Source organism: Sardina pilchardus, chromosome 5 (assembly GCF_963854185.1).
Source record: "Sardina pilchardus chromosome 5, fSarPil1.1, whole genome shotgun sequence".
Taxonomy (NCBI): domain Eukaryota; kingdom Metazoa; phylum Chordata; class Actinopteri; order Clupeiformes; family Clupeidae; genus Sardina; species Sardina pilchardus.
The window spans coordinates 7,373,532-7,515,560 of record NC_084998.1 but is presented as its reverse complement, the minus strand read 5'-3'; the positions used below and the strand labels follow the sequence as shown (position 1 = coordinate 7,515,560).

The 142,029-nt window shown below is 42.0% G+C and overlaps 8 protein-coding genes and 2 long non-coding RNA genes across 23 annotated transcripts in view; 2 read left to right on the top strand and 8 right to left on the bottom strand.

The window, feature by feature from the left end:
• Window positions 1-9,169: 9,169 nt before the first annotated feature.
• Window positions 9,170-10,137, bottom strand: LOC134080015 (uncharacterized). Its single transcript, XR_009939153.1, has 3 exons — window positions 9,929-10,137; window positions 9,634-9,657; window positions 9,170-9,518 (listed from the first exon to the last, which is right to left on the bottom strand). It is a non-coding gene; the product is annotated as an uncharacterized LOC134080015 (long non-coding RNA).
• Window positions 10,138-21,055: 10,918 nt separating this feature from the next.
• Window positions 21,056-29,057, bottom strand: LOC134079751 (transient receptor potential cation channel subfamily V member 1-like). Its single transcript, XM_062535829.1, has 15 exons — window positions 28,849-29,057; window positions 28,208-28,362; window positions 26,999-27,151; window positions 26,774-26,911; window positions 26,396-26,694; window positions 26,064-26,240; window positions 25,186-25,359; window positions 24,983-25,078; window positions 24,818-24,888; window positions 24,541-24,706; window positions 24,116-24,182; window positions 23,544-23,839; window positions 23,308-23,429; window positions 22,383-22,470; window positions 21,056-21,079 (listed from the first exon to the last, which is right to left on the bottom strand). Exons 1-15 carry the CDS (start codon window positions 29,055-29,057, stop codon window positions 21,056-21,058), a joined length of 2,235 nt encoding a protein of 744 aa, XP_062391813.1.
• Window positions 29,058-32,296: 3,239 nt separating this feature from the next.
• LOC134080012 (transient receptor potential cation channel subfamily V member 1-like) lies at window positions 32,297-46,967 on the bottom strand. The gene is made up of 17 exons (XM_062536203.1): window positions 46,320-46,967; window positions 45,742-45,940; window positions 38,894-39,142; window positions 38,467-38,621; window positions 37,653-37,805; window positions 37,426-37,563; window positions 37,042-37,340; window positions 36,708-36,884; window positions 36,415-36,579; window positions 36,224-36,319; window positions 36,056-36,126; window positions 35,767-35,932; window positions 35,555-35,621; window positions 34,993-35,321; window positions 34,786-34,907; window positions 33,947-34,059; window positions 32,297-32,865 (listed from the first exon to the last, which is right to left on the bottom strand). The coding sequence occupies exons 3-17, from the start codon at window positions 39,115-39,117 to the stop codon at window positions 32,762-32,764; spliced, it is 2,379 nt and encodes a 792-aa protein (XP_062392187.1). The 5' UTR covers window positions 39,118-39,142; window positions 45,742-45,940; window positions 46,320-46,967; the 3' UTR covers window positions 32,297-32,761.
• LOC134080010 (uncharacterized) lies at window positions 40,058-41,536 on the bottom strand. Its single transcript, XR_009939152.1, has 3 exons — window positions 41,401-41,536; window positions 41,073-41,180; window positions 40,058-40,948 (listed from the first exon to the last, which is right to left on the bottom strand). It is a non-coding gene; the product is annotated as an uncharacterized LOC134080010 (long non-coding RNA).
• A 1,464-nt stretch (window positions 46,968-48,431) lies between the features above and the next one.
• On the bottom strand, window positions 48,432-58,802 carry LOC134080011 (transient receptor potential cation channel subfamily V member 1-like). Of its 3 annotated transcripts, none has more exons than XM_062536200.1 (17): window positions 58,500-58,802; window positions 57,936-58,039; window positions 55,729-55,974; window positions 55,271-55,425; window positions 54,049-54,201; window positions 53,819-53,956; window positions 53,444-53,733; window positions 53,114-53,290; window positions 52,781-52,945; window positions 52,590-52,685; window positions 52,420-52,490; window positions 52,125-52,290; window positions 51,965-52,031; window positions 51,386-51,726; window positions 51,179-51,300; window positions 50,429-50,541; window positions 48,432-49,277 (listed from the first exon to the last, which is right to left on the bottom strand). In XM_062536200.1, the coding sequence occupies exons 3-17, from the start codon at window positions 55,950-55,952 to the stop codon at window positions 49,174-49,176; spliced, it is 2,382 nt and encodes a 793-aa protein (XP_062392184.1). In that variant the 5' UTR covers window positions 55,953-55,974; window positions 57,936-58,039; window positions 58,500-58,802; the 3' UTR covers window positions 48,432-49,173. The 3 variants fall into 3 exon arrangements, with proteins under 3 accessions (XP_062392184.1, XP_062392186.1, XP_062392185.1); XM_062536202.1 differs by having other exon boundaries at window positions 57,936-58,006; window positions 58,500-58,547; XM_062536201.1 differs by lacking the exon at window positions 57,936-58,039.
• Window positions 58,803-59,009: 207 nt separating this feature from the next.
• Window positions 59,010-64,556, bottom strand: shpk (sedoheptulokinase). Its single transcript, XM_062536204.1, has 7 exons — window positions 64,216-64,556; window positions 63,981-64,122; window positions 63,625-63,808; window positions 63,293-63,445; window positions 62,995-63,170; window positions 62,488-62,688; window positions 59,010-62,315 (listed from the first exon to the last, which is right to left on the bottom strand). The coding sequence occupies exons 1-7, from the start codon at window positions 64,366-64,368 to the stop codon at window positions 61,912-61,914; spliced, it is 1,413 nt and encodes a 470-aa protein (XP_062392188.1). The 5' UTR covers window positions 64,369-64,556; the 3' UTR covers window positions 59,010-61,911.
• Window positions 64,557-66,666: 2,110 nt separating this feature from the next.
• Window positions 66,667-74,258, bottom strand: p2rx5 (purinergic receptor P2X, ligand-gated ion channel, 5). The gene is made up of 12 exons (XM_062536198.1): window positions 73,425-74,258; window positions 72,471-72,618; window positions 71,470-71,541; window positions 71,303-71,378; window positions 70,337-70,421; window positions 70,047-70,127; window positions 69,404-69,545; window positions 68,929-69,062; window positions 68,758-68,851; window positions 68,599-68,664; window positions 68,205-68,287; window positions 66,667-67,962 (listed from the first exon to the last, which is right to left on the bottom strand). Exons 1-12 carry the CDS (start codon window positions 73,556-73,558, stop codon window positions 67,782-67,784), a joined length of 1,296 nt encoding a protein of 431 aa, XP_062392182.1. The 5' UTR covers window positions 73,559-74,258; the 3' UTR covers window positions 66,667-67,781.
• A 1,913-nt stretch (window positions 74,259-76,171) lies between these two features.
• ubb (ubiquitin B) lies at window positions 76,172-78,872 on the bottom strand. Its single transcript, XM_062536197.1, has 2 exons — window positions 78,748-78,872; window positions 76,172-78,124 (listed from the first exon to the last, which is right to left on the bottom strand). The coding sequence occupies exon 2, from the start codon at window positions 78,114-78,116 to the stop codon at window positions 76,287-76,289; it is 1,830 nt and encodes a 609-aa protein (XP_062392181.1). The 5' UTR covers window positions 78,117-78,124; window positions 78,748-78,872; the 3' UTR covers window positions 76,172-76,286.
• A 1,768-nt stretch (window positions 78,873-80,640) lies between these two features.
• On the top strand, window positions 80,641-84,923 carry cenpv (centromere protein V). The gene is made up of 5 exons (XM_062535558.1): window positions 80,641-80,826; window positions 83,697-83,795; window positions 83,944-84,013; window positions 84,100-84,214; window positions 84,370-84,923. Exons 1-5 carry the CDS (start codon window positions 80,801-80,803, stop codon window positions 84,498-84,500), a joined length of 441 nt encoding a protein of 146 aa, XP_062391542.1. The 5' UTR covers window positions 80,641-80,800; the 3' UTR covers window positions 84,501-84,923.
• A 14,466-nt stretch (window positions 84,924-99,389) lies between these two features.
• Window positions 99,390-142,029, top strand: part of ncor1 (nuclear receptor corepressor 1) — a 73,681-nt gene continuing 31,041 nt past the window's right edge. For 4 of the 12 annotated variants that reach the window (XM_062536176.1, XM_062536170.1, XM_062536167.1 and 1 more), the window contains exons 1-18: window positions 99,391-99,659; window positions 101,927-102,132; window positions 105,269-105,366; window positions 105,927-106,134; window positions 106,466-106,648; window positions 111,743-111,907; window positions 114,237-114,293; window positions 114,476-114,528; window positions 116,323-116,389; window positions 117,546-117,718; window positions 119,384-119,495; window positions 119,910-120,088; window positions 122,069-122,123; window positions 122,550-122,651; window positions 134,661-134,791; window positions 135,903-136,093; window positions 136,481-136,573; window positions 139,419-139,481. In XM_062536176.1, the coding sequence (XP_062392160.1) occupies window positions 102,025-102,132; window positions 105,269-105,366; window positions 105,927-106,134; window positions 106,466-106,648; window positions 111,743-111,907; window positions 114,237-114,293; window positions 114,476-114,528; window positions 116,323-116,389; window positions 117,546-117,718; window positions 119,384-119,495; window positions 119,910-120,088; window positions 122,069-122,123; window positions 122,550-122,651; window positions 134,661-134,791; window positions 135,903-136,093; window positions 136,481-136,573; window positions 139,419-139,481 (2,038 nt within the window). In that variant the 5' untranslated portion in view covers window positions 99,391-99,659; window positions 101,927-102,024. Of the gene's footprint in view, window positions 99,660-101,926; window positions 102,133-105,268; window positions 105,367-105,926; window positions 106,135-106,465; window positions 106,649-111,742; window positions 111,908-114,236; window positions 114,294-114,475; window positions 114,529-116,322; window positions 116,390-117,545; window positions 117,719-119,383; window positions 119,496-119,909; window positions 120,089-122,068; window positions 122,124-122,549; window positions 122,652-134,660; window positions 134,792-135,902; window positions 136,094-136,480; window positions 136,574-139,418; window positions 139,482-142,029 lie in introns of all 12 variants that reach the window. The other 8 variants (XM_062536177.1, XM_062536174.1, XM_062536175.1 and 5 more) reach the window with 7 other exon arrangements.

The following is a 142,029-nucleotide window of genomic DNA, read 5'->3' as shown; positions in this document are numbered from 1 at the left end:
TCAGTTGCATACTCCCGGAGTTGTGTTCTGTCACTTGATAGCAATGGAACCTAACTGCAATCCATATCTAAACCTACAATTAGATCTGTTATATAAACTGAAGTGAACTCCACCTTGAATGATAACTGGAATCTAGGCATCCTGAAGAAACAGCTCCCAACAAGGTTGCCTCGAGGCCTTTTCAGAGGTCTGTACATTGCTACTTATATGTAGCACATGCTACAAAATCAGTCTTTACCATGGATGATTTACCAGCTTAGCACTGATGACACCTTATTTAAAAATGTTTTCTAGAATATAGTTTACAGTTGAGTTTGTGTTTGTAACTACATACCGATGTTAGATGTTACATTGTGGAATGTGCGAGAAAACTATCAAACTGTAGCAAAAGTAAACATACAACCCTGCCAGTGGACACTTGGTAACCTCAGCCAGAGTTCCACCAGGCTGAGGCCCAGCCTTTCTCCACTCAAGCTGGGGCTTGTTCACCTGGACCTGAGAAGAACCTGCAAAAAAAGGATTGTTGTGATGGTAGGCTATACATCAGATGAAAGCATGCTTCAGATGTCAACATGAACTTAGTTATCATTACATCTGGGGAGCTTAGACATCCAGTCACAAGGGAATGGAATCGAATGGATTTGCTGTAGCTGGTGTTCTGATTTGAAGTTCTTGCTATTTCTTGTTAGTGTGTGTACCATCGAGTCAGTGATTACTTAAAATATGGATCTTGAGATTGAAGGGTAGATCAGAACACACTTTCAGACAAAAACTCTCAAATAATATCCTTATAATCACAGTAAATCACATCCTGGGGAGAACTTTCCCCACATGTTACGCCATGTGATGTTCTCATTTGATGTGGAGCTCATCAGACGGTATTTTCTGAATCAGCACTTTGGACAAATCCAGCATATTATCTGGATGTCTGTCCTTGTGTGTGCTACTGTCTTCGTGTAAGTTGTCAACTCTCTTGAGGAGTCGAATAGCCTGCCTACCAAAGCGTGCTCCCTAGAGCCAGGAGACCGCGTCGACCGGCAGCGTTGATTGGGAACGTTGCATTCAGTGACTTTGCATGCACCGTCTGCTGCAGACTGAAGTTGAACACAGCAGGGAAGCCCCAGTCTGGTTCTGAATGGCAGGAGAGTCTGGCGTTGCACAGTGGGGTTTGATGATTTGATGCAGATGGAGAGGGCAGTCACGTCTGACTGGGGTGATTGGTGGCGTTGGGCTCAGGTTGGTCTGTGATGTAAAAATAAATATGCTAAGAATTGCGTATTGATTCTGCTGCCTTCAGAACATAATTGAGATGCCTGGATTTGTTTAAAATGTGTATAATTAGATCACATTAACTGTATGTGTGTGTCCACTAATGAGATGCTCCATCTTCAACTGCCTTATTCGCCTTTAAAATGATTAATTCTGAAAGGATTCAAATATTTTTTTTTATTGCTTATCCATTCTTATCCATAGTTATTTCTTCCAACCTCAGCATAAAGTACAACATGCATAAAATCAAGGCCCAGATCACATGCTTATAATACAGCTACAGTTGCCTGTCCTGAAGTCTTTAGATTGACTGCTGTTATATATTTCATGCTAATATTCTAACTACTGTACCGGTAGTCAATTATTTGTTCTTAATTGCATTTTTATTAGTCATTATTATATGAAGTGATGAGTAATGAGCAGTCCTAAATGAAAGACAATAGTGGAAAGTGCAGTGACATTTATTGTGAAGATCATAGAGCATCCATGAGATCAAACACTATTCATCAACTCGGTGACTATAGACCAGAAGATGGCAGTATAACAACGTAGACTACTGCCTATGGACTACTGCAGTTGACACTGGGAATTCCCATGCAAACAGGGGACTTTCTCAGGCAGTAAGTTTCAGTCTGACTCAGTGGTAAGATTTTATTGTGTGCAATTTTTTTTTGTGTGCAAAAAAAGAAAAAGTGAGCATAAATGTTTCAATATATTATAGCATGCAACAGAGGGTTAAGAAAAACAAGTAAATTAGCACGCATCTTGAATTCAATCTCTTCACTATAATGAATTCAGGTCTTTTCAAGATGGTCACATTTTCTCATTTTACATCTTTTTTAAATTTACATCAATTGTTTGGTTATTTTACATACAGTAATATGGTTATTTTGCATTACAGCTCATTAGTGCAATAGTATCTGGATTAAATCCTTGTATATGTATAGGGCTTCAAATGTGCAGTTGAAAAAGAAACGGCAGTACAGCATAGCATAGCATTATGATTGACACTTTGTATACAAATTTAAAATGGCATAGCACGCTGGTCCAACAGGTGACAGCTCCTCTCTGTTTTCTGAACTCTACATGGGACACGTCAACAGTGAGGTAATCAAATTGAACCTCTTTAGCCTCCATTACATTTGCGGTAGGTGACAAACTTTGCTCCCGCTTTCACTCCCAGGTCTCCCAGGCACTGATTTGCCATCACAGCCTTTCCATTGAAGGCCAGGTTGATGCCATTCCATTCCTGCCCTCCCTTTCTGTTGAGCTGCGTCTGCAGTTGGGCAATGGTATCCGTGCTCTTTAACACCAGCTGAACCTCCTTGCCATTGCAGCCATTCATGACGGTGACTGGAAACGGACCAGGGGAGGATGAAGGTGACCTTATGACCCCTACAGCAGCATGAGTGGCATGCTCGAAAGCAGCATAGTACTCAACAGGGCTGGGTGGCACAGTCGGAGTGCAAGCAGGGTTATATGCCTGGTCCACAAATGGCTATTGAGAGAGAAAGAAAGTAAAAGTGAAAGTGTGCTTATTTCAAACTGCGTAGTTAGTGAACACTTATTCATGCATTAATCAGGGGAGTCTTGAACATTCTAACAGAAGATTCTGTTCCACAACAATATAAGGTTCTAAAATGTCATGTTGAATTTAGGCTCCGGTTGAATTCAGTGAACCCAGATATTCTCTAGAAAGTTCCATTTGCAAGGGTATGTGCGTTTTGTAAATCCTTACCTGGAATGCCATTTGTCTAGCACACTGATGATGGAATGATGTAATTCCCAGAAATGGGCAGTTCCAGAAATTAAAAGACGGAGAAAGAAAAAAAAGGGAAGAAGAACAATACAGTATGACTCTCTAAAGAATACATCTTCACAACAGAAAAGACTACTTTTATAATAAGAGTTTCTTGATTCAGTGGAAAGTCAACTGTAAGCCGAACAGAAAAAGATACCTGCCAACTCGTACAGTATATGGACTTACAAATTGAATCATTATCTTAAAACATAGGCTACTGTTTGTTTTGCTTTGCAAATCATACCACTAAATATATATTCACTTCGCTTCACTTGTAACTTCAGCAAAATGTAAACATGGACACTTTCAGTACATTCAATTATTTTGACCATTAAATTGAATGATAAACTGACATGAGAAAATCTTACCGTTCTGGTTGCCATGGTTGGCCAAAAAAAGTCTGCACACTTGTAGATTCCTTCTCAAACGTGATGTGCACAGTGCTTTATTCTAACTGAACTGTTAGACTGATAAGAGGATCCCTTACATGCCGTTCACCAAGGAAAGCACCTAACTAACTAGAAGCCCGCCCTATTCTCCTCCTCCTGTCATGGTGTTTTGCCATTGCTTTTGTCCTGTGTTGATATGGTCTGATTTATAGGAAATGGACCATATATAATCACATGCCCATGTGTGTGGCTGGTGGAGGTGAGGTAAGCTGGCTCTGAATGGCAGGAGAGTCTGGCGTTGCGTTGCACAGTGATGCTTTGATGAAGATGGAGAGGGCATTAATTTCTGACTGGGTGATTGGTGGTGTTGGGCTCAGGTTGGTCTGTCATGTAAAAATATGCACAAGTATTGCGTATTGATTCTGCTGCCCTCAGAACATATTGAGATGCCTGGATTTGTTTAAAATGTACATAATTAGATCACATTAACTGTATGTGTGTTAATGAGATGCTCCATCTTCAACTGCCTTATCCGCCTTTAAAACGATTCATTCTGAAAGGATTCCATTTTTTTATTGCTTAATGCTTATCCATTCTTATCCATAGTTATTTCTTCCAACCTCAGCATAAAGTACAACATGCCTAAATTCAAGGCCCAGATCACATGCTTATAATACAGCTAGAGTTGCCTGTCCTGAAGTCTTTAGATTGACTGCTGTTATATATTTCATGCTAATATTCTAACTACCGGTAGTAAATTATTTGTTCTTAATTACATTTTTATTAGTAATTATTATATGAAGTAATGAGTAATGAGCAGTCCTAAATGAAAGACAATAGTGGAAAGTGCAGTGACATTTATTGTGAAGATCATAGAGCATCCATGCAGATCAAACACTATTCATCAATTCAGTGAGACCAGAAGATGGCAGTATAACAAGGTAGACTAGGCTACTGCCTAGTGGACTACTACCAGCTGTCACTGGGAATTCCCATGCAAACAGTGGGACTTTCTCAGGCAGTAAATTTCAGTCTGACTCTGTGGTAACATTTTATTTAGGTGACCAATGGAAAGAAGAAAGAAAATGTGAGTGTAAATGTTTCAATATATTATTACAGCATGCAATAGAGGGTTAAGAAAAACAAATAAATTAGCACGCATCTTGAATTCAATCTCTTCACTATCATGAATTCAGGTTTAAGTCTTTTCAAAATGGTCACATTTTCTCATTTTACATCTATTTCAAATTCAAAATCAACTGTGCTTATTTTACATCTCGTTATTTTGCATTGCAGCTCATGTCATTAGTGCAATAGTATCTGGATTAGATCCTTGTATGTGGCTTCAATTGTGCAGTTGAAAAAGAAACGGCAGTACAGCATAGCATTATGATTGACACTTTGTATACAAATTTAAACTCGCATAGCAGGCTTGTCCAACAGGTGACAGCTCCTCTCTGTTTTCTGTACTCTAAGTGGAGCACATCGATGGTGAGGAAATTAAATGGAACCTTAGCCTCCAGGACATCTGCGGTAAGTGACCAACATAGCTCCCGCTTTCACTCCCAGGTCCCCCAGGCACTGATCTCTTGACACAGGCTTGCCATTGAAGGCCAGGTTCATGTCATTCCATTCTGGCCCTGCCTTTTTGTTGAGTTGAGACTGCAGTTTGGCAATGGTATCCATGCTCTTTACCAAGAGATGAACCGCCTTGCCATCGGAGCCATTGATGACAGCGACTGGAAACTGACCAGGGGAGGATGAAGGTGGCCTTATAACTCCCAGGGAGGCATGAGTGGTGTGTTTTAAGGCAAGATGGTGCTGAACAGGGCTGGGTGGTTCAGCCGGAGTGCAAGCAGGGTTACCTGCCAGGTACACAGATGGCTATGGAGAGCGAGAGAGAGAGAGTGAAAGTGAAAGTCTGCCTATTTTAGACTGCGCAGTTAGTAAACACCTATTCATGCGTTAACAAATCATGTACATTTTGTAAATCTTTACCTGTAATGTCATTTGTGGAGCACACTGATGAGGGAATGGTTGATATAATTCCTGGTGGCAGTTCCAGAAATGAGAAGAAAAGACAAAGAAAGAATAAGGTGGGAGAAGAGCAGTATGACTCTCAACAGAATTGTCACAACAGAAAAGGAAATATTTATTATTTTTCAGAGCAAAAAACACATTTGGCATCTCTGTTTACAATGCCCTACATTTATGATGAGAGTTCAGCTATAAGCCAAACTGAAAAACCTACCAATTTGTATGTAATGATTATCTTAAAACATGCCGTTTGTTTTTGCTTTGTAAATCATAGAGCTAAACTTCACCTCACTTCACTTGATGTAACTTCAGCAAAATGTAAACATGGACACTTTCTTTTAATTATTTTGACGCACTAGATTTAATGATAAACTGGTATGAGAAAATCTTACCATTAAGGTGGCCATGGTTATTTGAGCGCTCCTCAAAAAATGAGTCCGCTTCTTTCTTGAATGGGATGTGCACGAAGTCGTTTTCTAACTGAACTGTTAGACTGATAAGAGGATCCCTTACATGTCGTTCACCAAGGAAAACACCTAACTAACCAGAAGCCCAACCTATTCTCCTCCTCCTGTCATGGTGTTTTGCCATTGCTTTTGTCCTGTGTTGATATGGTCTGATTTACAGGAAATTGACCATGTAGGCCTACAATCACATGCCCATGTGTGGCTGGTGGAGGTGAGGTAAGCCAAACAAAACCAATGTTGTAGGGAGATGATCCTTGTTATTGGTCGATGGCCTTGTACAGAATTATGCAAATGCACCATAACAAGAGGAGGTCATGCACAAACAAACTTTCATTATAAAGTACATGAACTAGTAAACTATTTGTTCATTATGAAAGTATTATTAATTTTCATTATAATAAGCTGTGAGTGATGCTACAAGCAGTCTTCCCAATCCCCCCAGTCTTCTTATGGAAAACAATAGTGGAAAGTGCCGTGGTAGGTATTTATTTATAAAATTATATGCATCTTGAATATACACATGCATCATAAATTCAGGTCTAATTCTTATCAAGCTGGTTCTTCATATAGCAAACAAATTAAATCACAGTTTATAACTGGTACGATACTATAACTTTATGATTGACACTTTGAATAGAAATCATGTTATTCATAATAGGCCTACAATTTAATTGCCAATTTGTGTAGACCATGCATGTACATGAAATGGACACTATTTAACCTCCAGGACATCTGCTGTAGGTGACAAACACTGCTCCCGCTTTCACTCCCAGGTCTCCCAGGCACTGATCTTCTTTCACAGGCTTGCCATTGAGCGCAAGGTTCATGGCATTCCCTTCAGACCCTCCCATGTCGTTGAGCTGCGTCTTCAGTTGGATGATGCGATCCATGCTCTGTACCTCCAGATGAACCATCTTGCCATTGCTGCCATTGATGACAGTGACTGGAAACAGACCATCAGGGGAGGATGTAGATGGCCCTCTGACCCTCAGGGAGGCATGAGGGGTTTGCTTTAGGTCAGGATGGTAGTCAACTGGGCTGAGTGGTGCAGCCGGAGTGCACGCCGGGTTGCATGCCTGGTACACACATGGCTGAGAGAGAGAGAGAGAGAGAGAGAGAGAGAGAGAGAGAGAGAGAGAGAGAGAGAGAGAGAGAGAGAGAGAGAGAGAGAGAGAGAGAGAGAGAGAACTAGGAATGTCATTTGTGGAGCTCAGCACACTGATTAGGGAGGGAATGGTTGATACTGTAATTAATATTGGGGGCGGCAATCCTATAGGATTCCTAAATCCTAAATGACTACTGGACTTTTTATGGGAAATAAATGTCGGAAGATTAGGCTTTGTTGATGTGTTGGTGTGTTAGTGCCCTCTCCTCCTCCCTCTCTCCAAATATCCTGTGCGACGGTACAGTAAGTAGCCTACTGTATGCATTCAGTTAGAAAGAGAGGCACCTCCCAGCTCCCAACCATATTGTGGCCGTGTCACTTGCTCCATGGAGGTGAGAGATGATGAATGGCTGACTAAACTAGGCCTACCAGTACCTCGAGTTTACCGCTAACTACTCAAGACAAAATCACGGGAAACTTACTAGGAGGTCATTAATTGCGTTCAATCTAACTTGAATCTAGTCCTGGTTGAAACCATAAGATGACACACTGCCGCCTAAAGCCCCTGGTTACTGCTCCCCCTCCCCCGCCTCTCCGTTTCTGGCAGACTGTCTGATTAATGTCACGTAGGCCTATGCTGTCGCTGTTTCCATCTGCAACTGCAATCAGCTCAACTACTTGTTTTCACATTCGTTGACTGACAGATGTCACGTACATCATTCTCAGAAGGTGTTCGCATCGCATGTGACATATTGGCTGAAATGGCAACGCTCAGACATTGTATATATTGCGTTTTGTTTCGTAGCCTACCACAGTTTTTGATAACCTTGATGTGACCTCGACATATTTCTCCTTAAACTACATCATTTTGATTGTAGGCTTTAATATTATTTTTTTTGCCAATATGTCGATAGTTTACATCCCTTAGGCTATCAAAAAACTCTACAGGATTCCAATCAAATTTTGGAATATATAAATATAGGACTGTTGTTATTGGATTTTGGTTCCAAAATCTGATTGGGATATAGATTTTTAATAAGGGATGATATTAAGTAAGCAAAATATATTTATAAAGCACATTTAAAATATAGTTTACAAAGAGCTGTATGGTGATACAGCCTTTCCAAGGGCCAGACCTTTGTGTCTAAACAAATTCAGACTTGAGCCTCTGCCCTTTATGTGATACACACATTATTGTGTACAGTATGTCCCTGCTCTCAACAGAATTTATTTTCACAACAGAAAAGAAAATTTCATTCGTTTTCACAATGAAAAACACATTTTAACATCTCTTTTCACTATGCCTTAAATGTATGTGATATAAGAATGTTCTTCATTCAGTGGAAAGTTATATACCAAACAGAACACATACTTACCAACTTCTAACCTATAGGATAAATTGAATAATTATCTTAAAACATTTATTCACACAATGCATTAAATTCAATTATAAACTGGCATGAGAAAGTCTTACCAGGCTCAAAGTGGTTGCCATTGTTTGAGATCCACAAGAAGTCCACACTTCTAGGTTCTCAGCAGAATGGCATGCACACAAAGATGTTACAGTATGTCAGTGGTAAAGAACTGACGGTTAGCCCTGACGTACTTTTCATCAAGGAAAGCACTAACCACAAGCCCGTCCTTGTCTCCTCCTGTCTTTGTTTCTGATATGTCTTGATATGGTCTGATTTACAGGAAATGGGCCGTGTGCAATCACATGTTCATGTGTGGCTGGAGGAGGTAAGCAAAAGTAATTGTTATAGCCTCCAGATGATCTTTGTTGTTGGTGGATTACCTTTTACTCAAGCCAACACAGAATTATACGAATGCACCTTAACAAGGGGAAGTCTTATATAAAAATTAGACATTTCATAAAAAGTGCCTCAGTAATACAGTTGTGTTCAAAATAATAGCAGTGTGTTTTAAAGACCGAATTTTCGATTTTCGATGTCACCCCACAACTGATCTACAGTATGGGATTGAGGTCTGGGGATTGGGCTAGCCTTTCCATAACATCAGTCTTGCTCGTCTGGAAGCAAGACTTTGCTCGCTTACTGGTGTGTTTTGGGTCTTTTTCTTGTTGAAAGATTTTCTTGGTTCTTGGTTCTTTCATTGGTTGAGCCTTTGCCATTTTGGCTATTCTTCGATCCATTTGAATGAGTGTGAAATGTATAATAACCAGCATGCACAATATTTATTGCGTTCCTTCCTATATAGGCCATAATTGACACATATTTCTTCACATAATCAATCACATCACTAATTGAACGCAGCACTGCTATTTTGAACAAACCCCTTTGTAATGGGTACTATATTGACAAAAGTATTGGGTCACTTGTCTTGACTCCCAGGGAGGCATGGGTGGTGTGCTTAAAGGCAGGATGGTGCTGAACAGGGCTGGGTGGTGCAGGCGGAGTGCAAGCAGGGTTATATGCCGGGTACACAGATGGCTATGGAGAGCGAGAGAGAGAAAGTGAAAGTGAAAGTCTGCCTATTTTAGACTGCGCAGTTAGTAAATACCTATTCATGCGTTAACAAATACATGTACATTTTGTAAATCTTTACCTGTAATGTCATTTGTGGAGCACGCTGATTAGGGGGTAGTGACAGTTCCAGAAATTATGACAAAAGATGGAGAAAGAAAAAAATTATAACATGCAATATGATTTTCAAAATAGTTCATTTTCACAACAGAAAAGGGAATGTCTTTCATTTTCACAACAACAACAACAACAACAACAACAAAACACATTTGACATCTGTGTTCACTATGCCCTACATTTATGTCATAAGAGTTTACTGTAAGCCAAGCAGAAAAAACTACCTTCCAACTCTTATACCAACTCTTATATGGACTTACAAATTAAATGATTATCGTATAAAGCATGCTGCTTGTTTTGCATTCACTTCACTTCACTTGGTTGCAACATGTAAACATCGACACTTACAGTCTGCACACTTTTAGATTTTTTCTAGAATGTCCACAAGGACTTTTTCTAACTGAACTGTTACATTATGTACTATTCATCAACTGGAAAGCACATAAACCGAAGCCCGTCCTTTTCTCCTCCTCCAGCCACAGGTTTTTGGCACTATTTCTGACCTGCTGATATGCTCTGATATGGTCGGATTTACGGGAAATGGGCCGTGTGCAATCACGTGTCGCTGGAAGAGGTGAGCAACTTTCAGAAAAAGTACCTAAGTCATAGCTGTAGAAAGTACTGGTAAAAGTAGAAATACTGGTTTGGACCGTTTGACCCAACTGACCCAACTGTTATTATGTGACATGATTTGATTATCATTGCTGAATCATCAATGTGTAAGCAGCGTGTAAGTGTTGTAGCTGCCAGAGATAAAGCTAATTTGAACTACATTGTATTCAGTATTTCCTCTATGCAAGCACTATAAATACATCTGAGAGGTCATGACTTCAGAGAAAAGAAAAATATTTAAACTTCTGACTCATAATGGACACAGGTGGACTCTAATGAAGTTGTAGAAGCATCTCAAGGAACATTGATAGAAGTACAGTAGGACGCACCAGAGCTCAATTGCAAGCGCCATAACAAAGGGTCTCAATAGTGTACATAAAGTACATAAAGGGATATTTCAGGCTTTTATTTTTCTTAACATTTGCAAAACACACTCAACGCCTTTTTTTTTTTTTTTTTTGAGTATTGTGTGTAGATTGATGAGAAAAGAAAATAATTCTTACAATTATTATCACAATAACTTTCTGGTTGCACTGTAGTTGATTTCAATTTAGCAAGTGCCATTATTCCCCCAAAGCATCAGTGATTCCACATGTTCACATGTCACATGTTCCCTTCCACAATGAATGCTTCTGAATACCGTGGCACAACATTCTTGAAGTCTTTAATCTCAAAATTATCTCAAGATTATAATTACTGTTTGTTACAATCTGAATACCTGCTCTCAGTGCATGCCTCCATCTCAACAGTTAAATGCTGTTTACACTGATGCTTCAGCAATGATGATCAAATGAAATCTGCACACTTATTCATGGCTCCCAGCAGGTGTATATACATGTAAACAAGCATCTAGATTATGATTTTTTCTAACTGAACTGTTAACCTGTATTTAACTGAATATTTCCCTTATAAAGGCTACAGTTCATCAAGGAAAGTACCTAAGTAACCAGAGGCCCATCCCTCCTCCTCCTCCTCCTCCTGTCACAGTGTTCTGTTATTGTTTCTGTCCTGCTGTGTTGATATGGTCCTATTTACGGGAAATGGACCTTATGCTTTCACGTGCCCCATGAGGTAAGCAAAAGCAATGCTGTAGCAAGATGATCCTTGTTATTGGTGGATGGCCTTTTACAGAATTATACAAATGCACCATAACAAGAGGAAGTCCTGCAGAAAAACATGCAGCTTTCATAAAGAGTAAGCTACCTAAGTCATAGCTGTAGTGTAAAAGTAGAGGTACTGGACCTTCTTACTGACATGTTTTATTATATGACATCATTTGATTATCATTGCTGAAGCATCAGTGTATGCAACATGTAACTGCCAGAGATTAGTTTGAACTTCTTTAAGAGCTTTATATACAGTCTAACTAAATTATTTGCTCATAATGAAAGAATAATTAATTATTATTATATTAATAAAGTAAGTCATGAGTGATGCTATGAGCAGTCCTCTCACACACCCAGTCTTACCTTATGGAAAACAATAGTGGAAAGTGCACTGGTATTTATTGGAAAGATTGCAGGGAATCAGACCAGAAGATGGCAGTATATAGCCTAGTATACAGTATTAGTGCCCTATATTGGACATTATTATTCCACATATAGGTCGTTATAGTATATATAGAGTGTGGTACTGCCCATTGATAATGTTAAGTAAACCCCCTTGCAAATAGTAGCCCTGTTTACTCCAGCCCTGGTGCTTGTTAGGCCAAAGTTCCTGGGCTGATGCGTGGTATGAACGGGGCTGATGGGACTCTATCTGGCAGTAGGATTCAGTCTGGCTCAGTAACAAAGCTTTTATTAGTTAGGTTAGATTAATACAATTGCTTATTGTGCTCCATTATAAGTAGGCACATTGTTTAAAATCTATATATTTTTAACACAGCATGCAATAGAGAGTAAAAAACAAAAAGATAAAATGGTATGCATCTTGAATTCAGTCTCCACATATATACAGTACATCATACATTTATTGCTGATGAACAAAGTTATTTCTGCTTCACAGTTTGCAATTCGTAAGTATACAGTATCAGATTTATTACGGTTGTCACTTTGCATAGAAATAATGCTATACATTATTAGCATAGAATCAAGATTGCCAATTTGTGTAGAATTGCCAAGCAGGATGGTCCAACAGTTCAACTCTTGTTCATTTTGCACCACCACACACACACATGAAATGGAGCCTCTTTAGCCTCCATTGCATTTGCGGTAGGTGACAAACTTTGCTCCCGCTTTCACTCCCAGGTCTCCCAGGCACTGATCTCTTGTCACAGCCTTTCCATTGAAGGCCAGGTTGATGTCATTCCATTCTGGTCCTCCCTTTCTGTTGAGCTGCGTCTGCAGTTGGGCAATGGTATCCGTGCTCTTTAACACCAGCTGAACCTCCTTGCCATTGCAGCCATTCATGACAGCGACTGGGAAGGGACCAGGGGAGGATGAAGGTGGCCTTATGACCCCCAGGGAAGCATGAGTGGAGCGCTTTAAGGCAAGATGGAGGTCAACAGGGCTGGGTGGTGCAGCCGGAGTGCAAGCAGGGTTACGTGCCTGGTACAGAGACAGCTATTGAGAGAGAGAGAGACAGAAAGTAAAAAAAGAAAGTGTGCTTATTTTAAACTGCTCAGTTAGTGTACATCTGACATGAGACATGACTCAACAGAATTTATTTTCACAACAGAAAAGGAAATTTAATTAATTATCGTAACAAAACACACATTTAACATCCCTGTTGACTATGCCCCAAATATTAGGGTGACCAGACATCCCCGGTTACAGGGGACAGTACCTGTTTTTGGTTGCCTGTCCTCAGAAAAATACAGAAAAACTACAGTAGCCTATGTCCCTGTTTTTTGAAGATGAAACTTGTATGCACTTCAATTAAATTGATAGTCAAACTGATGCTTCACATTTTTGGGATTATGTCCCCAGTTTTGATCTCAGGCATCTGGTCACCTTACCAAATATGTCATAAGAGTTTCTTGAATCAGTGGAAAGTCAGTTTTAAGCCATGCACAGAATAAACTATAACATAGGCTACAGCTAAATATATATTTGCTTCAATTCACTTGGTGTACTGTAACTTGCCAAGTGTAAACATACTGTAACCACTGACATGTCATTATCACAATGCACTGTATTAAATGATAACCTGATATGAGAAAATCTTACCCTATCGTAAACGTCTGTCATGATTGCTGGAAAACTTGAAGTCTGCGCACTCCTAGATTCTTTTCTACGGGATGAAGCCGATGCACACAATGGCTTCTTCTAGCTGAACTGTTTGAAATGTTTCACTTTGACCCTTATATACCGATTCATCAAGGAAAGCACCTAACTGCACCAGATGAGCTTTCCTCCTCCCGTTTTGGCAATGTTCCTGTCATATTGTATTGATATGGTCTGACTTACGAGAAATGGCCCATAGCAGTACAGTCACGTGTCCATGTGTGGCTGGTGAAGGCAAAACCAATGTTGTTGCCAGATGATCCTTGTTATTGTTGGTGGTGGACGAACATAGTCCTTGTCCATCCAAGGGGGGAAATGTCTCATAGTGATTTTTTGAAAAGGTAGACCAGCCTGGAATTATAGGAAAAGATGTGACGGCATTGCAATGCTGTAGCTTTTTGCTCTTTGCTTATTTTACAGATATCCCCACAAAACCTCAACAGCTGATTATTGACATTAAGTCAATATTTGTTTCGTATTGCAACTTTGCAAACTGTATGCAAAATATTGCATACATTTTATGTACCGAAACACTAAATAAAGTCAGGTTTATTCATTTTTTCACATATTAGAGTGAAATGTTATTACAGTGGGTGTTTTAAATTTGGGTATTTTGAATAAATCAAAACATTGCCAACAGCCACAGTCAAAAATCTATCCATTTCCCATTTCCACAACTTCACTTCATATTTTCTTGATCCTTTGCTGTTTTCGGCGCATTCCATCTATATTGTATCAGAGTTATTTTCATACTTAGTTGGAAAAGACATATTTATTTTGTTTTGCAACAGGCGGGGGGCGGGGAGGGGGTCAACGCCGAGAGGAAATCTGAATCTGGTCTCAGTACATGCATCCATCTGAGTAGAATCCTGGCCCTATGGATGAAATCTGGGTTACCCACATGGGCCCTACATGGAGTCAATTAAAGGCCCATCATCAGCTCATCTGCTAAACCATGTAGGGCCACCAGGGACACAAAGGTCAACCTTGTCAGTCCACAACCAACCCACACCTGTGTTAGCTGGGTAGCAGTTGCCCCCTTCCCATAAGAGATTTGGAGTCTTTGGAGACTGTTTACATCTCAGGTTAAGATTCAACAGCAGACTGCCCCAATCACCTCCCATTAAGACAAATTCATCTTTGATTAGATTAAGATTACAATTCTAGAATATAGAAATGATGTGTAACACTAGTAGAGGTCAAAGTAAAAGTAAAGTGAAGTAAAAGTCTAGACGTGTTGTGTTTTTAGCAATGGGTAACCCTTTAAAAAGCAGATCTATCTGAACTTTGCCAAACAACAACATCAAAGACCGAAACTATGGTGAAACCAAACCCACAGGCTTATTTATTCTCAGGGAATCCACCTGTCTGCCTGCCAGGAATTTTATCGGCATATCTCGCTATTGAGCCTGGTTATAAGCGTACTTTGGTACAGCCTGCTGTCTGCGTTTATCAGAAATCATGTGGATCATTGGGAATCCCAGTGCCAGACACTATACCTGCTATCTTGTCTATAATGTTCAACAAAATCTAACAAAGAGAACGAAACATGAGAAAAAATCTAGAACACATGAATATCTTTCAACACTGAATGAATTTTCCTCTACATTTAATTTTATTGATCCTTCCAAATGGCACAAAACATTTCGTTTTTTAACCTGAGGGAAACAAAAACCTATGTGTAAAAGTAAAATTTTCAATTTATCAGGTGAATAGTGGCATTTTATGAATTGCAGCCTTTGAATGAACGCTAAATCACATATAGGTTTTTAGAATATTTTTATAAAAAATGAAGGGAACACTGGTTCATAGGAGTATAGCATGGAAGAGATTCCAGGAGACAGGCAGGAGCTTGATTGGAATTTGCCATAGCATACAAAATTGGCAGGTCCGCCACTAGCACCCTGTGCTTTCCACAGATGAGAGCAGGTTCACCCTGAGCACATGTGACAGACATGAAAGGGTCTGGAGATGTACATGGAGCCCACACATACACACACACACACACACACACACACACACACAAGTTGGCTGGGTAGCAGTTGCTTTCTTCCCATTACAGATTTGGAGTTTTGGAGATTGTTTACTCCTCAGGTTAAGATTCAACATCAGACTACTGCCTCAATCACCTCTCATTAAGATATACAGTGAGGAGCACATGTATTTGATACCATGCTAAAACAGGAATATAAAATCATCATTTGACAATTGATCTTAATGCCTTAATTTAAAAAATGAGTAAAAATCAAACCGCCAAGGACACCAATTTTCTTTGTGATTGAAGAATGTATCGTAAATAGATAAATGTTGTCCTTAAATGCTAGGGGAAGGAAGTATTTGACCCCCTATGTAACCCTATGGGAATTTAACACATAGGGTTAACATAGGGGCAGGCAGATTTTTATTTTTAAAGACCAGCTATTTCATGGATCTAGGATATTATGCATCCCGATAAATTTCCCTTGGCCTTTGGAATTAAAATAGCCCCACATCATCACATACCCTTGACCATAGCTAGAGATTGGCATGGTGCTTTTTCCAGTAGGCCTATTAGCCTGTTTGATTTGCATTGAGCTCAATGAGCATCAAACAGGCTAATAGGCCTACTGCAAAAAGCACCATGCCAATCTCTCGCTATGGTGAAAGGTATGTAATGACGTGGGGCTATTTTAATTCCAACGGCCAAGGGAACTTTATCAGGATGCATAATAACCTGAATCCATGAAATAGCTGGCCTTAAAAAATAAAAATCTGCCTGCCCCAATGTTAACCCTATGTGTTAAATTCCCATAGGGTTACATTGGGGGTCAAATACTTCCTTCCCCCTAGCATTTAGGAAGAACATTTATTTATTTACGAAACATTCTTCATTCACAAAGAAAATTGGGGTAGTTAGCGGTTTTATTTTTACTCAATTTTTGAATTAAGACATTAAGATCAATTGTCAAATGATGATTTTATATTCCTCTTTTTAGTCAACTTTAGCATGGTATCAAATACATGTTCTCCTCACTGTATGTATCTAGATTGATAAGATTATATTACAATAGAAACTGTGTCTGTGCAACGCTAGTAAAAGTAAGAGTACAAGTAAAAGTAAAGGGTCATGACGTGTTGTTTATTGGAGCAGTGGGGTAATCCATCTCAATTTGGCAAGACTGTTCACCAGCATCAAAGATGAAACCAAACCAAAAGGTTTATTTATTGTTAAGGAAACCACCTGTGACCTCGCCAGGAGTTTATCGCCATGCCATTTCACTATTGAGCCTGGTTATAAGCGTACTTTGTCCGCGTTTATCAGAAATCATGTGGATGATTGGGAGCGCAGTGCCAGGCTGCAGGCACCACACCTGCTACTCATGTTGTACGTGATGTTCACTAAAATTCCAGAACACATGAGTATCTTCGAACGCTGAATCCGAGCGGGTTAAAGCGGAGCGGGTTAGCAATCGAGGATCTTTGACTGAAGGAACTGCTGGATGACTGCTTGGACCCTGATGATCACCATGTAAATGTCTGCATGAACACACAAATGCATGCACTGATGCACGCATGCATGCCAGCATACAACAGTGTCTGCTGTAAATGCGCGCGCGCACACACACACACACACACACACACGCACACACACACACACACACACACACACACACACACACACACACACACACGGCAAATTTATTTATAGGACATTTCATACACAGGGGTAATTCAATTTGCTTTACATAAAAAGCAAAGAACAGAACATAATAGAATAGAATATATACTTTTATATATAATATCATAATATAATTATAATATTATAATTATAATTATTAATATTAAATAAAGCATAAAAGTACGATAGCAAAAAACTGGCCTGCCATGCCAGTTGATTATAGCAGAAAAACGGCCTGCCATGACAGTTGATTATAGCAGGAAACAGGCCTGCCATGCCAGTATGGTCAATGCAGGCCTGGCCTGACTAGTTAGCTAATCATGCACACCTAGTGCGGGGGTGTGGTATTTAAGGGGCTGTTCTCTCCTGATTTGGGCACTTCTCTGCAAATTCTCTCTGTTAGACACCTTTGGATGATCTCTCTCTCACTGGTACCTTCTCTTTCTTGATCTCTTAAACATCATCACAAACACACACATACACACACACACACACACACACACACACACACACATTATTAATTATATAATTTATACATACTACAATAAATAAATACATACATACATACATACATACAGTGAAAATAGATTTCTGAGCGATCCATGTCAACCAATTCAGCACTTTCAGGATGGACAGAGCCTCCTTGGAGGCTAGGTTGTGTAAGTATTCGTGAGAAGACTCCTAAGGGGCAGGTCGGGAACCACGACAGTATTAAGGTGAACAGCTTTGGTAAAGTTTACCTTTGGAGTCTTCGTAGCTCGCCAAGAGTGAACGTAATCGGGAAACCGTCCCCTTGAAGGTGTATAGGCTAAAGCATGTCTGATAGGCCTTGGTAATTAGTTCCTGTTCCATTTAGTGTTTTGTAATACTGGAGGCCAGTGCAGGGACTTCTGGGGGGTCTTCCAAGTATGTGGTTTAGACAAACCTGAGTAAGTAGTAAACCTTCAACAAGAGTCCTTTAGCATTATTTTGTTAGGAGAATGAAGCCATAAAACTCTTATTAGGAGATTTAACCCAAGTTGGTCACTGAACCACGCATTTGAAATACCCCTCAGTATTGGAGTAATGTGTTCATATTCAGTCATTGCTGTTTTATGGTGTTTTTAGGCCTGTGAAAAGACCATTGCAGTAATCAACCCTGATGAAGATTAAGGCATGAATGGGTTTTCTGAACAATGTTTTAATTTGACACAAGACCTCTATGACAATGTTTTTGAGATGGTAAAATGTTTATTTAGTTATTGCTTCCATGTAGCTGTTGAAAGTAAGATTACACAATTTAAGACACACATGCACACACACACACACACACACACACACACACACACACACACACACACACACACACACACACACACACACACACACACACACAGTCAGTATATTTGTTCTGTATGTATACACATGCATTTTAAAGCAGCAAGGAATACTTTGTCAATTGCTACTTGTCTTCGAATTACACACAAGTTTTTGACCTGTAGAGAATATTAAGAAAATATTATAGAGAATATCAATATGTTGTGGAATTAAGTAAGAATTTTAGTTTCAGCAATTATTGAAAAACCAAGGATCTACCTTGTAAGACCTTTGATGTACAGAGTTTGCAGGAGTATGGAATGGAAAGGAGAGGAGCAAGGTGAGAAGTTCATAAGCATGCTTTATTTTCTTCAGGTGGTACTGTACATGGTGACACCATGTGGCAGTTTGTTGAGAAGTTCATGAGCATGTTTTATTTTCTACAGGTGGTACATGGTGACACCATGTGGCAGTTTGTTGAGAAGTTCATGAGCATGTTTTATTTTCTACAGGTGGTACATGATGACACCATGTGGCAGTTTGTTGAGAAGTTCATAAGCATGCTTTATTTTTTTCAGGTAGTGCATGGCGACATCATGTTACAGATAATGATTATGGGATTTGGCAGACGTTTTTGTCCAAAGCGATATACAAATACAATACAAAAAATAGTTTAACAGTGAACAAGTTGGTCAGACTACATTAGGGAGAACAGCAATAATAAACAACAACGTAAATTCAATTAATGGCCAAATGAAAACACACAATACTATAATATACAAACCATAAACCATAAGAAGTGCTTAATAAACTAAGTGCATGTTGAAGAGATATGCCTTTAGACCCCTCTTGAAAGATCCCAAATCTCCCATTTCTTATACCTCTTTTTTAAAGTATATTTTTGGGGATTTTTGCCTCTTCAGATATGATAGTGAAGAGAGTTGCAGGAAGTGAATGGGAGAGAGAGATGGGGTGGGATCAGAAAATGACCCAGGTCAGACTTGAACCCGGGTTCCCATGAGCACTTGGAGGAGGAAAGGCCAGGGATGTCCTAAAAGGAAGCTCCTATGGTTGGCCAGTAGGTTAAGGCTAATACATTTGGGGACATCTGTTTGTCATCATTACCCCTATGCTCCGAACATGATCGGCATCATGCTGCTAGTATATTGTTTGATGATTGGAATGGTAAATTGCTTCAAACTGCAGACAAACAGACTTAACATGGTGCAATAGTTTAACATGAGATCCCAATGAATATTGTGAGGAAACATGTATATGAGCAAACATATCTATGACTTTATAAGATCCATATGGAAGCAGCCTATCAAAAAAGACTTCAGTCAAAGCTGCCGTTGGCAGGTCTGGCAGTTTGAGGGGACAACATTTTGAATGTATACAACTGTCATGACATGACCCTCCCTATACCACCAGGCACCCTCCCATCGTGTTTGTGCTCGCGATGTACACAAACTGTGATTGTTGTTCAGATCTGCCAATGATCATACAGCCCTGCACTTACTGGACCAGAAGAACCGGGAGTGTTTGAGTTTTGCAAAACAAATAACAGACTCTAGGTGGAGGTAGAGGTGTGTCCCCCCCCCCCCCCCCCCCCCCCCAAAACCAGTTGATTTATGTTGTTCTGTCGGAGCATACTTTCGGTTTTAGTAAATATGATCAAAAACATCTTTGCCAACGGCAGCTTTAAGTTGACATAATGAAAGCCTCCATAGATGGACTTGACCTCAGTTGACCTGTCATGTCAGACGTGATGCCTTATCCGTTACAAACACTATTATAATTTCACATTTAGATTTACACATTTAGCAGACACTTTTATCCAAAACGACTTACACATGCCAATGATATTACAAGGGCCATTGTCTCTGGAGCAACTTGGAGTTCAGTGCCTCCAGGCAGTAGCCTAGAAATCTAGACGCCCCTAGCGGCAGCAAATGTAATTTGGCTGGCGGGGCAGTCTAGGCACGATCCATTGAACTTAGGAGCTGAGAAACTGAGAAAACGGGTGGTTCAATCACAGCGTGTATAGAGTTGGTGGGCGGGCTTAACATAATGGTGACTGACATGTGACCAGAAGTTGCGACGGTAACGCTTCCTGCTATTTGAAAACAAGAAGATGATTCGTTTAGCGCTATACTATTGCGTGGAGAGGGAAGGTTACGCATCCTGCTATTTGAAAACAAGAAGATGATTCGCTTAGCGTTATCCTATTGCGGAGAGGGAATTTGAAAGACAACTGTTTATCCCACCCCTCCGATTGAGCCCTGCTTACGGTGAGTTCCCAGACCCTACATCTTGATGTGGGTCTGGCTGGTCAGGCTATCCAGGCAGAACAGTGGAAACTAGATATTGAACTTATAACTTTTCAGGCCACTGCATGCTAGCCCAGCCCCTTAGCCAATACGCTACCACCGTCCCACGTATCAGAATCAATTCATAAGTGATGAAGAGTGACACATCTATCTGATTGCTGGTGAACTAAGACAGCAGTTATTCAATTAAATATGACTGTGCTGGCTGAGGGCTCATCTCTTCTCTTTGCTCTTGCGACTGATGAGGCCGACGATGAGTGAAGTCCCTCAGGACGCCTCGGAAGGTTCTTCCTGTTGGATTGAGTATAAAAAATGTATTAACACACTCACCCATTTCAAAACATATATTAGCTATGCTCCCATCCAATGCGTAACTGGTTTTTTTTGTAGATTTTTGCTGCTTTTTTTTGCCTTTATTGTGATAGGAGAGTGAGAGACTGACATGAAGTGATTGGGTGGAATCAGGAAATGACCTGGGTCAGAGTCGTGGGCACTTGCACCCAAATGTGGTACGAACGCTCTAACCAGTTGCACCACAGCATCCCCCTGTATTATAACTGTGTGTTGACATGTTTTGTTGTAAAACAAGTTGGTTTATCTATCTCCCCTCCACCCTTGTGAGGGAAAACCTCAACTCTTATGCTTTGAAACCAACTTAGGAAACAAATATGAGCAATAGCTTAGCATCACTGCAGTGTTGTGAACACAATTTTAGAAACTGCCACTATGCAGTTCATCCAGTTATAGCTCCTTTTGTTACCCGGTGATCAAACTGTTCCTTTGTAAACAAATAGAGCTCATCACAAAGACGGGAAGCGAAACCTTTGTGGTGAGTCAGAGTCAGCATGCAGTTATTTATGTTAATCCCAATATGAGGGTGCTCATACTGAGAGAGAGAGAGAGAGAGAGAGAGAGAGAGAGAGAGAGAGAGAGAGAGAGAGAGAGAGAGAGAGAGAGAGAGAGAGAGACACACAGAGTCAGACTCCCCATTCCTATATCATTTATCCTAACAGGTATCCTGAATCCTTAATTGCCAAAAATAACAAGGAAAGGGAATGAAATCATCAGCCAAGGCTGCCATTCATATCTACTAGGAGGTGTTCATGATCATGTTTATCTTCATGGTTATTTTTCTCCAAATTGACTTACAATGAGATCAATAAACACTACTTTAAATTTAAAATTAATGTTTAAAGTAGTCTACATTAGAACAATATCCATATTAGTAATAGACTAAAGAGAGTTTAAAAGAATAATAACAACACCAAACATACAAACAACGCCTAAGAAAGGAGAATTGATTTGTTAGATACAAGGGGCTATAAGGCGGGCAAAGTGCAAGATCTGTTAACAAAGTTTTTATGCATGAACTACTGTACAGCTATCGTGTTGCATGCAGGAGGTTTGAGTGGACTCATCATTGATGTGTGTGCTTAAGGCTTTATTCATGGTGATAAATTAGAGATTTTTCCTTGTCATTAAATCACCTTCAATTAAGACATTGCACTTTGCCCAGCATTGAAATTAGGGCCCATGTTCTGTGATAGGCATGAGCATAATTACAGAAATAGCCTATACCTCTCCTTGGACTGACAGGAGGCATCCAGACTTCTTGGTTCCCAGGATCCTCGTTGATGATGCGCATGTCGGCGTTCCACTTGTTCCAGTTTACTTCCTGAACTCTGAAATTAAGAAACATCACCATGCTTCACCAACTTTACTCATTGTTAGCATAAGTTCATGAAGACAAAAAAGTGACTTGGGCTACATACTGTATGTCAATTATATTACAAGGGCTATTGTACTCAGCGTGTGACTCCCGAGAGAAAACAACATAGGGTCTATTTACGGTAGTTAACAACTTCAAACTTTTGATTGAGAGCAAAACTATTTTACAGTTTTTCTTGAATGCTTTGACCTGCTTAAAGAAATCAGGAAATCATCACTGTCTCAGACACGTCTTGCAAATGTGTTAACCCTTTCTCATTGGATTGACACATTTTCCCCACCCTTTTGCAAATCAGTTAACAAAGATGCAATTCATCGCCCAAAACCGCACCAATTCACGTACAGTAATTTCCCGCATATAAGCCGCACTGTGTATAAGCCGCAGGACAGTGTTTTATGCAAGTTAAACGAAACAAAAGCATATTAACACCATATTAACTGCCCCCCTGTATTAACCTCATAGCTGAAGAAATTTTGCAAAATCAATGTATAAGCCGCGGCTAATTGTCGGGAAATTACGGTAATTTCCTCTCAATCAAAAGTTTGAAGTTAACTACCGTTAATAAACCCTCAGTTGTTTTTATACTCAAGGGCAAAATTGGAATTGAACTCACAACTTTTCCGACTACTCTACCACCACCCTGACTAGGAGTTAGAACTGCTAATGTGCCACACCTGCAGTCGTGTGGCTCTGATGTACATCCTTTAGCTAAAGCTTAGCTAATGTTTTCATCATGCCAGTGTATGTACAGTATGTATGCATATGTGGGTCAGCAGAATGTGTAGGTCACCTGAAGCACCAGCGGTGTTCCTCAACATTCCCCTTGCCCAAGACTTTCTCCACTCCAGAGCGAAGTCTGCGCTTCAAACACTTTGGTAGATGTCTTTCTATATCTAGGATGGTAGTGGCTCGCTGAGAACAAATGAAATCATAGGTACTGTACAACCATTGAGAATCATAAGGTGGTCTTCCAGAAGCACAGACATACTGTATATAGTAACGTTACAGCACAGACAGACACTGTACCTGTAGTCTCCAGATGTTTGTGCTTTCATCAGAAGTCCTCTGCACAGTTTTGCTCATGAGGGCGATGAGCATGTTGAGGAGTAAGATGTAGGTGAGGACGATGTAGGAGATGAGCAGCACATAGAACACCTCCTTGTAGCGGTACCGGTCAGTGAACTCCAGGTCCCCCATGCCAATGGTGAACTTGAACAGCTCCAGAGCGGTGGCAGTGAAGTTTGTAACAGATACTGTTTTGCAAGCGACTTGTGTTCCCTGTTCAGGTTGTTCCTGTGGTTTATCCAATAGAGTGAATACCGCTGTGGAAAAGACATTAAGATGGTTTACACAAAGGTAATGTACCTGATTCATGCTCTGGCTGAATGGCCCAACTCGAGGGCCAACTTTTCCTGTCTTACAGGTGCCAGTCACATCATCAACATCATGTAGTCACTTGTGCACCTCAAGACATTTTGAGAAATCCACTTACAGTTTGGCAGTTTTTTGGGAAACATAGCGAGGCAATTGTGGAAAAAAAAAACTAAAAAACATGAGGATGATAAGCTTTGAAAACATTTTGGAAGAAATCTGTGTACCTGCTGAAAATCCAAACAGGAACACCATGTAGACCACAAAGAAATGGAAAATGTCCCCAATAATAACCTAGAATGGCAAGAACATGGGTGATTATTTGAGAAACACTCAAAGTCTTCAGGAAACCCTGACACAAATATAAACAACTGCATTGTGGGCAGCCGTGGCCTACTGGTTAGGGCTTTGAGCTTGTAACCGTAGGGTTGCCGGTTCGATCCCCGACCAGTCCACGGCTGAAGTGCCCTTGAGCAAGGCACCTAACCCCTCACTGCTCCCCGAGCGCCGCTGGTTGGGCAGGCAGCTCTGGGTTAGTGTGTGATTCACCTCACTGTGTGTTCCCTGTGTGCTGTGTGTTTTCACTAATTTGGTTAAATTGGGTTAAATGCATCAAAAAAGAATATACTATATTCAATCCAATGAAATCCACCTTCTGTATCATGACTCCATAGATGCCCATGTTCTTAGACCCTCTGGAGTAGTAGAGTAAGTTGATCCATGTGAGAGCAAGACACAACACCATGCACCCAAGGTACTCTTTTCTACTACAGAAGTAGAGCACCGTGGAGGCCAGGAAAAGCACTGCCTGGATGAAACTGTAAGGCAGAAAATTAAATGTCAGTAAATCTCTCATAGGGAATCTTGTACCAACTACAAAATGTACCATTACAAAAGGAGTTCAGAGAGTGACTATAGGCGTGACTTACAAAAGGAGGTCGCATAAGCCATCTACTGGGAAACTTTCAATAGTTGGTCGTTTTCTTCTCAAATCTGATAACTTCAGAGAGTACACTGTTAGAGCTTATATATAAATAATATCTTGCCCCAAACTATTTTTCAAAAAGGGCTCCAATGTTAGTTGTGATACCTACCCCTTTTAAAAAGAAATACACAGAGCCCAAGAGAAGTATGACTTGTCCTGACAGAAGCAAGTGACCGTCTAGTGTTTTCTCTAGTGGATATGGTGGCTGGGACGGATGAAAGCAATAGTGCATATCAGACCAAATAGAGTTGGGGTTTTTTTCAACGCTATCAGACATGAATTATTAAGCTAAAGTGAATGACTGACCAGTACAGTTTGATTCGTTTGATTTGATTCTGGTTTCCAGGGATAGGTCACGATGGAGAAGATGCTGAGATATATCAGATAGACCACGAAATTGAAGAGAAATATTGGATGAGCAAATCTCCTCCACTTCTCCTCCAGCAGCTTATTGAGAGGCTCCACCTGAAGCATCTCCGGACGATTCTGGAATCACAGTTGATTTCCTACTTGAAGTATCTGTCTGTATGAATCTATACAATGTAGTGCATGAAATCTCAAATATTAGAGCTATAGGGTAGGCTACAGCCTTTGTTTTACTTTTAATTTTGATGTTATTTATACACCACATTGTGTTGTGAGTGGGGATGTACACAAATTCCTATAAAATTAAGTACAGTACATACCTATCAGGAACCTAAAGGTCAACTCAATACAGATTTCCTCATTATTAATAATAATATTTGGGCTATGATTTAATTAAAAATTATACAAATATTATATTAATACAAAATAATATAATTCTGATTTCTCCATCATATTGACTAGCCTGGTTAGCACCAGACAAATTTTAAAAGATTGGGTCTAGACAAGGTTCATTTAAGGTTCATCCATTTCCAAGGGGTGTCAGCAACAGTCACAGATCAAAATGCTTCTGGATGGAATTGGATATACCTTAAACCAATTAGAGCAATGAAGGAGATGACAAATGTGTGCCCAGGTTTTAAGAACATTGGAATGGCCTCTCTGCCAGACAGACCTGCAGAGCAGATTCAAATTTGCCAAAGGTTCGTCTGGGTCCCTCCAGGCTACATATTGACCCTTCTTCCACGACAAAATAAAAGGGTATCTACCCAATGGTCATGAACATATACAAAAAAAAAACATAGCAATTGTTCACATTGACTTACCGGGATTTCAGTGCCATAAACAATTATCTCCAGAACAGAGTTTTTCTCATAGGAGTCCAGTGATGACAAGTCATACAGTGAGGAGTAAACCGGCCCATAGACCCACTCCGTGAACTTTCTGGAAAGATGTCTGGTGTCCTTATCCTGGAACTCTCGATGCAACATGTGTTTAAACAACTTTTAAAAAAATCAAACAAGAAGGAAGAGGAGAGAAGAAGTAAGAGAATTGTTCAATGGGTTATGGATAAACAAATCAAGGTGTTATCAAAATAGAAGCCTTTTGCCAGGAATAATGCTTCTAGCAAACAAATGCAATTTAAATCTAATCTCACCTCAATCTTGCCTTTCTTGGCTGCTAGTTTAACTGGTGTGAGGCCCTGCTTGTTCTCAATCTCCTCCAGTTTGACTTTTGGGTGAAGCTGGGCAGCTCTGGTGAGGATGTGGTCATACATCTTAATAATAAAATCTGTATTTTCAGGGCTGTTATCTGCTACCATCACCAGGGCATGGAGTACTATGTTGCCCTGAGAGTCTGTCTCCCGCACATCTGCATTCTGGAATTGGTTGTCCAAAAGGAAGTCAACTATGTCTTTCTGGTTGGTGCAGGCTGCCAGCGAAAGTGGAAGCTCTCCTGCAAACACAAACCGCATGCTTTTATTTGATTATTGTGTTCAAATGGACATCATGGTCTGATCCCTTTGAGATCTCACCAAAATAGAAACAGGGTCCATCATGCAGTTGGAAGAACTTCCCACAGGCTTTGGCATGGACATCAGCTCCTTTCTGAACCAGAAGCTCAACAAATAATTGACTCCTCCTCTCAATGGCTACATGAAGGGCTGTCTGGCCTACAGGGGAGAAGAAAATACATCATGCTAATGTCTTGCATGCAAAAGGTTTTAACAATAATATGCATAATATGCATGAACTCCCACCTTTGTAATAAATGTCTGTATACGCTGCATTGACAAATTCCTTCAAATCATCCATCTTCTCCGCAATATCAAGGAGCAATGTTACTGTATGGTTTCTGCCTTCTTTCAGATTTAAGAGAGCTTTGAGTAGAGCAGTCTTTCCCTTGGACCGATCTACACAAAGTTAAGACACATTAATGATCAAACAAGAAAACTTGCAATTGTATAGGTAGTACAAAACTACTTTTTATCTGAGTCGTTGAATCATGAAAAGCATTTGAATCAATGATTTTGTCAAGGCCTGAAACAAATAAAATAAAATCATATTACACAACACAGAAGCAGTCAACGGTAAACTGGATACCATGAAACCAGTGGTAATGGAGAATGAATCTTTAAATCAACCTTTAAGGACACCACTTTTCTTTGTGATTGATGATGTATCAATCAGGGGTGAGAAAATCCCCAGTTAACCCACCTGTTAAGTATACACACACCTATGTTAAATTCCCACTGTGCCAGGCAGATTATTTTTTATTTTTTTTATTTTTTTTAATTTTGAAAGCCAGTTATTTCATATATCCAGCATACTATGCATCCTGATAAAGTTCCCTTGGCCTTTGGAATTAAAAGCCCCACATCATCACATACACATCACCATACCTAGAGATTGGCATGGAGTACTTTCAGCTATTAGGCTAACTGAAATAAAAACCATGTCAGTCTCTGGATATGGTGAAGGGTATATGGTGATGTGGGGCTATTTTAATTCCTAAGGCTAAGGGAACTTTATCAGGATGCATGGTACCCTAGATCCATTAAATACTGTAACTGGCTTTTAAGAATAGAAATCTGCCTGCCTCTATGGGAATTTAACATATAGGGTGTGTATACTTACGCCCCCTGTATTTTAAGAAAGAACATTTATTCATTGATGTCCTTATAAAGGCTGGGTTTCTCTTCATTTTATAAATTAAGGTATTAAGATCAATTTCCGAAAGATGAGTTTTATTCCTCTTTTAGTCAAGAAAGTACCTGCACACCTTGATAAGGTTGTTTTTTTTGCAGGTGCAGCTTTTTAAGGGTTCAAAATTATAAGGGGTAGGAAAAAGCACTTAATGACGTTTCAGCACTAGGCCTTCAACAGAGTAAAAGATTCCTCTTTTAGTCAACTTTAGCATTAAGCAGCGCTGTATGCTTCTGCTTTGTGAAAGTCAACTTCAGCCTTACATTCAGAGTCAGTCAGGTGCTTCATGGCCCGCTGCAGGTACTGCTCCAGTCCTTCGAGCTGAGCAACCTCTCCACTAGAAACTGCTGAAAAGAGCCTTTTCATGTCAAATTTGTCCTTGTCTTGGGCAGCTTCACCTGTTTTTCCTCTGAAGCCCCTGCACGAGAGGAGTTTTTTTATATGAAAAACTACAGTTTTTAGATAATTAGGTAAGGAGCCTACCTCCAACTTGTTATGAATCAGCAACAGAAAAGTCCAAACATGTAAAATGTCACCACATGTACTGTACAGTACATGAACTATTTTAATCAACACTTGTTGCTTTTGAGCCCAATCATGACCCTTTTTTACAGTACCAATTTTAGTAGTTAGCAAAGCATGTCAGTTAAATGTAGACAGCCTATGTTTGGGTGTATTACGGGAAAGACTCTTAAAATGGACTATCATCAACTTAGATCAGGGGTTCTCAAACTTTTGGTGGCAAGGCTTTCTTGTGGGGGAGAAGTTCTGATGATGCCCTCATACAATATACATTAAGCAAGCAACCCTTTGTACACTTAGATGCCATTTGTATTCTCTGAAGATAAATAAAGTTTTATATAAAGTGTAATGAATTTTACAAATTGTGTTGAATTCTACTCACTTGATGAAATGTTTGTTGATTTTGATCTTTAAGTCTGAAGTTGTCTCTTCTAGGTCTTCTTGATATTCAGAGTCCATAGGGCTCATGGCATTTTTAGATGAAGAGGCATTGCAGTCCTTTGCTTCCTGTCCTTTGCTTTGAGCACGCTCTTTGTCCATCCTATCGTCCACTTCCAGGGTGAACGGCCTCTTCTTTGTTGGTGTTCCCATTGTGCTGTCTTAATGCTATGACACCTGGATGTGGAAATACCCATATGTCATTGGCATGTAGCATGTAATGTTTCCAATATGCGGTATATATTCTATTCTATTCTTTGACTGTTTGTCTTGAAGTACTGCTTAGAGTTCAGCACACCTGAATATAGCAGCTTCAAGGGTGACTATGTCTGTATAAGGGACATTACAGAGTCATCTCCAGCACAGAAGGTAATCTGTGCCATCTGTCCCTGTGAACCATGCATGTATACTCCAAGATCAATGATCAATCCATCTATCATATAAAGCTCTTCAGCAATTCCATCAAACAGCCTCAGAAGCCAGGCCACTCTCATCTCTGGTCGTGGGAGAACATCAGCTAAATCATGTCTAAGTGAATGTTTTTTTTTTTTTCTTAAGTATATATTTTTGCCCTTTTTGCCTTTATTAGTATAGGACAGTGAAGAGGTACACAGGAAACAAGTGGGAGAGAGAGATGGGGTGGGATTGGGATATGACCGCAGGCCGGAATCGAACCTGGGTCCCCATGGGCACTCGGACCCGTAAATGGTACGGGAATCTCCCGAGAGCAAACTAAAAGCCTTTAAACGTTGACTAGTATTGATCTAATGTATTGCTCACTGCAGCAATACTACAAACCAAGGCAGTCATGCACTGTACAAAGAACTGAACAAATTCACCTTATTCTAAACAAGTCATCTTGATGCTTTGTCTGAGTTAAATTCAACTTATTCAACCTCACTCAACTTGTCTTAACACTTACAGTAACACATTGACACAATTTCACCTAGTCAAGGTAACATGATGCCTAGAAGTGAGTAAATTTGATGAAACCAGGCTACAAAGATGGTGCCCAGTTTGTAAAAAAAAACCCAGCCAAATGGGGGCGTTTGGGGCTGGCTGCAGCGCCCATGCCACATTTGAGTCCAAGTGTCCTCGGGCGCTGTAGCCTGCTGCACCACAGCGCCCCCATGTCTAAGTTAATGTTGAGGCACACTGTATCATTAAACTCCTGATCTAATGTATTAGATGTTCACTGCACGGCATAATTCCTCGTTATTTATTTATTTAGTTAATGTCTTCATATTCACGGCTGTTAAAAACCACAAACACTGCCTGAACAAATAAACATGAGGGGCCTCATTCAAAGCAGTGCGAGGAATAACACAATACCACGGAAAGCAATTTTCATTCCGATTGAGGTGTTATTCCGTTTCTAATCGGAATAGAAGTGTCCATGTAAATGCAGCTAATAGCTTTTTTATGAGAAATTTAGCTGGTGGGGTAATGGAGAGTAATCTCCCGAGAGCAAACTAAAAGCCTTTAAACGTTGACTAGTATTGATCTAATGTATTGCTCACTGCAGCAATACTACAAACCAAGGCATGCACTGTACAAAGAACTGAACAAATTCACCTTATTCTAAACAAGTCATCTTGATGCTTTGTCTGAGTTAAATTCAACTTATTCAACCTCACTCAACTTGTCTTAACACTTACAGTAACACATTGACACAATTTATAGTCAAGGTAACATGATGCCTAGAAGTGAGTAAGTGATGAAACCAGGCTACAAAGATGGTGCCCAGTTTGTAAAAAAACCCCAGCCAAATGGGGGCGTTTGGGGCTGGCTGCAGCGCCCATGCCACATTTGAGTCCAAGTGTCCTCGGGGACCCAGTTTTAGTCCTTCCCTGGACATACCCCGATCCCACCCCATCTCTCTCCCACTCACTTCCCATCTCTCACTATTCACTATCCTGTCACAATAAGGGCAAAGATGGCCCAAAAGACATACGTAAATAAGCAAGAAAGAAACGCATCGGGTTGACGTAAGACATTTCATTTTGACCAAAGGCCCTCCCACTATAGGCACAACCCTCCTGCCTCCTGAATGAGTATGAAAGCATCATATACTCACAGCCTTGTTGAACACCTTGGGCAGCGTGCTCTTCACCCACACGGAAGGGGTGGCTCTCCAGGCTGTGTTCAGCTGGACCTTGGCAGCCTGGATGAGCTGGAGGATCCTGAACACATCAAGCAGAGGCGATGGTGGTGATGATGATGATGATGATAATATTGGGGGGGGGGAGGGTGGTATAGCCACAACTAACAGCCGGGGGGGGGAGAGGGTGGTATAGCCACAACTAACAGCCTGCTCCACTTAAAGAGCCTGGACTTTATCAAGAGCATCAACCCTAATGGTGCATGGAATACCAGTACCATCATTTCAGTGAGTGCATTTACCAAGCTCTTTCATCCATTAAGACAGTTAGACCAGCCCTATATAGATTATATGCTAAAGTTGACTAAAAAAGAGGAATATAAAATCATCTTTTCAAAATGTATTTTAGTGGCTTAAGTAATAAAATGACCAAAAATCCAACCTTTAAGGACACCAATTTTCTTTGTGAATGAATAATGTATCATAAATAAATAAATGTTCTTCCCAAAATACTGGGGTCAAATATATAATATAGGGTTAACATAGGGGCAGGCAGTTTTTTTTATTTTTAAAGGCCACTTATTTTATGGATCCAGGATACCATGCATCCTAATAAAGTTCCTTTGGTCTTTAGAACTAAAATTGCCCAACATCATCACACACCCTTCACCATACCTAGAGATTGGCATGGTGTTTTGTTTTGTTCAATTAGCCTATTAGCCTGTTTGATGCTCATTGAGCTCAATGCAAATCGAAACCAGCTAATAGGAACCCCCATGGTTGGTTATTATAGGTTAAGGCTTCTTGATTTGGTCTCAGACCACAATTTATTAATTTCTACCCCATCCCATGGAACACACTGTTTTTCAGCATCTGAGCATGTTTGTGTGTCAAATAATATTGAATTACAGATAAATGCTTCCCAGATGGAGTGATTTATGTAATTTATTAATACGTTTCAGTCATTTACAGAAACAAATCACACACCCATACAATTAGTTCACACATGCATTTTTAATGAAGTCATCCATTAACAACCCCAACCCATCATGTCCCTTCCGAAGATTTCTCCTAGATCAAGGCTTATCAATATTATACAAAATAAACATCTGCATTTTCAGCCATATCTTGCCGTGGATGTTTAACACGGCCATTGAAGTCATTTACTGTAAACATTGCCAGGGCAGGGCAAAAAGCTTTATCAAAGACACATCCCAGCGCAATCACAGACTCTTCACCCCACCCCCCCCCCCCCTAAAACAACAATGCAATTCTATTGATATTACCTGAAATACACAATTAAATAACAAGACTTATAAATGTTTTTTTAAAAATGGAGATACAGCATTTTGGAACTAAACTCTTTTGTCACTCTTTCTTCACCGGCTGAACCTTTCCCATTACTTTCATTCTGTGTGTATACAGCTCATACAGTACAATCATATAGGTTGTTAACACCTGAAATGCTGTAGATAGATAGATACTTTATTGATCCCCAAGGGGAAATTCAAGGAAATTCATACAATTCTGTAGCATTCTAAGTCTATATAACTGCACCTGATACATAATTCTGTTATTTTACACTTCTTGTTAGATGCCGACTGCATTGTATTGCCTCTGTACTTATATTCTGCACAATAACAATAAACTGAATCTAATATAATCGCATTTAAAATCTTACAAAGTTGAAATATTTAAAAGTCTTGGATAAACAGTAACATTTGAAATTGCTGATTGGAGAACAGTAGTTATTTGATCAAGCGTGGCTGACTGAGAGAAGGTTCATCTCTTGTGCTTGCTGTTGCCTTTGAAGAGGCCGGCGCTGACTGAAGTCCCTCAGAAAGCCTCGCCAGCTTCTCTCTGTTGTAAGTATTGAGCATAAAAACATGTATTAACGCTCACACATCTCATGCTTTGAGTCTTACCGTGTACTTATGTTAAAATGTCTGGTGGCTTACTTTCACATTTATCAGTCTGACAACAGGCATTAGCTCAGCATCACCATTGTGTTAAGAATATAGATGTAGAATGTAGTTTCAGAAACTTCAGCAACGTTCTAAATAAAGGGTGGGCAGGATGTAGATCTTGTGCTCACCCAGATCCAGACAAAGAGCGAGTGAAAGGAAGTGAAACCCTTGTGGTGAGACATAACCAGCATGCAATTACGTATGGCAACCAAAAATGCATTATTGCAATATGTTGCTTAGATATAGGCCATTCAATGGCCCTCATTTTTTAAGTGTACAAACGAGGGCAGATTTGAGCGCAGGAATCACCTTATGACGGGGCTCACATGTGATTCATGAAACCTTTGCATTGCTCTAATTTTAGCTAAAGACTGAACGTATATTGGTAAATGTGGCGGCTGAAAACAAGCGCAATTTAAATACCCCACCCAAAATATTCCATGAATTCTTCAACTTGCTTTGAATGTTAGATGGTCAGGTGGCATTGTTTAGTTTTAAATTCTACACTCAATACCACACTACAATAACAACATTATAAGCTGTGTTAGTGAAGGATGCCAGAAAATTTAAAAACTATCTTGAACACTAAGTCAACTCATTTGTGCTCAATGTCTGACAGGACATGAGGATGAAGTCCAAAATTACTTTAACTTGTCACAGAGAAACAACTCAAGTAGGCTGCCAAATAGCCTTCTTCAACTCCCCTCAAAGTGAACCGGCTGAGCTAACTGCCATGTCTCAAAACTCCCTGTTTGATCTACACTAGTTTAGCCCTCAAAAGAACAACATAGTATGTTAATAATATTAGTTTAATAATTGACATTACAGCTTCCCCTATTTCAAAGAGCAGCATCCACCACTGATGTTATTCTATTGCTGCAAGTCGCTTTTGATAAAAGCTACTTGGATAAAAGCGTCTGCAAAAATGAATACATGTAAATAATTGTCATGTAAATAGATGACCACTAAATTACCTCTCTCTGGTCTGCTAGGTGGGGGCAATGATATCCTGAAGTCTTGAATCCCAGGATCTTCATGGATTTTACCCAAGCAGGTATTCCATTTGATCCAATTGACTTCCTCCACTCTGGAATCAACAAATAACACACACACACACACACACACACACACACACACACACACACACACACACACACACACACACACACACACACACACACACACACACACACACACACACACACACACACACACACACACACACACACACACACACACACACACACACACACACACACTAATTTTCAGATCAATTCCCCACATTGAAACTACATTGCTGAGTCCATGGTCATGGAAGTGGGCTGTGGACCACTGGTTGAAGACCACTACTCTAATTGGCCATTATTAGTTATAACCAAACCATTGTGTTCATGAACACAAATGGGTAAAACAGGGCCTGTATTTGGTTGTGTACAGAGTTATTATGTCACGTATCCGTATGCAGTCATGTGGCTCTGCTGTATTCTGTAGCATGCAGCAAGCATACATGTGTTCACTGTGCTCTGTGTTGTATTGTGTCGTGTCATTGATGCAATGATGCTGTGTGAACATGAGCATCAATTCTTAGTTTCCCTCTTTGGTTAATGTTAGCGTGAAATATACAGTGCTTAAATCCTTAGTGGCCCTCTTTGGTTAATGTGAGCACAAAATATACATTTTTAGTGTTAAGATGTGCCATCTGTTTCATTATAAACATGTCTTACTACTTGTGCTAGTAGTACTAGTCTTGAACTAACAGCAAGAAAGACATATCCTTTAAAATCATTTAGATAACATTTTAAATGTGACTTACCTGAAGCACCAGCGACGGTCCGCTCCATTGCTATTGCCCAGGTCTTTCTCCACTCCAGAGCGAAGTCTGCGCTTCAAACACTGTGGTAGACGTCTTTCTATATCTAGGATGGTAATGGCCCTCTGGGAATGCATGAAAACACAGGTGCAAACATGACGGTTCTTGTGGATCATTAGGACCATGCAAGAGTACAGAAAGAAACTATACCTGTAGTTTCCAGATGTTTGTGCTTTCCTCGGAGGTCTTCTCCACTGTTTTGTTCATGAGGGCGATGAGCATGTTGAGGAGTAAGATGTAGGTGAGGACGATGTAGGAGATGAGCAGCACATAGAACACCTCAATGTAGCGGTACCCATCAGTGAACTCCAGGTCTCCCATGCCAATGGTGAACTTGAACAGCTCCAGAGTGATGATCTGAAAGGTTCTGGCAGTTGGCTTTGTGCAATTGGTGGAGTCAATGTCTTCAAAAAAACGTGTTTTTTTTGGCACACATTTGGCATTGTCTGGTGTTTGTTTATCCAGTAGAGTGACTATTGCTAGGGGGTAAAGACAAATAAGATGGCAAAGGTAATGTAACCAACATATTTTCATTGGTATGGCCTTTAAACAGTGCGGATATGAGCTTTGGACAGTAATGTAATGGTTACGTGATCTTGTATCTATCTTCATTACAGTATGTGATCAATCATAGGAAATATGAATTGACATATTTCCTAATAAGATTTTTCCAAAACGTAATGTCTAAGCTTTTAGTGTGAAATCTGTGTACCTGCTGTGAATCCAAAGAGGAAAACCATGTACACAGAAAGGAATCGTAAAATGTCGCCGACAATCATCTAGAAAGACAAGAAATTGTGCAATATTTGAAATGAACTCATCACAAACACAAACACAGTATGGCACAAACACAAACACAGTATGGCAACCATAGATATATATAGGTAGATACCGCATTGTATATATGTCTATGATGGCAACTACCTTCTGTATCATGACTCCATAGATGCCCATGTTCTTGGAGCCTCTGGAGTAGTAGAGCACGTTGACCCAGCTGAGAGCAAGACACAACACCATGCACCCAAGGTACTCTTTCCTACTACAGAAGTAGAGCACCGCGGAGGCCAGGAAAAGCACCGCCTGGATGAAACTGGGATTTGGGTCGGACGCAAAAAAGATTGTGTCTGTTAGAATTTCTTGAAAAAGCGGTCAATGTCCCACTATTTAAAACATCTATTTTTTATTTTAAAAACACTTTTTTTCTGGGACTTACAAAAGCAATTCATAGAAGCCATCTATTAACAAGGTTTCCAGTGTTGGACGTTTTCTTTTCAAATCTGATAACTTGAAAGAGAATGGAATTTATGTCATTTCTGTCCTACAGAGAGACTGCAACAAACTATTTAATAACAATGGTTCCCATGTTAGGTGTGATACAAACCCCTTTGATGAAGAAGTAAACCGAACCCAAGAGAAGTATGATTTGCCCTGATACAAGAAAATAATTCTCCAATGTATTCTCCAGTGGGTATGGTGGCTGGGAGAAATGAAAGCAGTTGGGCAAGTCAGACCATTCTGTCTTTTCAAAGCAATCAATTATGAAGTGAAAAACAAACCAAGTGAATGACCAACCAGTTGATCTGATCTATCTTTCCTGAGATAGGCCCCAGTGGTGAAGACACTGAGGTATATCACATAGACCACAAAAGTGAAGATAAATATTGGATTAGCAAATCTCTTCCACTTCTCCTCCAGCAGCTGACTGAGTGGCTCCACCTGAAGCATCTTCAGACGATTCTGAAATGATAGTATACGTAATTATGGTATGGCATGTCTAGAATTTTTTAATCACTCAACTATGATCTTGACCCAATATGATGTGTATGTGCATAATTGCCATGAGCACAAGCAAAATGCAGACTTACCGGGATTTCAGTGCCGTAAGCGATTATCTCCAGAACAGACTTTTCCTCATAGGAGTCCAGTGATGACAAGTCATACAGTGAGGAGTAAACAGGCCCATAGGCCCACTCCGTGAACTTTCTGGAAAGATGTCTGGTCTCCTTATCCTGGAACTCTCGATGCAACATGTGTTTAAACAACTTAAAAAAAAAAAAAAACAAGCAAGAAGGGAGAGGAGAGAAGAAAGAGAATTATTCAATGGGTTATAGAGAAAAACATCAAGGTGTATCAAAATAAAAGCCTTTTGTCACGTATAATGCTTCTAGCAAACAATGCAGAATTCTAATCTAATTTTACCTCAATCTTGCCTTTCTTGGCTGCTAGTTTAATTGGTGTGAGGCCTTGCTTGTTCTCAAACTCCTCCAGTTTGACTTTTGGGTGAAGCTGGGCAGCTCTGGTGAGAATGTGGTCATACATCTTAGTAATAAAATCTGTATTTTCAGGGCTGTTATCTGCTACCATCACCAGGGCATGGAGAACTATGTTGCCCTGAGAGTCTGTCTCCCGCACATCTGCATTCTGGTATTGGTTGTCCAACAGGAAGTCAACTATGTCTTTCTGGTTGGTGCAGGCTGCCAGCGAAAGTGGAAGCTCTCCTGCAAACATAAACCGCATGCTTTTATTTGGTTGCAAATGTTGAGCTAAGATCAACATCAATGTCTGATCCCTTTAATATCTCACCAAAATAGAAGCAGGGTCCATCATGCAGCTGGAAGAACTTCCCACAGGCTTTGGCATGGACATCAGTTCCTTTCTGAACTAGAAGCTCAACAAAGTATTGACTCCTTCTCTCAATGGCTACATGAAGGGCTGTCTGGCCTGAAGGGGAGAAAAACAATATCATAATATCTGATTGTGTCCCGATTTAAAACATGTCCAATTTTTCAAAATATTCACTAAACTCTCACCTCTGTAATAAATGTCTGTATACGCTGCATTGACAAATTCTTTTAAATCACCCATCTTCTCCGCAATATCAAGGAGCAATTTCACTGTGTCATTTCTGCCATCTGTTAGATTTAGGAGAGCCTTGAGCAGAGCAGTCTTTCCCTTGGAACGATCTGCACAAAGTTAGAAAGGTTCATGATCAAACATGAGGATATGATTGCAAAAATAGTAGCCTACATTGATTAGTGTTGGAAAAAGTGTTTGAATTATAGAGGTGAAAAGTTTGGATGCAAAACAGTCACACAGCACTGACACAGTAAACATACAGGACATGAGGAAATCAGCAGTGTCTGGTGTCAGTATTGATGTGGTACTTGAATGGGAGACCTCCTTCGAAAACGAAGTTGCTGATGGAAGTGGCATTGCTAGCGATCCCAATGGCCCAGTGCAGTGACGGGGAACACTGCTGTAGGAGAAGCCGTCCTTCAGATGAGACGTTAAACTGAGGTCCTGACTCACTGTGGTCATTAAAGATGTCATGGCATGTATTGCAAAAGAGTAGGGGGTTCCTCTGTGTCCTGGTTAAATTCCCAAAGTGGCACATTCATTTTGTCCCCCTCACTCTCCACCTCAAGTTGGTGTGTGGTGAGTGTTCTGGCACAAAATAACTGCTTTGCATCACCCAGCTACACATTGGTGGTGGTTAGTGAGGTTTACCATCACTGTAAAGTGTTTTGAGTGCCTTGAAAAAATCGCAACACAAATCCAACACCACTTCCAGCAGCAACTTAGTTTTCTAAGAAGGTCTCCAATCCAAGCAAACTTCAGCCTTACATTCAGAGTCAGACAGGTGCTTCATGGCCCGCTGCAGGTACTGCTCCAGTCCTTCGAGCTGAGCAACCTCTCCACTAGAAACTGCTGAAAAGAGCCTTTTCATGTCAAATCTGTCCTTGTCTTGGGCAGCTTCACCTGTTATTCCTCTCATCCCCCTTCATGACAAGAGATAAGTGAAGAAATGTTGCTTTCGTAATATTTTGAGAATATATGAACAACAATATGCAATTAGATGTGACAAACATTTAAGGTGCCACTGCCACTGAGTATATCATGTCAAACATTTTATACATGTGTACGAAATGAAATCCCGATGTAGTAGGGTGAAAACATTGCTTTTAAGAACAATGTCAAGATCACTGATTGCAATGACTTACAAAGAGAAATTAACGTTAGGAGTTATGATGAACTACATATCACAACTCACTTCATGAAATTCCTGTTGATTTTAATCTGTGAGGAGGGCTCTCCAAGGTCCTCTTGATATTCAGAGTCCATAGGGCTCCTTTCCTTTTTGGAGGCACCCACACCAAATGCAGAGGTCCAGTGATCCTTTTTGTCCTGCTCTTTGCTCTGAGCACGCTCTTCGTCGGTCCTGTCATCCACTTCCAGGGTGAATGGCCTCCTCTCCTGGTTCTTTGGTGTTGCCATTGTGTCGTCTGAAATACGATGATGCCTTGATGTGTAAATAAAGTAATATTAGGAGGTCATCCCCAATTCATGATCTACATAACACAGTACATCTTTCTAGCTTCCATTGTCTATCATTTAGCCATCTTACATATTGCATTCACACATACTGTACACGCACACTACCACACTTGTCCGCTTCCCTTGATCAGTAAAAGCCAGTTGTAACTAAATAATAGAAGAACCGTCAAATCAAATGAGCTAAAACATACATGTGTGTGAAGAACATGGCGTGTTCACAATGCTTCATTAACAGGTGAAACTATCACATTAGTACCCTGGAAATCCAGAGTTCTCGCGAGAGCACAATTTGAATTGTGTCTGTAAGATACTCTGGCAATGAGCAATGATGCACATTACTTTTACCCTAGGCCAGAGCGGTAGATAAAACAGAGTGGCGTCACTCCCATAGACCTGGAAATGGCAGCGCTTTTTCCAGGCTATTTCCTCGTTATGGGACTTTTGGAACTATTTACAGCCAGTCTCTTGGTCAGTAGTCAATGAGTTAATTGATTACACCTTCCACCATCCAGAAGTACATCCCACCCTCCTGCGATTCAGCCATTCAGCACAGGTTTTTTGGAACTTTCGATCGTGTGGCAGCAACATCAAACACTCTCAGAAATGGAAGTACCAGTGTGTACCTAAAACGGTACAAATGCTTGTCGCTGGGGCAGTACCCTTTTGAAGTACAATAATGTACCCCTAATGCAGGTACCGTTTGGTACCCTAGCCATTTGTACCCATCAAGGTACACTTGTGTACCTGCAATGACCGAAATGTACCTGTGTATATCATTACAGCATAGCAGCCTTAAAAGGTACTAATCTGTACTTTAAGGGTACAACCCCAGTGAAAATTTAAGGTGGTATAATTGAAATGTATTCACACAACCAGTAAGTAAATTAAAATGTTTATTCTGAGAGAAAAATCACTTTGTGATATTACACACAATACTCCACATGAATACAGGTACATAAAAGTTAACACATTCATATCAAAACATCAAAGTATCTTACATTAATCAATATGCATATTAACGTAAAACATGTTGTAACTCTTTATGTAAGTGTAAATATAAAACAGTTTGATCTCCAATATTTTGCTTCCACATTGTGTTTATATGCAGAGGGAAAAAAATGATTAACTTGCACCATAGGTGATCAACATTAATAACCTTGATCTATATTATACCAATATTTGAGTTAACCACTTCACACAAAAAAACCTTGCATGCTTTTAAGTTCATGTTAATACTAACATATGAGATGAAAATGTAGTATCTGCTTACCGTCACCATTACAAATGCATTAAAATGTTACAAGAGAAAAGCTCCCAGCACTATCGCATCTTGTGCTTGTCACTTAAGGTTTTTACAAAACTAACATTGTCCTTGCAGTAACTTTGCAGTTGCTATAATCTTAGAATTCTCATGTTTGGATTCACAGTGCATACACTAATTGAGTAAAAGATACGCGTCTTGAAGTGTGATACAATGAGTCACAATGACATCATTGAGTAGTATCTCAGAAAACAATGTGAAAGCCTAAGCAAATATTAGCAAGCCTATAAACATATACAATATAAACACACTCCAATCCTTCCATTTGGGTAGAATGAGGCGTGCCATTAAAAAGCCAAGAGTCTCAAAAGGCACTAAAGTTCAATATCAAAAACTGGCAGAAATCCAACAAATTCTTCAGGAGGACTTCGACTGGAACCTTACTTGATCTACAGGACGTTGACATATTTTCAAGCAGTGGTATCACCAATGACAGCAGGGGTTGTACGTCTGTTGAAAGCAAAATGTAAACACAAACCTCAGAATTAGATATTTTCAACCACACAAATAAATAGCCTCAGACAGATTGTGTAAAATACACATGTATGCAACTACAGTATGTCAATCCACTCACCTGGCATAGATCATTGCTAAGTCATTGCAAGTTCCGTGGACTGTCTGACTCTCCCAAAACTTCTCCATACATCCTTTTCACCTTATATTCATAAAGCTGCCCGCTCCGCTATGCGTTTGAGAGAGAAATGGCATATGCAATACATTAATGTAAATTAAAAAAAATGACACAATGAAACAGCACAAGATGACCCTAAGCAATACTTTCTCCTGGACAAACTAAACAATCTAAAAATTGTCTGTATTATTTTCATTTCTATGTGTATTTAACATCAATAAGAAAAATACTATCAATACACTAAGAAAAACGACCAAGTTGTGTTACTTACGTAGCCATTCCTTCAGTAAAAGCAGAGCCATAGTTTTCTCTATCACTCTGAGTAGAGGTACTTCCACACGCCAACATTCTGCCTTGGTGGTTATCTGTGTGAGAGGGATTAACGTTAGCAGCTAGCAGAACCATAAGGTTGGTTCATAAGGTTAGGTTACTAGCGAGTGCTAATGTTAGCCTTTAAGCCAATTTGACTCAACAGCAGAGGTGGGACAAAGTCATTGTTTGGCAAGTCACAAGTTAGTCTCAATTCATTGCCCTGAAGTCCCGAGTCAAGTCCCGAGTCAAGACAGGCAAGTCCCGAGTCAAGTCCAAGTCAAAGGCCAACAAGTCTCAAGTCAAGTCCCAAGTCCTACTGTCTGACTTTCGAGTCCTTTCGAGTCTTTTTAAAAATCGAGTGAAACAGGTATTTTGTCAATTGAATTTGTGTGTGCTGGAGAGGTTGAGATGCAAATCTGTCCAGCAGAAATGTCAAATGGTATCTCTAGCACATTCTCAATGAAATATAGGCCCTATGTGTTAAAATATGTGTTCAATTTGTTAAGAAACCACTGATAGGCCTACACAAGCTGAAATAGTTTTATAACATGTGACCATGTTTATTACATTACGAAAATGTAGGCAAAACCGTATTGCCATAAGGGGGATACAGATAACTCACAGCAGTGGCAATTTAGTCTCTGCTCAAACCTCCAGTCCACACACACAGAAAATGGTGTGTCTTGTGTCTATTTCATATTTTGAATTCACAAACTTTACATATTTTGTTAACAATTTATAGTATTTTAGGATCTGCATAATTACTTATAGCTAAAAATATTCAGTAATTTGAATACTTCATATTGATTACACTTGTCTTTAATGATATTACAGGGTGGTGTGTAGGTCTAATTGAGTGCCTGTCACTTTAAGAAGTACGTTAACGTAATTAGGTTTCATTCGGTTAGAAAAATAGTCACACATAGTTCAAGGATATACGTTTTCATTAAATAAAATGAATGTTCAAAAAACTGACAAGGTAAAGAAAATATTTCTGATGTCATAGTAAAATATCTAGCAATGTTAACTTCTATGATTTAGGTAGGTTACCGTGGCATGGCATTGTTGTCCCGTTCACTTTTTCCTTGGTCATGTTTAATTGGGTGGGTGCTTAACTTACTCTACCATGACATGGAGTTTGATATGTATCCAATGAGTAACAACCAGTGCTCAAAATAAAACGTTATGGTAGCCTATTCTCCTCCTGATAATCTTAGTGGAATGGATTTAATGTGAATGTACATAAAAAGACGCAGTGGCTATATGATAGTACAGCTCACGTTTGAGGTGAAAATGTTCCACCTTTTAAAAGCCTAATCCTAATCGTGGTTAAATCCATCAATTAGACAACAGAATCAGTAGGGTAGGCTACCAGTTTGTTTTCATAGTAGCCTACCAGGCATATGTCGATGAAGCTGGGAGGAATTTAACAAGTTCTACACAGTCATTCGTTTCTTGTTGGTCTCCACGTAATTTTTGTAGGCAGACGAATTAACGAAATAATCTTAGGTATCATTTTGTTGGAGCATTCACGTCCGTTGTCTGGCCCTGCGTGTTGTCTAGCTTGTTCCGCGTGGTTGGCCGCTGTCGAATCAAAACAATCTAGGCTACAGTAAGTGATTTGATTGGATTTTGTGCCGAATACGCGCATTGTCTCACGCACAGCCGCACACACATAAATAAAGTCCGTGTCTACATTTTGTCTTTTTGTCTTTCGTTTTTTTTATGGGAAGTAGCAAGTCTTTACAAGTCAATAGGCGCAAGTCCAAGTGAAAGTCCGAGTCATTGATGTTAAAGTCCAAGTCGAGTTGCAAGTCTTTTTATATTTTGTCAAGTCGAGTCTAAAGTCATCAAATTCATGACTCGAGTCTGACTCGAGTCCAAGTCACATGACTCGAGTCCACACCTCTGCTCAACAGTATTCACTAACTTCACATTAAAATGGGAAACAGTGATAAAACACACACAAAATACCTTTCCTTAACATCTATCATGATAGTCATGCATTACCGAAGGCGTTTGAACACCGTTTAAAAATATTCATAGCTAACATAGGCTACGTTGCTAGCGAATGCTAATGTCAGCCTATTATGCCAACAATTTGACTCAGTTAACAGTATTCAATATTTACAAACCCGAATTTCGACAAATTGCAACTATACCTTACCTCATGCATTACTGAAGGCATTTGAACACCGTTTCAAAATATCTGAATATAGCTAACATGACATGGGCTACGTAGCTAGCGAATGCTAATATGTTAGCCTTTAAGCGAACAATTCGATTCCGTTAACAGTATTCAACATTTACAAACTGAATTTCGATAAATTGCAACTACATCTTACCTCTGAATAGCGTTGCCTCCTGTTCCATAAAGATTATGCCAGCACCACAGCACGTTTCCCCACACCAAGCTCCTCTGCTGAAAACTGCTCCTCCATTACTTTGAGTGAGACGAAAAAATAACGGTTGCTCCCGAATCTCCTCCCCTATCAACTTCTGAGTGACAGTCCATGGGCTTTTTGTACCCATAGGTACAATATGGTCCCTTGGTGAAAAGGTACATTATTTATGTACCCGAAATGGTACCTATTAGTACCAATACAAGGTACAGGGTCAAAATTGTACTTGAAAGAACGAAAATGTACCCCAACAGTACCCCTATTTTTGAGAGTGAAGAGTGTCGCAACTCTCTCTTTCTATGGCTCTGCCCCAGGCAACGCAGGTAACCAATCAAATCGGAGTATCTGATATAGGCGGGCCAGAGGAAAGCTAAACTGATTACGACAGCGCTGCAACATTCAAAGTCAGTAAACATTGGTCATATAATATGTTATCCAATTCCATCGAAGTGCAGAATCAGTCAGAGTAAACATTGGTCGCAGCGTTAGCCAATTGCGTACAGTGAGATTTTCAAATGCATGCTTGGTGCCGCCCCTCGAGTTGGGCCATTACATTATTCATGGCCAGACCCTTAATTACCAGGGTCTGGATTTTCCAGACTATCACATTAGTACATTTGTAGCATTCAAAACAACCTGACATACAGAACAGAAACCTTTAAAATACCGACTTGAGGAAATGAGTACCAGTGTATCTGTACACAATGATGACTCAGAGGTTTAGTGTTGCTCAGAAACTTGAGAGGCCGACTTGTTGATATTGCATTTCCGCTCCGTTCGATTATCTTGATTTTGGTAAGATTTTTTTGATTGAAACAAGCAAGATCTTAAACCTAAACATCAAATCAAATTGGCGCTTTTACACTGGAATCATGCATAAGTTCTCACCCCTTGTGATCAGAATCTCACATTGTTTACATTACAAGTTGATACCTTTGCTTCTAGTCCCAACAGACCTTACCAATAAAACTTTTTTGCTGACAGACATACAGTGAGGAGCACATGTATTTGATACCCTGCTAAAACAGGAATATAAAATCATCATTTGACAATTGATCTTAATGCCTTAACTCAAAAAATTAGTACAAATCAAACCGCCAAGGACACCAATTTTCTTTGTGATTGAAGAATGTATCGTAAATAGATAAATGTTTTCCTTAAATGCTAGGGGAAGGAAGTATTTGACCCCCTATGTAACCCTATGGGAATTTAACACATAGGGTTAACATAGGGGCAGGCAGATTTTTATTTTTAAAGGCCAGCTATTTCATGGATCTAGGATATTATGCATCCCGATAAATTTCCCTTGGCCTTTGAAATTAAAATAGCCCCACATCATCACATACCCTTCACCATAGCTAGAGATTGGCATGGTGCTTTTTCCAGTAGGCCTATTAGCCTGTTTGATTTGCATTGAGCTCAATGAGCATCAAACAGGCTAATAGGCCTACTGGAAAAAGCACCATGCCAATCTCTAGCTATGGTGAAAGGTATGTAATGATGTGGGGCTATCTTAATTCCAACGGCCAAGGGAACTTTATCAGGATGCATAATATCCTGAATCCATAAAATAGCTGGCCTTAAAAAATAAAAATCTGCCCGCCCCTATGTTAACCCTATGTGTTGAATTCCCATAGGGTTACATTGGGGGTCAAATACTTACTTCCCCCTAGCATTTAGGAAGAACATTTATTTATTTACGAAACATTCTTCCATCACAAAGAAAATTGGCGTACTTAGCGGTTTTATTTTTACTCAATTTTTGAATTAAGACATTAAGATCAATTGTCAAATGACGATTTTCTATTCCTCTTTTTAGGCAACTTTAGCATGGTATCAAATACATTTTCTCCTCACTGTATAACAATTACAGATACATACAATACGAAAAGTCATACCTGAGATTAAGAGAACCTGGTCCCTTTTATGTAACTGTCACATTAGTGAGTCTTGTTTAACAGCGATGCGCTCACAGACATCTCTTTTTATATCCTCCTCAAGTTGTTGGAGCTTCCTGTTATACAGCTTAAACGATTCACAGGGCAGAGTGGTTGGATCTGTGGTCATGAGGCTGTCCCTGCTGCTTATGATGCTTGCCTGCATGCACATAAAGGCATTTTATTACTGATTACATGGTGAATTAATTTGGCTTTGGCAATTATTCTATGCATTTACACACAATTGTCCTGTCACTGTTTAAACAGAAATTTACTTTAGATTAACTATTAAGATTAGATTACTAAAACACCATTGACATACCTAGTACAAATATACAAAGTTTGTCGACATGTGAAATTAAGGTATATTCATATAAAAATATGTTATGCAACTATCATCTTAGAAAACAAATAGCAGGCAACTGAATTCAAGTTAGTTTCTTAGAAAAGAACAATCTAAAATGTGTCAAAGAAACGTAATAAATTAATAAGAAAGAAAATATAGGTTAAAATTATTTTGACTGGTCTGTGCGCCTTACGCAAGCAAAGAGGGGAGTGAAGAACCGGTGATGCATTTGGCAGTTTTCACCACCCTCTGCAGTGCTTTTCAGTGGTGAGCAGAGCAGTTGCCATACCAAATTGTGACACAATTGGTGATGAGGATGCTCTCGATGGTGCAGCGGTGGAAGTTCACCAGGATCTGGGGAGACGGGTGGACTTTCTTTAGTCTCCTCAGAAAGAAGAAATGCTGAGTCTTCTATAGATCAGGATAGAGGTGTGGAGGGTCCAAGAGAGGTCTTCAGTGATGTGGACACCCAGAAACTTGAGGCTGAGTTATAACACCTTCTTCAGCCTGCCATTGTGACAGTAAACTCAACAAACATTATATTACTCATAGAATATATTACTATAGTAATATGTTATTTATTACTGATAGTTCCATCTGTAAGTAGCCTTTGTGCCATAGAGCATTATCACATCTTTTTTTACATAACCTGTATACACATGGGTTGGCTTTAACCCTAGCAACCATGCTATTTACCATAGTAACCACTACAACATCTTAATTATCCTAGCAACAGCCTACCAACCACCATTATAATGTGACCCTAGAAACCACTATAGCAACTAACATGACTGTCCTAGCAACCACAATAGCATTAACTGCATTACTTTGCCAAGCAAACAGCATACCTAGCAACACCCTAGCATCCATCCTAATTACCCTAGCAACAACCTAGCAACTATCTTAATTTCCTTGGCAACAACCTCGCAACCACCACAATTATGTCAAACTAGCTATCACCATAGCAATCAACATGATTACCTTAGTAACCAGCATAGTCTATTGAAAAGACTGTCGCTAAGCCCCGACCCCCACTGTTACCGTGAGAAACTCGGACAATTAAACCAGACTTGATTAGAAATACATTATGGAAAATGTCAGCTGCCACTATATCAAAGCTGGCTTTGAAGACGTTTTGAGCGATAAAGGATTTAATTTCCTGCAGAAGCAATCAAAAGGCACTTAGTAACCAGCATAGCAACCGCTTTCCTGACAGCTGCCAGGTGGCTTAGAACTCAAACATTCAAACACTTTGGCAGTTAGAGAGCTGTGATGTCATAATGGCCGAAGGCTCCGCCATTCATTTCAATGAGGCAAAAAACACAGAAAAACAGAAATAACACAAAAACGACAAGGGACAGCCACCCGCAATTTACAAGCCGGATACACCGGTTCAGGCCTGATTTTTGATAGTTGGAACCGTGGCGTGTCGATAGCTGAAACGCTCTAAGAGCAGTAGTGGTGCCAAAAAATAAAATACATGCCAGGTGACTCAAAGTAAAGCTTATAGTGCAGAGTCAGTTGAGACTGGACTGTCATAAGCTCATCTGCGTTCTAAGGGCGGCGCTTAGCGGCAGGTCAGTTATGAAGCTGAGCCGGGCTGTCTGTGTCTGTGTCTGTGAAGGTGTGTGCATGTAACTTTTGACCCGTTTGTCATATTTTCAGAAATGAGGTAACGTTGGAATCCTTGGATGAGGCCAAATTCCATGCCATTGGAAACACATAATTAAAATAGAGATTTCACAGCGCGAGGCTAGCAACTATCCCAATTACCCTAGCAATGCCCTAGCAACCATCTTAATTGCCCTAGCAACAACCCAGCAACCACCTCTACAACATCAACCTAGCATCCATCTTGATTAGTCAACCACCTCTAAAATGCCAACCTCGCAACCACCATAGAAACCAACATGATTACCCAAGCAACCACCATAGCAACCATGTTATTGTTCATAGCAACCACAATATGTACCCTAGCAACCGTCCCAATGACCCCAGCAATGCCATAGCAACCATCTTAATTACCCTAGCAACTACCTGATCAAACCCACTCTTGCAGTTCCTCAGAGAAGCAATCCTAGTTATAATTGTTTCCCATTGTAACCATGCAATTTGTAATGTTTTGCATGAATGTGCGCTGGTGTGCGTTCCTATGGATGAGAGATGCACCCACACCCGCCCATATCACTGTTGATTATGTGCTCTTAATAACATAAGATAACATATAAACAACTAACATATAAAAAAACATATAAACAACTCACCATGGATCTCTGACCAGGTTTCTCTTGGTCAGTAGCACAATGTATTTTAGGTAGTGTACGATAGCGATGTTTAGATAATGCGTCAGACCCCTCCTAGGTTGTCGAATGTAAACTAGTTCACATTTTGTTTTTCAAGTAAATTCATTAGGACTGTAATTGGGTATTACAATTTGATTTATCTTTACATTTTTATTGATATTACCTGAAATACACAATTAAATAACAAGACTTAAATGTTAAATAAATGTTTTTAAAAATGGAGATACAGCGTTTTTAAACCAAACCTCTTATTTTTCTTCACAGGCTGAACCTCTCCCATTGCTCTGATTCTGTGTTAATACTGCTCATACAACCTACCATTCTGACCCGTAGTGGCCCCATTATCCTGCATAGACTGAACCTCTAACACTGTCCAGATAATCTAGTCATTTTACAATTCCACACACTGCATATGTACTGTAGTTTACATACTGTACTGTACACACAACCTAACTGTACACATCCAACCATTCATACTGTAGGATGTTAATGTTAACACACCAGACATGCTGTAGCACTCTATATAAGTCTATATAACTGCACCTTCTATACATAATTCTGTTATTTTACACCTCTTGTTAGATGACGACTGCATTGTATTGCCTCTGTACTTGTACTCTGCACAATAACAATAAACTGAATCTAATATAATCTCATTTAAAATCTTACAAAGTTGAAATCTTTGAAAGTCTTTGATAAACAGTGTCATGGAGAACTATTGATTGGAGAACAGTAGTCATTTGATCAAGCGTGGCTGACTGAGAGAAGGTTCATCTCTTGTGCTTGCTGTTGCCTTTGATGAGGCCGGCGCTGACTGAAGTCCCTCAGAAAGCCTCGCCAGCTTCTCTCTGTTGTAAGTATTGAGCATAAAAACATGTATTAACGCTCAAACATCTCATGCTTTGAGTCTTGCAGTCTACCTGTTAAAATGAGTTATACATATTGATGTAGATGTAGAGTGTAGTTTCAGAAACTTCAACAATGTTCTAAATAAAGGATGGGCAGGATGTATGTAGATCTTGTGCTCACCCAGACCCAGACACAAGGCAAGTGAAAGGAAGTGAAACCCTTGTGGTGAGACATAGTCAGCATGCAACTATGGCAACCAAAACTGCATTATTGCTATGTTTCTTAGATATACACAATGGCCCTCATTTATTAACCAAGTGTAGAAACAAGGGCAGTTCTGAGCGCAATCGCTCCAATTCCAGCATAAGACTAAATATTTAAATGAGGCGGGTGAAAACAAGCTTAATTTAAATACCCCAACCCCACCCTATATGTAGTAGAGGTCCAGTGTAAGATTTGTATGCGCTTCATTTAGCGGAGAATATCTCAACTGTTCTAGACTAATATGACCCCATTGAACAACGTGGGATGTGTGCCAAAATCTCTATCCGGGACGATAGTCCTGAAAATGACCACTATAGGTGACACTATAGATCACACTATTATTACACTAGAGGTGAATGGGACTTTTTTCCCTTTATAGATATCCTCATAAACTTCTACCAGATTAATGTTCATATTGACTACGCCACTCCGTTTCGGCACTGTCTCTGTGTCTCTGTGTTCTGTAAAGCGCTTTGGGCTGCACTCAGTGCACATTAAATGCGCTATATAAATAAAAGTACCTTACCTTACCTTACCTTACCTGTATTAAGAGAAATACTTTTTGCACATATGGCTAGCTTAAGGCACCCCATGTATGACAGGACATGAGGAAGTCCAAAACTAATTTAACTAACTCACAGAGAAATAACTCAAGTAGACTGCCAAATAGCCTACTTCAGCTCCCCCCAAAGTGAACTGGCTGAGCCAACTGCCATGTCTCAAAGCTCCTTGTTTGATCTAAACTAGGTTATCCCTCAAAAGAACAGAATAGCACTTTAATAAAAATTAGTTTCATAATTGACAAATGTATTACTAGCTTCCGTCTGCCAAATGAATACATGTAAATAATTGTAATTGTAATAATGTAAATGGATGGCCAAATTACCTGCCCCAGGTCTGCTAGGTGGAGGTGATGATATTCTGAAGTCTTGAATCCCAGGATCTTCATGGATTATACCCAAGCAGGTATTCCACTTGATCCAATTGACTTCCTCCACTCTGAAATCAACAAATAACACACTCACACTCTAATTCAGGGTTTTCTCTATGGAGACAACCCCAGGATTACCACTAAATAAAAAAAACTGCTTCCCACATTGAAACTACATTGCTGAGTCCATGGTCAGGGACCACCAGCAACGGTCTGGACAAGTGGGCTGTGGACCACTGGTTGAAGACCACTACTCTAATTGGTCATTATTAGTTATGATCAACCCATGCGTTCATGAACACAAAATTTGGGTAAAACAGGGCCTGTATTTACTTTGGTTGTGTACAGAGTTATTAATGTGTCACGTATGCAGTCATATAGCTCTGTTGCATTCTGTTACAGTGTTCACTGTGCTCTGTGTTATGTTGTGTCATTGATTCAATAATGCTGTCTGAATGTGAGCATCAAATGCCTGTGGCTCTCTTTAGTTATAATATGAGCATAAATATGTCTAAATTCTTAGTGTTAAAATATGCCATCTGTTTCATTACGCATAAACGTGTCTTACTATTTATGCTAGTGTCAACAAACAGCAAGAAATATATATCCTTTAAAATAATTTAGATAACATTTTCACTGAGCCCATGTAGATGTACTGTAGGTGTGTATGTCTATGTACATATGTGTGTCATAAATGTGAGTTACCTGAAGCACCAGCGACGGTCCGCTCCATTGCTATTGCCCAGGTCTTTCTCCACTCCAGAGCGAAGTCTGCGCTTCAAACACTGTGGTAGACGTCTTTCTATATCTAGGATGGTAATGGCCCTCTGGGAATGCATGAAAACACAGGTGCAAACATGAAGGTTCTTGTGGATCATTCGGACCATGCAAGAGTACGGAAAGACACTATACCTGTAGTCTCCAGATGTTTGTGCTTTCCTCGGAGGTCTTCTCCACTGTTTTGTTCATGAGGGCGATGAGCATGTTGAGGAGTAAGATGTAGGTGAGGACGATGTAGGAGATGAGCAGCACATAGAACACCTCCTTGTAGCGGTACCCATCAGTGAACTCCAGGTCTCCCATGCCAATGGTGAACTTGAACAGTTCCAGAGTAGTGAAGTAAAAGTTTTTGAAAGTTGGCTTTTTGCAATTGGTGGAGTCAATGTCTTCAAAAAAACGTGCTTTTGGCAAACTCGTTGTTGTTGTTGTAGTTGTAGTTGAGTGGTCTGGTTCATCCAGTAGAGTGACTATTGCTAGGGGGGAAAAGACATTGAGATGGCTCAGACAAAGGTAATGGAACTAACTTATTTTCATTGGTATGGCTTTTAAACACTACAGATAATATGAGCTTTGGACAGTAATTTAATGGCTACGTGATGTTGTATCTATCTTCATTATGTGATCAATCATACAAAAAAATGCTAATTCATATTTCCTAATAATATTTTTCCAAGACGTAATTTCTCAACATTTAGTATGAGATCTGTGTACCTGCTGAAAATCCAAGGAGGAAAACCATGTAGACAAAAAGGAAACGTAAAATGTCGCCGAGAATCATCTAGAAAGACAAGAAATTGTGCAATATTTGAAATTAACTCATCACAAACGCAAACACAGTATGGCACAAACACAAACACAGTATGGCAACTACCTTCTGTATCATGACTCCATAGATGCCCATGTTCTTGGACCCTCTGGAGTAGTAGAGCACGTTGACCCAGCTGAGAGCAAGACACAACACCATGCACCCAAGGTACTCTTTCCTACTACAGAAGTAGAGCACCGCGGAGGCCAGGAAAAGCACTGCCTGGAAAAAACTGGGATTCGGGTCGGGGTGCAGAAAACAAGATCATGGCTGTTAGAACTTGGTGTAAATGCTGTGTCAATGTTCCACCATTTAAAACATTTATTTTTTATTTTAAACACACTTTTTGTCTGGGACTTACAAAATGAGTTCACAGAAGCCATCTACATACAAGGATTCCAGTGTTGGACGTTTTCTTTTCAAATCTAATAACTTGAAAGAGAACAGCATTAATATGTCATTTCTGTCCTACAAAATGACTGCAACAAACTATTTAATTACAATGGTTCCCATTTTAGGTGTGATACATACCCCTTTGATGAAGAAATAAACCGAACCCAAGAGAAGTATGATTTGCCCTGAAGCAAGAAAATAATCTTCCACTGTATTCTCCAGTGGGTATGGTGGCTGGGGGAAATGAAAGCAGTGGGGCAAGTCAGACCATTCTGTCTTTTCAAAGCAATCAATTATGAAGTGAAAAACAAACAAAGTGAATGACTAACCAGTCCATTTGATCCATCTTTTCTGAAATAGGCCACAGTGGTGAAGACACTGAGGTATATCACATAGACCACAAAAGTGAAGATAAATATTGGATTAGCAAATCTCTTCCACTTCTCCTCCAGCAGATGACTCAGTGGTTCCACCTGAAGCATCTCCAGACGATTCTGAAACGACAGTATGCATCTAGAATTTTTCGTTTGAAGCATTCAAATATGATCTTGACCCAAAATGTTGTTTATGTGTATAATTACCATGAGCAGAAGCAAAATGCAGACTTAGTGCAAGACAAATTCCCCTCGGGGCAATAAAGGCTCATTCATTCATTCACTTACCGGGATTTCAGTGCCGTAAACGACTATCTCCAGAACAGACTTTTCCTCATAGGAGTCCAGTGATGACAAGTCATACAGTGAGGAGTAAACCGGCCCATAGGCCCACTCCGTGAACTTTCTGGAAAGATGTCTGGTCTCCTTATCCTGGAACTCTCGATGCAACATGTGTTTAAACATCTTCAGAAAAAGAGCAAGCAAGAAGGAGGAGAGGAGAAGTAAGATAATTGTTCAATGGGTTATGGAGAAACAAATCAAGGTGTATCAAAATAAAAGCCTTTTGCCACGTATAATGCTTCTAGCAAAAAATACAGAATTTAAATCTAATCTTACCTCAATCTTGCCTTTCTTGGCTGCTAGTTTAATTGGAGTGAGGCCCTGCTCGTTCTCAATCTCCTCCAGTTTGACTTTTGGGTGAAGCTGGGCAGCTCTGGTGAGGATGTGGTCATACATCTTAATAATAAAATCTGTATTTTCAGGGCTGTTATCTGCTACCATCACCAGGGCATGGAGTACTATGTTGCCCTGAGAGTCTGTCTCCCGCACATCTGCATTCTGGTCCAACAGAAAGTCAACTATGTCTTTCTGGTTGGTGCAGGCTGCCAGCGAAAGTGGAAGCTCTCCTGCAAACATAAACCGCATGCTTTTATTTTATTGCAAATTTTGAGCTAAGGTCAACATCAATGTCTGATTCCTTTAATATCTCACCAAAATAGAAGCAGGGTCCATCATGCAGCTGGAAGAACTTCCCATGGGCTTTGGCATGGACATCAGCTCCTTTCTGAACTAGAAGCTCAACAAAGTGTTGACTCCTTCTCTCAATGGCTACATGAAGGGCTGTCTGGCCTGAAGGGGAGAAGAACAAATCATACTGTCATAATATCTGATTGGAAACTAGAAACATGTCCAGTCTTTAAAAATATTCACTTAACTCTCACCTTTGTAATAAATGTCTGTATACGCTGCATTGACGAATTCCTTTAAATCACCCATCTTCTCCGCAATATCAAGGAGCAATTTCACAGTGTCATTTCTGCCATCTGTTAGATTTAGGAGAGCCTTGAGTAGAGCAGTCTTTCCCTTGGAATGATCTGCACAAAGTTAGAAAGGTTCATGATTAAACATGACGATATATTGGCAAAAATAGTAGCCTTCACTGATTAGTGTTTTATTGGGGTGAAAAGTCCTCACTGGACTCACTGTGGTCATTAAAGATCCCAGGGCACTGCTCTCTTTCAATCCCTAATTGCACGGGTTTCCTCGGTGTCCTCGCTAAATTCCCGACCTGGCTCATTCATTCTTTCCCTCACTCTCCACCTCACGTTGGTGTGTGGTGAGCATTCTGGCACATAATGACTGCCTTGCATCACCCAGCTACATATTGGTGGTGGTTAGGGAGTTTCCCCCCTTCATTGTGAAGTGTTTTGTGTGCCTTGAAAAAAGCACTATTTGCAAATCCAACACCCCTCCAGCAGCGACTTAGTTTTCCAAGGAGGTCTCCAATCCAAGCATTAACCAACCCCACGACTGCATAGCATCAGTCATTCAGCAGTGACAAGATTTGTTGATCAGCTGCTATGAAACATGATGACGTTTCAAACCCAAATGTGATACTCAAAGACGTGAATGAATGTCAAACACCAGTGCCTGTGAAAAGGAGACCTCTCCTTTTCCCCAAACCATGTTTTAGCCTATTAAAAGATGTGCAACCAAACATACCCACCTACACTCAGATTCAGATTTTATTGCTGTGTATTTATGTCTTATATGTATGTGTCTTTGAAATGGAAAAGCTTGGATATTGGTACAGACAGTCACCCCTCTAAAAAGGTTTAACCCAGGCCTTGATTGGGTAATTGGCGGTGACTGGTATTGAGTTAAGTAACCTGTTGGTTCATTTATTTTCTGTTTTCGTTGGGAGTTCTTTTTGTTTTCTATTTGTCGGGTCACTATTTTTGCACTGTGAATAAATCTGCACTCTCCACCAACATCCACGTTTGCTTGCTGTGTCTTCACCCCATCAACACTTCACCTCAGTGAGTCCTCATCCTGTTTGTGAGTATGGACCACAAGGGCCATATTTGTCACAGTGCCCATTTTTTATGTACTTTCAGTCATGTGAATAAAGATATTTAGATAGTTAGTCAACTTCAGCCTTACATTCAGAGTCAGACAGGTGCTTCATGGCCCGCTGCAGGTACTGCTCCAGTCCTTCGAGCTGAGCAACCTCTCCACTAGAAACTGCTGAAAAGAGCCTTTTCATGTCAAATCTGTCCTTGTCTTGGGCAGCTTCACCTGTTATTCCTCTCATCCCCCTTCATGACAAGAGATAAGAGAAGAAATGTTGCTTTGGTAATATTTTGACAGCCAAGAATCATATGTCCAAAAATATGCAATTAGATATGACAAACATGTAAGGTGCCACTGCCACTGTGTATATCACGTCAGACATTTTACACATCTGTACAAAGTGAAATCCCAATGTAGGGTGAAAACATTTGGAATTTCAACAAATAGCACCTGCAATGTCAAGCTTTTAAGTCAAGATCATTGATTCCAATGACTTACAAAGAGAAATGAATGTTATGAGTTGTGATATGTAGTCCATCATAACTCACTTCATGAAATTCCTGTTGATTTTAATCTGTGAGGAGGGCTCTCCAAGGTCCTCTTGATATTCAGAGTCCATAGGGCTCCTTTCCTTTTTGGACGAACCCACACCAAATGCTGAGGTCCAGTGATCCTTTTTGTCCTGCTCTTTGCTCTGAGCACGCTCTTCGTCGCTCCTGTCATCCACTTCCAGGGTGAATGGCCTCCTCTCCTGGTTCTTTGGTGTTGCCATTGTGTTGTCTGAAATACGATGCCTGGATGTGTAAATAAAGTAATATTAGGAGGTCATCCCCAATTCATGATCTACATAACAATCTTGCATTTAAGTCTTACTGCCATACTCCATGATCACTAAAGACTCTTGATGTAAAGGATGTCAAGCGAACAAAAATATGCAGCATGTCTCTGAAAATCCCCTCTCCGAACCCCTGACGTTACATTTCTGGGGCGGTCATGTTAGAAGAGTCTACAGTTACAGCGTAGTCGACGCAGAGGCATAGGTGTAAAGTGCCCTCTGTACACGTGTAGGCACTGCATGGATTCCACCCAGACACAACAAACACGAAGCAAGCCCAAAAGAAGCGACCACATAAAATACACGCCTCCAAAACGGCCAACCACAACTTCATAAAATAATGAGCCCAAGTTGTTTATAATGAGCGGACTATGGCAACACTGGCTGTGTCATGTGTAATGCCACAACCCTCTGTGCCCCTTCAGGCCTCTCCTTGTCAGCCCACTGGCAGGTTGGGCCTGACTACGTTGAGGAGGTTGCGCACACCTGCATCAGGGCATGATTAGGAGTTCTCCTCTTCTACCCTTTAGGCACTTTTCTTCTCTTTTGTAGGCACCCATTTTGACTTTCCTCTGCACTGGCACTTTGTTCTTTCTCTCCCCTTATCTCTAATCATTAATTCGATCTTCCTTTGTCTATCATTTAGTCATCTATACATACTAACACTGTTATTGCATTCATGCATACATGCACGCCACCACACTTATCCATTTCCATTTATGTTGTGGTCAGTCAACAAGCCAGTTGTAACAGCAATTCAAAGAAATGTGGCACACAGTAGTATCTGGGGCAAGTTTGAATAAGCACAACTGTTCACACACTATGAGAATCAGTCTTGGTACCCCATGTGCTCAGTCTTGTGATGTTTTACCACAGAGCACAAACAAAGTGTGTATTTAAAATGGCTGTGTTGCTCTCCCTTAGCAACAGTCTTCAGTATGACCTTCTTTAACCAGACGTTCACCAAAAATCATATGAGAACGGTCCACTTCGCCTGGAAAAAGGGAAGGGGTGACCAGTGATTCAACAATGCCAGGCTCATCGGGGATCTTGTGGCAAAACAGTCATGTTACATCTGTCTGTGATGTCTGCCATAGTGCAAGGCAAGCACATGATTAGGAGAAAGGACAAGAGGAGTTATCCTTTTATGAACTTCAGTATAGTGTTTTTTCCCCAATGCTTCATAAAGTGAAACTATCAGATTAGTACATTTTTGTAGCATTCAAAACAACCTGACATTACAGAACAGAAACCTTTAAAATACCAATATGAGGAAGTGAGCCCCAGCGTATCTATACACAATGATGACTCGGAGGTTTAGTGTTGCCCAGAAACTTGAGAAGCCAACTTATTGATATTGCATTTCCACTCTGTTTGATTCTCTGATTCTCTCTGATGCTCTTGATTTTGGTAAGATTTTAATTGAAACATTTGCAGCACATCCACCAGGATGTTGCTATCTCTTGCATAGTATATATCTTCTCTTGTAAATCAGTTCCAGCAATATTCCTAATAGCTACAAAGCAGTTTTCGCTTACTTATGGTGTACCATCTTGGTTTTACACGTTTTGCCTTACCCTCTGTAATGGACTGAATCTTATTACCTCGGTTTCAAGAAGCAAAAAGCCAGGCGCGATAATTGTATCAGACTCTGGTCTTCTTCACCACCATTCAGATTACAGTGACATTATCAGTTTTATATTACACATGGCTTTTCGCAAATGCATTTGCTGCCCACAATACAGATATTTAAAACTGTTTTAGTAGCCTAGTCATGTTGCTCTTGAAGAAAAAGCATGAAAGCCATGTTTCAGATGCTAAATGAAAATAACACTACAAAATATACTAAAATGACTGCTTACAGAAAGATTATTATCACAGTATTGTATATGAGACTGAAAGAAATATGCAGGTACTTACGCACATAAAAAAAACAAAACAAAAAAATCAGCTACTTCAATCCCTGAGATATCCACACACACTCATGGTACCTAAGACAAAGGACGAGAGCCAGCTTGACGGCACTGAGGAGACATGAGGTAATGGTGATGTGGAGAGTTATCTCCAGAGAGAACTAAAAGCCTGAACGGAGGACTGTATTGATCTCTTCCGCTGCTGATTACACTGTTGTGGTTCAGAGACAACCGATGCTATGCCTCCAGTTCCAGTTCCAAGTTCTCACATATTCACAGGCCAATATTCTGATTTGTTTAACTGTGACAGATTTTTCATTTTGTATTATTTGCAAAAATATCTAGCTCATTTAAGTATAGCCAGAGCTTAACCCTAAACATAAAGTCAAATGGCGCTTTTACACTGGAATCAGGCAGAGGTTCTCACCCCTTGTGATCAGAATCTCACACATTTTTTTTACATTTCTAGTGCTGTAGATGCCTTTGCTTCTAGCACCAAGACCTTACCAATAAAACCTTATTGTTGACAGACATTATAACAATTACAGACATACAATACAAAAAGTCATACCTGAGGTTAAGAGAACCCGGTCCCTTGAATGCAACTGTCACATTTGTGGGTCTTCACAGCGATTCGCTCACAGATGATCTCTTTTATATCCTCAAGTTGTTGGAGCTTCCTGTTATACAGCTTAAACAAAACGATTCACAGGGCACAGTGGTAGGATCTGTGGTCATGAGGCTGCCCCTGCTGCATATGATGCTTGCCTGCATGCCTGCGTGCACATGCAGAAATGAAAATAGCACCATCTCATGCCCAGCCATAAAGGCTGTTCTGATTACATATGGTGAATTGATCTGGTTTTGACAATTACAGTATATTTGTCCATTGATTACACATAATAAAAATACTGTTGTGTAAGGTTTTTTTTTTTTTTTTTTTTAACTACACATTTTCATAATTCACAGAATATACACAGTTTATGCATTTTACACTGTATATTGTAATATCATTTGACATAATAGAATACATTATCCTATTACTGTTTATACAGAAATTTGCTTTATGCTATTTATATGGTTATGGTTATGGTTATGGTTATGGTTATTTAGCAGACGCCTTTGTCCAAAGCGACATACAAATAAATAGCAATACAAATTAAATAACAGTGAACAATTACAAAATAGGGAGAATAGCAATATTATCAATACAACAATCATTTAAGCACTAATCTAATGAGAAATAAAACAATGAAATGACAAAAGCAATCAAATAAGTCACTCAGTTAATTATATAATAACAATAACTATAGCAAGGTATGGCTAAATTTAAGGACAATAGCAGAATAAATGTACAATTTTTTAACAATGGACAAATTATAACAAAACAAAACTATTATACAAACCATAACACATAACAAACACTCAAAAGACTAAGTGCATATTAAACAAATATGCCTTAAGACTCCTCTTAAAAGATCCAAAACTGTTGCTTGAACGGAGAGCACTGGGCAACTCATTCCACCAACACGGAACCACTGAAGAATAGGATCTACAGTTTGACCTAGCATGTATGGTTTGTCGACATAACAGACGCTCCTCAGAAGATCGCAATGGGCGGTTGGGAATGTACATCTTCATCAAAGAACTGAAGTAGCTAGGACCAGATCCAGTCAGTGTCCTATAGGCCAGAGTGAGAGATTTAAATTTAATTCTGGCTACTATAGGGATTCAGTGGAGAGTAACTAGGAGAGGGGTTACATGTGTCCTCTTTGGCTGATTGAAGACCAGTCGTGCTGCAGCATTCTGAATCAACTGTAGTGGTCTTAATACGCAAGCAGGTAGGCCAGCTAACAGGGAATTACAGTAGTCCAGCTTGGAGATAACCATTGCCTGTACAAGAAGCTGAGTGGAATCTTGTGTCAGATAAGGTCTGATCTTCCTAATGTTGTACAGGGTATACCGACATGACTTTGCAATTGAGGCAACATGCTCAGAGAAAGTAAGTTGGTCATCAATTATGACACCCAAGTTACGTGCCGATCTAGTTGGAGTCAATGAGGATGAATCAAGCTGGATGTTCATCTGTTGGGGAATGGCTGTTTTTGCTGGAAACACCAAGAGCTCAGTTTTTGAAAGATTAAGCTGAAGGTGCTGATCCTTCATCCAGATTGAAATATCCTTCAGGCATGCAGAGATCCGATGGGAAACACTAGAGTCCTCAGGTGGGAAGGATAGGAAAAGTTGAGTGTCGTCCGCATAGCAATGATATTCAAATCCATGAGAGCGAATAATCCCACCTAAAGAAGTGGTGTAAATAGAGAAGAGGAGGGGCCCTAATACTGATCCTTGAGGGACTCCTGTAGTGAGGTCATGAGACTTTGATATCTGTCCCTGCCAAGACACGCTAAAAGAACGCCCTTTAAGGTAAGATTTGAACCAGTCAAGAGCTTTCCCAGAAATTCCCAGTTCATATAGTGTAGAAAGGAGAATGTCATGGTTAACCGTATCAAAGGCTGCAGATAAATCTAACAGAATTAACACTGATGACTGAGCAGAGGACTTAGCTATACTCTCAATGCTTCAGTCACAGATAGAAGAGCAGTTTCAGTAGAATGACCACTCTTGAAACCAGACTGCATAGGGTCTAGTAGGTTATTCTGATAGAGGAAGTCACACATTTGCTTGAAGACCACTTTCTCCAAAACCTTTGACAAGAAAGGAAGAAGGGAGACAGGTCTGTAGTTCTTCACATCAGTTGAATTAAGTGTACTTTTCTTCAGCAAAGGTGTAATTCTTGCCTGTTTAAAAGAAGAAGGTATGCATAATATGCTATATGCATAATCAGATAAACTATTAAGATTAGTAAGACATCGTTGACATGCCTAGGTACAAATATGTTTGTCAACATGTGAAATTAAGGTATACTCATATAAAAAAATATTCTATGCAATTATCATCTTACAAAAGAAATAGCAGGCAACTGTAAGGAGCCCTGATTTGTATAACCCCATTGTGGGCCCGCTGTAAAATTCCACTACAGCAACTTTTGACTAACACTTTACCATTTCACAGGAGAAACTGCTGGGAAGCAGGAAATGTGATTGATGAATGTATTGTCATGGCTTGATTGAGTTACTCAGAGTCTCACGGAAAACAATGGTCTCAGTTCAACAGTATCCATTATGTGATCCTTAGGTAACCTGTAACCAGGTGACCTCCAACATTACGCAAATGCACAGTCACCCACACATGAACTAAGATAAAATAGCATAGGCCTACTTAAGCACAGCTAACAAGAAGCGCGGCGAGTTATATCTGTAGCCAGATAGGCTACTCCTGCACCATCTCGGTGTGTAGTCATCACTTTCTGAGCCGGTGCATACATTTCTATGACTGTTTTTGTATGATAGCCTAAGTATTTCTTTAACCTGTTTTTCATAACTTTCATATTATTCATTTAGATGTTTTCTGTAATGTATTGGACTTTCAACTTGTACCTGACAAATAAATTGTTATGCTAATCCGCATAGCCTTTCTTGTACTTAGAGACCAGAGTGGTAGTGATAGGTAACGGTGTTTGGCGCAATTAATGGTTGGGATTTAACTTTGCCACCGTAGAAGTAGCAACCAGGCGTATCACACGCTGGGTTTGAGTATTGCAGCTCAAAGCGGCCCGAGTCAGCACTGCAGTCTCTGCCTTATTTCCTTCGACCATTTCCTGTTCCCTCATTGGTCCAGAGAAGTGACATCATTGCAAAACTGAATTCAAATTAGCTTCTTTGAAAAAAAAAAAAGCGGTTCAAATGTGTAAAATAAACTTATTAAATTAAATGACAGAAGTATTTTGACATCCTTGTGCAAATGATCATGTCCAAATTAAAACAACAACAACAAAATATGGAATGGAATACACCTTCTTAACTCTACTTCATGTTAACTTCACATGAAATGTGATGAAGACATGAAAGACAGGCCAGTCATCATTTTCTACTCAAGCAGTCACTGCAGACCATAGCAACTCCAGCTGCTGAGTCTACATCTTTCCCATAGACAACTGGCAGTGGGAAGGCTTTCTCAACCTCCTGCCTTAAGACTTCATTCCGAGCCAGGGCACTCCCACTAGCCACAATCCTCTCCACTCCTGCCTCCAGTAACATGTGCGATGACATCATGCTGGCAAGGTTGTCTAGGATACCACGGCACAGAGCCCGGGTCACGTGGCCCAGCGAGAGGTTCCGAGGTGAAATGCTGGACACCTGGCCCAGGGAAGTGGCCGCGTGTCGCTCTCCCAGCACAGTGGGGGTGATCCTCAGGTCCGTGTCTAACTGGTCCTGGGCAGCCTGGATGAGCTGGGGGTAGACACTGGACTCGTTGATCTCAACCCCTGGATGAAGGACATTTCAAACCCAGAGATGATAATGCACAAGCAGCAGCAACTAACCGCCCCTCTTAATTGACCGACATAAAAAAAAAAAAAACCCTCAACCAATGGTGTATGTTATCTGATCTTACAACATCACTTGGTGCATGCTTATAGATTCACTTAATGCACTTACCAAGGTCTTTCATCCAGGAGGTCAGCATTCCAACAAAGGTCGCCATCACATTGCCTCCATTCAGTGAGGCAGCCACTGCCAAATAGGAGCCATTGAAGTAAGGGAAGTAGGCGATGGGTGACAGAGCATCAGGCACACAGTCAGGTGCAAAGCCAGCCGGCATGCCAAAGGTTAGTTGAGCTGAAGTGCTAATGTTGAGAACTGTGGAGTATGTTAGTGAGATTATTCGTGGTTATTTGATTTTCATTCAAAAAGACATGCACAACAGGCACGGACTGTATCACGGGCAATCTACAATGTACTTTAACAAACACAGGAGTACAGTCCTCATTTTGATGCTCCACAAGGCAGGAAAAATGTGACACTCCAAAGCAAACATTAGAAATGCCAGTTTGTGCATGTGCTAAATATCCAACCCATCAAACATTAGGATGTTTCTGGAGGCACACACACACACACACACACACACACACACACACACACACACACATTATCATCTACATCTACCTGCATCAGTCTTATTGGTCATGGTGGAGTAGACGCTACACTGGAAGTCTCCAAGTGCGGCCCCAACAGGAGTGTTAGCAGGGATCCCGTGCCATTCAGAGCAGGTGTGTCCAGCAAAGGTCCCAGACTCAACAGGCTCAGGGAGCAGATGAACAGGAAAGCCAGCCTCTCTCAGACTGAAAGAGGCACAGAGATTGCATATCAATTAATATAGAGAAAGCGTGAGGAAAATAACATGCATTCGTCAATGACTTGTAAGTTCCCTCTGGTGTTTTTTTCTTATAGAAGACATCCTCACATGTCAAGGTTCCACTGATGGGTGACAGTGTTGAAGTAACCCCAGCTGGCAGCATTCTGTGCTGAAATGGAACAGCCCTCGGACGCACACAACATCGATACCACATAGTCATGGATTGTTCCAGCCACATTGAATTTTGTGAGAAATTCAGCCCTGCAGATGAAAATAATGTTAATCTCTAAGATGCAACAAGGAAGTATCCATACAAAGCACTCCTACCACACAAACAAGTAGGCCTATGCCATCATTATTCTTGAACATGGGGTAGCATATACTGTAGTAATGTCAAGAGTATAATCATATGAATAGTAATTGTAAATCACCTCACTTACTTGTGGTTTAGCAACCAGAAGATAGTTGCACATCCAAAGCCAGTGGCAAGGCTCAGATGAGAGTTCGGCTGTGGCAACGAAGAAAGGAAGTCACTGGTGCAGCGACCATCCTGCCATGTAATTAACTGACTGGTGTCTTTGGGCTTGAACATGCGAACATTATTGGTGCCAAACCATTCACAACCTGACAAGGTAGGATCAAACAGTGCAATATTAGGCTTTGAATATGAAGGAAATACGAAGTAGGCTACTGTCAAATGTATTGATGCATGAATCTGTAGCATGTGTCGGAAAAAATCACTTAGGTTCAAGAACACAATAACCATAAGTTACAAAAACTATGATAAAAACCTAACCTGTCTTTGCTCTCCAGAATAAAACCCCATGCATTTGTCCAGAGACTCCAATTCCGACGACTTTCTGTAACTTCTCTCCAGGCAGAGAAGCTACACATTGATTGAGGGTGTTAATTATCCTGTCTGGATCCTGCTCCTTGGTCTGCAGGAGGAAAGGAGTAAAAAGGAAATGTTTATTCAACATTTCTGAATCATGCTAAGACTCACAAATGTGCAGGTTTTTGTTTCAACGTACATTGGTCTCATTGCTTTCCTCGTCAGCCCGTGTTGGCAAACAGTAACTTTCAGTGACAGTTCTTGACTGGGAGTCGAGCAATACAACTTTAACAGACGTGGTTCCTAAATCGATGCCAAGAACATAGTTCGACGTACAGGTGGAAAATGCCATCTTCGGGGTTACAACGTCTGTTTACCGCTGGAAACGCTGGCTCTGAAAACAACAAATTAGCTTCCCTCCGTTATAAACAGTAGACGGTCCATGGTTCAACTGTCCGAAACCTTTGAACTCTGAGAAGTAGGCTAGTTAGTGTAATTATTATACGATACCATGTACGATACACGATACTGAAATGTTTGTATTCTGATTGTCCCAAAGGGGCAACCGTAGTGTCAAAGGTCATAGATATTGTTTTTGTAAAATGATTCTTTCGGCTTTGCTATTTCAAGCATCTACAATTGTTAGTTATATGTTAAATATTTAGATATATATTATATATATTTGTTTATTAAATGAAGCACATTTACGAATTATAATTTCACACAACGTTCCAGACTCCCAGGATGCTTTGCGTCAAAGATGGCAGCTAAAGGAACAGGCAGTTAGCCGCAACGATTTAACTTTGGATATCTCACAAATTAATATACCATTCAGAATTGATCACATTCCATTCTTTTCATGAGACTCGTATCTCACTTCAACCAGTGGAAAGGTTGTTAAGTCGTACTTGGAGTTTTCCTTGAAGGAAATATCGTTTTCTGGGTAAGACGTCAAAATGCAGAGTTAGCTGACGCTAGCGCTAACTGTTCATCTTGTCATGTTAGCCATATGAAACGTTGTATATTTTCAGAGAGAAGTACTCTCTTTAAAACAATATTGTTTTCATTTTCACTGAAACCACATTGTGATGGCAACGTTAACCGGTGACATTACACCTATGTTTCCCATTAGATTCGTAACTGATTCTGTAGAATCATGGCCGCCGCATTGGCAGCCAAACGTGAAGGACCACAGTTCATCAGCGAGGTAGCAGTGAGGGGCAACGCTGCTGTACTTGACTACTGTAGGACGTCTGTCTCGGCCCTATCCGGGGCCACAGCGGGCATCTTGGGTCTTACTGGATTATATGGTTTCATCTTCTACTTACTCGCATCCTTCCTTCTCTCTCTACTGCTCATCCTCAAGGCGGGTCGTCGATGGAATAAATGCTTCAAATCTCGACGCTTGCTTTTCACTGGAGGCCTTGTTGGGGGTCTTTTTACCTACATCTTGTTTTGGACTTTCCTGTATGGTATGGTTCATGTGTACTGAAGGGGATACAGAGACGTTGTTAACATGTCTTAGTTGATGTGCATCTATAGGCCTAGTTTCCCACATATGATGTTTAGATCAGCAGCCACTAAATGCCTAAGAAGACATTTTTGATGAATATTTATCTTCGCAGGAACTGGTATTGCACTGAAGATGATCTTTTACCTTAGTCACAACACAGGCGGTCAAGTGTCATGTTTTTTTGCATTGTAGATGTAATCGGTCTTACACAGTGCTTCATACTTTACATTCGGTGGAACCATACAGTCTGCTTCTGCTAGACAGTGCACAATGTCAACGTGCATTTAAATGGAACGCGCCAACCATCTCTATTCCATGGAATGTTGATAATCAGAGAACCTGCTAGCCATCCATTTTTTTTGTCCGCTCTTTAGAAATGATAAAATATAGTTAATTATGAGTGACCCCACTACATGGTTTAGTCCTACCTTATGTGTTGAAGTAGAATGTGCAGCAGTGCTGGTTACTTTATTTCCTTCCTTTAGCTCACTAACATAGAAGTCTTACATCAATGAGGATGGCCTTGTACCATCATTATTTTCATGCAATGTTTGGGGGGGGGGGGGGGGGGTAGTATTAAGTTGTAGATGACCATTCCACCCAGTGTAATGCATTATTTAAATTGATTTAGAATGAGTAATGAAGCTGTAGAACAGAACATCCATTAGAAAGTATCAACATCAAAACATGTTAAATTGTCCATTCTTAATTGCCATTTTAACCTATAATAATAAACTGTAAAATGTACAATTACACTGAGGATACACATTTTGAGATAACCAGTTTGTAGACACATTTCAAGAACCAGCCCCCTCGTGTTGAAATGGATTTTAAAGAGCTGCATTGGCTTAAATTAAACACAATAATACCAGTTATATGCATGTGCTCAGTGTTACTTATGTGTGTGTGTTTTGAATTCATGTCTGTTTAAAACACATCTCTGGTTCTAACCTCTGTTGTCGAGACATGTTAACTTTTCTATCACATACAGTGTGTCATGCTTCAGTAAAACAAGGACAAACAACCAGTTTTTTTCTTGGTTCCTAAACATATTTGTTGGTTACACATATGTGAAACCACTATTTTGGTTTTGATTTTGAGGGCTGAAATGACTGGCATTAGCCTTGTTTTTTGAAAATTATTTACAGACATTTGCCACAGCTCATTCGTAGGTTTAACAGCATTCTTGCATTTAAAAATAGTAAACATGTATTTAATATTTTATTCATGTTTTATGAGGGAATTTTCCATGCAACTGTTCTCAACCAGATTATTAAACAATATACTGTATTTTAATATGAACCATTACATATGTTTTGCTCCACAATAGCTTTGTTCCATTGAAGACGGTACCCGCTGTAAACATTAAATTATGACCTGACAAACATGACAAAAACATGTCTCTCCTCTAGTACAACTTCTTGAATGAAACTTAACCTAAACAAGTTAAAAATGTCTACTAGAAATTACAACAGGAAATACATTGTCCAACTGAACACGATGCACCAACATAACATTGTAAAACACATTTTCGACTGGCCCGAGCATTCCATTTCACAGTACAACACCAGCATACGTAGATAGACATCTAATCTGGCTACCAAGTCACACAGGCAATACCTGGCCGGTGTGAGGACTTGTACAAGCTTGCCATATAATCCATCTTCATTGTCAAAAGAGGAAGAAGCTAGGCGAATTAGAATGTTTTAATAACATAGTTTTTGCAAAACTGCACCCAGCTGCTATTCAAAAGATCTGAAAACATCCCACTAGACCCAAATGTCATCTTGTGAAATTTTAGTTTAAACAACTGTATGATACATTTTTATCTTCCCACTCCAAATATTTGGGTTCCACTCCCAAGATTTTATTACACACCAGACTGTGTCTGCACAGTAATGCCATATTTATTGTAAACAGATTATTCTGAATACAAGGCCACCTTGTTGTGGCTAAATGGGAAGATACACCAGCAATTTAGTAGTTGTTTCAGCAAATGACTTCTACAGCAAGCACTGACTGCTACAGAGACAGGCAGATAGATGTAACTCATTGCCTTTTTTTATGAAGCTGTTCAAGCAATTTCCAGGATATCACTTACATTTCACTCACATGAATCTGTCTCAAATTCAAATGATCTCCCAGTGAGCCTTCATGTGGGAATCCATCTTTGGAGATTGCCCCTGCAGAATACAGCTCCCTCTGCCTAATAGAAAATCCCTCACCTTCTCCATGTTTCTGGTCAGTTAAGGCTAATTTTGGGTCGTGACAGCAGTAAGCTTCTGCGGTTCTGCTGGCCGCCTTCGGTGCCGCCTCTCTCGATGATGATGCGCAGATTTACGATCTTTGTGATCCTTATGATCCTTGTGGTCTTTGTGATCCTTGTGATCCTTGTGGTCTTTATGATCTCGGTGCTTTTTGTGTCCCCGACCCCTAAAGTGCAGGAAACAGCCATTAGCAACAGTAAAAAATACAGACATTCTGCATTCTGCATAACATGCATATTACTATGTCAGTGGGTTCAAAGGTACTTATCTTGTCATAAACAAAAATGCCTCTAGACCTAAAGATCTGAATCATTTATCTGTTTGAGACATTGCATTCTTAAATGTTTTCATTTAAATTACCAGCAAATACATTAAAAAAAATCTTTCAAATATTCTAGAACCCCTTACTTGTCAATTTCAAATTTCTTTTCACGGTAGAATGAGCTGTCCGGCATCAGGTACAGTAAGATCACGTCGCAAAGAAACATTCCCTAGAAATAATGATTACATACATATATTTTCACAGGAGAGTAAACCAGAATTCTTACAGAAGTAACATGAGACAGAATTTATCACTATTATTTGTTATCTATGTACATATAAAAACATGGAAACAGAATAACAGGGCATCCACAAGAGGAGTTCAACCACAATGGAACAATAGTGCCACTTGGGGGTAGTAATAGCTCATTTGTCAAACTGCAATGCCCAATAATATTAATAACATATTATACTCATTCACTAATGAAATACTTATGTATGATTTCAATATGACACAATTATATTTCATTGAAATACTCACAGCTCCCATTAAGGCCAGGCCTGATCCAATATTTACAATGGTTGGAACGATGTTAAACTTTCCTGCCTATTGAAGAAGGAGCAATGTTGACTGAAACATCCTATTCCACAAACTCAGAAAGCTGATAAAAAACAAAGTAACATGTGAGCTTCACCATACCTGTCCATTAATCATGATGTCAATCCGGATCCCATATACTTTGAACAAGGTACGAAAGGTTTCCCCGCTTCCATCTTTGTAATACTGGGTATATCTAGAAACATCACTTTGTCTCAGCAGTTTTTGGTGCTAATTGCATGCAATAGGGAAAGGTTGTATGCTTCTCAGTACCTGAAATTGTAACCTGACGTGGCATTGCTATTTGTGTGACCATCCAGGCGAGCAAAGCTGTAATGAGGGTTGCAATTCGAATAATCTTTATCAAGATCACAGATCCAGTCAATTGCAACTCCGATTGAGCCTCCCTGAAATAACAGGCAGCAAACAGATATAGTAGTTACTGGTATATGAACACACTCACTATAAACACATGGATACTCATGAGTACAACCACATTTTCTAGGTCTGACTTCTTGTTTTATGCATTATTAATTAGTAAATAATGGTTTCATCTGGCTTGAGTTCAGCTAAATGTTTAACAGCCAGAGGAAGAAAATCTGGATTGACAGTGAACCTGATACTATGCATGTTTCCTGAGAGCGCCATTAGGTTTCTCTGGGTGGTGTTGTGGGAAATCATTTAAAGGCTATTATGTCCTGAGGCAGAAAATGATCCTCTCATTAAATCAAATCAAGCCAGGACTTACCAACACAGCCATTTCCTCAAAGCTGTATCCCGTCCGATGCACAAGGTCACCAAGACGAAAAATGGGACAGTAAGGATTGTCATGCTCATCATACATACACTTTTTAAGATATGAGTCATCCCCAGTATCCAGGATATTAGACCTATAGAAGAACAGGGAATAGGGGATAAAATAAAATGTCCTTGTCACTGACCACCTCATACACAGTGTATTATATTTCAGGTAACATTGCCTGAGGGGAGTTCACTAACTTTTACTCTCCATGCCCCTTTAATTCCTTATAAGTATTATTCATAAGCAACGTACAAAGCTGCAATCTTTGTATCTTGTCTATAGGCTGTGGCAACCTTGAGCCCTGGTCCCAGCTGGTTAAGTCAAACAACAGCCCTGCTGAAATCTGAGAACTTGAGCCTTTCCTGCTGCCACCTGTCATGGGCAGCACAAAGTCTGCTGTCACAGATCTCTTGGATGACAGGCCTTGTAGACTGACAAACCAACTCTGACTCAAATGCAGAAATGGTGTGAGCTGTCAACGTGTCAAGAAAAGCAGGGCACGTTTGAGTCAAGAATCCTGAAACTCATGGTGAGCTGGGCCTTTGCAGACCACTATAAAACCCAAACACATCCTTGAGAACAAACTCACTTGGAAAATTCAAATTTAGGAAACCGGATGAAGTTCTTAATGTAGACTGTGAAGTTTTCAGCTCTTCCCAACAAGGTCTCTCTGTTCAAGAAAAAATAATATTTTTTTTCAGCTGATAAATTGTGGAAGACGACAAATGAAAAGTAGTGTGTCAGCACTACTTCAGAAGTCAGAAATGCCCCCCCCCCTCTCTCTCTCTCTCACACTCACACACACACACACACACACACACACACACTCTCCCTCTCTCTCTCTCTCTCTCTCTCTCACTCTCTCTCACTCTCACTCACGTGGGTTTGGAACCACTCTCCACAGGACACCAGCTCTGGATCTCACAGGTACCCGTGGCGTTTACGCAGCGCCCCGTCTTTACACCTGTTGAGATAACACCAACAGACAAACTTGGTCAGGGTTTCCACTTGCTCTTCTTGTGGTTCAACTGACACAGAGCCATTTATTGCACATAATCTTGTTACCAGCAACATGCGGTTGGCTGCTAATCTACTAACATAACATTTCACACACTATAACCGGGCTGATAGACAGGAATGATCTGTGCCTGAAATGATCAGATACATTCAAAGACAATATGGAGAACAGCCTTTCTTGACATTGTACATGGCCGAGTTCAAGCCTGAATTCAGACACCACTCTATCAGGCCTGTTATAAATACATTGATAGTCATGAGTCCAATCTGCTTTCTTGATTCATGCATTATTAATTAGTGAAAAAGGGCTTCATCTAGCTTGAGCTCAGCTAAATGCCAGACAGAGGAGGAAAAGCTGGTGAGTGGTGTTAGTAGTGGTTAATGAGCTGGGCTGGGCTAGCATGCAGCCTGAGTTTCTCTAGGGAAAAATAACCCTTGTAATTTAATTGATATAAGTCGCTTTGGATAGAAGTGTCTGCTTAAAGGTACACTATGCAAGATTGTTAGCTTTATGAAGCCAATGTGATGATCAAATGAACTTGTCGAATTGTTCACCTAGCATAGCTATACAGCATTAGACGTAGTGAGTGGCTACCGAGAAAACGTAATGTAAACGTAGGCTACAACTCAGGACAAAAGTCTGAAATTCAAAAAATATATAATTGCCATACTTCCCAGGACATTTTCCCTGGGTGCCACATGTTGCAGTGACTAGGTCAACAGATCCAATGCTATGACTTCAAATCAAACCTCTTGTTCCTTCCAGAGGATCTCATCAACAATATTTCACACTGTATAACCATGGCTGCAAGTGAAGGTCTTTCTTACCGTGGCCCGCAACAACAATTTCACCTTGAGGACAATCTTCATCCTGCTCACACTGCCCATCTGGTACTTTATAACTCTAAAACATTAAAGGAAATATGTTACACACAGAACTGGTACATTGTCTTCTATAAAGTATTTTGTATTATGCCAAGATAGCTATTGTGTACCTCAGGGCAGACACCCAATCTCTGATTTGGCGTTTCTATGTAATTGGTCACAACAAAGAATACTCGTTCACCCTGTGAAGAAAAGTACATCAGGTTTGGTTCATTTAAAATGATTGCACTAAAATATAGAGACATACTGTATGTTTCGACATTGATTGCATTTAACATAATCCCACGAGTGAAACAAAGACGCAATATAAAGCGTCTTTCTTTAGACATCCAAGATCAGGGAGACACATGTGGGACTGTGGTATTTATAACATGCAGTGCAACCAATATCATGAATGTGATATGGTGCCTGTGTGCAAAAGCACCCGCAGTCTCGAAGGTACAAAAGTTCAATAAGGCGACACCATGGAAAAATACTGTAAATCTAAATCATTTTACTGATGTGCTACTACAGACAGTCTAATCTATATGTAACAACACATAGTTTATTATGAGATGAACATTTTGAACAATGCATTATATGTTCAACCTTCGGGCCTAAATATGTTATGGCATGTTACATTATAGGCTACAGTATGTGCATTCCCAGCCATAACTATCAGATACCTTCAGGTAGGCTACAGTTTCAAATATAGCCTACACAGGAGTTCCTTGTGCTACAGGTAGAGGATTTCCTACTGTGCAGGGTATTAAGATGAATAATTGCACACACCAGTTTAAAATACGGCCTTCAAACTGAAACAAACATCTTTTTTTCTCGAACCAAAATATACGGACATTCTACATTATCTTTCCCATAATCATTGAGGTCTGTTCCATTGACCATAATGTAATGTGGCAACAACAAAGGTACTTTACAACTTGCAAATGGGTTGTGGTTTGTCTCTCCACATCTTCTCCACATCTAGCAAAGGTATCAGATCTCATATATTAAGGAAAGGCCGGGCAATTTTGTACTGATTTAAGTATTCAGTATTTTTAGACATTTGTTTGTTCTGATTCATTTGTTTACTGATCATACAGTCACTTTTTTTTCTCTCTCAAAGCTGTACCTGTGGGGGGATGACATAGTCCTCTGGTCCCCAGATCTGTGGCCCTGATGTGGAGTTGATCATGGTCACACCTTTTAATTTTGTCATCACAGAACTCTGAATTGCTTCTTCTTTCTCCTGGTAGCCTTTCTTCCATATGAAGACCCATCTACAGGATGCAAAGCACATCAGGGAAGGATAAGGTAAGTTGTTTCAGCTTTGCCACTTTGGCTAAAATTAACTAGGCCTACTGCTACAATTTTAAGTATTTAAAAATAAGCAGACAGGTATGTGGATGTAGGCCTATATTGTACACCCGATTAACATATGGAACATCGAAGAGCCTATCGCCTGTCAACCTCATCGTGGATTTCATGTCTGTCCTTTTCGTAGCCTAACTCTTGAGCACAGAAATTATAGGCTACTTGTATTATTTCGTAGGCTAAGCTGAGCTCATAGGCTATCCTCTAAACAACAACGAAACTAAGGTCTAGCCAGTCTACCACCCACCCACATTTGAGAAGATAGGCTAATGCAGGCATAGATTTCTAATTTCTATAGGTCAATAAATCTACCTATCGCATGTTGGTGCATACATGTATAAAATGAAATCACATAACTTCAAAGGACTGAGTGTGTCCAAATAGCCTATCATGTTAAACATACAGATCCACACAATGGAGGGAATAGGCAATCATGTTAAACTTGATCTAATTCTAGAAAGTTGTGTCCTAAAAGTTCTAGCCTACTATTAATAGACTGCATAGCCGATCGAGTTATTTCAGTCATATGGATTCGCCGCTTTAGGTCTTGAGTTTCAACTCTATCGCTTTCCGCATTTTTTTCTGTGTTGTCTTTAAAGACAAAATGTTAGGTTAGGCTACAATTAAATTGTCACTTTATAACGCAGCCTGTGACAACATTGAAAGAACAAACAAAAAATACCATGCTTCCACTCAAGCCATAAACACTTACCCAATAAGATAACCAATGACTGACAACTGAAAGAGTCTGAACAAAATCCCAATTTTCTTGTTTTTGGCGATGACAAACTTCTCTGTTTTGTAATTCAAAAGACTCCATAGGAAAGTTGCACATGCACCAGCCATGTCCGCGCACTGACACCGCCCCGGTCACCTCTGCAAGTCCGCACAGCGGTGGATGGAATGAAATAACCCACTCTGCAAGCACGATGCCTACTAAAACTTTAGTAATCCTAGAACCCATCGTTTGGAGAGGGGGGACAAGTCATACGACTTTGTCAAACGAGTCTATTTACCCATTTAAACATGACCTATTTGACCAAATTGTGCTGGAAGAGTAGGCTATAAGCCCAGTTAGAAGTGCCATTTGTTTTACATTAGACCTCTATTTTAACATCATTAGGTATAGCCTACTAAAGCTTCACCGTGTAAAGTTAAGATTGCCGTGCCACCAAACTACATAGGCTAGGCTACAGTTGTCAGTCTGCCATTTTGTCAATTGACAAACACTTATTTGACCAAACTAATTAGGCCTATTAGATCTTCATGTGGGTGTAGGCTTGGCTATCTTCCTCTGGGAAATGTCTAACGGCAACTCAGGTTGTTTTACAATAGATATAACGCCCTTATACAACTGCAGAGATATCTACAATACAGTAGGGCCTATGCTGCAGTTTCCTGTTCAAAATACTGAATTTCTGCAGTATACTGAATAGCCTATTTTTCCCATATCTAAAATACTGCATTCCTGCATATGAACTGCAATAAGTTCTTCAAGAACTCAGTTCTGACAGTAGCCTAAAGATCTATTCAGATGTTCAAGTCAGGGAAAGACTCATGGTCCAATAAGAAAATGGAAGTTGTCTTAAGCCAGTAAACTTTTCACAATGAGTAGGCTACCACCTCATAGAACAATGGTTCTCCAAGTACCACCATTATGACCAGCACTACAGTAGCGTAGGCCAATTTCAATATATTTTACATTGTACATACGGTTTTACATTGTTTTGTTATTTCAAGAAAGATACAAACTAGTTTAAAGTATACTGAGAGAGAAAGAGAGAGAGAGAGAGAGAGAGAGAGAGAGAGAGAGAGAGAGAATCATTTGAAGTGATTATTTTGTCATGAAATAAAATATCTTGGAGACTCCCAGAGTAGGCCTACCACAACAGAGAGTCCGCATACCACCAGTGGTACCCGTACCACAGTTTGAGAACCACTGTCTTAAGCCACCAAGACTGGCATCCCAGCATGACTGATGATCATCCCAGCGTGACAAGATCATCTAAAAAATCTACGTTTTCAGGCAACATGCTAGTGTGTGTGAGTGACCAATGTTATAAACTCACTGGTGTGGCCTCTATGGGAAAGGGGTAGCGATATCTACCATTAAAAGCAGGTGGATTTAGGCAATTTGGGCCCAATATGCAGTGTGAACACATGGCAAGTAACTTTATCACCATATAATTTCTGTTTTTCCGGAGTATCTCTGTATTGGGTATTTCAAAGCAACGTTTACAAACAGAATTTCTCTATTCAGTTTATGTTGATACTCTTTGGATCTGTGATACTTTCAGACCTCTTCTAAGGGCAGTTTGAGGTCTAGGCCAAAACTGCTAAATACAACTGGGCTCACGAAGACTAAACGATTAAGGGTTATTTAAATGATAATTGCTCAAAGCATTTGAGGTTTTGTCGCAACAAACCTAGCAGCTGTATGTCACGTGGTGTGAATCTATATGCGAATGGCAAATTAATGTGCTTGTGCATGCAGTCTACTCTAAAGCAGTCAGCTGTCACTTTGTAAACAGGATGCACTATAGGCCTATAGGCTAGCCTACCCCTGAATTAATCCAAATAGACATGTTCTTCCAGTCATTTTGTATTTTCAGATGTCTTAACTATTTCAAATCGGGCCGTTGAAAATGTTCCCAAGCCACCCACTAACTCACACAAAGACAGAGACAGCATATGGAAGGGGTTGCCAGAGAGTGTGGAAGTGAAGCAGTAATATGAATCTTTGGGGCCACTCAATCAGCTCAAAATCTCATTTAAAATATCATCTAACCATGACCATGGAAGCCCTTAAAAAGATCCCAAAAGGTAGGGTTGACAGGAAGTCAAAACCACCATTTTGCAAAAAGGCATGCAAGCCAGGCTAGCCTCAAGATGGATTACAAGTTGATTTTTAAATGGATTCAATACCCACGAGCCAGTGAAATATAAATAGCTCCTGTAGATGGTGCTAAAGATTCATTAGAGATGATATAGGCCAGTCATGTGTATGACCTCATGTATCTACCCTTTGGTCACTGCCCTTCCATTACATACCGTGGAGGCTATTTATGGCACGACTGTGACAGTGCAGTTCTTGACCAGTTTGAATAAACAGGGAACTGGAATTAAGCAACAGAAGATTAATTACTAAATATGTGAATATGTTCAACGCACCCCTCTCTGTATTCATATGTAAGCTAAAATAATTCAAGTAAATCCTATCCTATGAGGTAATGTCATTCTCTTTTAAGATTTATGAGAATGTCTTTTATGTAATCAAATAGAATCTGATCAACTGGGGATATTTACAAGCAATTCTTAATTATATTTATACAAAGTATTATGTTCACTCATGAAATTCAAGAAATGCTTTGAAAGCTAATATCTTTGGTCACCCATATAGTTATATCAGTTATAATTGAATAGCTTATTGATAAAGTGAAAGATTCCAGGAGGCAGTGATAACGTCAAATGCTTTTATTGAGTCATCAGGAATAAAAAAAAAGAAATGCAAGATTTAAAATGCAAAATTAAATATAAAAAGGGATGGGACTGGATAGGGTTTGTATTGTAACAATTACTGTCCCCCTCTAAGACGAAGGACGAGATGGAGGGTGGACTCCTTCTGGATGTTGTAGTCGGACAGGGTGCGACCATCTTCCAGCTGCTTGCCGGCAAAGATCAACCTCTGCTGGTCTGGGGGAATGCCTTCTTTGTCCTGGATTTTGGCCTTCACGTTCTCAATGGTGTCGCTGGGCTCCACCTCGAGGGTGATGGTCTTCCCCGTCAGGGTCTTGACGAAGATCTGCATGCCTCCCCTCAGACGCAGGACAAGATGGAGGGTGGACTCCTTCTGGATGTTGTAGTCGGACAGGGTGCGACCATCTTCCAGCTGCTTGCCGGCGAAGATCAACCTCTGCTGGTCTGGGGGAATGCCTTCTTTGTCCTGGATTTTGGCCTTCACGTTCTCAATGGTGTCGCTGGGCTCCACCTCGAGGGTGATGGTCTTCCCCGTCAGGGTCTTGACGAAGATCTGCATGCCTCCCCTCAGACGCAGGACAAGATGGAGGGTGGATTCCTTCTGGATGTTGTAGTCGGACAGGGTGCGACCATCTTCCAGCTGCTTGCCGGCGAAGATCAACCTCTGCTGGTCTGGGGGAATTCCTTCTTTGTCCTGGATTTTGGCCTTCACGTTCTCAATGGTGTCGCTGGGCTCCACCTCGAGGGTGATGGTCTTCCCAGTCAGGGTCTTGACGAAGATCTGCATGCCTCCCCTCAGACGCAGGACAAGATGGAGGGTGGACTCCTTCTGGATGTTGTAGTCGGACAGGGTGCGACCATCTTCCAGCTGCTTACCGGCGAAGATCAACCTTTGCTGGTCTGGGGGAATGCCTTCTTTGTCTTGGATTTTGGCCTTCACGTTCTCAATGGTGTCGCTGGGCTCCACCTCGAGGGTGATGGTCTTCCCCGTCAGGGTCTTGACGAAGATCTGCATGCCTCCCCTCAGACGAAGGACAAGATGGAGGGTGGACTCCTTCTGGATGTTGTAGTCGGACAGGGTGCGACCATCTTCCAGCTGCTTACCGGCGAAGATCAACCTCTGCTGGTCTGGGGGAATGCCTTCTTTGTCCTGGATTTTGGCTTTCACATTCTCAATGGTGTCGCTGGGCTCCACCTCGAGGGTGATGGTCTTCCCCGTCAGGGTCTTGACGAAGATCTGCATGCCTCCCCTCAGACGAAGGACAAGATGGAGTGTGGACTCCTTCTGGATGTTGTAGTCGGACAGGGTGCGACCATCTTCCAGCTGCTTACCGGCGAAGATCAACCTCTGCTGGTCTGGGGGAATGCCTTCTTTGTCCTGGATTTTGGCTTTCACGTTCTCAATGGTGTCGCTGGGCTCCACCTCGAGGGTGATGGTCTTCCCCGTCAGGGTCTTGACGAAGATCTGCATGCCTCCCCTCAGACGCAGGACAAGATGGAGGGTGGACTCCTTCTGGATGTTGTAGTCGGACAGGGTGCGACCATCTTCCAGCTGCTTGCCGGCGAAGATCAACCTCTGCTGGTCTGGGGGAATGCCTTCTTTGTCCTGGATTTTGGCCTTCACGTTCTCAATGGTGTCGCTGGGCTCCACCTCGAGGGTGATGGTCTTCCCCGTCAGGGTCTTGACGAAGATCTGCATGCCTCCCCTCAAACGCAGGACAAGATGGAGGGTGGACTCCTTCTGGATGTTGTAGTCGGACAGGGTGCGGCCATCTTCCAGCTGCTTGCCAGCGAAGATCAACCTCTGCTGGTCTGGGGGAATGCCTTCTTTGTCCTGGATTTTGGCCTTGACATTCTCAATGGTGTCACTTGGCTCCACCTCAAGGGTGATCGTCTTCCCTGTAAGGGTTTTCACAAAGATCTGCATCTTTCAACCTTGAGAAGGGAGGAGAAAAAGAGAGAAAAAAAAACCCTGTTAATAAGATCAATTTACGGCAGCATAACTCAGTCGCGCATTAATATACAAAATACTCTGAATAAACTTTTTGAACATTTCTAAATATATACAAATACATATGTAATCCTAACATTACAACAATACGCTAAACGAATAGTACAATGGCGTAAAAAGACGTTCATAAAAGGCTAAAATGAGTTCCCGGAGCTCAGTCGGACTGAAAAACAAGTCACGGACGCCATTTTAAGACATCCGGGTTCTTTGTTCGTTATGCTTCTGCAGTGAATCAGCAATCCTGACATTAACGCTAGCAAACGAAACTTTCATTTTTCTAGAGAAATTGTCTATTATTATTGTCTTATTGGTTGAAAGAACGGATACATCGGGAGTCACACGCTAAAATATTCTTATCACAAAGTACTAACATGTTAATCGGTCCTCAAAATAATGACGCAGTCGTCTTTTCGACCAAGGTTTAGTTAGCAGCTAGCCATTTTAACTTATGTTAGCCAACCGCGGTAGGTTATGAAAACAAGAAACCCGGTTATAATGAGAAGACACCGCATTCACGACATATACATCTTCTGAAAGAAATACTTACTCTTTCGACTCCGACAGGGATGAAACGTTACGTCTTTCTGTTCTCTTGTTCTCTTTCTCAGCTGAAGCTCTTCGGGTAAATCTGCTTCCCCGGCGAATGGTTACTGTATTTATACAAAAGAGGTTTTGTGACGTTTCCAGACGTCATGCCATTTATCCTTCCGCGTATAAAAATAGTTCCAAATTCTAAGCCGTGTCTGTTTCATTGAAATCGATGTCAACTATTTAAAACATTTTTAAATGAATATGTGGCACTGCAGGTATATATAATTGTTATACACTTGACACTTCTTATCGAATTAAAAAAAGGTGCGGAATGATACATGCTTTCACATTGGGAAGAGCCCAGAAAATGCGAGAAAGGATGAGAAACTAGAGCTAAGCTACGCCTTCTTTGGTGATTGGATAGTAACGTTGTTTATCGGTTGCCATTGGTTAATCATAATATCAATCTGAATGTGTCAAACAACAACTTGGTCTTGTGCAATATTTGTTCATGTACAGACAGTATTTTAGTTCAAATGTTTGCAAAGCTGTTTTTGTTAAGGATACACACGGCATCTTGACAACTTATTCCAGTGTGTAGACTAGTTTTAGATAATCACGTTCGAAAACACCGGTGACAGGCTCTGCTCAAGACTACAAAAACTTTTCAAGTGTTTTATAAGTTGTGTTCAAAGCAGACATGACTTGAGAATATGATATGAATGACAGCCCACAGCAAATTGTTAAAGAGAATGAACAAAGTCTGGGCACATTTTAGAACGCAGCTTACAGCACGAGACAGAAAGAATTCCAAACACACACAGGTTGTGTTGCCAGATGGGGTGTCTACTGTAAAGTAGGTCAGGTCAAAAGAAAGCTGACTCGATCTCTGTTGGTTCTATCGTGCTTCACTTGCAGTAGGCAAATCATTGACATTACGTGGTATTTAGGACACATGTCAGCACATCAAACAGGACCTAGGCTACAGATAACAGAATAACGCTAATTTGTGTCATGTTTGTTTCTCCTGCCATTGTTGGAGACATCCTAACAATGACTCTTTCATATGGTTGTCGTAAGCTTAGAAATAAAGGTTTTCTAGTTTTTATTTTATTCAGCTATATGTAGGCCTAGGCCTAAACTGAGAAAAAGAAAAGAACATTTTAATCTCTTTGTATCAAAGATGAACCTACAGCTGAGAAAGTGGTTGGCCTATCAAGGTCTTCAACAGTTTCAAACAGAGCAATTGTTTTGGCCAACATTGACTTAATAAAAACAGAGTCCTCAGAGTTGTCAGTGTGTCATTTTTTCCCCATAGCTAATTTCAAGTCTAAGGTGTGGTTTTCTATTTTAGGTCACTGAAATGCCCTTTGCTTCAGAACGTGCCAGCTTTTCATGTGACACCGGCATGATATGCCACGTCACTCTCTGGGTGTACCTGGGTCTGTTGAAAGTGTACCTTGACCAACTTGTTTGCAGTCAGCTTGGTGTTCCAGGAACATACATGTATTCTTTCTAGTTATTAAATAAAAGGAAAATTATACACAAGTGAAATTGTCATAATTTTCCCATTTGTAGGCCTACCCTATACAGGGGAACGTGAACTGTGCTGTAAATAGGGCAATTTAAGACCTTTATAACCTAATTGATTGTGTTACAGGGTTTTTTTTTTTTTCAACAAGGTTTTCTGTGTGTGATGGCTTAACAGACGACAAGATTAAGTCGTAATCGCTTGATTTAATCACTTCCTTCATTAAAGTATTTTCCAAAGTCCATGTTTTCATAAAGTAGGCTAGTGTAGGCCTACTAAACTAGTCTGGGCATGACTAGACCGGGCCAGACGCTGGAAGGAACATATCCACGTGACCTGCACATGCCTGTTAAGATTCCTCAAGGACGCACGAGAGTCTTGTAGCCCTACCCACGGTCACTGTGTGATAAACTACAGTCGTCTATACGGAGTCTTTTTGGTAAATTGCTCGTAGTAACCTACGTGTGTCAAAGAAGCCATTACATTAGATTTACGGTCAACAATTGCAATCCTGTTGTTCCTTGGCTGAAGAAGGTTCATGGCACACACACAGCAAAACCAAAGGTACCCGAATACATTTTTAATAGGATTTGGGACGCGTTGAGCCCAAACACTGTCGTGGTCATGACACTGCTGCAATGCGTATCAAGGGTAGAAATGTAGGCTATGTAATCAGATCGCTGATAGGTTATTTTAGCTCTGCATGGTTAAACTTCACAGCCTCTGTGGCATAGACCTAAAAGTGGTCTGGCTACGTCTGTCAGGGATGAGCAATGCTAGAGCCCTCTGTCGGTGACAAAACATCAGTGCTGTTTTAGTTTATAATAGTCCTGCCTTCTGCCTATGAGCTTATGCTTCTGTAGCTTTTAATATTGCCTGTGGGGGATATTCATTTCAGGCAAAGATACATATTGTCCCATAATCAGCATGTAGCATATATAGGCCTATCATGTAACTGTTGCCCGTCTAAGCTCATAATAACAGTGGGCCTATACTTCACCCCATGAGTGCACCAGTTTATTTACACTTGCCTGTACTGATTGAAAGTTAACAAGGTAAGAATTCAAACAGGCAGTTATAGGCTACAAGTTGTTATTGCTGTAGGAAAATATGTTTATGTATTTTTAACCATTTCTGTGACATTAAAAACTGTACACTAGTGCATGTAGCTGTAGACACATCTAGTGGGAAAAGTTTTATTTAAAAATAGTCTTTACTGGAAATGTAGGCTACTAACGTTTCACCAATACTTAAGTGACTTCTTAATGGTAAAAGTGCAAAACACAACAAATAACATTAAGGGGCAGCTTCAAGTGAAATGCGAACATTTCCCATTTTCACCAAGCTTGTTCCACTCAACTTCATCTTCAGTTCAGCCTCTTTTGCAGCCCACTCACTGGCACGTCTCACCTTTTGTTGCCATGTTGTTGGCTGCAAAATTATAAAATTATATCTCTTTCCACTAGCCTTAGTAAAGGCAGAGACAGATGTCTACCTTCCAGTCTTTTGTCTCACTGGTTGGCTTTAAGCATAAATTGACGCCCCTTACTCTTTTAGCATGTGTTTAAGCATCACCAACAGTATGTGTAAATATGCATGAGCAACAGTGTGTACTACTACATTGTTACATGCCTGTTACATACAAGTGATTGTTAATGACATTGTTGTGCTCTAGCCTTATCTAAGCAGGAATGCTGAAAGACAGACTGTCACAAGCAATCATGTGACACTCTTACCCTCCATTTTGAACTCATGTGGTGTGCATCTGTCACTATCATCTGAGAGCTGATTCCAACCCCCATCCCCTGGTGCATCAGATGCTTTGAGCCATCCTGCAAGGTCATCCTGGGATAACAGGAAATTGTGCAGCCAGTGCAGTTAGTGGCAGGAGTAGCACAGGCTGAATTTGACATCTGGCTAAAATATCTGCATACAACAGTTTTCTGTGTGAACTTGATCATTTCAGACAGTCATATGACTTTGGTCTTCTGCACCAGTTGTCACAACGTTTTCAGGCTCAAATACCACACCACAATTCCTATATTAATGAACAGATATGCTGGTTTGTCCATCTCTGGGTCCTTCTCACCTGACTCCAGAGTGGGACACAATGAATGCTTTATACTCTTTCTACCGACTTAAGCATTTCTGACTGTCCTATAAGTCAGTAAATTACAATGTTATTGTCTTTAGTAACCAGAAAGAACTTATTCATTTGATGCCTCACACACTTTTAGGCTGTATATTTTCAGTGAGAGAGGTGAGGTATAATATTGCACTAAAATAATAGTCCCATGACTTATTCTTCACAGTATACAAAAACAGCTGAAACATACTCATTGCATATTACTTACAGACATACAACTGTCTGAAACTATAATAAGATCACAGCCTACAACCTGGCATTGAGTCCAGAGACACCCTTTGTGGGGATAAAATCCCTCATCCTTGACTATTTATAATTGGGCTGGTGGAAACGTGACTGATGTATTTAGATTTCCAGATATATATGCGTGTAAGTGTGAACAATGTGAGTGGGAAACCAAATGGGGCAGTCATCTATACCGTCTGTGTTGTATCCTATTCTGCACAGCTGACAGAAACCACCTTTTCTGTCCAGCATACCTCATGGGGCTTTTCCACTGCATGATATCAACTCAACTCGACTCGACTCGACTCGACTCTACTCGCTTCTTTTGGTTTTCCATTAGCAAAACCTGGAACCTGGTACTATTTTTGGTATCACCTCCGTTGAGGTTCCAAGCGAGCTGAGCCAGTACCAAAAGGTAACGTTAATGACATTACAGTTGTTTTTTTTCCAGCGTTGCTATGGCAATCAGCTAACTTATATGGATACTTTGTTGCTGTGGAAAACGAACACCCGGTACCAAAATCGGGTACAGTAGAGTCGAGTTGAGCTGAGGTGATACCATGCAATGGAAAACTCCCATAAGAGGCTTAAAAGTGCAGTCAGGGTCAGGGATTGTGCAGGAAGCTATGTTTGTTATGTTTATATTTACATTTATGACACTTTTGTGCAAAAAAACCCATACATTATATTTTAACCAAGGACCAAACAAAACACGGCAGAACGATGGCTCTCCCTAGTTTTTCCAAGGGAAATTCCATGCAGGGTTTTGTCTTTGTTTTGGGGACAGGCTGCCCCCACTTTGATTGTTTACAGTTTTCAGATCCAGGACTGCCGAAAGAGACTGGGCTTTTTTACAGTGCGCTAACGGAATGGGCAGCTGGTGGTCGTGAGGAGATAATTGCTTAATGTGACAAAAAATGTTATGGCCTTGAAATTGTGTCAAATCACGGACTGCACCTTTACATTTAAGCTCTCTCTGGCCATAGAGGTGTTTGGAGACACACAGTGGACATGATGGCTGACCTCATGACAAAAATACAGTTTGTTTTGTACTTTCACACAGGAAGAAAGAGTCTCTGGTCAAGCACACTGGGGGATGCCATTGTGGTGCCATTCGTTTTGAGGTCTTGAGTGACCCTGACATACATGTATTTGAGTGCAAGTAAGTACCTCTGCTACTGTATGTGAACAATAATCCATGCACTGTGGCTAATTATGTATGGTTTAGATGTTCAGCCATTCAGACGACTTTACCCATATCCTGCCTGTAGCTCCATTTTCTGTAGAAGTATATTCTTTTCTCTTCTCAGCTGCAGCATTTGTACAAAGAAGCAGAACCTTCATTTTATTGTGCCAAAAGCCAACTTCACACTTATAAAGGTAAAAGAACTTTGCAAGGCCAAATATTCAGCGTTATGAATTTCCAGAGCAATTACTCCATTGACAAACTTCTTAATGTTTAACAGGGGTCAGACAGCCTTACTACATACACATTCAACACACACCAAGCCAAACATATGTTCTGTAAAACTTGCGGTGTGCAGAGTTTCTACATTCCTCGCTCCAACCCAGATGGCTATGGTAAGGAATAACTCGAGGACAATTCAGTGATCTTAAGACATATTAAACAAGTGGTGAAATTCATGTAATTAAACAAATTACCCATTGTTTTGATGATATCTTAGTCTGCTGTTTGTTTACGGTATTCATTTTTTTTTGTGTTTTCCTCCTTAAAGGTGTAGCACCTCATTGTCTGGACTCAGGGACAGTGTGCAGCATGACTGTAGAGAAGTTCAATGGCGGAGATTGGGAGGAGAGTATGCAGAAGCATCAAACTATAAAGAACATGTCAAAGCCTTCTGAATAGCTGAGACAAAAAAAAAAAACTGTGTCTAATTAAGTGCTTGAAGAGTCTGAGGACTCTGAGGAAGATGTATAAAGTATCGAAACGTTCCTTTGTGCACCTTAATTAAAATCCAGCTTATAGTACACCTGTGCTGCTCTGAGTTTTTACTTTTAGTGCTTGAAGAGTGTCTGCTGTGATTTATTTTGGAGAGGGCAAACAGACTGTTACATCCACACTATTCTGCAACACTTTTGTGCCATTTTCGCCTCTTAGCTACACTACCCGAAACAGAGTGATTTGAAATGCAACCGGCCCCCGTTTCATTTGGAAACTTTGCCTTTGCATTTGAATGTTGACAGCAAAATCTGAAAACACTTGAAAAATGATGACTTAGCAAACCATGTTCCCTTCTTGATTTGACATTGTCAGTCTGATGTTCCTCCTCTCTCCATGATTCACTGGGTGAATGCAATGAGGAGCTAAATACAAGCTTTACTGGCCTTGCTGTTGATAACATTTCAGTTAAATTATACATTCATTTTACAATGCTGACAAGTGCATAACGTTTCATGTGATTTGTGCAAGTGACCATGGTGTTTAAAAACAAAAATGGAATAGTGTGAAAGTAGTCTGGGTTTGCTGTTTCATCTAGTGATTTTGAGTTGTAACACAATACAATGATTAAAAAAAAACTTAATTAATATGCTGACTGTATGTTGATGTCATAGGTATAACAAGAATGAATTTATTACCAGGGATATATTCAGTACATCTGATCCTGTTACAAAAATACCAGTCAAGATGAATGTCCTTTTGGATGAGTTCTCCAAAGGAGGCTTAGGCTATACTTAGAACTATGCCAAGTGTAGGGCACTCTCTGACTGAGGGTGATGTGTTTGGATGCCAACATGCCAATTGGTGCAAGCTGGCTTACCTTGGCTGGCATGCACTTTTCAAACACACTGACTTAGCAGATATGAGGGGATGAGCCATTACTGACAGCTCAGGGACGGCAAAGTGATTGTTAAAGATACTGATATGGTCTCACATAGAACTGCAGGCCATATAATGGAACACATCTACTGCTAATCTAAAAGGTCAACTGAGAAAGCCTTGACTAAAATTGCTGTGATGTCATGGCAGCTGTCAAAAAAACTTTAGGACAGGGACATGTGTAATCTTTTTCTGTTGTTTTCTTCTTGTTTCTTCAAGTTTCGGGTGCATCAAAAAGTTTTTCCTTTTGTGCACAACATGTTTATAAGGGTGAAGTACCTCTTCAAATAATGTGGCATGAAGCTGCTGCACTGCTGCTATTGGTCAAAAATAAAATCACTGAGTCAAAGAAAACAGTAGATGGCGCACTTTGCTGAGAAATACAAAATATAGGTTCTGTAGGCCAACTGGAAGATCCTGAGAGATGCATGAGGATTTACTTATTTTTTTAATATATACATATATATAATACAGTATTACTATATTACTACAGTATAAGGTTTTATGCATTTAAGGGACTAGAGACCCTTATTATTGTTTTTGCCTCATTCAGCTACCCCCCGCCCGCCCCCTTTTTGCCTTTTGCCGTTCATGACATTGGCAAGTTTCCCATTTCAAACAAGTTGTTTTTGCTTTGTTTACTCTGTGTCATGTTGGTATTTGTGTGATGCTGTTACACACACACACACACACACACACACACACAGACAAGAACACAGACCACAAAGACACAAAGACAACAACCTGGAGTCATGACGTGGTTGAGAACAGATACTGAACACCTTGACAGGTTCTTGGAGCCTCTGCTAACCTCCCTCTCAGTCACACCTCCTTGCTTATATCCAAGAGCCACATGTCTCATGTGTCATCATGTATCATCCCACTCAGCAAGAAAAAAAACAACAACTCGCTGGCCCAAGCCAAAAATTGAAGTGGTGAAATACAGGACTCAACAGCCAGTGGAGCAGTAGTTTCCCTCCATCGAAACTCTGCGCAGTCTGAGAAGAAGAAGAGCTGATGGCAGACTTGGAAATATCTGCATAGGCTTGACTCCTGAAATGTTTGGTAATGAAGGGTTGTTCCTTATACACATGTACAGTATGAGTTTTTCCTGACATAACTAAAGATTTCTATGATCAGCATGATAAATTACGGCCCAGTCCATGTAAGAAGAAACATTTGATTTCAAAGAGAATCTATGACCATGTGGTAGCATTACACAGTCAGCTGGAAAAAAAAAACCACACACACACACAAAATGATGCAGAGCACTATGAGACTATGAGACTATGCTGTTACTCAACAGTGACCTCTGTGGTTTTCCGGTAACTGAAAGGGGCAGTATTGGTATAGTCTGCAGTAACAAATTAGGTGGATCTTAAATACATTGTGTTCAAACAGAATCTACATTCTTCTCCATATGAAACCTGTAAGTCATAGAATTGTAGGGGATGCATGGTACTGCATGAAGGAAACTGGGCTTTCAAACTACCAAATTTCAAACAATTAAAAGTAAAAAAGGTAACTTAACTATTCACAGTGTTCAGTTTTCTGTGGCTAAATTATGCTAAATATGTCTAAAACTGTTTTAGTACCCCCAGTAACACTGCACTTCTTAGCTTTGTCACTTTGTTGCTTGCTTCGTAACTGCTGTCTAGAACAGCCTAGAACTGTTTGGACTCCAAGTTAGCTTGTGGCTTTGAGGCTATCCCTCAGCTATGTGGCAATAAAATACATGAAGTGTGATAAAACTAGAGAGGAGAGGGAGAAAGAAAGCGTATTAGAAAGAGGGAATGTGTGTTTGTGTTTGTATGTGTGTTTGTGTTTGTGTGCGTGTGTCTGTGTCTGTGTCTGTGTGAGTCTGTGTCTATGCCTTTTTATTTTGTACTTGAATGTTTTGTATGTGGTGTGCTTGTGCATAGAAAATTATGGAGTCTAGGAGTTCGGACTGTGGGATTAGGTTTATGGACGTTGGCCCTCGCTCTAGGGCATGACTCTGCAGAAAGCTTGTTCATCGTTTTTGCAAGCCACAGTGTTTCCACCAAAAACAACACTGAGAAAGAAGAAAAGAGTTAACATATAGCTATTTTAACATTGTCATATGATCGGCACTTATTCAGCATATTTCAACAATAAATGATGGAACAAGCCAGCCAAGTCAATGACAAAAAACAGGCTTCTAAAGTTCCCATTTCAATGTCACTTAGATACGGACTACAGTAAACAAATGTATTTATCGCCACTCAGACCTCCTACTATTCTGTATACAGAATATTGTCATGCTACTATCTACAGACAAACACTTATGTCAGTATTCTTTACTGCTGTATACACATTTAACTTTCCTAGAAGTTAAGTCAGAGGAGTGGTTGTTAAACTTGGGAGACTGCTGTCCCTGTATGAATGAGAACAAACATAAGACTTCTTGGCAGAGGATAACTGATATTTAGGAACCTCTTCTGTCTGGATTTTTTCCCCACACAATGAAGGAAAAAGGGAAAAAAGAGAGAAGGAGGAGGAGAGAGAGTGAGAGAGCAAGAGAGAAAGAAAGTATGAATCATTTGAAAAGCCAGCAGTTTGTCAGGTTGGGTTTGGCAGAGTCAAAACATACCACAATCTGCTTCTCCACCAAACACAATGGGGAACCCCATCCGTCTCTTTCAAGTTCAGAGGCAGGAAATGTGAATGTCTTTCACTGTGTCCAAGGCAGACAACAGCAATAGGTTGTGGGGAGACCAGGGCAAAACAGAAAAATCAGTGACCAAATAATTTTCTATTTGCTTAATTTACTTCATATTGAGCATTGTTGGTTAAAACAGGATGTGTTAAATGTTTTCAAGGAAGGGACACAATGTGTGCTTTTACAATTATATAGAATAAGATGTATAGGAAAAGTGGATTTTTGACTTGTGGCATGAAAGTCTGTAACTCTCCTTGCGTGCAAGCATACACAGTCAAAGATGTGTATTTGCTTCTGCTGATGATAGATAACAGGTGGGAGCTTGCATTTGCTTGTCTCAGATAATAATGTGCATTCACCCTCCACTCAGATATCCTTGAACTAAGACTTCTAAGTTAAATAGTGGGCGTGTTTTTTTGTGTTTAGTTGAAGAAGATATTGATTAAATGCTTTTTATGACACACACGCATCATATCATAATCATTGCCTGCAGGATTACAGTTGACCATAATATTGATATTCCAACCAACTCATACTTATGGGAATAATAAAGGATTCAAGAAGGACTTTACTATGTGTAAGTTGCCGCAGGAACAAAATACTGTAGGTCAGAAGAGCCGACTTCTCTGCTTACTCTGAAACTACTAATATGAAGGTCATATTTGCCAGAGCTTTAGAGGTAAACTTCTGCACCCTGTTTTGTCCAGCTTAGGGGGCCAATCACAGATGTACAAAGGCATTTCTGATGTCCAGCAATCTGTTCTGTTAGCAACAGCCCACTGAGGGCACTGCATGTGGCACAACTGGCTACAGCACCAACACAACCCAGTGCCAGATCCCAACCCATCTCTCTCTCCCACTCACCTCCTAGTCTAATCGCTGTGCTACCCCAATAAAATAAATGTAAAAAAGCAAATGTTGGCCCACTAGGGGCAGATGTGATGATCTGCTGGTGCTTTGCTCATGGGCCTCCTGGTGAATGTCTGGACAAATGTCCCTTCATTTTGCCAATTGTGGTACAAACACATTTTTATTTGTCGGAGTGAAAAAACAGAGTGTGCTCAGGATGCTGGCACATTGATCATGCATTTTTGAGCCACAGAACAAGGTAACGTCACAGACTTACAAAAACCCGGTCTAAAGCGAAAGGCATATTTTGCTCTTATTTTGAGAGTGCATTGTCAAGAAATCTAGCTTGTGATCTGCCTGGCGAGATCCTGGCAAGAAGTGCTTGTGTGCTTGGCTGCTTGGCTGAATATCTTTAAGATTGAAAAAAACAAAAAAAAAACATTTGGACTTTTTTGTGCCTTTAATTTGATACAGTGAAGAGAGAGACAGGAAACGAGTGGGAGAGAGATATGGGGGATCTGGAAAAGACATGGGTTGTACTCATAGACAGTTAAAGCTATCACCATACTAGCTCAATCTTTTAAGACTGAACATTAGTCTGAGGAGTCTGCACTTTATTTCTACAGCACGAGAGGCGTGATAAATAGGCCTAGTTCAAATGACTATACTTTTGAGATAGTCCTTCAACCAATGAGACCAACAATCCGGGTGAGCCCTGGTTTGGATAAGTTAGTTTGTGATTGGACCCAGAAGATGTGGACAGGAAGTAGGAGAGATAGATGTGTAGGTTTCCAGCCTGAGCTGCAGGGCAAAATCCAAAATCAACCAAGGGTCAGTCTCAAACTCACCAATAGTGTGGGCGATGTCGCCAGTTGCACCACAGCGCCCCCTGTCCTTAAGAGTTTTACTGACTCGAATGGGATGAGAGTTACTTCTTTACAAGCTATGTTTTCGATTGTAGCTTCAAATCAGTCCGTATGGTAAAAATAAAAACCTAAATGTAAGAGTTTGTTTTGTTGTTGTCTATGAGTTCAATACTTAGACGAGTACAGGCGTGTGTATATTCTGCTTGTCACACACACACACACACACACACACACACACTGTGTGCAACCAGATTGTTTCTGCAGAGATGCATGCACCCGTCATTGTAATGCCAACTCACCATGGTGCATGTGCTCCTTGCTCTCAAAGGGATTTAGAGATGCCCCTCATTGGTTTATTGCATGTTAAACACTGATGATTAATCAAGGACCTGTAGTGCACCTACACTTGGGCTTCAGACTATACATTTAGATCGCTAAAATACGGCCAATTCGGTTACTTAAGTGTGCTTGGGTTTTGTCAGACTTGTGATGACTTGTGGGAGGGGCAAGTGGAAGAGAGAAAATCAAGGGGTGGGGGAAATGTGTTTGCTTAGATCTTGATTTCAAATTCCTTTTGGGAAATTTTCTGGAACTTCTTTGTGTGGTTGATAATAATCTTGGGGTAAACATGCCAAGCCTGACCCTTGAGAATCGCCTTCGTCTACTGCACCAAAAGCCACAGGACTTCTGGGAGATTATTAGATGTATAATTATGTCTAAATGCAGACAGGGGATGATTTGTTTGTCTCAGTCTATCAATTACCAAGAGAGGCTAGGTTGGTAAACGCAACCATGTCAACTTAGAAATTTGCTGCATCAATACAAAATAAAACGTTCAATGATGTCTGAACAAACGCCCCTAATAGAATGTATTCCATATAACGTTGAATGATATGTGCTTGTGCTTGCACTGCTCTTACTGGACATGTGCCAGAGTATTTGCAAATGGCACAACCCCTGCCCTTATGGAGTTTCAAGGGGGCCTTACTGATGCTAATAAGAAACAATCAGTCACAAGTCTCCAATTGTCCAAGATATAATATATATAATGATTTCTGCACAATATAAGACATCTAGGAGAATGTTGCTGCATGAGATCCAGGTTATAATGTACACAGAGTTCTGAAAAGTATGAGGACAAACAGTGTGTTTTATGCAAATATAGTGTTCTATAAAATCTATAAAAAAGAGAGTGGATATTCACGCCTACAACGAAACATATGACCACGTATAATATATTGCTGAATAAAAAATAATATTAAAAATATATCATATATAATGTTTAACATATGTTATGAGCTTCTCTACTTCAGTGGGGCCACTGATGAGAACCGATGTAGCCAAAAGCACTGCACTGGCAAAACTGTAATGTTGTGAGAGTGTTTCCCATTAGGCGCGAAATGGAAACTCTGCTCTTTGATTTATGCCGAGGAGCATTTCCGTGTGTGCTCAGCTGGAATGCCGGCCAGGAGACGGCCGAGGTCAAAGGTCAGAGCTGCCTTTGCATCACATTCATCTGCAGTTACAACTCAGGGAACACAAAGGCCCCCTGGAAGCCTCGCTTACCCGACTTTGTTTCTTTTTAGGCGCACCCTGCATCCCAGACCATTAGAACTCTCCCAATCCCCAATCTACTCTCATTGGATGCTGGAGGATGGTGTATGGAGGGCTATTTCTTTTAAGCAACCATGTTACTGCCTTCTCATTCTGTGTTTGTGATTTATCCTCACCCTGCCTCTCTCGCTATCTCTATCTATCTCTCTCTCGCTCTGTTTCTCTGTCTCTCCATCTCTCTCCACACAGACATCAAACAGGAATGAAAGAGAGAGAGGCAGTCGAGCAGATTCAGAATGATTCAGACATGCTCGGGTCATGGCAGTTCAGATGAAAACAAAGTCCTGCGGGCTTCATTAGAACTGGGGGAGTGGAGGCGTCATGTTTAACCATTTACATCACATGCGAGATCACTAACTCACTAACCCAATCCACCAGGAGATAATCTGCATACATGGACTAGCAGATCATTCTCACTTTGCACCACATTTTTAGAAGAAAAGTACAGGGCTCTCTGCCCGCAGTTGACAACTGATTGGGTTGTGGTATGACAGCCATTTTCCAGGACTTGGCTCTGAATGAGTTAAAAGAAAGCCCCGGGGCAACATCCCAACTCAAGGTCAAAGAGGCAGCAGAGGGAGGGAGGAGGGAGGGAGAAGCCAAGGGAGTGCCAGAGCCAGAAAGTATGAGATGGAAGAACAGGCGTGCTGCGTTAGAGAAAGAAAGTGAGTCTGTGTGTGTGTGTGAGAGAGAGAGAGAGAGTATGTGTGTGTGTGTGTGTGTGTGAGACAGAGAGATGGATTATCATGGAGAGACAGAGAGAGAGAGAGAGACTGAGACAGGGAAAGAGAGAGAGAGAGAAAGAGGAGCAGTGGAGGGAAGGCGAGACACAGAAAGGGGGAGGGAAAGGAAGAGAAATGATCACTAAAGGGTGTCAGACAGGGGTGGAAAGGAGTGGCCAATGGAGGCCGTCACCCCTTACCCCCTCATCCACCGTCGACCCCCACCATCACACTCTCTCCCACAATGGGGCACACTCGGTGACTCCGCTGGGGTGTGATGGATCAGGGCGCAATCGAATGCTTGCCAAGGTTATGGGGGTCAGCTGTGAGGGATACTAGGTCACAGGAGGTTGCGGGGCAACTGCTTATGGGGAGGCTGACAGTGAGAAACAACTGTGACGCTTTCATGTTTTACCTCCATGGTGAAACTCTCAGAGATTGACCTGACCAGACGACAAGTTGGCTTGCTCTGCGTCCACGCGCGAGAGTGAAAATATTTCTTTGTGTATTAGTTTCATTGTGATATGGAAGGGTTTTATGACACATAATTCACTTATGGAGGATGTTGGCAAGTTGTTACATTTACAGCCCCAAAATCTATATTTGATTCTTACACACTAATTGGAAAATCACTAAATGACCCATGCAGTACATATGGGAACTAAACTCCGCAAAATGTTAATTATACAATGTGCGTACATCACCATCATCTATTTTCTTTAATGACTAGAAAGGCATTTTTTGAAGAGGCAATTAATTAGCTCCTTAAAATGTTTCAACTACATATTAAAATACCATTCAAACTAACAGCGAAGCACCTCTTTCCTTGAAAGTGGAACGAGGAAAAAAAGAAGAAAAAAAAACAGAGAAAAGAAAAATTAACCAAAGACACATGATCTATCTGACCTTTCTCATGCTGAATGAAGTGAGACTGTTAGTTTTGCTATGGCAACAGCACCGAATGACCTAGGGTAACCCCCCTCACACCACTCCGCTCCTGCTCTACAGCTCAGGATGTCATTGTCTAATTGCTTGCAGGCATCCGAGTGCAGTTGTTGAACTTTGGCCTACTGGAGAGGCTGTGGGACTGACTGACAGTGCTTGTTTAGTCTGGTCACATGGGGCAAAGGCCTAGGAAGCTGCCAGGTTCCTGTCCCACTAATTTGTCCACAGCCCATCGGAAGAGGCAGAGAGCTGAGCCACGGTTAACTCTTTCACTGAGTCCCATTTGGGGATGCAAAGCGGCACTATTTACCCAGGCAGTGTCACTGTTCAACCCTTTATTATCAGTGGAGTAAAATTAGATGTTTCATTTGAGACACAGCATGTAATTATTGTACGCCTTTTTTTTTAATCTTTTTTTTTTATCTCAATACACAGTTTTCAAAAGTCCTACAGTGCCCTCTCGTCCTTCAATGCTACAGCATGATAGACAGAAATGTCAACATTTATACTCAAAGAGTCGAAGTTAATATATATTCATTAACGTATATACTACTTTCTACAACATCCTTTGAAGCAATTTTCCAGCCATTTTAGTTTTGAGACGTTTGCTAATAAACAGGGAATGATGGCCCTGAATTTCCTGTTCTCTGGCTACCTTTTTTGTTGCCTCTGATGATTGCATCAACAGACACTTCACTCTGCTCTGCCACAGGCTTGTGCTATTTTTTGTCCTCTGCTCCCAGCCAATAACTCAGCGAGGGCTATTTATTCCCCAAGAATCGATATATAATTGAACATGGGGTGGTGCATAAACCAGCTCTTTTTTCTCTCCATTCTCTAGCGTTTTCTCCCTGTATTCATTTAGTGGTGCCCGTGAAAATGTAAACAAGTCATTTTGCCAAAATCCACTTTACGCTGTTTTTTTCTTTGTGGAATTGCAAAAGAAGATGGAAAAAATAATGTATTGCACACAGCAATCAGCAATAACTGACCCAACCAGAGCTAAAGATGTTTTCAACACCAATTCACAAATCTATTTAGAATACAAATATACTGTAAACTGTTGATGGAATATATTACTGTATTATTCTTTTTTTTACTTTCTCGATCCACATGTAAAAGTTTGCCGTGTGTTTTTTTGAGGAATACTGGACGGTGTTCTCTATGTATTCTAAAGCAGGGTGAATACCGCTGTGTGGTACAGTAGGCTCTAGACTGAACGAGTTTCAGAGAGTGCACTGAAAGTGCTCAGGTCACAGGTCAGCTCAGTACAAGTGAAGGGGCACTGAACCGTGTTCAGATGTGTGTTGATCACAAAGGGCCTCATAACGTACTGGGGCCCTGGAGACTGTCAACACAGCTGTCGTATTCAGTGAGCATTAAGCTCTGATGAGGCCGGCACAGAGGCATGTGATCTGATAACAACGACACTAACTTAGAGAGAGAGAGGAGACCACTTTGCTTTTCTTTGGATGTATACATGCATATTTGAATATGACTATAGTGACATTAAAGTGACACATGCTGACTTTTTGGGACTTCAGCTTATTAACCGCATTCCCCAGAGTTAGCTAAGTCGATACATACTCTTCTCATCTCTGTGCTTGTAGTTAGTCGGTCTGATGCACATACCACTAGCCAAGTTTAGCACAGGTTTCGCCAAGTGGCTGCATGGTTTCAGTAGCATTGTGCAGTGTGATTTGCAGGCAGCAACTGAAAAGCTCTGGGGTTACTTCTTCAAACCCCACGGAGCAGTGCTTTGCAAATCACTCCACCCAAGTAGCAGTGTTTTGCCTGAATATGAAAATAGCACCAAGTCTCTATACGCTTATAAAACATCTGTCTCTCATTTGACAAGTTGTTATTTGAACACGTTGTCACAATACAAAATACTGCATGTAAATAGGAAAATGTTGAAGTTCTTTTGTCACTATTGGAGGCGTAGGCTATTGGAACCGACCACTTCGAAAAACCTGTGCTATAGTCTGTGGGTGCGTCAGACCAAGTACTTATACGCATGGAGATGAGAGGGGTGTATCGACTAAGCTATACTCTGGTGAATATGGTGTGCTGTGTTCCTTTAATGTTGCACAAATTCAACTGTTTATATTAATTTGGTATCAGACCATGCTTCGACATGATATCATATGCTGCAGACTTAGTACTGTAACCAGTGATTGACTATAGTATATCAATTTCTGCCTATTACTTACACATGTTAAAACAGTGACCTACATTAGAGAATCCAAATTGGAAGAGGTCTTTAGATGGCCAAAACCTTGCCCACAGTATTTTGTAATTTGACAAACCTTGGCACTCAACTGTTAAACGGAATAAATATTGTCTGTCTGTGTGTGTGTGTGTTTGTGTGTGTGTGCCATAACCAAAAGGCGGGACAGAGGGGAAAAAAAGTTGTGTGCTTTTCCCGTTAATACTGAGAACATAGGAGAAAAGGGAGAGTAAGGGAGGTTAGTGGATTAGAGTTCATAGGCAAAGCAGACAGAACAAACTGGGATCAAAGTTCAACTACACATATGTGTGCACAGGATGATAAAATGGTGAGAAGGTTGAAAAGTGCTACTGAGGGGAGACACACACTCACTCATACACACACACACACACACACACACACACACACACACACACACACACACATGCGCACACACACACACACACACACACACACACACACACACACACACACAATCCCACACACATATGCACACACAGACGCACAATGTATGACGGAACAGTCTAGGCAAGTTGCCAGCAGACTGAGAGGTTGGCTGTTTGAATTCACATGTGACTAGTGCTGAAACCAGTGACTTTATGTATATAAGAAATGTCCTTGTTGTTCTCAGAACTGGGAGGTGTTCTGGGTATGACCATTCAGCAGTAAAAGTGATACAGGCACGCACCGAAACCCGCAATCAATCAGAAAGAGTCTCTACCAAAAAGACTACAAGAAGGACCTTGAAAGTAACGATCTCCCTTAAGTGGGCCATATCATAAACCTCTCTAGGAATTTGGTTTGTTCCTTGAAACAACTGACTAACTCCTGACAGAAATCCAAAGGCCTTAAAGGTGACTGTGGCAAGTGAACGTGAACTTGATGATGTGAAATACTCACCAATGCACATAACACAAAACTGCATGTGGATCATGCAAAATTGCCCTTGCAGTGTGTGCTCTAAAAGAGATGGCAGCAGCTCTATCTGAGCATTGGATTCACAAGCACGGCGGCTGCTCCGTCACCCAGGTGAAAATAAGAACCAACATTACCCTCAAATGCCATTCCTGTAATGGAACAAGAGCCACACATGATGATAATATACATTATATTATTCTGGTATCTGAGACACAACACACTGTTGACTACTGCTAGGAGACATCATTGGTCACTGTGGAGGGTGCCTGCCAACATATACACAGTCAGCCAGGGGCTAATTCTGTGACTAAGTCCCTTAGAATAAAAGTGTCAGCTAAATTACTAAATGTAAATGTAATGTAATGAAATGGATAAAAAAAAAAAAAAAAAAAAAAAACTAATTTCTGCCTTCATCACATCTTTGGGTTGTCTTGGTTGAAGATGCATACATATTTGTGTGCCTAGTGATGGAACCTTGTAGCTCCTAGCCTGAATTCTTCCATTTCATTGACCCATAGGCTGTCTTTTGTAGCAACTAGCTACCTAGTTTAGTTTTGAAAACTATAAAAGAACACAGTGAATTAAATGGTAACAAAAACACATTGATGTTTAGATGTTAGATTTCTGAAGTCAATGATGATCCACCAACCTATTGCCTTTCTCTCTAAATAGTACTCCTGAGACCAGCCACATTAAAAATTATTTTTAAGGGTATTCAAAGAAATGACCATTTTTAGCACTGGGGCTTGGCAGGGGCTACATATTATTGTGGGTATAGCAGCTACATCATTGGTTCCTTCAGATAAACAAAAGGAATTTTAGACCACTTCGATGCTGAGTGTAGAACATGTGGTATTCCAAAACCATGGAGAGCAGCTGCTTAACATGAGCATAGTTACTGTGAAATAAGAAGAGGAAAATGTTTGCCAATTTTGTACTTGTTTCATGGTTGGACAGGCTTTATATATATCTAAATAAAATACAGTTTACACATAGATGATAAATACTATGAAATTATATCCATAGATTATATAGCTGTTGTCATTTACACAGGGGTCAAGACTGGTCTACGTTGAGAGGGAAAACCCCATCCAAAATCCTGCATCTGATGTGACAAGCACTAACCCTTTGGGAAATAGGAATAGCACAGTGGCCTGAAATAACTTGCCATTGAAGCAAGTACTAAAAGCATTGAGGGTTAGTAATATCCATAATGTAGCCTATATCTACTGACTCAAAGTTTATAGCAACTCTTTTTTTTTTTTTTTTACCACAAATGGGCTTGAGCTTCAAGGCCAACGTGATCTCCTGAACCCCTTCCCCATCTCTCTCCCACTAATTTCTGCACAATCACACCAAATAAAGGTTGAAAATGGGACAGGGTTTATACAATGACAAAGAGACGAAGACGGCTGGCACTACATCAATGACTGACCTGATGGGGTAAGTATTATACAACATGGATGTGTATTTTCTTAAACATTATGTAAAAAACTACACTCAAAATCTTTGTTGGTAAGAACTATGTTTAATGTAGGCCTACTTCTGAAAGGATTTGGTAAAGAGATTAAGTTCTGAAAGTTTAACTGAAGTTTAACTTCAACATAGGCTATTGCCCATGTGTCCAGACCTCTTCGCAATTGTGAATTGGTTTGGTATCAGCAGGCTAGGAGTCAAACCCAATCAGATGTACTGTTGGGTGTCTTCTACTTCTATCAGATAATAGAGCTTCTGGGACAGCACCACAGCCATAACTAATGACAGCCCCTGTCTCCCCAACCCACTCTTTTGTTTACGTCTGGGATGGTGAAGTGTTAAATGGTCAAGGGGTGTGCCCCGATCTCTGCGGTCTGACCCAAGGCCAGCTGTGTTTTTGAAGAAGGTGGGGGTGGCCTGTTGTTGCAAAGCTTTGGGGGTCTAATCGTGTATGACCTGTGGTGACAGAGGGAACCTATACATCAGTTAAGGCAAACTAAAGCTTTGTAGTGGTTAGAATTAGAACATTTGATTTGTAGAGAGACCACTGTTTGCATGTGTTTGTGTTGCGGGTGGGGTTATGCCTCATGTTTTAAGCCTGTTACTAAGCCTACTGACCAAACGGTATATATTTTTAATTCATGAAAATGTCTTCTTTAATCACAACAACCATAAAAAGAGCAATCTTACTGATCTTCAACAAATGTGGGACATTTGGCCTACTCTATTAGGATATTCATTATCTTGAACTAGAACTGTGGTAAGGTCTAATTACATAAAACAAAGAGTAAGAATTTGCACTAGTATTTAAAAGCACATTTTAGTTTGCTACTGGGAGCATTCTGCAACACTATAATTTATCCTAACGTAGCTGCTAACATTTAGACTCCTCAGTAAAGTTAACGTAGGCTAATCCTCACTAGAACGCTCCTCACATCCAGTTCAGCCAGAAACTCACTTTATAGAGGACTTCAGTATAGAAAATATCATCTTCGTAATGCACGTATCAAGTATGATCAGATAAAACCAACAACTTCTCAGAGAAAATATTTTATTTATAAGAAAATATTGAACGCGTACTTCAGAAGAGCTTTTTTGGCATGGGTGTCACCTATAACATTCCGTCTAAAACAATATGTTTTCTATAACGTTCCACTTGACTTGTTTGCATAGCCTACACAAGACTTTATTCCACTGTCGAATATTTATTGTTATTAGAAATGGCTGCGAAACACATTTCAAGGAAATGTATGATTTTGGGTACATGGTTGATCGTCAACCATCGACTTTTAATGCTACACATTTTATTGAAGATTACACCCTGTTTCGATAACAATGAACTCAAACATGATTATGCCGTTATATAACACCATTCACTAAGACGTCATTAGATACCTATGGGATGTTAGTCTTAATAACGATAAAACTGTTATAATAACCTATCAAACAGAAACATGAGACACATTTCTTAAGATAAAAAGGTTTGGGCGGAGTGTGCACTGAGGCATGTCGGAACTTCAGGCCGCCTGTGGGGAGCTATTTAACGTCACACCGTATTATCCTAGATGGTAAATGTTAAAAAATAAAGGAACGCCAGGACTTCGCTTAGTTTTTAAAAATCCATGATATCCCTTATCTTTTAAAAACACATTATTTAGGACCAGTCGTAGTATAATAAATCGCTTTGAATAATGTACAGTCCATCTACATGCACAAGAGCAATAGACGTAGTACTTCTAGGACAAATACAATGTTGAAGTGTGCTGCAGCCTTTAGCCTTCAACATTCGTTCAGTCCGTCATCCGCGGAATAACAATCACCTCTCGTACTTTATCGAGAAGTACACGTCTTGTTTTTTTTCTGGGAGGTTTACATTACAGATATGTGGTACGTTTCTATTTCATCTCACATACTACTGTAATTGCATGTATTTAGAACATATTGTTGTTTAGACGTTTACGTTTGTGTCTGTGTGTAAGCAACTCCTTGCAAGATGGCGGCTTGGTTGAGAATGCAGAGGTGAAATTAAACCTAGCTCGAAATACTTGTCTTCTGTTATTGCTCTGTGGTGTTTTATGATTTCAACTTTGAAAGCAATACATACTCGTGCATGAAGCGATTGAATGAAAAAATAGAAGTTGAATTGGATTGGAAAGAACCCCACATTTTCTTGTGACGATATGGTTAGCTAGCAATAACAAGCTAACTAACCATTTGGCTCTCTAGCTGTGTCAGTTGGCTAGCTACCTAAGAAATGTTCCCAGCTCCCTCACTAACTTATGAAATACCATAGAAATAATTCTATGATAGAAATCGCCTCATTTAGAGTACACAATTGCTTATTTAACGCATGTGATTAGGTTTAGAAGTAATTGTACCCAAACAACTGTGTATTGTTAGGATTAGAAGGAGCTAAACATCAGCTAGACACATTATTCTGTACCGTTAGCTAGCTCGTAAGCTAAGTTGGCTAGCGTTACTACCACACAATCAACATGAACATTTTAACCGCTGGGTCACAGGAAACATTTTTTCCTTTATTTGCATGCTACAGCTTTATAAATTGGTTATTCCAACGTCATGAAGGGCAGGTTGGTTACTGTCGTAGTGTTCATATTTTAAATGGTAACATGAAGGTTCATTTAGCTATTAGCCAAGTTACGTATTTGTGCAGTGCTGTGAAAAAAGTTTATCTTAGCGATCTTAAAAGTGTTTAACATTGTAAAAAGAACAAGCAGACTATCTAGAGAATGCTCGTTGAAAGGGGGCGATTAAGTTGTCTAGTCTGTCATGATTTACCGAAAAGTGATGTTCTGTTTTCTCTTCAAAGTGTTTAAACGTGTAACGTTAACAAGCGCGGGCAATTAGACTTTCATTTGACAAACTTCGAGGAACTGTGATGTGTTCTCGTCATTAACGACGTTTAGAAGTACACATCTGTCTCCCGGGTAATGTAGGTACACCATATTTCTTGAACTGTAACGTAACTCCTAGACCTAGGCTGTATCTCTGTCTGCCGTCTGTTCTTTAAGATCTAGCTTCTAGGCCTGCAAATTCTTTCAAATGAACATCACTGGCAACTTAAAGTATACATAAGGCCTCTGTCTGCACGGTGTACTCCAAAAAATATCAACCACCATAAAAACGGAGCTGTGTAAAATATCTATGGCAAATTGCACATAATGCGCAAATTAAATGCGGTATGCTATGTTTGTAATATGGTCATTGCTTTCTTTATTCTGCACTGTATTTGAAGTCAGTGTATGGATGAATGAGTTAAGAACGCTGGGGACATGTTGCTGAACTTGGTGGCACATCATTTCATGTGAAAGACAGGATAATGCTGCAGCCCAGCTTATGTGTAATTATTGGGCTCTGTGTGTGGGTAACCTCAACGAAATGCCAGGCTGGCTTGGTTTTGGTTTGTTTAAGCAATTCTTGAGGTGTAATTGACAGTTTTCTTACCTTCATACCTAGGATTGATTTGAACAACACAAATATATTTTAAGCTACAGTGCACAAAAAAACACAAAGTCTTTTTTTCGTGGAAGTAAAGTCAGGCTACTGGTAATATGATGATGTTGGCATATAGGGTCTTTACAAATGTCCAAAAGATATGGGCACTAGCGCTATTTGTGTGTGTGTGTGAGTGTTTTTGTCAGGCTAGGTTTTTTTTTTTTTTACCGTTCTTATACCCTTTCCTTTCTCGATACCATCACAGAATAATATAAGCAGATGTTTACATTTACGACACATCATATGACTAGTCATGGATAGAACAGAAGTATTCATTTTGTTTTTGAGTTGGTATGTTGGGTGCAAGGAGGAGAGAGACAGGCTGTGAATAGTTGGATTTGGTAGGACAATTTTGGAGGAGCAAGCTGGCAGTGTGGAATTGGCATTTATTTTTTCTAAATATGAATTTGGTCGCTAGCACTGAGGACTGATTTAGAGTGCCACAAGCTTCTGAGGTCACAGACTGCGGTGCGAAGCTGTGGACGAGACTGACCTAGCACGACTATCGACGACGGAGTGTAGAATTCTTAGGGTCCAACTGTAATGTATCTTTTTTTGTTTGTTTAACTTTGTTGTCTCTGATCTTCTTTTTCGAGCCTCTTCAATAAGCATTTGTATCTGTCTGTCTGTTTCCGCAGGTGGTTTGGGTTCTCAGTCATGCCCCAGCTGAGACCGTGATCAGTGCCCCCAGCACCTTCCCCAGGCCTAGGCCTGGTTTGGCGCAGCCTGAGCCAGCATGTCCAGCTCAGGCTACCCCCCCAGCCAGGGGGCCTTCAGCAACGAACAAAACCGTTACCCTCCACACTCAGTCCAGTACACCTTCAGCACAGGACGTCATCAGCCGGTAAGCCTGCTCCAGATGTGCTAGCCAGGGTCACTCTGTTCTCCACGCCACCCACACATTTTGTTAGCCGTTTGCACTATTAAAGTGTCTATTAAATGGCACCCAGAGCTAATGCCTCAGTTGAGATAATGAAGAGCTTCTGGTGTGTGTGTGTGTGTGTATGTGTGTGTGTGTTGGGGTGGGGTTGATGGCTGATGTGGCTGTGATCTGCTACACACAAACATGAATACCTTGGAAATGAACTCAGCTCGTGCTAATATTTTGAAAGTGGCCTGTGTCGAACACAATATGTGTAAAATGTTGGCAACACTGGAACAACAGGAAGTTGTGGCATTTAATCTAGCATTCTTTAAGTAACCACTTAAATTCATTCCTCCTGTCCTTGAGCCCAGCCAACATGTTGATAATGAGCTAAGAGGGTATGGATATTGTTTTTTTTCTTTTACATTTTTTTTTAATACAAATCAAGGATGTACATGCACACTAGGGCATGATGGTTGTCATTTGAACAGCATAGCCCAAACCAGGATGTCCTTTCATGAGCATATATAGTGAACTATATATATATAGTTCAAATAGATACAGTAACTGCTATGAAGCATACACCTTGGCTACTGAAAACATGCTGGGTTGCAGGCTATAATCCTACATGTGAAAGTCTACAGTAATGCTGTAGTTAACATCCTATGGCAATCGTTTATGATCAAGCTTTTAAGTGTTTCAAAAGGGAGGTCATTTGATTCCAATTATGACAAATTTTCAACTCTATTGAAAGCATGTATGAATGTGAATAAAATATTTCCAGTGTATGTTGTTGACTTTAGACTTGTTGACATTTTGTGGCCGGTTTTCATTATGAATACAGCATTGCTAATGTGTGCTGATGGCAAGTTCAATTTCTGATCTTCCAAACTGTGGCATAAATTGGCAGATTTTGAGTAGTACTTGTCATCATGTAGAGGAGATGGTTACCAGACATGGTGGAGTTAGCCTCTGAATAATTTTTATGACAATTAGAAAATGCCTTTGAACTTGAGAAAGTCGTTCTCAAACACGCCAGCTGTCCTCCACTCAGACACTGCAACCTTAGTTGGATGTAGTAACGTCAACGTCTCGTCGTTAGTCAGGTCAAGCCGGCATTAATTAAGGACATTATTTGTGGCCGGGTATTGCAGGATGCTTTGTGATTAATGTTATACATCATGATATGGATTCTGATACAATGTATACAGGTTGTGTTTGTTTTAGTTAACTTGCATTTCACACAAAGGCCAGACAGTAATGGTATCTGTGGCTTTGTATGGCTAGATACCTAAAGTTATGCGTTATGAATTATACAATGATTCTGATACAATGCATGTCGAGGATGTCCGAAACAAACATTGTGTACATTGTGTACTCTGCGTAGTGTGTGCTTGAAGTGCAGAAGAAACCCTGTGAGCTGATAAGCTTGTGAATTGTATGTGAAGGCCAGCAGGGACGTCTGTGTGTGGTTGTGTTTCGGCAGCCGTGTGGATTTAAGGAATTATGCGTGGCACAGAGTGTATAACCATGTCTAGCAGAATGTTCTTGCTTTCGGCTTGATTTAATGATTGAGGTATAAAAAAAAAAGCTGAAATTTTACTCTGCCCATGGCTCCGTGGTTCTTTGAATGCACACAAAGACTAGGCCTCTGTCCTTATTCAGATGAAGTTCCTTATCCGGATGTCAAGCAGTATTTTCTTTAGGTTGTAGATTTGTGTCAGGGCTTTGTTCTGTCATTTATCTGCTTACATTGGCAGGAAAGCATTCTATTGAGACTGTGTAACTAGTGCAACTGTGATGAGTGCTGTCTGCGCATCTCTGTAGCATCACAGGCGTCACAAAAGGCAGGCCTTTCCATGTTATTTCCATGTTCTAGGAGTTTGTGTCTGTCATTATGCAAATCTAAGATGGCTAGGTCAAGTAAGTGGCCCCTGCTTCTGCCTATTTGTTGCTAACATGGACGGTGACTGACTGACTGGTCTTTGACAAAGTTATGCGCTGGCAAATGAAGGATTTTAAAGTCACTTGTTTTAATTCGCAATGATTGAAAATAGATGACATTGATCAATTCCTAGTGCATAGTATGAGCAAATTAGTTTTGAAGCATTTTTCATGTTTCCCAGGCTTAGTTGCCAGCTGTAGCTTGCAGTGAAGCTCCTAATGAAAGGTTGGGAGTGATTGTGGGCTTCAGTGCAGACGGATTTTGAGGAATGCTGCATTTTGCTGTGTTTATGGTTTTTATTTTGTAATCCACAAAGACGGCCTCAATTCAGCTCTCATTTCTGTGTGATGACATCAGTTGCAGTGCTGCGTTATATGGACCAAAATTCATATCTCTTTATTTCTTGATGCATGGCGATACACACTGTAGTATATTTTCTATAAAGTGGGTGAACTGTTCAGTTAAAAGCCAAAAGCCCCATGCGAGATGTCACAAGGACTTTTGGACTGTGATTATCAAAAGACAAAGGCAAAGACAGGATTTCATTCCTGGTTTGAAATATATACAGATCACCAAAAATGTAAATTAAGTGTTATGAATAGATAGCCTATGTTTAATGCTATGAAAACAGACATACCCCGAAAAGACTTCAATATAGAATCTGAGCTGCTTTGTGTCCGCAAATAAACAGTGGAAAACTGTATCAAGATACAAAATGTTGTCATGAGTAGTATACTATTTTTGGGAAATAGTTGTCCATTTCTACTAGTATTTCATACCTTATTATTGTAAAGTACTTGGATTTGCACTCTGCATCCCTAACCACCATAGCCTTTTAACTTGACATCTGTCACTCTAGTCTCTTGGACCGTTGTTAGCCGTGTGCCCTCTTTTTTTATCTGCCTGTGTCAAGTGTGATCCTGTCTCGGTCCTCTCGGATACCGTTTGTCTATATATTATACCGTTTGTCTATATATATTGTGTCTTTGTTGCTGTTCTGTCATGAGCACACTGAAGCAATTCCCTAGCATCTTGCACTGAGTTGTATGACAATAAGGTACTGAATTGTGTATCGAATCGTGTGCTGACATGACTTATAACATCTCATCATTCTTCCTCTCTCTCTCTCTCTCTGTCTCTCTCTCTCTTCTGTCTGCCTCTGCTGTGTAGGAATTCACCGTCCAAGACTACCGGACACACATTCAGGACCAGCAGCAGGCGCGACGCAGACCCTCTCTGCTCTCGGAATTCCACCCTGGAACTGAGAGGTAGATTCCCGTATTCACTTCCTGCTCAGACTCCCGCATTTTTCCTTAACAAAAAAAAGAAAACAGACCTGTGTCCAGTCCTGCGAGGTTTCCCCTCATGGAGTCCTCTTAAGGCTACAAATGTGGGTTTGGGTGATGCATAAAAGGTAGAAAATAAGTGAATTAGAGCTTCTGTGAGGAGGAAATTGCATACAGATCGTTAAAGAGAACAGGATGAGGAAGTATCCTAGAATAACCTTGAGGCTCTTACGAGGAGGCTACACTTGTCACGTAACAAAAGCATTCTGTTCAGAGATAGTTTGCCATAGCAATTAGTTTCTGCTATAATCAGTGGTACCAGCTACACCAAATATCATAATGGTGCTTATCTTCGAACTTAACTTAAACCAGTCTTCAAAAACAATTTTCTACGTAAGTGTAGAAGTGTCTGCCTGCTTTAGCCCAGGTCTTATTCTGAGAACCTTTTTTCCCCAACCCATCATGCATTGCAGCAGTTTGGACGGTATAGCTGAGTTGTTATTTTGTTTGTTTGTTTTTTTCCCCTCCTCTCCTGCTCCCAGGCCACCAGAGAGGAGGCATGGCTACGAACAACAGTTTGTCACATCCCTCAGCACCCAGTCTGAGCATGAGTCCCTGGAACCCAAACGGCCACGTGTGGATGGGCCATCGGATACTCACTTCGCCCGCGCGCCGACGGGCACCATTGTCCTGCCCCTGCCCCACGTCATGCAGGATGGCATCAGGTCTGCAGCTGGAGAGGTCAAAAAGGTCAGCCACAGTCCCGCCACAGTCCCACTCCATCGCTCATCAGTCTCATCAGCATCACTAGACATCAGAGTAATACTTAAGTTCAGAGGTCCAGAGCTTTTTTCTAGTGCAACCATAGTCATAAAAACCTCAGTCAGCCTTCAGAGTTCTCTTCAGAAGCTAGCGGCCACCTGAAGGTGTTTTTCAGCTCTCAAAGTGAAGTGATTCTCTGTTGTGTTCGACTGCTGCTCGGAGACCTCAGAGACTTGCTGCTCAGTTGGTCCCAGTGGGTATGCTGCTGGGTCCCATCCCAGACAGTGCATCCTTCTTCTTATTCCTCTCCTTCCTACAGGAGACACAGTTCAATGTGAAGGTGGAGGCGTCCTCCCCCGGAGGAGTGGGTCAGCACGTGGCGGAGGAGCAGGATGCGTCCCCTTCCAAACTCTCCAAGGAGGAGCTCATCCAGAGCATGGACCGGGTGGACCGAGAGATCGCCAAGGTGGAGCAGCAGATCTTTAAGCTCAAGAAGAAACAGGTGAGTGGATGTGTTTTCCTGTTGGGCCTGTCAACTCTGAGATGTGTTTGATGTTTGGGAGTACTTGGTGGCAGTCATGTGTTCACGTTGATGTTATCCAGTGGTAGATAACCTGCCCGCTGTGATAGAAACTGCACACCAAGCACACTTCAAAGTAGAGATGTACCGATTGCAATTTCCTGAGTGTTGGTCTTACTTCTTCAAACTTTGCAAACTCAGCTGGATGATGTTGTGGTGCGTGAGTGCATTTGACCAGTGTTACATGTCAACTGCCTCCCATGTTAACTTGCTGCGTTGATGATGTTTCAAGATAGAGGATGTTTCCTCGACAAATGTGGCCGCTTGCAGATTTGTCACCTTCTGATATAAAGTGGAGACAAACAAATACATCTGCACGACATATTTAAATGTAAAACATGTCCGTGTAGCGCAACACGTTATCCTGGCTACATGAGTCGATGTGTGAAGAAATCGTTGAGAAAATAAAAGCAAATATTAAGTAAACAAGATCTGTGAAAGCCCAACACAACATGCCTACCCAGAATAATCTCAACAATACATTTACCAGTGTGCCTATTAGGGATGCAACGGTACAGTTTTGCCACGGTTCGGTTTGTATCACGGTTTTTGGGCCACGGTAACGGTTCGGTTTCAATATATCAATATTATCTTGGCTCTAGCATACAGGAGGTTATATTTGCCTTTTCTATTTCAAATCAACAATGTGCTTCTACTTACACTTGCAGAGAAAATATTAAATGCATAGCCAGACACAGATGAAGCAGAATCACAAAAATGTATTATAAGAAAAGAACACCATCATTGCCTTCTGTCATAAACAGGCAATATTATCCATAGTGAAGTGCAGCATAAAGTAATGTGTAATTATTTATTTATTATACCACTGCTTGGTCAAATTTCCTATTGTGGTGCGCTATTTGAAACGTGCATTATTTTTCTATATACCGCACGGCTATGATGTAGTTCCCTTCTTTTGGGCTTATTACACTTGAATATTAATTCGCCAATGTGAATGTAACGGTAAAAACAGCAATGTTGCATCTAAGACAGGCAATATAAATGAAAATGATAGTAGTAGTGGTATAAGCGGATATCAACTCCGCGCCCTGTGCGTTTCTAGGAAAATAATGCACTTATCGAAGTGTCCGCCTGCGGCGTCGGGTCCTTATTACCACTTCGAACGTGCATTATTTTCCTATAAACGCACGGCGCGTCTTTGATTATCCCTTACCTGTTGTCTTACAGAACATACAGCCCTTTTGTAATATTAAGTAGGTTGCATAAAATGTAAACTTTAAAAGTCACTTTCAACTTCTCTCTTACACACTTCGTACAGTTCAGGAATCTTACTGCTGAACTGCGTGCCGGAGGGGATATTGAAGCGATGATCGAGAACATTTATCATGTAGCGAAATCCCATACCCAAAACCACCGTATAGGCAGGGCATCATGTCTTTTCCTATGAACACGCCAATCGCATTCGTTATGTCTTTGTGTTTTTGGGAATTATAGGAATATTGTTGCCGAAAGGCTGCAGCAATGGATGGTTAGGTTTTCGGTGGCAAACTAGCTCTCCGTGCTGCTCCACTTAAGGTTACAGCCGGGTGATGGTGGCGCAAATGGGCCGACATGTTGGATGTGTTACCTTTATTAGGTGATCGTTGTGAAGCAGTGCTTGCACACTGTGCTTTGTTTACTGACGGTCTTTTTGACTTGTTCGTAGGCTACTTCGAATGTCGCCATGATCGTAGCCTGGCACGCCCTCCCAGTGACGCAACGCCTTCAGGCTTTTGCTGCTGGTCTGGTCAACTGCTCATTGAGAAGGATTTCTGAGTTCCCGAAATCCGCGGAACTGCCCCCTTTGGTCGAGAACCAATCAACTTTGAGCAGCTCCAACGGCTCTGGGTAGAGGCGTGTTCAAGGCAGAGGAAAGAGTGTTGTTATTGGTTTAAACTCGGCAAACCGCTTTCTGACATCTACCAGTAGCAAATCGAGGCAGTGAAAGGAGGCGGGTCAACCAGCGCTTGCAAGAAACCGTTTTAGCACAGGCTGTTGGTCAGACTAAAGTCTCGCAGAGCCTTTGAAAGTCGATGGTAATCAGGCTACCATGATCGTGCAGCCGCCGGTAAAGTTTGTTTCTTCTCACACGACTCCTTCATTTGCATTTCAACGTGCTTATTGGGTCTTGGGAAATTCAGTAAAATTCTGATTGGTTGTTGCAAGGTTGACGAGAGGCAAGCTGAACAGTCAGAGAAAACTCATCCCCCGGGTCCTAAGCACTCCTTGCTATCGCTCCCAGGCTACGCGCGTGCAATAACCTTGTATTAAATAAAAAGTTTAATGTCGCGTATACCGAAATATTGCGGTTTAGGTGAGTCTACTGAACCGAACAGGCCAAACCGAACGGTTCAATAAATTATTGAAAACCGTTGCATCCCTAGTGCCTATATTGCGTCACAGTGGCAATATCCAAGGAGCTTTAAGTTGTTGACCGTAGGCTATAAAGCCCGTATAGCACAGGCTATTTAATAGGTTATACTGGTAGGCTATGTTAGAGAGCTGGATCATGGCTTGTTAAAATGTATCCCTGAAACTAGTTGACATGGGCGTTATTAGATCAAATTGTATCTCTCCAGATTTGAGATTTTTAAAATCAATCTTGGGAAACCACTTTTAGAGATATAATTTAGTTTAGTGGGTAAAATTCAGGACATTGGCGTCACGGGACAAATAACATGAGCTTTTTGTTTGTTCTCTCTTATTTTATCAATAATTGTTCATGCAACGTCGGCTCATGGATATGTATTGTACTACAGGACAACAAGAGTTTTATATCAGAAAGTGACAAATCTGCAAATAGCTCCATCTGTCGAAGAAACATCATCAATTGTGTAACATCATGAACACAGCAACTTAACTTGGAAGGCAGACATGTAACACCAACATAAAATCGGCAAATCTCAGAGTGACCGGCCGGTTGCTGGCGATGGGCCTACTCATGAAAATCGGCCAATCAATCAGTGCATCTCTACTTCAAAGTGCTATCGATAATTCTGTTAGATCACTTAATTGTCTTGTGTAGCCTTTCCTTTGCAAAGAAGTTTCACTGTGTACATAGCAATGACTGCCCAATGTCCACTAGCACATAGGCTACATTCTGCTGCTAGCTCAATGTGCTGATCAGCAAAACTTAAAGGGACACTTCACCGATTAGCATTAAGCTTTGTATCTTTCATTGAAATCCCTATTTCTCCCATCTCAAGGCAAACTGAGGGAATGATGCATGACCATTCAAAAACATGACTGGTTTTCTAAAGATACAAAGCTTAATGCTAATCGGTGAAGTGTCCCTTTGAATAAAACAGTACTAGCTCAACATTTTCACACTGTGCTACTCTTGCTCGCCCAAAGAGAGTGCTTAATCTACTTTTTATCAAAAATATTTGCTAATATGTTGCAAATGACACTGGTGTTTTCACTCCTGCGTCTTTCGGTTGTTAAAGAAAGCAAGAGGCAAAGGAGAATAAAAGTTGAAACCAGTTAGATCCAGTCATAGTGGCAAAACGCTTCTCCTTGTATCTGATTACACTGTGCTCCTTAGCAATAAATAGGCAAGCTAAACATCCAATCAGAGCAACCTTTTCTCCAGATGCTCCGGCATCATGTTGAATCGGCCATAGACTAGTTGACAGAAGTCCGTCGGTGTTAGTGGAGCTACGCACGCCGCACTGGTTGGAGCAACAGATACTCATTCAGTGTTTCCCCTAGATGTTTTTCCAGCAGTGGTGCTAGGGTCCGTCAAGCAGAATTTGATGCAACTTAGTGAAGACTTTTCAGAAAAATAGTTCCAATGACAACGTTGGTTGTTGTGCTTTTAGGATGTGGAAGGAGGCCTAAGTGTTGTGACATTTCTGATCATGTGAAGATGTTGCAGTGGCTTTCAAAATCCAGCCGTGGCGCTGCACCACTCCTTTATACATTGTAGGGGAAACACTGTCATTGACATTCATGACTGTCAGTTTTATTTCAGTCAATGCGTCATAGTGCTGTAGTCGTCCTGTCATTTTTATTGTACCTTGATTTCCAGTGTGGACAGAGATCATTGAATGCTGCGTGACATTCGCTTGCCTGCAGGCAGTTAGGATACGCTGTGACAAACAGGAAAAACAGTGGAGCAATGAGCTGATGCTTTCTCCTCCAATGGGAGATAATCTTCAGATGTACTCTGCTAACAAGGGCCACTCCCCGGCCTCCTCAAGTGCTCTGTGCCTCCTCTAATGCCAAATCCCTTGCCCTGAGAGTTTGTAGTAATGCGGGTGAGGAGGGCATGCGGACGCATGCTCAGTCAGCCTCCTCTCTCCTCTGCAGTTCCCCTCTGTAATTACCGTCTCTGGGGCAAAGGGTGACTACAGAATTTGAGCTGAACTGGTTAAATTGGCTTTCTCTTCCTTCCTGTTCGTACCTCCTGTTCGTGGTAGGAATGAGAAAGAGGGATAGATAGATAGATAGATAGATAAATACTGTAGAAAGATAGAAAGGAAGAAAGGAAAGAAAGATATTTCTTTTTCTCCTCCACCCCATTCACTCTCTCTGGTTTGATGGAATTCCCAGCTCATTAGAGAGGAATGCAAACTCTGCTTGGGTGGAGGAAAGACGGAACTTTTTCTCTTTTTGTTTTGTTTTGTTTTATATCTGCCTTCCTGAAAGCTTTCCCAGGATTATTTGCTTTTTCCAAGTGTGCCAGTAGTTCATAATCTTTATCCTATAGACCGTTTATTTACAAGACCATGAATGTGTAAACAAGAGTATTTTGTCAGACTTCTTCCAACTATCTTCTCCGAAAGATTACAGTTACAATGTCCATGTACAAAAATAGTTATGAAAAATGTGTTAAGTTATCGTTTCAATTGACTACAAAATAAATTGGTATGCAGAGGACCGCTGTTTTAGAAGAGCCATATCGGAGTTTTTTTTTTTAATGTATTTCAGTGAGGTAACTCTTTTATGCCGATGTAGTTTCATAACAGTCGACTGGTAAGACTTATGTTTTGCATATGTCCTGTGTCTCCCTAGCAACAACTGGAGCAGGAAGCAGCCAAGCCAGTGGAGCCGGAAAAGCCAGTGACCCCCCCACCAGTGGAACACAAGCACCGCAGCATCGTGCAGATCATCTACGACGAGAACCGGGTCGGTGCACTGGGGACCCCAGTCTCGATATTGCACTGGCACACAACTCCAGTAGGCAGATATGAACGAACCTGTGCTCAAGATCAAACTGTGCCTCGAGGGTAGACACGTCTAGCACACTTAAGTTTCCCACAGCTAGCAACACGCGAAACATAAACTGTACCGTCAAATGTGCACACGATTGTGAGGGAAGTTGCAAACTGATTTGCCTGAATCCACTGGCACGCACATTCTGCTGCAGTCTGGAGTCTGCTGCACTCTGTGACCTAGACATGCTTTGAGCTGGATAGTAACCATGAGTTTGTCAGACATAAAACACAGTATCATTAGACGTAATTTTTCAAAATGTGATTATATGCATATGTAGACAGTGCCTGCATTGTTGTGTGTCCTAGACACTGTTTTTTTTTCTTTGTGTGTCTATGTGTGTGTAGATTAGGGTGTTCCAGGAACTTTGTGCATGCGCTTTCCGTATGTTGAGAACTAGCCAGGCAGAGGCAGAAATATAGAGTAGACGAAAAAAAAAAAAGTGAGAGGTGGAGAAAGGCTTGTATCTGTGCTACAGCGCAGTGGGAGGGAAAGGGTGAGAGTGACTGTGAGGAAAGTAGGAGGGAGGGAGAGGGGGATGGAGGGGAGAGGGAGAGGGGGAGGGAGGGGCAAGAAGCTCCAGGGTTACTGTAGTTCAGCAGTGTTCGTCTGGTCTGAGTGCTGGCAAGACGTCACTGGGGCTTGGCTTGGAGCTCCGACAGTCATTAACTCTTTCGGCAGGAAAGAGCAGTGAGGACTGACTGCCACACAGGCACACACACCTCTCTCTCTCTCTCCCTCTCTCTTTCTCTCTCTCTCTCTCTCTCTCTCTCTTTCTCTCTCTCACTCACTCACTCACCCACTCACTCACTCTCCCTGCCTCTTTCTCCTCTGCCTGAGTTGCTTCACGGTTTTCTAAATGTTTAGTACTTATCCCTAAAAGAAGGTTTGAGGATTGAAGTTGTTGCTTCAAACAGATTTCCACAGCTTAATCACATATCGCAAATGTGTGTGTGTTTGTGTGTGTGTGTGTGTGTGTGTGTATTTAAGCTCATTGGAGTTTTGTTTGTGGTCATTTGTAGGAGATCATGTGTGGCTGTTCAATGCTGCGAGCTCATTAGCTTTTTTGGTTTCCACCCGTCATTAGCTGCCAATCGTGTTTTGAGTAGCGCTGTGGTTGGCTGACTTGGAGGAAAAACTAAAATGAAAGCGGCAAAATTCCGCTACGGCCACATCTGAAATGTTGCGACGTGAAACTCGCTGAAGTTGCTAGGGGCTGCTAGAGTTTGCTGCTGTGTCTCTCTTCAGAAAGCTACCTTTTTTGGCATTTGACTATCAATTTGAATATTATGCTTTTGTTAGTGTTAGGCAGGCAGAACAGTTCGGAGCGCATTACAAATTAAATTGCTATTTTCTCCTCTTCCCTCCCCCCTCTACAGACATTGTCCATTGTCCAAAACGCCATTTTGTTCTTTTTCTATTTGAACAGCTGCATGTTCTCAGCCTTTGATTCATCACTGTTGAGTGAGCAGGCTGTGTTATCACTAAAATAATATTCCAGCATTCCCTCTTCAGTTGTACAGAATACAATATTATTAATTGCGCCATTGGCAGAGGAAACTCGACTTGGCATTTCTGTCTCGCGCGCACACAGACACATACATACACACACACACACACACACACTCCCATATATGCACACTGAGGCTAACAGATTTGGCTCCAAACTAACGTGCACCGTCTCTTAAGTCTGCTGTCTCTGATTACCTCTCCTGCTAAAGATGTTGTCTGTGCGTCTTGCTGGTTTGGAAGTGTGCACTCAGAACATGGGAAACAAGCAGTTGTGTTCCTGCACGTCAGGCACTTTTGGAACAGCATTTATTTTTTTTACAGTGCTGAGAATGGGGGGGAAAGTGCCACAGAATGTTTTCCATAGATCTTGAAATATGATAAAAGACACTATTTTGTTGCTTCTGCAACTCCGTGTTTGTGTTAGCAACTGTGGGAGTATGTGGATATTAATACGAAGTGGCATGAACATGATTTGCCTTAGCACATAAAGAACCATGTCCTCTTAAATTAGGGAAGGTTTTGGACACACAATTGGCTCTAGAGTGTGTGTTTGCAAAGTGTTAATACCGTCAACTCTATGACAGCGAGGGAGGAAAAAAAAATGCTTGCTCAGACTGGAACGGGCATAACACAGCGTGAGTCTGTTCTCCAAGTGGGTGGTGTCGACACTTGTGTTTTAATCAAAAATGTATGTGTTTCCACTTATTGATGTATTCTTTCTTTCTTTCTTTCTTTCTTTCTTTCTCCTTGTCTCTTTTTTTCCCCCTTTTTCTTCTCATAGAAAAAAGCAGAGGAGGCCCATAAAATATTCGAAGGTCTTGGTCCCAAGGTGGAGCTAGTAAGTGTTAAGCATTTGGTACGGTGGATGTATGCAACATAATGTCTGACTGTCCAGCTCCATGGCTGTTGGTGTAAGCCAGATTTGGAGTCCTGCCCAGCTGATTGTTAATCATTAGCCTTTCCCTTTCCCCTGAAGAAAGCTGATTCCAGTGTGTTTTTTTTTTCTCCCCTTTTCCTCAGCCCCTATACAACCAGCCATCAGATACGAAAGTGTACCACGACAACATAAAGACGTGAGTATATTCCTCTATTTTGCCTTTAAGAAGAAAAAAGTTTGCACTTTGCATACAAAAGTGTGCAGTTTTGTACGCAAAGTGCTGTCTTTTTTTTTCCTTTTTATCAGTTGTATGTTTATTCTAGGACTCTGGGTAAAAAAAAGGAATAAAAGACTGAAGCCTGCTCCTACCACACAATTCTGTTTTACCTTTGGTTGTGTTGCTTTGAACTGAGCCTGTGCCAAATGAGGGCAGAGCCAGAGGCTGTAGGATGGTTTGTTTGATAGTGAGTGACTGTACTGTGCGCAGAGTTGGCCAGGAAGAGAAGAAGCCAAGTGTGTGTGTGTTTTTTATTTCCAGCGTGGGATGTGGAGATGGGCTTTTTACCAGGCCTCAGTCCTCTCTGGGCAGCTCACTTCAGCTGCACCTTTCTTTTTTTTTGTTCATTTTTTTTCTTTTTCTGTTGAGTCACCTGATTCTGTGTTCTAGTGACGGTAGAGCGAGAGGGTGGGGGAGGAAGTGAAAAGAGTGTGTGTGTGTGTTTGTGTGTGTGTCTGTGTGTGTGCCTGCATATACTGTGTGTCTCTGTGTGTATACTATAGCTGCTCTCAAACACGTCATCCGTAGTATATGCAGAGCTTTGTCAAACGGAGGTCCGACCCTTCGGGTGGTTCAGATATGATGCTGACATTGTGCGGTCATATTTGTTAACGACACTGACTCACATTAACAGAATCCCTGTGTGGTTGAACAGGTTGAACGTGGTTGAACACACACGTGAACAGAATCTCCACATGTTCTTCACTTCACTCAGACACAGGCTCATTTACATAATGTGAGTCGGAAATACTAGGAGGGGAGTAGTGTAAGATCCGTTCGGAAGTTCGGAATTTCAAATAGTTGGTTATGTTCAGATATACAGCCCCACCGCTTGACATCACCAGATCATTGCAGACATGCAGACATGTGTGTGTGTGTGTGTGTGTGTGTGTGTGTGTGTGTGTGTGTGTGTGTGTGTGGTGTGTATCACCTGGTTCTGTGTTCTAGTGACGATAAAGAGAGAGAGGGTGGGTGGGGGGGGGAAGTGAAAAAAGTAGGTGTGTGCGTGTGTACGCGCCTGCATATACTGTGTGTCTCTTTGTGTAAATGTGCACGTGTGTGTGTGCATGCCTGCATATACTGTGTGTCTCTCTCTGTGTGTGTGTGGTTTTAGCATGTCTGAGGGTGAAGGACGTGTTGTCTGGGCTGAGGCTCTTATCAATGTGTATCATGAGAAAACGGCTCATCAGGTTGGCCTTTGGCTTTGTGTGTGAGCCAAGTTCACTGGAGGCCCGGTTGAGTGCTCTCTGCTGCTCAGTGGCCCGCCACAAAGCGTGCAAGTGTTTGCTTCTTACACCAACAGGAGCCACTTCCTCAAAAGTCAAACTCACCAATAAAAAGCTACTATTCTGTTTTGAGCTCTGATAGCCACACAGTTGATATGTAGTTGTTTTGTTCTCCTTCCTATGCCTGACATTGACCTACTTTTACATTATTATGTGCTGCTTCTGAGTAGACCTCAAAATGTCTTGCTATGCTAGGCTAGGCTAGGCTAGGCTAGACTAGCCTGCCATAGTTTCTACACCAGAGCTTAGCAGGATTTCCTGAAAGTGTTACCCCATGCAGCTGCTGTGTTTGCATGGGCATATTTATATTTAATGGATGCCTAATACCGTAGTGCGTTAAATCATGTCATTTGGCAGACATTGAGTATTCATATGAATTTTCAGAGTGTTTGCCATGACATAAATGGCTGCCCATTTTATTTTACAGTAACCAGCTGATGAGGAAGAAGCTCATATTGTTTTTCAAGCGGAGGAACCATGCACGCAAACAAAGGGTGAGTATGTTCACTTTTAGTGTATCGGAGGATGTTGGAAGGGACGGGGACTTCCAGGAAATTGGAGCATGCTTTGAAAAGGAACACAAAAGGCCCACACATACTTTTTTTGGACAACCTCACAGGCACAACACACACACACACACACACACTACTATATTTATATGTACACAGTGCACACACTACCATTTATGTTAAGTTTTGAGTTGGACAAAAATCCTTCTGTGTTAACATCGCAGATTATTATTCGTTAAAATTTGTGCATCGTTTTCTTCCAATTAATAGGCCTTTTAAAGAGTGGCATGTTATCCTGAATTTAGTGGTAGCTTCTCTTGCTTTGCAAAATTAGATCATCAGACAAGCAGAACTAACATGCCCATCCCCAGTGTAAGCTCACTTAATTTCTTCAAAAAAAAAAAATCCATTTGGAAAGGACATGAAATTGCAATCTCTACTGAATATACCTCAGTTTCAATGACCACATGGGGAGGTGTTTTGTGTTTATGGTTTATTTGTTTATTTATTGACCGATTTGCTTACATAAGGTTGTTGTTTTTTAAGCAAGGTGTAGTTTAGCGAGGTCAACCGTTTCCCGGCTGCTTCGATGCCAAGTTAGACAGACCCTTTGGACCCTGAACAACGAGAAGGGTTAGTGTGGCCATCTGCCAAGAGGAAGGTGAAGTGTTGGAGGCTCACTGGAGAGCATGAAAACAAGGCTGCATTGTCCTCTCTAGTTTTCTCTCTCTCTCTCTCTCTCTCTTCGCTCTCTCTCTCTCTCTCTCTGACTCTTATTTCTCTTTCTCTCTCTCTCTTCTCCGCTCTCTCTCTCTCTCTCTGTCTCTCTCTGACTCTTGTATTTCTCTTTCTCCGTCTCTCTCTCTGTCTTCCTCTCACTCTCTCCTTCCCCCCACACTCTCTGGCAGTATTTAATCTGATTGTTTATGCATATTTCATGTACACCACTCGCCAGTAGCATACAGCAGGTCAATTCACATCTTGCCCCGAGTGGGCTGGCCAGTGTAGGAACAATGATGGAGTGGTCTCCGCGAGTGCTAGCTCTTGCAGCGGGGTGGGGGGGTGGGGGGGGCAGTAGTGGTGGGTGGGGGGCTCCTGAGGGGTCCCTGCTCTGACGCATTGCTCTTGTGTTGCTGAGCAGGAACAGAAGATCTGCCAGCGCTACGACCAGCTGATGGAGGCCTGGGAAAAGAAGGTGGAACGCATGGAGAACAACCCGCGCCGCAAAGCCAAGGAGAGCCGCACGCGAGAGTACTACGAGCGTCAGTTCCCGGAGATCCGCAAACAGCGCGAGCAGCAGGAGCGCTTCCAGAGGTGAGCGATGGGAAACATGGGCGGCCCGGCTACTTGTTTGTAGCAGGGATGACTATTTGCATAATACTGTAAAAGATGGCAATGGTGTTTGTTATGTAAGCTAAGCTTTGACAGTGAAAGAGCCAGTGCTTGAATGTTCATCACCACACTGTTTCAGGCATTAGAATAAGTCTCGTTTCAGAGCAGGAAACCATTTTGAGTTTTCTTGCTAAGTTCACAATCCACATTTAGTACGAACCATGTAATGGTGTAAAATGCAGGGAAATGTACTGGCCAAAATTAGAATGGTTTGCAGAAGATGTTGCAGCTGTCCTCAAAACCGTTCTCAATAGATTGCGTGTGAATAGATGCAAAAAAAACGTCCCTACATAGTTACAGTCTAATTGGAGGTGCTTTGATGCCATGTTTTGGCCTACAACGTGCAAGCTAATGCATTTTGGTGAAATTGGTTTCTGACATTGAAACAAGGACTGTAAAAAATGTAAGGGGTTTGGCTGCATTCACAAAACTGAGGACCTGTCATCACCCTGAGGTGAAGACAAAGCACACTGACAGCTGCAAGATGCTGGGTGTCTGCTTCTGCAAGACCTTCATTACATCATACGTCCCATGCCTGGCAGTTTGCTGTGGTGTGAGTGAAACTGAGAAGCTGGCACATTTTCCAGTACAACTCTGTTCAACAGGATTTGGCAATCTGTCAGGATCTATAGGCCTATTACCAACTGCTTATTTATGCCCATATATACCTGTTTTTTTCGGTCATCAGTCAGTCTGGCTTTGACGTTACAAAGGAAGAAAATGTCCCCTTGTTTTTAATGAGTGGAAAATTAAGGCGTATTTCCTCCTATTGAGGTTCTACCCTATCCTTTACCTCCTATAGTTTGTTTACCTGGACTTGTTTTGGAGGAAATTCTCCTGAAACTAAATGAGCTGCCCTCAGAAGTCTCTCAGGACAAGAATAGCCCTCAGGGAAGGATGTAGGGAGATATTCACCGGCTTCTGCAAGCTACAGATCAAAGGCACTTTGGGTGGAATTGTTCTCAAGTGGTATCAGTTTGTCATCATTTGTTTTCTCTGAAGAAAACTTGGTTTTTTTTTTTGTGGGTTTTCGACTGTTGGGGTTTTGAAGAACACTATAAATTGACTGACCGGAGCTTGCCCTCTGATTTGTGTACAAAGCAGTTATCAGAAGGCTCCGTGTTTTCTCTTACTTGCTGTGTAAACACAACTATCCATTTATAGCTGCTCCAACACAATGCCTCTCTGGACTCCCTGGACTCCCTGGCAGTCAGAGCAATGGCAAGAACCCGAGTGGCCATGAGTGAATGAAAGTAAATAGGACCATGCTAGTTAGCTGCCCGGTAAGCTAGCTGCTCGCTTTAGCTTCTGGTGGAGCTCATCTAGTCTGGGAGAACACATTAAGCGACAGCATTTTTGGCTTATTGCTGCATGCTTACTGTGCACCCAGAGTCCCCTGATGGCCTCTGGTAAGGCGCAATTGGGAATGTACTGGGCAGGGAAGGTCCGGCTTAAAATAGCAGTGTGGTGTTCATTCAATCAGCTCTGTTTTAATTCAGCTGAAACGTGTTCTGTGTTGAGTGCTGTTTTTGTGCATTACATGCTACTGTAGTTCATTGCATATTGTTTTTAAATCTCTCCTTTAAGCTCTTTTCTTGCTCTCTCAAGGGTGGGTCAACGGGGAACTGGTCTGTCGGCGACCATCGCGAGAAGCGAGCATGAGATTTCCGAGATCATCGACGGCCTATCTGAACAGGAGGTGAGTGAGCGTCTTCTCACAGTCGTTTGCCATGGCGTTTAGGTGATAGGTGTGCCTTGAGACCTATCTTGAGACAGCAGCTGTTTAGTAATAGTCAGGTATGGAGGGTAATTGTACACTTCCAAAATAAGGAGCTTTTTTAAAAATCCTCTATCTGTGTAGCCATATACATGCCAGCCAAAGAAATCAGACAGCGTCCTGCTCGAAACCGCTGCAAAACCATACGCATAGGCGGCTTTTCCAGCTAACCATCTGTTGGACTTGATCTGTGTGGGGTGGTTTGGGTTAAAGTCACCACCCTTGAACTTTTCTCTAGATTTCTCGTTCAGGCGGCTCACTTCTGTCTGTCTGTCTCTCTCTCCCTTGCTCCCTTTCTTTCTTCCCCTCTTCCCCTCGACCTCCTCCCTGCGTCAGAACAACGAGAAGCAGATGAGGCAGCTGTCCGTCATCCCGCCCATGATGTTCGACTCGGAGCAGCGACGTGTGAAGTTCATCAACATGAACGGCCTGATGGAGGACCCCATGAAGGTCTACAAGTCCCGCCAGTTCATGAACGTGTGGACTGAACACGAGAAGGAGATCTTTAGGGAGAAGTAAGTGTGTGCGCGTGCCTGTGCGCGTGTGTTTTTTTTTTTCTAAGTTAGCAGATGGGTTAATGCACTTCTGAGACCATAAGACATGCTAGCTTTATTTACAGGAAATGGCTTGTGTGTGCGTGCGTGCGTGCGTGCGTGCGTCCGTGCGTGCGTGCGTGCGTGCGTGCGTGCGTGTGTGTCTGGAGTGAGAGAGAGACCAACGGTTCTACTGTTAAATCCGGGTGTGGTTTTGGTGCTGATCCACACTGTAAGGCAGGGCTTAAACTGGGGAGCTATAGAATCTGGAGTTTCAGAGCTTACTTCACAACCAGATTTTTGCTCCCGTCTTGTGGAAGGGGGACAGCAGGGTTGAGGGGGGGGGGGGGGGGAGTGGGGATCTCACACAAATTACCCCTCATAATCATTTTAATTTTCCTCCTACAAATCAAATTGACTCAGGAATGTTAGCGCAGTCGGCAGACAGCTCTTGAAGAGCCAGTGTAGGCTGGAAAAGTGTTCAAAGAAGCACATGTATGAATCCCACAGGCTCTGCCCATAGAGCTTAAGAGAATCCCAACATGGCCAGAAATCAGGGGAGAAAGCACGCCAGTCACAACACATTCCTTTGTCATCCTCTCGTCTCGACCATCATGCCTTTGGGTTTCCTGGATTTTCTATTTATTTAGATTGTTTAGATTTTTTTTTGTTCAGAGACCTCTAGTCTCAATTCCATTTTTTATATATATAGTTATATATACCCAGTCACACAACAGGTTTGCAGGCAGCTTGGCACCTTGATACCTTGGTGCTTGACATTTTTCACCCACAGGCCTGTGAACCCCAAGATATGTCATAACGTTAGAATATTATATGTTAAATTAATGGCTAGACTTAAGAGCACCTTGACAACTGGAAAAATAATGGTAAAAATAAAATTTCTGGCCACTTTCAGTAATTTTTATCCACAAATTGGTGTTCTACTATACCACTTCCTTAACTCATATTAGCAATATTATTATAATTATTATTATACTATGCAGGCGCGTACGAACGTAGTTAGCATTGGGGGGGGACAAGAATAAGGTCCGTCGCCATTACGCTAGCATTGTAAATGATTCCCAATCGTGAGTGACCAGGCTATTCACTCGTGAAGGAGTCAAGCTGGCAAGCTATATACCCCTCAAAAGATGAAATAAACAGTCGTGTTTTCATGTGATAAGATGCTTACGTTGGTGCCACCTTATCTGTCCCTTTCAGTCTTTTGTTCATATTTGGAGGGATTTCTCTTTTAGATTCCGCACATACACTGTCCGTCTGGTTTGACTTTAGGGTGACTATATTGGTTTTGGTGATTTTCAGGTGATTTTGGTTTTGATCGATCCCTGAATTGAATCTGACACTTTCAAGATTTTTAGTCAATGCAAAGGCTCACTGAATGAAACTGGAATCCATTTAATTCTATGTATCACCTTCTTAATGCAGAGGGCGAAGCACAGTTGTTTTCTTTCACTTGTAATCAACTGTGCTTCATTTTTGCAATTAAAATAGCACAATTATACATGTTTTGAATTGGAAAACATGCACTGTGATGCCCTAACTTTATCCACAAAAATGTTTGATAGCCAGGTCAGCATTTTACCATTTTAGAAGTAATGTATCTATTATCTGTGTTTAGACAAAGAAACACCAAAAATGGCCACTCCAACTGAAATGTTTTGACAGGCTTTCAAGCAACTTTCTTTTATTTTTAAATCCTTTTACAGAGATATACTGAATGTGTAAAACCCAATCAATTACAGTTTTAGATGGTTTATTTTTGACCCTTTTGAAACAAAGCACACACCCTGATTGTGAAATTACCTCCTGAAGGCCAGGTGGGAGCAGGGGGCGGGGGGTTGGGGGGGCAGGCAGGGAGGGTGGCATTTCCCTCCTGGCTTTTGAAATTATCAGTTATGATTTCACTCTGTTTAATTAGTTCCCACATATCTTTTCTTTCAGGTTTGTGCAGCACCCAAAGAATTTTGGCCTCATTGCCTCGTATCTGGAAAGAAAGGTGAGTTTGTTCGGCTCCAGTGTTCTGCATTGCTTAAGTTGTAGTTAAACTTTTACATTTTTGCACAACTCTTTACACACAATGTTCCCTGTAATCAATGCAAATGAGAGTCCCCCCCCCCCCCTTCTTAAGTATGTTTCCCTGAAATGCAGAACTTGATGAATTAGGATTAATTGACGTTTCTCCTGAACAGTCCTGCATAGCATGCATTGCAGCTCATGTTTGACCACAAACCAAACTTTTGGTTGACGGATTAGACATGTAGTAAATGTTCACATGCTCTGTGACGAGCTCCGTTTCCTTTTTTAGATATCCTGCTGATGCATAACTGCTGTGTGTGGTTGTGCTTTGAATGCACACTTTAATGCATGTGTCACATCTTCTGCGTCTTGACAAGTTCTACGTGTTCCTCTTTTTTTTTTACAGTGCGTGGCCGACTGCGTGCTATACTATTACTTGACTAAGAAGAACCAGAATTACAAAACACTGGTGCGGCGCAACTATAGACCGCGGCGAGGGAGAAATCAGGTGAGAAGTGTTTCTTCAAGTAGACCGTTTCCTACTTTGTTTATTTATTTTGTGACTCTTGAGTTTTTCTGTGGTCGTTGATGCTTTGACCTTTTGGCAAAAGACTCTCGCCTTCCTGAAGTGGTGAAATGCTTCTTTTCCATATGCCGCCCCTATGGATTCCCTAACGTTTTGGTCCTTGGCGTGATGTTAGATATTCAGTTTCCTCTTCCACGTGAGCAGTAGTGCACTGTACTGCGGTCGCGTTATTTGGCGGGATACGTCAAGGTTGGAACAGCAGGGTCTGTTGATGTGCAGAGTAACAGCACAACAGATGTCTTCCTCCAATCCTGTGAAAAGTGGAGGGAGCCTTTTTCCTGGTATTCCACATTTATGACTCTTGGAGAGCAGCGCATTTCAAATGGCAGCTCTTATCACAGGAGAAGGGGATGCAGGAACGCTGTTGCTCAGCTGCAGAGCGAGACTACTGTGTATTGCTTTCCCACTACGTACTTTGGGCAGCCTCTTTTATTTGAGCAGCTCCCTCACTATGCTGGTCCATCTCTGTGTTTATTTAAGTTCGACAATCCAGCTATGTAAGGATCGCCTGACTTAAGGATTGAATGCTCAAGCAATCAAACTTCCTCTTGTGTGCAGTTATCAAAGCAGTCTGGCCGTTTTTCATGAACTGGACGTTTTCATGATCAAGCAAGCAAAGGCTAGCACATCATCCACTTTATCTCAGTGCATATTCATTACACTTGGTCATTTTCCATTCGCTTTTTGCAGATTAATTATTTGTTGGTATGTAAACTAGAAGTTTGTTGTACTTTTATTGACTTTCTTTTTGGGTATTGACGTTCAAGTTAGGAGGCCCTCTAGTGACGACTTGTATCCAAAGCAGTCAGTCGTCTGTTTGTTTGTCTGTCTCTCTCTCTCGTGTGTGTGTGTGTGTATATATGTGTGTGTGTGTTGTGTATGTTCTCTGAGAGGCTCACTCAGCGCAAGGGTTTTTGCTCTGAGGTTAAATGAGAAACAGGCCGAGCGGTCGGGCTCAGTGGTGCGGCGTGATTTATGGGGCGCTGCACAGCTTCCCAGGAATCTGTTTTATCTGCCTGCCATAGACGGGAGGCTCCGTGCTGCTTTCCAGGGACCGAGGAAGGGGGGGGGGGATGGGGTGGGCGTTAAGGGGTGGTGGGGGTAGAGGTGGATAGGTGGGGGAAGTGGGGGATGGGAGGTGGAAGATGAGGCGGGTGTTTGGGGTTGGGGGCGCTGGGGGGGGGGGGGGGGGGGGGAGTAGCAGCTAGCAAACCAAATAGTTCCACTTAGCCTGCTCTCCCATAACTCCCCATCTCTACTGGAGCTTCTATGCATCAGTTCCATGTTTATGGTGCAGTGTAGTTTGCAATTAAGTTTGGGCTTTTTTGGGGGGGGGGGGGGTCTGTTCCCCCCTATTCGTGTTTCTCCACTTCTCCACTGCTGTCTGTGTCGTGGTCTGGAGACTTGTCGATTCTGAAAGGCTTATGGCTTAAGGCTTGTGTGTCTGCGCATGGAACGGTCTTGCCACTCACCGAAATGCCTGGGGTGCTGAACTGTTGCTATGGAGCCCTGATTGGGCATGCTTATCTGATGGTGACGTGAGCAGTGTTCTGTGTTTGGGTGTTCCAGCAACGCTTTAATGCCACCAATTGCTTTATTTTTGTTTGTCGCCATGCACACTCGGGCTCTGTTTTGACATTTGCCATTATTGATTGCCCAAAATGAAAGCCATGTGGTCTCAGGTGGGGGGTAGCGGGTGTTGATTTGATTTTATAGTTTTTTTTTGTCCTGGCTGGAACAAATGAATATAGTTTAGTGATCACGGGCTTGTTATGGATGGTTGTCAGAGGGTTTATTTCAATTAGAATAACGCAGTATTTCCCCATGCTGTTTTGACTCACAGACGGTGGTGTAGAGACCGTGTCTGTGTGTGTCTGTGTGTGTCTGTGTGTGTCTGTGTGTGTCTGTGTGTGTCTGTGTGTGCCCCCCGTCTCTCTGCCGCCGTGAGTTGGGCTCTGGCTGTGAGCTGTGTTCCCAGTGCCCTCTCTGCCCGCTCCCTCCTCAGGCCCTGGGATCCAACGCAAACAACATGCGCCCCGTTAGGAGAGGGCACGGTGGGCAACTGCAGAAGTCTACTGTGACGGCTGCTGTGCTGTTGTGCCATGCCAAAGGTCGTGGAAGGCTGGCACACAGATGGAGGTGTTCTTTCTTTGTGTATGTGTGCAGGGCTACGGAGTGAATTATTGAGGGTGCACAGGTCTCTCTCTCTCTCTTGCTTTCTGTCTGTCTCGCGTGTATGCCACACACTCTCTCTCCCTCTCTCTCTCTCTCTCTCTCTCTCCCCATCTCTGTCCCTCTGCCTCTCCATCTCTTCATCCCTCTCCATCCCATCCTTTCCATCTCTCTCTTCCTCCTTCCCTTACCCCCCTTCATCTCTGTCTCTCTCCCTCCCTCCCTCTCTCTCTCTCTCTCTCTCTCTCTCTCTCTCTCTCTCTCTCTCTCTCTCTCTCTCTCTCTCTCTCTCTCTCTCATTCTTGGCCCGTTTGCCGGTGGCTGTGTTCGGGCGCTGCTGCCGTGTGACATGACGTTGCCCCGACGCCGCTTGCCTCCCCGCGGCCTTCCTGTCTCGCATAGACGTCACCAGCGCTCTGCTTTCACCCCACTGCATACACCCCCTGCTGCTGCTACCGCTACAGCTACAGCTATACCCGCCGGGCCGGCTCATTTCATTGCATGTGAATCTCCTCTCCCTTTGTCATCCTGTGTGTGTAAACTGCGTGTACCTGCACCAGACTTCCGCGGTTTTAAGAACGCGATGACGGAAAAGTGGGAAAGATGTCATAACTTGGCTCATCGGTTGTCCTGGGATAAAGGATTTATGAGTTTAGCGGATAGCTTTGTGCGCAACGGTGCTCTGTTGTAACTTGCACTCTCGCCGACTTCCACGTTGATGGATTGGCCATGTAATAGCCGAATGCCTCCTGGTAAAAATGGTGTTGGGCAGCCACTATGTCAGTGTTTACCTAGACCCTGCCTCCAGCAGACCAGACACACTGTCTTGAGTCTCATAGGGGATGTACTGTAAGGCCATGATGTACAGTACCGTAATATCCCGACTATTAGCCGCGGCTTATTGATTGATTTTACAACATTTCTTCAGCTATGAGGTTAATACAGGGGGGCAGTTAATATGGTGTTAGTATAGTTTTGTTTCTTTTAACTTGCATAACACACTGTCCTGCGGCTTATGCACAATGCGGCTTATATGTGGGAAATCACTGTACTGTGCCCGTAGCAGTCCTGTGTGTCTTGTATGGTAAAATACCGAACATAAACATACACCCATGATGGGTATACTGTAGCACGGAGAGGATGCAGCACAGACGTCCAGAATATGACAATTTTATTCTGCATCATCTGCTAACCAGAGGTGGAAAAGTCCAGCTTCAGAAAGTAAAACTCCAACCAATGTATTGGTTCTACCTTCTACCTGTGCACTTAACACAGGTGATTTTCACAAGTGATTAGCCGATCTACCTAGCTGAAGACTTGTGCTATTTAGAATTGGCTGGTTTTAAGTGAACTGTTGGAACAGATATGTGGTGGGACTTTTACTCTCTGAAGCTGGAGCTTTCCTCTACTGCACTGCTCTGTTCTGCCTGCCCAAGCAGTAGGGGTCCAGACCTGGAAATGGAGAGATAGAGAGGGGATGAAGAAAGATAGAGAGGGGGATGGAGAGAGAGAGAGAGAGAGAGAGAGAGGGAGGGGGGGGGGGTGGAGAGGAGTGTGGAAGCATCAGGCAGGTTTCCCTCACTTGGGTGCCCCCTCAGCCCCCATCCCCCCTCTCTGCACCTCATTGATGGTCCCCTCTCTCTCTCTGTGTGTGTGTGTGTGTGTGTGTGTGTGTGTGTGTGTGTGTGTGTGTGTGTGTGTGTGTGTGTGTGTGTGTGTGTGTGTGTGTGTGTGTGTGTGTGTGTGTGTGTGTGTGTGTGTGTGTGTGTGTGTGTGTGTGTGTGTGTGTGTGTGTGTGTGTGTGTGTGTGTGTGTGTGTGTGTGTGTGTGTGTGAGAAACAGAGGGGGGATGGTATGTATACCAGACTTAACTGCTCCCAGACAGTAGGATTGGGGGTGAGGCTCTCTTGATGTGTGTCTACAGGTTTTTTTTTGACACAGCACATATGTTTGTGGGATCACTGCTCTCAGTGTGTGTGTGTGTGTGTGGGGGTGCTTCCTGAAGCATTGCACATTAGCAAGAGGATGTAGGCCGTCCCAGTGTTTGTGTTCCCATTCTGCATGCCATGCACATAAATTCCCTCTCCACTGTATATACGTGTGTGCCACAAATCACCCATCGCCACATTAAAGCACCTCTCTTCTCCTCCTCCTCCTCCCTAACCTTGGCACGCCGACAACCAGACAACAGCATCAACAGACCGTATGCACTCGCTGTGCTTGTTGTGGTGCTCGGAGCCAGTGGAAGAAGACCCTATAAACGACTGCCATATTTGTGTGTGTGTGTGTGTGTGTGTGTGCGCGCATATATAATCAGACCCACTTGTCTTGGATTATGTGGGCGTGTGTTGGCAACAGAGAGCCCACTGTCTGGGATCCATCAGGAGAGATCACAAGTTTGGCTCCGAGGTCAGTGGTTGCATGTGTCCGGCTGTCAGGAGTTCGATATCAGTGATGAAAAAGATTATCCTCAGCCTGTGAGGACAGCCATGGTGGTGACCTTGTGCACCATTGTACATGGCAGTTGGCATTATTAGATTTCTGGATTGTGTGTTTGTGTGTGTACATGGTAGTATTGTGCATACCAGGAGGCATTATTAGATCCTGGATTCTGTTGTGTTTTTTTTGTGTGATTGAGGAAGAGAAAGAGAGAGAAAGCACAAGACCAAAAAGTAAGTCAGAATGAAAGGCACTTAATTTGGAGTCACATGATTTCATTTTTTTTTTTAAATGTTTTACTTTTTGAAAAGGTGGGAATTGATGTCTGCAGGCAGATGTTTGCAGATACAAGCAGCGGTTGGTTGTTTGTTGTCTGCGTCAAGTTTGCTTGGGCATTCATCATAAAGGTTACATAAACAGGGCCCCGTCACTGTGGTTAAACAGGAGTCCAGCCCCGCGCTGGCATTGTCCTGTTCCAAACAGGCTTCTGGCTAGAGCTTTTTGTACTGGCTGAAATTCCCTGGAGAAACGCTTGAGTGTGTAGACAAGCGCGAGAGGAGGGAGTGGGAGGAAGCGACAGCGCAAGCCAACTCTGAATATGCAGAAACGGAAAAAGAGTGATGGGGGGGGGGGTGGGGGGGGGGGGGGAAGACGGACAGAGTCCACACTGACGGCCCGAACAAGCTGTACTCATTTTTCTACCCCCGTTACCACACCACGCCGCCCCCATCCCCCCATCCCCCCATCCTCTGCCACTTGGCGTGAGAAGCAAAAGTGTGTGAGAGAGCGAGAGACAGAGAGAGAGAGACACACACAGGGGGGAGGGGGGGAGAAGTGAGTACACAGAGAGAGAGAGAGTGAGAGGGAGAGAAAGAGAGAGAGAGAGAGAGACACCCCTATCGCTAAATCACCCAGTGGTACACTCCGGTGCTCCTGACAGGACCAGAAAACTTGCCGAGCGGCCGCGAGTGCCAATCACAGGGGAGCACTCGGCGGGGATTACCTCGGGTGACCCCCGCATAGATTAGAGCGTGCATCCGAGATGGGCGACCCTTTAGGCAGCTTAAGCGGCCCGATGACACGCTTTCCTGGAATGTGTGCAGCCGAGCGAGGCCCAGGCTGCTGCTGCTGCTGCTGCTGCTGCTGCTGCTGCCTGCGTGTGCTCAGTGATGCTGGCTGCTTGGCCACGCTGCTGGAGCTGGAGCTGCCGCTGCTGCCTCTGCCTCTGTCTCTCTCCCGCCACCACCACCACCAATACTACCGCCGCCGCTACTGCTGCTGCTGCCGCCGCCGTAAACAACACGAGAGAGTCACTCCAGTTCAGGCCCCTGTGGCGGACCGGTCGGCCCTGTTCTGACCCGTAGGGATAGATGAGCTTGCAGGTACGTACAGCACAGTTATGCCACGAGCTACAGAGTGCCGAGCTGCGAGACGGCGCGTTTTTGAAGTGTGAGTTTGAAGTGAGCTTGCGTTGCGTTATATCTCTACGCCCCTCCCTATCTCTTTTTTTTTTGTGTGTGTGTGTGTGTGCGTGTGTGTGCGTGTGTGTGTGTGTGTGTGTGTGTTTTTTTTCCCCCTCCCTTAATGATTCTCTCCCTCTCTCTTGTCATTCGCTTTCCTCTTTCTCTCATTGCATGTGTGCTGTTGCACTGTTTATATCATGCGTCCTAGCAAAGCTTTTGAGTCCCTGTCTTCCATTGCTCTCACCCATCTGTTCCTCTTCCTGTGGAGCATGTACTGGCATTTTTTAGCTCTGCAGCTTTTGCTGTTTTGTCTCAATATGGTCATCTGCAAGGCTGATTTGACTTGATATGTTCCATTGTGGAGCCACCTGGGGCTTATGAAGAGAACGTGGTAGAACTTGGGAGATGTGTATAGCCGTAGCATTCGGCACTGTTATTAGTGTAACTGTTTTTGTTTTGCGTTTTTGCTTGTTTATATTATATATTTTTGCACAGCATACTTTGATGTTCCTTCTTTCTTTCTTCATCAGCAATTGATGTGCACCTTGAAATTTTCTATTAAATGTAGTGATATTTCCAGCCTCATTGTCAAGTGTTGCGTGTTGGCGAAGGGTTAGCCAGCAGTCATGCTGTTCCAGTGCGTAGTGTCTGGTTACTGTAGAGAAGTCATGCACTATGCATGTTCAGCACTGGCAGGCCCTGGCCTCAGTGAGGATTTAGTGTTTTGATGGCAGTCGGGGCAGACTTGAGTGGGAAGGTTGTAAATGCTGAACAGAAGGATATCTGTGCATATTCCTCATAATCTGAGACAATCTTCTTGTTGTTTTCCCCCCACTGTCACAAATGACAGGAATGCATGGCCTTATTCACACGTTTCCAAGTCTCCTGGCTCTTTCTCTTTGAAATGTTAATTTGTTCAGTTGCCGTTCTGTATTGATTTGTGTGTGTGTGTGTGTGTGTGTGTGTGGTGCTGCTGCCCCTGAGATGTTAGGCAAGCAAATTTTGACTCGGCTTTCAGACATTGACCTGAATTTCCAAACCATCAGGTGTTTATTTACCCAAGAAGTATTCCTCAACATTCAGATGCCTTCCTGCTCGAGTCCTCCTAAAAGTATACAGTAATTTCCCGCATATAAGCCGCATTGTGTATAAGCCGCAGGACAATGTTTTATGTAAGTTAAAAGAAAACCATATTAATACCATATTAACTGCCTCCCTGTATTAACCTCATAGCGGAAGAAATTTTGCTAAATCAATGTATAAGCCGCGGCTAATAGTCGGGAAATTACGGTAATCTGAAGCTGAAGGCTCTGACTGTATCCAAAATGTAGTCCTCGGCATGAGCCAGTGTGGTTGATAATATACTGTATCTTCACTTTCTCAGTGGCTTTTTCCTTCCCTGCACCTTCATTATCAGCTCTACACAAAATGCACTGGAGATGAAGTGCACCAAGCGATTCATAGGCCTTTTTCTGTGTTTCTTTCAATGATGAGGCAATCTATTAGCCTAAAAATCTAGGCTGCCGTGGCAGTCTAGCAACAATCCATTAGAGCTAAGAGGAGCTGAGAAATGGAAGAATGACCGGACCATTCACAGTGTGTATAGAGTTGGTGGGCGGGCTTAACGTAATGGTGACTGACATGTGACCAGAAGTTGCGACGGTAACGCATCCTGCTTTTTGAAAACAAGAAGATGATTCGTTTAGCGTTATCCTATTGCGGAGAGGGAATTTGAAAGACAACTGTTTATCCCACCCCTCCGATTGAGCCCTGCCTACGGAGTTCCCAGACCCTACATCTTGACATCTTGATGTGGGTCTGGCTTGTCAGGCTAGCAATCTATAGCTTAAAGGTATACTATAGCTTAAGTAGTCTTTGCACGAGAAGACTTTGACAAGATTTGGGAAAGATTCTTGAAAGATTGTAGTCTTTTGAGTAAAGCTTGAATGGGGGGCATTAATCAGAAGACTACAATCTTTCTATGAAAATGAGGAAAGAGGAAGAGGATTCTAGTGTATAGGGGGGAGCCAACACTGTGTCTTGACTCGGGACACAACTGTTGATGGGAGTGACGACTACTGGGAGCCAGTGAGGAAGAACGAGAACCAACTTAACCACACTGGCTAATGCACAATGATGTGTGGTCAGGGTAGGTCGGATTAGACAGGCGCTAAGGGTTTGTATTGGAAGTGGAAACCTTTTGATGTTGATTGTTGATACACATGAGCGCAAAATACCCTGATCAACTCTGAGCCTGGAAAAAATGACGTTGATTTCCTTTAGTTTCTTTCAGTTATAATAACGTTCCTCTTTGGAAGCTGTAGTAACAAACACTGTGTATAACCACCAACAGGCACAAAACAGCCACATACCCAGATCCATTTGAAGGTAACTATAGGTGGCTGTGGTTTGGTAAGGATGAGTGAGATGATGTCAACAATGACAACTGTCTAACACAAGATGTTGGGTAGTTTTACATTGAACAAAAAGGGTAGCATCCTTGTTTGAATGGCTTTTTTTAAATTTTTTTAAACAAATATATCAATGACATTGATTCAATGCCACACTGTAAATAAAATCAAAAAGAAAATTGTAAGTTTGTGCTACCAGTTGAGCTGCCATTGAAAGAGTTAGAATATAGAGCCCTAAAACTCAAAAGGTTCAGCCTTGCTCTTCACACCACGGCCAAAGAGGTGTCGCTAACCCCATAGCTGGGCTTTCGCCCAAATCGAAACCCCCCCACACCCTTCTCTGAGTCCTGAGCCATGATTCAGCAGATAGGCCAGGCCTTTACTCTCAGAACGAAGGGAAAATGTGCGGTCCGCAGAGATTCCTCACTGTGCTGTGCTGTGCTGTGCTGTGCTGCGCCAGGCTCTGGGCTCTGGGAGCTGGGAGCTCTTTGGCAGGCGGAGCGGATATGGCCGCCGTGCCACGGCACTGGAACCGGCTCCAAAGCAAACACGGGCGCTCCCGAGGCCCTCCGCCTGCCTAACGAGAAAAGAACTCGCCCGGCCCGGGCTAGGGCCAGGACGGGAACGCTGCGTAGCGGTGAGGCAGTCAGTTTTCCTCTCACAGTTCAATAGAGATTCATTCGACTGAGATATTGATACGTGTAGCTCTGCTTCTCTCGCCCTCTCTTTTTCTCTTTCACTCTCTCTCTCTCTCTCTCTCTCTCTCTCTCTCTCTCTCTCTCTCTCTCTCGTCTCTCTAGCGTGTCAGATTAGTCGATCCCTTTTCCCATGGCAGCTGGGAGAGTCAGTCTCAGTCTTTTTAGTCCTGTTTTCCATTTGTATCGTTCTTGGTCTTTGCCTCCTCTTCTTTTACTGCCTTATTTGTCCGACGAACATCTTGGAGAGCAGCATTCCTCTGGTCCATCTGGTACCAGCATGGGATGAGTGCGCTGGCCCAGCCAAGCATGTTCCAACACTGCTCTTTCGTGCAACAAGTAGGGGAGGAGCTGTGAATCCTCTCCTGCCAGTAACCAAAAGCGATGAGTGCTTGATAAATTGAGTACGATAACTTTTATATATATATTTTTTTGGTATAGCTGGGTAATATTTAGGGAAATGGGAATGAGGGCAAGTTTCTTTAACTGAACTGGTCCTCTAGTCTCGTAAAATGCTCAGAATGACTTGTGTTAGTTTCAGCCACAGCTCATGATCAGCAGCTCCTGTACCCACCTGCTTGCTTTTGGATGTTTCGTGTTTGCCCAATTTGAAAGGGGGAATGGCAATTTCAATGTGCTTCCTGTCTGCCATTTCCTGAACTATTTATTGAAAGCATTCTGTATCTTGCAGTGCAGTTTGGAAAGCCAATTGGAATATAATGTTATAGCATCGGGATCTGATTTTAGGAATCTTTTAACTGAAATACACAAGACTTATTTGGTTCGGACAATCATCATTCAAGTATTGTTGATCATGGTTGCGCTGCAACTACTTTAAACATTGCTGTGTGTTTGTGTGTACAGTATGTAGACAAGTTGAATTCTGAAGAATGCAAAGAAGCACTGGTGTGTGCTTCTCTGAATCTCTGTACTTTTATGGTGGCCTTTACGATACAGCGCCACTGTGGTGTGATAAGTGGCACTGCAGACATTTGTTGGATGATATTGAAGTCATTTGTATCCATAGTGATTTGTGATTTGTATCCACAGTGACTTACAGGTGTGATACAATTTAATGATCTAGCCTAATTGCTCTGATATCAACAGCAGTGCTGTCTGTCAGTATGCATGAGCATTGTGACCAGTGTTGGGTCATATTGGCATCCATACATTCCCCCCCCCCTCAATGGTTAATAGATAAGTCTCTCTCTCTCTCTCTCTCTCTCTCTCTCTCCCTCCCTCCCTCCCTCCCTCCCTCCCTCTCTCTCTCTCTCTCTCTCTCTCTCTCTCTCTCTCTCTCTCTCTCTCTCTCTCTCTCTCTCTCTCTCTCTCTCTCTCTCTCTCTCTCTTTCTCTCTCTCTCTCTCTGTCTTTCTCTCTCTCTCTCTCTCCCTCTCCCTCTCCCTCTCTCTCTCTCTCGGTCTCTGTCAGTCCTCACCATTTGTGGTGAGCAGCTTTGCCTCTTTTCCGCACCCTTTGAACTCTGCAGGGCCAACAAAGGCCCCATTGTGATCTCACTGCTGGGGTGTGTGATCCGTCTCTCCAGACACCCTTTCCATGTGAAGATCATCAAAGGTTCTCATATTCCTAATCTAATCAGCATGGGGTGCATGACCAGGCCACCTCGCTCCCTTCCCCGCCTCCTCGCCCCCCCCACTTCTCTTTCTCTTCGCCCTCTTATCCTGTTAACCCAAAGGAAATTGTAGGGCCATAGAATGGAACAACCTGAGGGCAGCCTATCTCCCCTCGTTACAGTGTAATGAGGCCACGGGGTGAGGCCTGGTCAGCGTCTCCGTGGAGTTCACTCGGCCATCTATATTCATTTCTGGTATTTAACCTTTTAACACGTCTCTGACCGGTTGTTTGCCTTTAGCCAGCCACCAAAACGCATTAGCTGACATTTGTGTTTGTTTATAATGAAAGCGATTTTTAAATTAAAACCGTATTGTATGTAAACGGCCCCCTCCCCCCTCTCCCCAAGCCAGCCTCGTACGTCAAATATCATACCAGTTTTGTGTATCTGAAGCTAATGCCACAGCAACTAGAGGCGACGAAAGACAGGAAAGGTTACACATCCTCTCCTCCATTTTAGCAATTGTGTTTGTGTAAACGGGGCAAATGGTCTCGAGTTTGCTTATTGACAATTGGACGTGGTCAGCTTAGGAATTCAGCATTTTACTACCAAATAGGAACCGTGTAGTAGCCCCGAGGCTTTGCCTGCCTCAGTGCATTAGAGGAAACACTGATGCATTTCTTCATGCAAGGTTTATCTTTGTGGTTGTAAGTGACGGGCCAGTGACTGGTGGATTTTTAGATAAGCAGTTGTGTTCTGTGTCTGTGTCTGAGTGTGACCGAATCAGATCAGATGGAATAATAATAAAAAAAGTTTCAGCCTGACCTGAGTGGCCTTTCAATGTGTCTATGCCAGACATTCTGGCTTAGAATTGACTGGGGCATTCTGGGTAGACAAAAGTCAATACAAAATCTACACACCCTTTCCCAGGGAAGTTTGAGAGATGTTGATGAGGCTTTATGGACAATTGTTAAACTTCTTAGAGGTTGAAGGTCTATGCAACCTGTGTATGTGCCTTTCTCATGGGGAAACTGCCAATGTAAACATGTGCAATCACAGTCCCAGCTGGACTTCATAGCAAACTCACTTTTGTTACAGTTTCAGGATGCTCATATTATTATTTTACAAAACTATGGCTAACCTTGTGTTAAAAACCCTTTTCCTTTTGGTATTCCACAGCAGATAACACGGCCCTCGCAAGAAGACAAGTCGGACGATAAAAACGAAGAGGACAAATCTGAGAAATCGGAGAAAAAAGAGGACGAGGAGAAGAAGGAAGAGGAGGAGAAAGATGAAAAGGAGGAATCCAAGTGAGTGCCACCCGTCTTTTTAGCATAGGATGCTTGAGAGAGAGAGAGAGAGGCAGAAAGAAAACAAGAGAAAGAGAAAGAGAGAGAGAGAGAGAGAGAGAGGCAGAAAGAAAGCGAGAGAAAGAGAGGGAGAAGAGGGGGTGGCTTTCCCACTGGTCCTGATGGACCTGGCTCAAGTCAGCCTCTGCCTCTGACACTTAAAAGCCAGTTATAAATGCCCACAGTAAATGAAAGCATTCAGGCTCTCAGTCAGAAATGTTGAAGCTTTATCTGGGGGGGATCATCTGCCCTGGAAAGGTTTTAAATTATGCCAGCCACAGTTAGTGTGCATTCCTCTTTGCCCTGGACCTGTCTATTTCGACCTAGCCACTGATGGTTTTTAGAGCGCTTACCAGAGTTTCACCCCCCACCCCCCTTTCACTAAGAGGACTGTTTTTGAGATGGTGTCTAAAATGCGAGTACAGTCACTGTCACATTCAGGTGGTGATTTGCAGGGATCCAGCCACCAGCCCCCAGCCCCCTATTCACACTCACACTATTATTTTTGTTGCTTAGGTGTCAGTTGTGTTGAAGTGCACATTGTACATCAAGTCTCTCTCTTTCTCTCTCTCTCTCTCTCTCTCTCTCTCTCTCTCTCTCTCTCTCTCTCTCTCTCTCTCTCGGCCACTCTCTGAGAGCCGCCTGTTCTCCGCCTCCTTTAATGGCCTCCATGTCCTCGGTTATCCAGGTGATATTGTATAAGTGTCCAGTCAGCTGTTGGAGCACGCCGCATGTAGTTAAAAAGCGGTGTTTGCCAGGGACGGTGCCCTTTCTCTTCACTATTTAATCAGAGAAGAGTAGCTTCCCTGCAGTCCAAAGACATTTGACTTCTTGGGAATCATAGTGTGGCCTGGAGTAAGGGAGTGTAGTTTGTGTGTGTGTGTGTGTGTGTGTGTTTGTGTGTGTGTGTGATGGTGGGCCCACACCTGGATGAGCTGGTCCACTGCACAGTATTGCTATGATTTGCTATGATGCCACCCCGTGCATATTGAGGCTTTGAACCACTTTTTCGAAAGTTGTGCAGGTAAAAATGAGCTGAATCGGCCCCCGGGCTGTCTCTCTCTCCCTCCAGGGACCTTGGCAAAGACAGAGAAAAGTGTGACGGCGGGGAGGACGAGGACGGAAAGGAGCAGAACACGCCGCGCGGACGCAAGACCGCCAACAGCCAAGGGCGCCGCAAGGGCAGGATCACCACGCGCTCCATGGCCAATGAGGCTGCCTCCGTGGTGTCTGAGGAGGTCCCTCCACCCCCACCTGAGCCAAGTAAGACAAACGCCCCCCCCCCCACCACACGCACACACACACACACTGCCTCCATACCCATCTTATAGTAGCAGTAGGCATACTTTGAGTTGGTCATCATCAGTTGACTGACAATACCGTGAGAGGCAAGAATCCCACAGGATGGCTACACTGGGTGTTGGTCTAGATATGCCTTTTGCAAGACAAATATATGAGAATGATTTGTGCGCTGATTGTCCACATATCTGAAAAGTGCAGAGATTCTAGAAAAACCCATATCGGGGCCGACCTCTACAAGGTTCATTGTCAGTTAGGCCCCTATTGTTGCCCCTGTCTGATAGAGGTGTTTGTATCGATCACATGTCTACACAAGGCTCTGTGCCTAATAATGGTTTTGACAATCTCCAGGTTTGCCTGAGCCTGCTCAGCCACCCAAAACTGAGCCAGGTCCCAAGACCGTTCGAGAACCTGCCAAGACTGCTCCAGTGACCATGGATAGAGGTATGGAAGCTTCATGTTTTACTGCTTGGCCGCATCTGGTTGTGTAAGCTGCCTAATGCTTAATAATATTGTTACATTACATTTCCTATTTTACACCACCTCAATATGTCGTGAGATTTAAGTAAGTCTGTTACAAGAGGCCAACATTTGGCAGTTTATGTTGATGGTTTAGGAAAAGACAACTACTGTAGTTCAGGTGACCAGGTCTCCGAGTGGTTGTTCCACTTGTTTTGAATGTGCTCGAGCCTTTGCCCTTTACACGTCGTCCCTGTGCAGGGGAGAATAGTTCCTCTTCATGTAGCTCCCAATGGGTTGGGCTTTGAGAGACCGGTTGCCAGGCAGCCGCCCTCCTCGTCCTCCCTCTCCTCCGCCACCCTCCTCTGGCCTCCTTCACTGGCACAAAGGGCTTAGGGTTTGTGGGTCTCCATGGTAACCTTGTGTCTCCCAGGTGGGCTTGTTGCCATGCCTACTTACTGTAAAAATGGTGGCAGGTAAACTCATTGACTTGTCCACTTCAAAGAGCTGTTTTTCAGGCAAAGTAACAAGTAAATTGGTGGATTCGTATTTGAAATGTTATTTTCATTGATTCTGTTTTTTGGGGGGGTCTTATGTCACCTCTTGTGTACTCAAGCCCAGATTTGTCTCTCCTCTGAGAGACCTCGGTTTGTGGAAAAGACTAAATTGGTAATCAGAGGCATAACCGAATGTATTATCTTATTTAATTAGACCAGCTAAGCTTCCTCGAGAAGACGCTATCCGTTTTCTTTTTTCTTTTGGTTGGGGGGGGGTTGTTTTTTATGTCTAGTTTCATATTTAATGTTTCACTTAAATAATAGAAGGCGGTCCTTAAAAAGTGTATGCCGCTGACTTTGTCCCTATTGAGTACGTCAGACGAGTGTGGCACCACCATGCCCAGCTGTGGCCGCTGTCCTGTGCTCACCTCGGTGTCCTTACGGCATGTCGGGCCATGCCAGGCCATGCCAGGCTTTCCACTAATATGATTAAAGCCATGCCATTCTCCCCCCTGGTCAGTGTCAGATCTAGTAATGGTCTGTTGGACTGAGATGCCTCTCGGAACTGGGACCCGACTTGAAGGGGACCATCTGCCCATCTTGTCCACTTGGGTCATGGCCAGTGGCAGGGATTCAGCCTTATTGCGTGCGTGCTTGTGTGTGTGTGTGTGTGTGTGTGTGTGTGTGTGTGTGTGACTGCATAGGCGTACCACATGCACGTTTCGTGTGTGTGTGTGTGAACTGGAGATTGGGGTGAGGGACATGCCCTGGCCTTTCTTGAGACGTGGAGGTGAAGTGAGGCCAGTGGCGTGCAGAGCTGTGCATCTTAAGAGGCTTCGGCCCGTAACTCTACTGTAGATGCCGCCCAGACTTAGAGAGTGTCGTTTTCCCCCTGGAGGAAGGAAGTGTTGTTATTTCTTCGTTCAGATTGTAGGTCTGTTTATTTTTATCTATTAATGTGCCAACAAATAATATGATGGGTGTGCTTATTTACAATTATGTGTAGTGTGTAGTGTACCCCTTGGTTTTTAAGCAGTTTCTGGAACATCGAAAGCAGTTCCTGAAACATGTACAAACTTTTTTCCCAGCTGCACTCCCTTATTTCAATGTGACATTATTTGTGAGTTTTTGCAAACAATGTTCTCAGCGTTTGATGCTTTGTATAGAAGTCTGAAGGTTTACTAGCGGCAGTTTGTTTCCGTATGTATCGTTTCAACGTCCTCGCGTCAAGATGCGTATCATATAGCCGAGTCATTGCCTGCGTGCAGCCCTGTTATGTGAGCTATGTGGCCCCGAGGATCAGGGGTTAGCAGGTAAAGCAAACAAGTCGCGAATGAGCCAGCAGTGCACTGTAATATTTATTTGAGTAGGTTCAGCAGCCTCGGCCGGGCCAAAGGCGCTGCGTCCAAGACGACGTCTAAACAACTGTGGATGGATCAGCTCTTCATAGGGAACAAATTCACATAAATGTCAAAGGTTCACGGGGCGCTATATTTGTCCTGATGCTTACTCAATGTCAAGGAGTTCAGCAGAGAGAGAGAGAGAGAGAGAGTGAGTGAGAGAGGGAGAGAGCGAAGAGGAGTGGAAGGCCCTCTTCTGGCTGCTGTGCAGAGAGGGCTGAGGGGCCGAGGAACGCCAACCGCCAAGTTGAGGGGATGTTATGGAACACGCAGAGGGCTCAGAGTATGTTAATCTGTGTGTGTGTGTGTGTGTGAGAGAGGAAGGGTGTGTGTGTGTTTGTTTGTGTGTGTGTGTGTGTGTGTGTGTGTGTGTGTGTGTGTGAGAGAGATTGAGAGAGAGAGAGTGTATGTGTGTTTGACAGAGAGAGAGAATGTTTGAGAGAGAGAGAGAGAGCGAGAGAGAGAGCATGCTTCTGTTTGTTCAAACCCTTTCCCAAAGACGGAGGTGGTGCTCTCCAGTGTCTCAGCCGAGATCAGCTGACTGGCCCTCCCCTTGTTGGAAAGGGAGGGGGAGGGGGGGGTCAGGCGTCTGGTTGGTGCGGCAACGAAACGAGAGAGGGAATGAGGGAAAGGGTAGAGAGAGAGAGAGAGAGAGAGACGGAGGGAGGGAGGGAGGGAGGGAGGGAGAGAGAGAGAGGCAGGTCCCAGCAGCCCCTGAATGTAAACAGATTATTAGATTAGGCTTCGTGAGGAGGAGGAGAGCGTAGTGCAGCCGAGCCTCTTGTGCAGGCAGTCTCTCGTTCTCGCTCTCGTGCTCTCTCTCTCTCTCTCCCTCCCTCTCCCTCTCCCTCTCTCTCTCTCTCGTTCGCTCTCTGGTGCGCTGACGCTGATCGCTCCGGCTCGCTCTCTCTCTCTCTCCCTGTGACTCTGCAGGAGCGGTCGAGAGCGGGGAGACGTCTCGCTGGACTGAGGAGGAGATGGAAATAGCCAAAAAAGGTAGGCCTCTTCAGTTCCACTCTCTCTGCCTCTCGCTCTTGTCTGTCGATCACGATCCGTCTCGTGCCCTCGCTGGCATGCTTTTATAGCCGCCCCACCCCTCCTCCCCCCCTTCTCCCTCCTTCCCCCCTCCCCTTTTCTCTTTACGAAGATGCACTTTGTGCCTTCCTGAAGGAAACCTCGAAGGCCCCAGTTGAACAAACTGCCTATGACAGGTTAGGTCTCCTTTTTTAAAGGCCTGAGATCTAGTCATTCCAGCATTTTTTGTTGGGAGTTGTGGACTTCGCTGGTGGACTCAAGAGTTTGGCTTTCTTTTTTCTTTCTTTTTTCAAAGTCTTTGTTTAATGATCTAAGAACTGGCACTCGTCAGTGTCTCATGGACGTCGATCCACTTCAGTGTCAGGGAACATGTTTGGCTCGTGTGATCTCGAGCAACAATGGCTCTGACAGACATGTAGTGGTGGTGGTTAACCCAACTTCACAGCTGGACTGCAAATGCAAACGCAGTCGTCAGTGCTGCTGATGCGAGACGAGGCCTGCCTAGCGAAATGGAGGGATGCATTTCCTAATGAGCCATACTTTTCTTCCCCTCACATTTTTTTTTTTCCTTTCGTTTTTTTGCCAATGGCCGTTGGCCAGCATCAAGGTCATCCGCGGGCATCCTTCCCTCTCTGTGTAACTTAAAAGCACACACCTCCCAGTGGTGTGGAGTCCTGAGGAGCCACGGGGATGATGCTGACTAGGTGCCTGAAATGGAGACCGGCCACAGATAGGTGACTGCCCCGCTGCTGCTACGCATACTTTCGACTCCGTAAATCGGGCCCGAGTTTTTTCTACCAATGGCTGTGTATATATACATAACGGTCGTGGGTTTCCACCTCTTCCTCTCTGCGGCCCTCTGCAGTCCCGTCCTCCCACAGGGTGGTCAGCCTGATTATTATGGTTGCGCTGGCTGCTGCTATTCTTGCAAGGCCAGATGTTTACTCTGATGGACGTCTAGAGACAACTATAGGGGAACTTGGCGTGGATTTGATGTGGGAAGGAGTTCGACTGTAAACCCGAGTTTTGACATTTTCTAAATCAATCTGAGGCCTTGCGAGCATGGCGCTGAAGGGAGTGGGGACAGGGATCGAAGTCCAGTTGTCCTTTAGCCAAGTCAGGGAAATCCTGTGAGTATGACCTTGTCGGGTGGCATATCCACTTAAACAACAGAAGCACAGTTTCCCATAGAGGTGTTCTTTTGTCCAAACTTCACGAAGTTCAGTTGGACACCATAAGACCATAATAGATGCAGATTTGTTCCCAGTGCATGAGGCTGTAGATTGGACAACAAAGCTGCTATTTACTCCCACTGTCCCTTTGTTTACAGGGGGTCACGTTTGTTTCGTTGTTCCTAAGTTAGGCTCTGTTGTTGCTTGTATTTGCTTGACGAAAATGTTTTTTGGCTGAAGGATATAACTGCATTGAAAAGGCTATAGGATCACGTTTGTTTCGTTGTTCCTAAGTTAGGCTCTGTTGTTGCTTGTATTTGCTTGACGAAAAATGGTTTTGGCTGAAGGATATAACTGCATTGAAAAGGCTATAGGATATAAGAATTTCAGCCATTAATGTTTCTGAAGTGGAAGCATCTATCTGCCTTGGAAGCACTAGCTACAAATGGGGCCGCTCTGCACTGCATCAGAGGCGAGTGTGGGATGGTATGCGCTCTCACACACATGAAGCTCTGGCGCTTTGTGCACTTTCACACACTGACACAGCGACCTACTCAAGCGCCCAATGCACAGCTAATTCCCAAACGTGAAGCACGTGCACACACGCACGCACACACACACACACACACACACACACACCCACACACACTCTCTCACATTCCTATACAGTACATGCCTCTACTTCCAAGAAAAAGCTTAAAAGGTTAGAGGCCATAATTTCATCTTGTTTTGTTGGCTTTTTTTCGCAGAATTTGTCATTAGTCTCTAACCCTGGCGCTGTGAAAAATTCCTACAAGAGGTTTACAGTGTTTCATGTGAGTTGTGTTTGTATTATAACAGAGGCTGAAGTCACAATGCTACACCTGTCGCTGTTCTCCTGTAATGCTGTTCACGGCCCCTCTCGACGCTAACGTTTCTGAGTCTAATGGAGTAATCAGATGCTAAGTGAAGGACGCGCGTTGTCAACAAGTCTTTTCCTCTGAAATCCCAATTCCCCAAACCACATCAACCCCATCAACCGTAATCATCTCAGAGACGCCCTCATTACCGCCCGCTGATTAATCACCCACACCTGGCGGTACAGTCCAGCGTAGCCGGCCGTTCGCTCCTTTGCTGTCTCACCAGCGTGTTAGCTAGAGTGGCCGTGCCGACGTGGAAGGCAACGAGCATCGGCAGCCAGTCAGAGGCAGCAGGGACTCTCGAGGAATGACACCCTCGTGTCAGAGTTAGGCTAATGGGGCTACCGCTTCCCACTGTGCGCCCTAAGCCCCGTCAGAGCTGATTGGCAGATTACATTCTGACAGGTTGTAGGACGAAGGAGATGAGCTGGCTGTCTA

What these genes read in the sequence shown, in the direction of transcription:
- LOC134080011 (XM_062536200.1), bottom strand. Translation starts at nt 55,952, where the DNA reads ATGGCAACACCAAAGAACCAGGAGAGGAGGCCATTCACCCTGGAAGTG. An exon ending in TTTACGGCACTGAAATCCCG is followed by an intron (nt 52,946 to 53,113) that starts GTAAGTGAATGA and finishes CTGTCGTTTCAG; the next exon opens with AATCGTCTGGAGATGCTTCA. An exon ending in CAAACATCTGGAGACTACAG is followed by an intron (nt 51,301 to 51,385) that starts GTATAGTGTCTT and finishes ATGCATTCCCAG; the next exon opens with AGGGCCATTACCATCCTAGA.
- LOC134079751 (XM_062535829.1), bottom strand. Translation starts at nt 29,057, where the DNA reads ATGGGAACACCAACAAAGAAGAGGCCGTTCACCCTGGAAGTGGACGAT. An exon ending in ATCAACAAACATTTCATCAA is followed by an intron (nt 28,363 to 28,848) that starts GTGAGTAGAATT and finishes CCTCTCGTGCAG; the next exon opens with GGGCTTCAGAGGAAAAACAG. An exon ending in TACAGACATTTATTACAAAG is followed by an intron (nt 26,912 to 26,998) that starts GTGGGAGTTCAT and finishes TCTCCCCTGTAG; the next exon opens with GCCAGACAGCCCTTCATGTA.
- LOC134080012 (XM_062536203.1), bottom strand. Translation starts at nt 39,117, where the DNA reads ATGGCAACACCAAAGAACCAGGAGAGGAGGCCATTCACCCTGGAAGTG. An exon ending in TTTACTTCTTCATCAAAGGG is followed by an intron (nt 36,127 to 36,223) that starts GTTTGTATCACA and finishes TTCTCTTTCAAG; the next exon opens with TTATCAGATTTGAAAAGAAA. An exon ending in GGCTTCTATGAATTGCTTTT is followed by an intron (nt 35,933 to 36,055) that starts GTAAGTCCCAGA and finishes CCCAAATCCCAG; the next exon opens with TTTCATCCAGGCGGTGCTTT.
- shpk (XM_062536204.1), bottom strand. Translation starts at nt 64,368, where the DNA reads ATGGCATTTTCCACCTGTACGTCGAACTATGTTCTTGGCATCGATTTA. An exon ending in CATCAGTGGAACCTTGACAT is followed by an intron (nt 63,171 to 63,292) that starts GTGAGGATGTCT and finishes TGCCTCTTTCAG; the next exon opens with TCTGAGAGAGGCTGGCTTTC. An exon ending in GACCAATAAGACTGATGCAG is followed by an intron (nt 62,689 to 62,994) that starts GTAGATGTAGAT and finishes CATACTCCACAG; the next exon opens with TTCTCAACATTAGCACTTCA.
- p2rx5 (XM_062536198.1), bottom strand. Translation starts at nt 73,558, where the DNA reads ATGGCTGGTGCATGTGCAACTTTCCTATGGAGTCTTTTGAATTACAAA. An exon ending in AATTGTTGTTGCGGGCCACG is followed by an intron (nt 70,422 to 71,302) that starts GTAAGAAAGACC and finishes TTATCTCAACAG; the next exon opens with GTGTAAAGACGGGGCGCTGC. An exon ending in GCCTGGCCTTAATGGGAGCT is followed by an intron (nt 68,288 to 68,598) that starts GTGAGTATTTCA and finishes CATTATTTCTAG; the next exon opens with GGAATGTTTCTTTGCGACGT.
- cenpv (XM_062535558.1), top strand. Translation starts at nt 80,801, where the DNA reads ATGGCACACACACAGCAAAACCAAAG. An exon ending in ATACATGTATTTGAGTGCAA is followed by an intron (nt 83,796 to 83,943) that starts GTAAGTACCTCT and finishes TTCTCTTCTCAG; the next exon opens with CTGCAGCATTTGTACAAAGA. An exon ending in CTCCAACCCAGATGGCTATG is followed by an intron (nt 84,215 to 84,369) that starts GTAAGGAATAAC and finishes TCCTCCTTAAAG; the next exon opens with GTGTAGCACCTCATTGTCTG.
- ubb (XM_062536197.1), bottom strand. Translation starts at nt 78,116, where the DNA reads ATGCAGATCTTTGTGAAAACCCTTACAGGGAAGACGATCACCCTTGAG.